The 138,409-nt window shown below is 50.3% G+C and overlaps 7 protein-coding genes and 1 long non-coding RNA gene across 10 annotated transcripts; 4 read left to right on the top strand and 4 right to left on the bottom strand.

Moving 5' to 3' along the window:
- The first annotated feature begins 6,927 nt into the window (after positions 1 to 6,927).
- Positions 6,928 to 15,061, top strand: LOC126027704 (uncharacterized). The gene is made up of 3 exons (XR_007502312.1): positions 6,928 to 6,956; positions 7,579 to 7,668; positions 14,980 to 15,061. It is a non-coding gene; the product is annotated as an uncharacterized LOC126027704 (long non-coding RNA).
- Positions 15,062 to 25,955: 10,894 nt separating this feature from the next.
- Positions 25,956 to 32,329, bottom strand: LRFN3 (leucine rich repeat and fibronectin type III domain containing 3). The gene is made up of 3 exons (XM_049786588.1): positions 31,518 to 32,329; positions 28,869 to 30,316; positions 25,956 to 26,543 (listed from the first exon to the last, which is right to left on the bottom strand). Exons 2-3 carry the CDS (start codon positions 30,299 to 30,301, stop codon positions 26,078 to 26,080), a joined length of 1,899 nt encoding a protein of 632 aa, XP_049642545.1. The 5' UTR covers positions 30,302 to 30,316; positions 31,518 to 32,329; the 3' UTR covers positions 25,956 to 26,077.
- A 30,263-nt stretch (positions 32,330 to 62,592) lies between these two features.
- On the top strand, positions 62,593 to 65,586 carry TYROBP (transmembrane immune signaling adaptor TYROBP). The gene is made up of 5 exons (XM_049786681.1): positions 62,593 to 62,699; positions 63,077 to 63,103; positions 63,223 to 63,357; positions 63,526 to 63,566; positions 65,176 to 65,586. Exons 1-5 carry the CDS (start codon positions 62,639 to 62,641, stop codon positions 65,239 to 65,241), a joined length of 330 nt encoding a protein of 109 aa, XP_049642638.1. The 5' UTR covers positions 62,593 to 62,638; the 3' UTR covers positions 65,242 to 65,586.
- A 404-nt stretch (positions 65,587 to 65,990) lies between these two features.
- On the bottom strand, positions 65,991 to 67,112 carry HCST (hematopoietic cell signal transducer). Its single transcript, XM_049786693.1, has 4 exons — positions 67,036 to 67,112; positions 66,626 to 66,649; positions 66,295 to 66,435; positions 65,991 to 66,113 (listed from the first exon to the last, which is right to left on the bottom strand). Exons 1-4 carry the CDS (start codon positions 67,076 to 67,078, stop codon positions 66,076 to 66,078), a joined length of 246 nt encoding a protein of 81 aa, XP_049642650.1. The 5' UTR covers positions 67,079 to 67,112; the 3' UTR covers positions 65,991 to 66,075.
- A 3,235-nt stretch (positions 67,113 to 70,347) lies between these two features.
- On the top strand, positions 70,348 to 77,994 carry NFKBID (NFKB inhibitor delta). Its single transcript, XM_049787463.1, has 12 exons — positions 70,348 to 70,405; positions 70,788 to 70,888; positions 71,031 to 71,097; positions 71,424 to 71,641; positions 71,934 to 72,079; positions 72,183 to 72,288; positions 72,405 to 72,551; positions 72,665 to 72,716; positions 72,796 to 72,944; positions 75,504 to 75,620; positions 75,825 to 75,989; positions 77,647 to 77,994. Exons 1-12 carry the CDS (start codon positions 70,348 to 70,350, stop codon positions 77,698 to 77,700), a joined length of 1,380 nt encoding a protein of 459 aa, XP_049643420.1. The 3' UTR covers positions 77,701 to 77,994.
- A 5,064-nt stretch (positions 77,995 to 83,058) lies between these two features.
- On the bottom strand, positions 83,059 to 92,757 carry APLP1 (amyloid beta precursor like protein 1). Of its 3 annotated transcripts, none has more exons than XM_049786582.1 (17): positions 92,569 to 92,757; positions 91,444 to 91,587; positions 90,447 to 90,579; positions 90,204 to 90,316; positions 89,872 to 90,005; positions 89,556 to 89,749; positions 88,105 to 88,235; positions 87,850 to 87,924; positions 87,036 to 87,194; positions 86,819 to 86,947; positions 85,738 to 85,837; positions 84,639 to 84,746; positions 84,371 to 84,397; positions 84,141 to 84,211; positions 83,877 to 83,939; positions 83,613 to 83,756; positions 83,059 to 83,516 (listed from the first exon to the last, which is right to left on the bottom strand). In XM_049786582.1, the coding sequence occupies exons 1-17, from the start codon at positions 92,701 to 92,703 to the stop codon at positions 83,418 to 83,420; spliced, it is 1,959 nt and encodes a 652-aa protein (XP_049642539.1). In that variant the 5' UTR covers positions 92,704 to 92,757; the 3' UTR covers positions 83,059 to 83,417. The 3 variants fall into 3 exon arrangements, with proteins under 3 accessions (XP_049642539.1, XP_049642540.1, XP_049642541.1); XM_049786583.1 differs by having other exon boundaries at positions 84,371 to 84,394; XM_049786584.1 differs by lacking the exon at positions 84,371 to 84,397.
- Positions 92,758 to 94,959: 2,202 nt separating this feature from the next.
- Positions 94,960 to 105,642, bottom strand: KIRREL2 (kirre like nephrin family adhesion molecule 2). Its single transcript, XM_049787462.1, has 16 exons — positions 105,597 to 105,642; positions 105,270 to 105,416; positions 103,754 to 103,903; positions 103,419 to 103,579; positions 102,582 to 102,732; positions 102,212 to 102,317; positions 101,979 to 102,127; positions 101,500 to 101,627; positions 101,286 to 101,418; positions 101,074 to 101,174; positions 100,559 to 100,778; positions 99,636 to 99,734; positions 99,269 to 99,372; positions 98,379 to 98,444; positions 95,282 to 95,432; positions 94,960 to 95,167 (listed from the first exon to the last, which is right to left on the bottom strand). The coding sequence occupies exons 1-16, from the start codon at positions 105,640 to 105,642 to the stop codon at positions 94,977 to 94,979; spliced, it is 2,103 nt and encodes a 700-aa protein (XP_049643419.1). The 3' UTR covers positions 94,960 to 94,976.
- Positions 105,643 to 107,724: 2,082 nt separating this feature from the next.
- On the top strand, positions 107,725 to 133,514 carry NPHS1 (NPHS1 adhesion molecule, nephrin). Its single transcript, XM_049787461.1, has 30 exons — positions 107,725 to 107,795; positions 109,789 to 109,970; positions 110,393 to 110,590; positions 110,661 to 110,783; positions 110,974 to 111,102; positions 111,517 to 111,598; positions 112,088 to 112,191; positions 112,502 to 112,629; positions 112,715 to 112,886; positions 113,061 to 113,218; positions 113,394 to 113,538; positions 113,618 to 113,742; positions 116,825 to 117,011; positions 117,226 to 117,355; positions 117,453 to 117,625; positions 118,385 to 118,525; positions 118,612 to 118,752; positions 119,184 to 119,305; positions 120,279 to 120,453; positions 120,536 to 120,692; positions 120,772 to 120,923; positions 122,242 to 122,353; positions 122,437 to 122,618; positions 127,031 to 127,087; positions 129,083 to 129,202; positions 129,331 to 129,355; positions 129,446 to 129,521; positions 129,642 to 129,735; positions 129,819 to 129,934; positions 133,386 to 133,514. Exons 1-30 carry the CDS (start codon positions 107,725 to 107,727, stop codon positions 133,512 to 133,514), a joined length of 3,906 nt encoding a protein of 1,301 aa, XP_049643418.1.
- Positions 133,515 to 138,409: the final 4,895 nt, after the last annotated feature.

The following is a 138,409-nucleotide window of genomic DNA, read 5'->3' as shown; positions in this document are numbered from 1 at the left end:
CAAACTGTGGGGTTTTATTTTACAAATGAGGTCTAGGGGTGTAACATGGGTACATGTTACATGTTACTGACATAATTACATGTCAGTGATTTTCTAGGGGTGTAACCTGGGCACATTTCTTGCCCGTCAATGTGTTTCCTTCATCCATAAGGCATCCCTGTCTGATGGGGCTGTCGGGAGAATTAAGCGAGGCTGACAAGGGCTTAGCACCAATAAATACTCAGCAAGGGCCACCATTCCTTTTCATGTTATTATTGGAACTCTTCTTTGCATTATTGTCAGAGACCTGCTAGAGAACGAGGCATCAGAATGAGGACTCCAGAGTCTGGTGGAAAGGCCACATCATGGGCTTGCAAGCAAAGAGCTAAGGAATGATTTAGCTTCGTGCCTCCTGGGTTGCTTGTTAAAGGACTCTTGCTGGGTCCCACTCACATTTCGGACTCAGAACACCTGGACCATGGCAAAACTTTGTATTATCTATTTATATATTTTATAATTTACTTCTTTATAATTGACTTTTTGTGCACTTCCCCAGTGTGCTTGGGGAAACTGGCAGCCACTCCTGTTGACCCAAGAAGTTCAAGCCTGGTGGTTCAGTGAATGTGCTGCTAAGAGCCACCAGAGCTGTTTCATGCCAGGTCGAATGGGCCTTGTGCTCTCTAGGCTCATGCTCCAGCCCTTTGAATCATTGCCCCACCATTGTCAAGTCTCTGGTGTGTGTGTGTGAGTGTGTGTGTGTGTGTGTGTGTGTGTGTGTGTGTGTGTGAGAGAGAGAGAGAGAGAGAGAGAGAGAGAGAGAGAGAGAGAGAGAGAGAGAGAGAGAGAGAGAGAGAGAGAGAGAGAGACCAGGCAGTGTAGGGGGCCATGGGCTACAGAAAATCAAACTCAGGACCACTACAGGCCATAGTTTCTCAAGTCTAAAAGTTTGCTTTGTGTTTTATGTCAGCCATGTTGGAACACAGAACCTCAGATATAAAAAGCTTGTGCTCTCGCGCTTGGAGCCTCATCCACAGGGCAGAAGGTTGCATTTCTCACTAGCCAGTGGTGCTGCTGCTGCTGCTGCCAGTTTAGAGCCAGCACGTGAGAAGCATGGCCTTAGCCATCACCTGACACAGGATCACGTTCTGCACATGCAGAGCTCAGAGATGACACAAACTGCCTCCCAGCAGGAAGACAGTGGGACACTGCCCTGTGGGCGCTGTGTCTGATGGGGCCCCTTGGTGATAGCTGAAGCCCAGGCCTTGCTCCCCTGACCCCACCTCCACACTGGCTGTTTTCAATTTGTTTTATTTTGCTTTGGGGCCACATCCGATGATCAGGGGTTAATCACTCCTGGCAGGCTCAGGGGATCCTATGGAATGCTGGGAATAAAACGTGGGTTGGCCATGTGCAAGGCAAGTGCCCTCCTTTTCCCTCTGTACTATCACTCCAGCCCCCACACCGACACTTACAACAGAAGCTGGGACCTCTCCAGGGTCGAATGCTGGCACCTGCTGCATGGCAGGCAGACACATAGGCCTGCAGCCAAGCGCAGATCACGGTGCCATTTCCTGGGGCTCTGTGCATGTCAGCTGTGCAGGCCTGGAAGAAGGGCTGAGGGGGTAGTTGGGAGTGGCAGGAGGCCAGTGGACCGCCAGGATCACGCAGGAGGTCACAGCTGCTGGACTGTGCTATGCCTGTGTCGATGACCACATCTGGAACCTGGGCAGCTGCAGGACAACTGGAGCCCCAGCAGGGCTGCAGTGCTGGGCAGTGTCCACTCAGCAGCAGATCGTCCTGGGCAAGGCCGTTGAAGTTGCCGCAGAGACCTTGTGTGAGGCCCCGGTAAGTCACAGGCAGCACCACACTCAGATGACAATTACGGCTGAACAGCAGCCGTGGGCCTCCCCGAACCATGAGCACCACTGAGGCACCCCGTGTGAAGGCACGCACCCCGCCGCTGGGCAGTGTAAAAGGCAGATAGCACCGGACACCATCCACCTGCGGGGAACCGAGAGTCAGGGGTGGGTTGACTTGTGGGGAGACTGTGGGAGAGTGTGCAAGGACTCTGAAAGGGTGGAAGGATGGGGGGAAGGAGGAACATAGAGGTGAAGTGTAGGGGAGAGTGGGGAGGAGCATCTAAGGCAGAGCTGGGAGCAGGTTCCAAGAATGCGAGTCAGGAAGAAGTGGGTGGCTGGGGCTGATGAAGGCAGGTGATGGGCGCATCAGACATGGGTCTGAGTGGTGCAATCAGAGAGGGAAAGAAGTGTTGGGGGGTATAGGAACAGGGGAGGGGCCATTTGGGGGAGTAAGGGCCTGGAAGGGGTGAAAAGAAGGGCAGGAAGCAGTTTGGTATAGGAACACACAGTGGTAGTTGAGGGGAGATGGGGATGGAGACTGAGGGTGCAGACCAGGGTGGGAGGAGAGGTAGAGGGCTAAAGGCAGAACCAGGTAGTTGTGGAAGGAAGGAGAGAGCAGGGGAGGCAAAACAGAGAGGAAATGAGGGTGCTCATTGGAGCCACACATGAGCAGAGATTTGGCAAGAACAGACCAGCAGTCATGGGGGCTCACCATGAGATGCCCCCAGTCCTGGCATTGCAGGCTGAAACGGTGGCCTTGCACTTGGAGCAGCAGGCGGTGGACTGAGCTCTCTCCAGGGCCAGGACTGTGGCCTCTCTCCAGGGTCACATGGAAAGGCCACACTCCCCGATGATGGTGGGAACGGCCGGTGCCCAGCAGCAGGGGTGTGCAGGAGTCGGGGAGGTGGAAGGTGGTACCGTCGAAGGTACGGAAGCCGAGCCGGCCCCAGACTAGGCAGAGTCCTGGGCCATTCTTGGCCACCTGGCAGGGCTGGCAGGTCACTTTGCCCCCCGGCTGGCAGTGGCAGCAGGGGGTGAGCCTGGTGGAGGATGGGGTTAGGGGTGGCAGCGGGGTGCCCGGCTCAAAATAGCGGCCACCCAGCAGACAGCCGCACTGAGCTGCAGGCACGCAGGCGGCTCCACTCTGCAAAAATCCCTCATCACACACGCAGCCCTCACGGCAGTGGCTGTCGCCTCTACAGCCTGGCAGTGGCTCTGGCCCCGCACAAGTGACTGGGCAGCTGGGGGCGCAGAGCGAGTAGTGGGCATGTACAGGGCACTGTGGGCCTGTGGGGAAAGAGGAAGAATGAGGTTATTGAGAAGCAAGTAGCAGCTTCCGTCCCAGGCGTTCCCTCTCTTTGCTCTCCTGCTCCTGGGTCGCAGGGGCCTTCTGGAGCCCTTGCAAGGTAAGTTCTGGAAAACTGCTTGTGCAGAACTGCAGGCAAGAACCCGCAGAGGGGTCAATGGGGCCATCTGGGTGGGAGGCAGAGCTGAGTCTGGGCTTAGAGGCTGGAGTTTCAATAGTCAGAGCCCTTGAATCAGTAAGGGGTGCTGGGCTTGGCCTTCAGCAGAGCTGGGAGAAGTTAGGGGAATAAGGGGGCAGAGGGTAGATGTCCAGTCAGAGTCCACATTTCGGGCTGAGTGGGCAGAGAGTGAAGGCATGAGGGCTGGTTGGAGCCTTGTGAAGAAAAAGTCTCAGGGACCAACTTGTGCGAGGAAGGGCTGGCAGCTCAGTTTGGACAAGGGGCAAGAAGCTGGAGCACAGGCAGGAGCAAGCAGAGTCAGACTCCCCAGAGGAGCAGAAATGAAGGTGGAACCGGGCAGAGATGAGGCACAGGCTACTCACTGCACAGATTCGCTTTCCGCCAGGGGAAGATCTGGCACCCCAACAGCTGGCAGGCTTCACAGTAGAGGCTGAGCATGGAGCAGGGCCCTGTGCCCTGGCAGACCCCCGCCACGCAGTCCTGGAAATAGGGCTTTGGTGCCAGCAGCTCATGACACAGGCGGAAGGGCCCCTGAGGGTCTACGAGGAGGTCACAGCTGTGGGAAAATTGGGCTGAGGAGCTGGTGGTTGACAGGGTGACACAGGATGGTGGCAGTGGTGGCATCTTGGCAGCAGCTTCTGGGCACTCCTCTGAGGTGCCCACCAAGCAGCTGTGGCCAAAGGCCCAGGCCAGCTCATCCTCAGGCAGCTCAGGGCTGGCCACAGCCCCAGGTACCCTCAGGTCATCCAAGGGATCCCCATTATAGTCTGCACAGAGCCCCACCACGTGGCCCTGATATGCTTTTGGGAGATCCAGTGCTACACGAATCTCAGGGGCATAGGTCACATGCAGGCCAAAGGAGCAGCGGACCACAGTGTCCCAGCCTCGACGAAAGACAAGTGTGCTGTTGTCTTCAGTACGGAATGGTAGGATCTGCCAGTCACCGTTGACCTGTGTGAAGTAAAGGAGGCACATCAACCTGGGGTTTGCTGTCAGTTCCAAGGAGTTTTGGGTCTGCAAGTAAAATTGGAGGGACAGGGTAAGCATGGATGGTTTGAGAGCTGTGGCAGGGCTCAGCTCAAGGCCTATATACACAAGGCCTATGTATGCTTTTCACCACCAGCTCTTTTCTAAGTAGTATGGACGTTGGATTAGATCTGGGAAGTTGAAAACAGGGGTCTCCAGAAGTGACATTTATACAAAACATCTAGTGCTTTTAGTTTAGTTTAGGTTTTCTTTTTTCATTTTTTTTTTTTTGAGCGGGGGCAAACCTGGTTGTGCTCAGGACTTACTCTATCTAGGCACTGTACTCAGGGATCTCTTCTGGTGGTGCCATATGTGGTGTTAGGATTAAACTAAGATCAGCTGTATCCACAGAAAAATGCCTTAAGCCCTGTACTATCTCTCTAGCTCATGTACAAACTACACAGAATAGTGGTTAGTGAATAGTCTATGCTCAGCAAATACTTGCTGAACTGGGCCAGCGAGATAGTACAGCGAAGCACATGTGTTGATCGTGCCCAATCTGGGCTCACTCATTGGCACCACATATGGTACTATAAACCCCATCAGGAGTAAGCCCTGAGTACAGCTGAGCGTGCCCCTCCTCCCAAAACAAACCCCAAATACTTGCTGAGCGAATGCATGCATGCATGCATGAATGAGGTTCATAAATCAAGCAAGACTTCTAGGGATTATGGAATTTCTAGGTAATGTCAGGGGCTATAAGGAGTTCTGGTGAGTGGTTTAGGGCTGGGGGGGGGGTCCTGGCCACAGTGGTTTAAAAAAAAACAAACAAACTGTGGCCAGAGAGATAGCACAGTGAGTAGGACATTTGCACACAGCCAACCTGGGTTCAATCCATGGCATCCCATATAGTCGCCTGAGTCTGTCAGGGATGAATTCTTAGTGCAGAGCCAGGAGTTACCTCAAGCGCTCATAGATGTGGCTCCAAAACAATAACAACAACAACAAACAAACAAAAACAACCTAAAAACCAAAGCTATATCTGCTGTCCATGGTTCTGAGCAAACCTCTCACAGGAGTTGAGACTGAGGTGGGGGGCTGTTTTGTGAGTCTGAAGAACTAAGGGTTCTGTACTCAGGAATCATTTCTGGTGGTGCTCATGAGACTATTTGGGATGCCAGGGATCAAGCTGTGAGTTGGCTAAGTGCAAAGCACTCTGGGTACGTCTTACTCATTGTACTCTCCTGCTCCAAAGATATGAGTTTTGTTCCAGGATATGTAAAGGCTTAGGTCAAACTATATGAAACCACTACATCTGTAGACAAAAGCATTAAACACTGGCAACTTCAATGGCTAAACTTCAACAACTACATATGTCATCACAGTAAAACATGGGTAAGTACATTGTAACTTTGGAGCCAAGTGGTCTGGGTCAAGACACGGCTCGTAGTTTGACTTTTGTTTTAGTTGTTTTACTTCTAAAGTTCGATTAAACCTTTACACAACATGAGGGAATAATAGAAACTGCCAGAGAGAATTTTTGGGATTAGATGAGGATTTGTTTGTGTATAGCACATCTTGGGATAGGAAAGGGATCTTGAATTAGGATCTATCAAAATGTGAGTAGGGGGCCCGGAGAGATAGCACAGCAGCATTTGCCTTGCAAGCAGCCGATCCAGGACCAAAGGTGATTGGTTCGAATCCCGGTGTCCCATATGGTCCCCTGTGCCTGCCAGGAGCTATTTCTGAGCAGAGAGCCAGGAGTCACCCCTGAGCACTGCCAGGTGTGGCCCCCCCAAAAAAATGTGAGTAGGGCTAGACCTAATCTGGTACAAATCCTAATTTAAAAAAAACTCACAGGCCTCCAGGAGCCAGGTTAGGGACATAATGGCATGATTGGGTGAAGAGAAGCTGCCAGAGTTTTTGATTGCCTCAGAGACATCAGAGCACAGCATTCTCATTTTAAAATATCAAATCAAATTTAAAATATCAAAATATCAGAACCAGAGAGATAGCATGGAGGTAGGGAGTTTGCCTCACATGCTGAAAGAAAGTGGTTCAAATCCCGGTGTCCCATATGGTCCCCTGAGCCTGCCAGGAGCGATTTCTGAGTATAGAGCCAGGAGCAACCCCTGAGCGCTGCCGGGTGTGACCCAAAAACCAAAACCTAAAACAAAACAAATAAAATATCAAAATATCAAGGCCAGAAAGATAGTGCAGCCAATAGGGCATCTGCTTTGCATGCAGTTGACCTGGGTTTAATTCCCCGCATCATACATAGTTCCCTGAGCTTTGCCAGAAGTGATCTCTGAATGTGGGGCTAGGAGTTACACCCGAGAACCATTGGGTGTGGCTCTCACACTAATAATAATAAATAAAATTATACCAAATTTAGTCATAGAGTTAACAATCTCTACTGGGACATATTGTTGACACTGCTCTCTGATGAATGATTTATGCATCCTCATAGCCCCAAGCTGCAGTGGCACCTTCACAGAACCTATAGCCAAACCCCCCAGGTTCAAACCTCAACCTCGCTAGTTAGCAGCTGTGTGAAACAGACCAATGTCTTCACTTCTCTGGGCTGGTTTTCTAGCTGGGAAACTAGCAATACCAACTGGACCCTGAAAATATTCCTGGGGACACTGAGCTACTATGTTGACCTCTGGTAAGTGCCTACATATGGGCTGCCCTGCACTCACACCTCTCCCTTCTCCCAGGTGTCATGGGAAACTGGGCTAGGGAGTCTGCATTGGGGAACTGAGTTTAAGTGGTAACTCTGGGGTTAGATTTGGGTGCCTTTGAAGTTAGGGCATGGACCAAGGGTGAGAGAGGCAGAACAGTGCATACAGCCAACCCAGTTGAATCCTTGCTGGGTCTCTATTATTCCCCCAGGTATACTCCCAAACTTCTTCCTCACAAACCTCCAAGAAAAGAGCTTATGAAAGGAAGAAGGGTCTTAGATTTAGGATCTAGTACCATAAGGCTATAACACCTGAGGTATGTGAGGGGGAACCCAGGGGAGTCTGGAAGCCTTGTGATGGCTGTTTATCCTGGGATTCACTGGGTCATAGCCCCTGGGATTAAGGAAGGGATGAGGATTCTATATGAGGTTCGCCGAATGTGCAAAGCCTGTCCTCAGTCTTTGTGTTCTTCCCCACCCCCAGAAGGAAAATTTTCAGAGGAGTATCTTGGGTCTGAGATGGGGATCCCTGGGATTTTCTCACCAGCACCCGACCAGGTTCCTTGGGGTCGAGCCTCAGATGAGATCCTGGAACTTGCACTTCCAGGCTTCCTGGGGCTCCCTCTGGCCCTGCGTTCTGCAGAACACGAAAACCGGGGAGCTCAGGCGGTGCGGCTGAGTCGAGACTGCTCAGCAGGTATGTGCAGGGGTCTCTGGGGAAGTGGAAGCGGCGCCCGTCGAAGGTAACATAGTGGCCTCCACCAGCCACGGTGCATGTGGCTAGACTGCGGGGCAGGCAGGTGAGCCGGCCACCAGCCAGGACACAGTGCTCTCCGGGCTTGCAGCCGGCCTCGCTGCACACCAGGGCCCCACCAGCAGCGGGGCAGAGACAGCGGCGTCTTGAACAGCCCAAACCCTCCCACACCGCCTCGCCTGGAGCCAGTGGGCGGCCCTGGTACGTGCAGCCACAGGCCACTGCGGGGCCTCTGTGCTGTGGGATGCACACGGTGCCTCTGCGCTCGTAGCCCACATCGCAGGCACATGTTTCCCCACAGGGCAGCTGACATGTCGCTTCCGATGGACCCATGCAAGTCTCTGGGCAAGAAGATCCACATGGCTCGTAGTGGCTGTTTGCGGGGCAGTCGATGGCTGGGGAGCATAATGGAAGAGGAGATTCCATTGGGAATGGAATAAAATGGTTGGGAGGGGTGTTCCCACCCCCTAGTGACTTGGTCCCTCCCGCAGCTTTCAGGGGGTCTTGCTTAGGGATCTTTTATTTTTATTTTTTGGTTTCTGGATCACACTCGGTGGATCTCAGAGGTTACTCTTGGCTCTGCACTCAGAAATCATTCCTGGCAGGCTTGGGACCATATGGGATGCCAGGGATGAAACCCTGGTTTGTCCCGGGTTGGCTGTGTGCAAGGCAAATGAGCTATTGCTGTGCTATCGCTCTGGTTCCCTTGCTCAAGGTTCTAGGGGACAGATATCCCTCCTAAAATGAGGACTTCCACTATTCAGATGCAGCTACCTCCAATGCAGAAAGTGCTATCTAGCCTTGGGAACCAGGTCCCCTCCCCTTTTCAGAATATAAAATTCGAGCACAGATTTCTGGCCCGGAATACTTGGGGATTCATATCCATCAAATTCTGTGTTCCATAGGTGGGAGCGATAGTACAGTAGGTAGAGAGCTTGAAGTGGCTGACTAGACTTCAATCTCCAGCACCTCAGCACTTCCTGAGCTCCTCAGGGAGTGAGCCCTTTGCACAGAGCCAGGAATAACCCCCCAAAGAAAGCATCATCCAAACTTAGGGGAGTCTGGCTTTCACAAACGAGCACCTCTGTTCCCCAGGACCTACAGAATTCAACCCCAGGACTGCAGCACAGAACCTAGAAGCCCTGTCCCTGGGCAGAGGAGAATTCACCCCCAGAAAAACCCTAGGTGCCTGGTTCTGGGGTCTCAGCAATTCCAAACACAAAAAAGACCCAAAGGCCTTCTGAGTGGAGGAACCATGGAACATGGCCAGGAATTGAAGATGACTCCAGCAGGAAGTAAGACAGTCGAGATCCCACAATCCTTTGTCCAGACTCGGCTCCCACAATCTTTTGCCCCAACCCCAAGCCCCAAAAGCTCACGATGACTCACCACAACCAGCCTGGAATCTCCAGGAATCGATCCTCACACCCAGGCGTTGGCAAGCGCGTGCATAGACCTGCAGGGCCTGGCACAGTGCAGGCCTATGGTTGGGAAAGGGGCAGGTCCAAGCTCTGCAGCTGCTCTCAAAGGGTGCAGGCGGCAGCACAGCGTGGCAGTGGCGAAAGGGCCCGTTCAGAGCAGCCAGGACTCTGCAGGGCTCTGGGGTCTGCAGTGGGATGGCCAGCACTGTGCAGGGAGCAGCCCACAGAGTGCTGCAAGGGTCATTAGGCAGCTGCAGGCCCCAGGTGTTCAGGAAGGCCCTTGAATCAGGGCCCTCCCGGTCATTGGAAGGGTCCCCGTCGAAGTTGCCGCAGAGGCCAGCCACTCTCCCATAGTAGCCAGCAGCCACTTGCAAAGACAGAGCGTGCTGCCAGTCATAGACCAGGCGTAGTGCCAGTGGCTCTGGCTCCAGCCCGGCCTCGGCCCAGAGTTCCCAGTTGCGGAAGGAGAGTCGCAGCTGCCCGTTGCCCAGGGTCACCGGCAGCCCCAGCCGCTGCTGGTTCACCTGCAATGGGAACCGAAGTGTCGTCGTCACTGGAAAACTGGCGCTCCTCAGTAGTGGGGGAGAGTTAGGGGTGGAAAGTGAGGGTGTTGGATGTTGGCATGCAGAGGGAGTGAGGGCTCTGGGGGATGTGGTGACTCTGAGTCACGACCCTGGGGTTATTTCCATCCCACAGATGTCTCCTCGGGAGGACTCAGAAATCCTCAGAGCAATCAGGTAAGAACCAGCACTGCCTCCTCCTAGGCTTGGGCAAAGCATATGGGAGAATTTGGGTACCAAGTCTTGCAAAGCAGTGGACTCTGGTTTCATCTGGACCTCTGCCTGTGGTCCCTTGATCCCCGCCAGGGGTCACTCCAGAGCACAGAGCCAGAATAGCTCCAAAATCCCCGACCTGGTGTGACACCAACTCCTCTCCAAATAGTCTTTCTGATTCACTCATCTTTTATGGTTTTGGTTTTAGGGGATCACACTTATAGGTGCTCAAGAGTTATTCTTGGCTCCCTGCTCAGGAATGACCCCTAGCATTGTTCAGAGACCATATGTGGTTCTGGAGATTTGAACTAAAGTTGGCTGTGTGCAAGGCAAGTGCCTTAATCCATGTACTAGCTCTCTGGCTCACCACTTCTTCCTTCTTTTACTTTATTTTTTTGTTTTTGTGTTTGGGTCACACCCAGCGGTGCTTAGGGGTTACTCCTGGCTCTGCGCTCAGAAATAGCTCATGGTAGACTCAGGGGGCCATATGGGATGCCAGGGATAGAACCCGGGTTTGTCCCGAGTTGGCTGCGTGCAAGGCAAACACTACCTCTGTGCTATTGCTCTGGCCCCGCCACTTCATCCTTCTAGAAAAAAGGAAGAGATTGCCTGTTTCTCCCAATCCTTAGCTTCCTTTAATTGGGCCCACCCACGCCCCTCTGCCTCCTTTTCTCTTCCTTCACCATTTGGACTGTTGCAGCAAAGTTGGCTTTTGTTGTATGTGAGGCAGGAGCCAAGGAAAGATTCTGAGCAGAGAAGGCCTAAGTCATTACTTGTGGGACTGAACCGGGGGTTCAGTTGTCTAGCATCTCCTGCCTGGACTATTGTAAACTGCCTCTTGGGGGGGTCTCTTAGGACTTTCTTCCCAATCCCTCAACCTGCCATTCACATGACAGGCACTAGCATCCTATTCAACCACTGTTTTGGCTCATGCCCCATCTGGCCCTGCACGGGGACCCTCATTCCAGCTTCGTGTTTGCTGCTCAGCCATCCCTTGCTTCAACCCCTCTGTCTTGTGGTTCCTCCACCCGACCTGTCTGGTTCCGTGTTTGGCACTAACTGTTCCTTTGGCCTGAAATGCTCTTTTCTCAGCTCTCCACAGGGCTCACTTCTTTATCTCCCGTAAGATTTGGCTTCTGTTTCATCTTCTCTGCCAGGCCCTCCCATTAAGAAGTGCACTTGCAGATATCTGGACCCTGCTCGCCCTCATCTGTGTTCGTCTCCTTAGCTTTCTTTCCCTCCCCTACTAGATGATTAGTTTCTGCTTATCTCTCTCCACAAGCAAGGATTTGGTGGGGCAAGAATTTCGCTGTGTCCTCAAAGCCTTGAGCAAGGGCGACACTCCCTCAGTTGTGGCTGGAATTTCAGGAGTGCCAGCCAGTTCCTGAGGAGATTAGCCTGAGTTGGTAAAAGTTTAATTCTGTGCCAGAGATAGTACAGGGGATAAGGTGCTTGACTTTGATTCTATCTCTGCCTCCCCATATGAGCCCCCAAGTCCCACTAGGAATGATTCACTGAGCACAGAGAAGATCTGATCATATACAATGCAAAATAAAACATACAGCCAAAATATACAATACAAAATAAACAAAAAAATAAATAATTCTGGAGTCCTAAGCATTTTTATGCTGCTGCAAATACAGAGAAAGATCTGCTAGGACAGTAAAAGCACTTGGGGGACTCCTGACTACATCATCAGGGTAAGCTCTTAAGGAGCATGGAAGTGGGGGTTGGCTAGGAAGATGTTAAAGGGCTTCAGACACTTTGCCTTGAATTTAGCTCACCCTAATTAGATCCCTACCACCATATTTGATTCTCCCAACCACCAATGGGAATGATCCAGAAGTAGTGAGCACTACAGGAGTAGCCCCAACTTTCTCTATTTGTAAGAAAAAGAATTGTGAAAGAGAGACTGGACTTATAGTACAGCAGACAGTTGCTTTGCACATGGGCAACCCAGGTTTGATCCTCAGCATCCCATATGGTCCTCAGAGTCCCACCAGGAGTGATCCCTGAGCACTGCCAACTGTGACTCTACAATCAAAACACAAAGCTAAAACAGGGAGGGAGTATGAGAGGATGATGTCTCATGGGCATAGAAATTAAATTTGAGCATCAAACACTTTCAAAGTTTTCCATGTATTTTTCTCCTAAAATTTGGGGGCCAGAGAGACAGTACAGCAGGTAGGATGCTTGCCTTGCACACAGCTGACCTGAATTTGTTCCCTGGCATCCTATATGATGCCAAACTCCTTCCAGAGTGATTCCTGAGTTAGTCCTGAACACCAGCAGGTGTGGCCAAAAACCCAAACCAAAAATCCAAATTTTTTGTCATCCTAATTTCTTAGATTAGAAAATAAAACAGGTGGGACAGTCACTGGACATTTTTTCTCCTTCGTCTCCTATTGATAGTATTGTATGCATATAGTTTATATATGCATAATATCCATCTTATATTGTGACCTTGATATGGCCCTACAAAGCTCATTTCTAATCTTTTAGTGCCTCAGTCCCAACCATTATTACCCCCATCTACCCATGTAGGTGCAGCTCATGACATGAAGCTCCCCACATAGAGTGATGAGTGCAGTTAGAGAAATAACTACACTGAAAACTATCCTAACAATGTGAATGAATGAGGGAAATAGAAAGCCTGTCTTGAGTACAGGTGTGGGTGAGGTGGGGAGGAGAGAGATCTGGGAAACTGGTGGTGGGAATCTTGCACTGATGAAGGGGGGTGTTCTTGATATGACTGTAATCATACAACTACAATCATAGTTGTAGTCATGGTGTTTAAATAAAGATAATTAAAAAAATAAAACAAAACCAGGAACAGAAACTTAAGTCATTTGTCTCAGATCATAGAGATAACAAATTCTTTGAACCCAAGCCTGCTGGCTCCAGAGTCCATTGTCTTTCCAGAGTGCTATTGAGGGGTGATTGAGTACATCCACCACCACTAGCCATTCTACCCCCTCTAACAACCCCAACTCAATATGGCCTAGTCCCCACAACCTTCCTATCTAAGCAATTTCCCTAAACCTGCCCCGAGGAGAAATTTAGGCTATGCTAGTGACCTCCCTTGGGGGGGTCCATGAGTACTTCTAAGGCTCAGAGACTTTGGAAGCTCCTGGTGTCTGTGTGGCAGAGCAAACAGCGCTCCTGAGACATTGAGGAGGCGGGCACTGTTTTGAGGGCTTCTCACCTGCTAACATTCCCACCTGACTGGAACGATGAGGTGCTAGACACCCACAGCCCTCTATGCGCCCCCAGTGTGAAAGTGGTTTGAAGATGGCAAGATGTGCCTGATGCTAAAACTCAATTGGCAGCAGCAAAGGCTGTGTGGCTGCTGGGAGTCTTAATTTATCCCAACTTGTGTGAATATTCAGATATTTCACCGCAGAGATATTAATGTATGTGATTACGCAACTCCCACTGGGAGCATTGTATAATTGGTGGCACTGGTGGGGTTTGACCATTTTGTAGTTCCTGAATTTACAAGGCACCTAATCCCAAACCTTTTAGATATGGGACTGGGGACTTACCTAGCTGCTTGCTTTCTACGGTGATGCTGGTGAGGAAAGGAGAAAGATAGGTAAGTGGTTGGGGGGGAGGGTCCCAGGAGTCTGTTCATTTGAAGTCTTACCCGGACAAAGCCAAAGTCGTGCTTGACAGCGGTGATGGTGGTGCCAAAGATGCGCATGGTGACCGAGTGCACAGGCTGTCTCGCCCCAGAGCAGGCAGCCCACAGGTGGAAGGCAGGGAGGCCTCTAGCTAGGGGCTCAGGGCAATGGCTCAAGGTGTAGGTACAACCCCCCAGCACGGGGAATGAGTAGCCATCAAAGGTATAGATGTACGGCAGCCCCGAGGCCCAGCAAGTACCACCCATGACAGCTCTCTGCGCCTCGTTAGAGACAGTCACTGTGCCTGGTCTGGCCACAAGCTTCAGTTTGGACCCAGACACAGTTTCCAACTGTAGTCCTGCCCCAGTGCCAGTATCTAAGCTTGGTTCCACTGCTGCCAGCAACTGTAGCCCCTGGTGGATCCCAGGAACAATTTCTGACCCAGACCCTGTCTTGGGTTTAGATGTGGCTCTGGATACTGGTTTGGCTGTGGACACATGCAGGGAGGCTAGTAGAGGTGAGAGTTCAGCTCCAGCCACAGTGGCGAGAGCTAGTTCTTTCCCAGCCACAGATGCAGGTGCTCGTAGAACCATAGATGCTGGCTTAGTTTGGAGTTCACTCACAGCCTCAGGTGTGAGCTCCAGATTGGCTGCAGCCATGGAGAAAGGGCCTGGCTTCGCTGCCAGGGTGCTCTTGCTCACTGAGCCTGCCTTAACTATGGCCATAGTTTTAGGGCTGGAGAAGGATGTTGCTTTCAAGTCCTTTCTATTTTTTGTCCTGGTCCTAAACATGGGCTTGGGCCCAGATGTGGTATTGGGCATGCATTGAAGCTTGTTGTTCACGAGATGGCAAATGGTTTCATTGGGGCAGGTATGGTCCTTACAGGAGACTGAGAACCGAATTGATATCACTTGGGAAGACTCTAGAAGAGAATGGGGAGGAAAGGAAGGCTCAGATCTTATTCAGCCAGAAGATCTGAAGATGAAAGGAGGCTGCAGCCAGACTGAATTCTGGCATTCTGTTTCACCTCTGCCTGGCCTCGACACCCAGCACCTCCAGGGACCCTTGATTGGAGACGCCAGACACAGTAGCTAGAGTCTCTGTCTGCACAAAAAGGAAATGGGGTTGAGAGACATCACAGAGGTGATTGACACAGCCTGGGAGCAGGAAAGAACCATGATGAGCTGGAGAGCCCAACCTCCACCTGAAAGCAGCCGTATCAATTATTCAGAAATCTCTGGGCCATTAGGCTCAACATTTCTGTGGGTTTAACCAGTGAGGACTTTAGTTCGCCATGTTAACTGACCCTAAGAGAACTCTCTCTTTCTCTCTCTTCAATTCCCGAGAAAAGAGGGAGTAATTTTTTCTACTTGTTGGTGTACAAAATTAGCTATCCTATAAATAGAAATTTTAAGAAATAACCTGCTATTTCTGTAGGATTCTGCATACCTTCCTTCAAGATGAACAACAGTGTTGTGGTATAGATCAGAAGATTGTCTAAAGCATCAGCTCCCTGGGGTAGGGATGATGTGTCTATATTTGTTCATTGTTACCTGGCCTGTGTTAAATCTAAAAGATAGATTATTAAAATGTAATCATAGCCAATATAAACTGTATTCAGATACGGTTTTATTAACTCCATTTAAAAAACAGGATGCACTGCCCATGATTCTCAGCCTAGAAGTGCTGGTCTGATGGTTCAGTGGTCATACTTGCTCTGGTACTGAGGAGGTCATATGGTACTGGGGTGCACGCGAGTCTGTGGTCTAGTACTTTGAACTATCTCTCCTTCCCCCTTCACTCATTTTTTTTAAAACAATTCCAAACCAACGGATCAAGGGACTAAAGAGATAATATAGAGGGTAGGACACTTGCCTTGCATTCATTTGACCTAGATTCAGTATGGTTCCCTAAATGCTCTAGGAGTGATCCCTAAGTGCAAAGCCAAGAGTAAGCCCTGAACACTGCTGGGTGTGGCTCCAAAACAAAACCAAACAATTAAATAAAAACTAGGGATAGTGAAATAGAACAGGTGTTACAGTGCTTTTTTTTTTTTTTTTGCATGGATTTGACCTTCATTTGAGCCTCCAAATCAGATATAGTTCCCTGAGTACTATGCACAGAGCCAGGTGGTACCCCCCTGTTACCCTCCTCCCAACTTCCTGGATATCTCACCTGGAGAGGGAGACACTCCCATAGCTGGGAGGGGTCTGGTTGGTAATTTAAGGGGTTGCCTGGGGGAAGGGGAAAGAGAGGAAGAGACTCAGCAATGAAGGCTCAGCAAGGGAGACACAGGAGGAAGAGAGAGATAAGAGACAGCATGGATGCAGAGGCTGTTTAGCTTAGAAGCCATGTGAGATACACACATGGCGGTTAGGGCCTTAATAAAGCTGCATGTCTCCTGACTTCTACTGACTGGCTGTGAATCATTTCTTCGCCATTATTCTTATACCCTCAGACCTGTTAGGCTGCAAGCACCATCCATCCAACTCCATCATGAACACTAAGGACCCTAATAATTAATATTTAATACAGCACCCCCAAATGCAATTCCAAAATGATATGTTGTTGCATTGCGAGACACACCTCAGAGAAGAGAAAATTGTGGGGAAAGAGGCAAAGGGCATAGATTGTTCAAGATTGGACAGACTGTAGGACTTGAATCTATACCCTTGGGCTCTTGAGTCCTGCCAAGCTATTATGATTAAATTTGTTGCATTTTGTGTCTTTGTTTCTAAGAAACCTCTCTATTTCTCTGAGAATACACTAACTTTCTCTCATCTCCCTCACTTTCTACTGTTTTTCAGGAGTGGAAATGATTGGTGGCAGCCCCCTAATTCTAGAAGCACCAGAAAAATCCCAATCCCACAGCTCCTAGAATATTCAGAACCATGGTCAGCACCCAGACACTGAGCCTGCGCCGAGCTCCAGTTTCCCCAGCAACATTCCTTCTCAACTGCCTGAGTGAGTTTGGGCTTCTCAGCTACCACCTGCTCTGGTGAGTGGCTTCAAGCAGATTTGGCACCGTCAACCTTCAATTACTTTCTCTGTGAAATGGGCCCAAAAAGAAAAAAAGACCACCCTTGGACTGGAGAAAGAATGCAGTTGGTAAGGTGCTTGCTTTGCACAAAACTAACCCAATTTGCTTCCCTGCACTGAATGTGAGTGCAGAGCCATGAGCACAACCCTGTGTAGAAACCCAAAAATTAAAAAAACAGGGCCCAGAGAGATAGCACAGCGGTGTTAGCCTTGCAAGCAGCCGATCCAGGACCTAAGGTGGTTGGTTCGAATCCTGGTGTCCCATATGGTCCCCTGTGCCTGCCAGGAGCTATTTCTGAGCAGACAGCCAGGAGTAAACCCTGAGCACCGCCGGGTGTGGCCCAAAAACCAAAACAAAAAAAAAAAATTAAAAAAACCATTAAAATGTTGAGGCCGAAGTGATAGTATAGCAGTAGTGTGTGTTTGCCTTGCATGCGGCTGATCCAGGATGGAATCAGGTTTGATCCTTGGCATCCCATATGGTCCCCTGAGCCTGCCAGGAGCAATTACTGAGTGCAGAGTCAGGAGTAACTCCTGAGCACTGCCGGTGTGCCTCCCAAAAAACAAAACAAAACAAAACAAAAAACTCAAAAAAGATTTTTTACGGCTGGAGCGATAACACAGCAGATAGGACATTTGCCTTACATGCTACTGACCTGGGTTCTATCCCTGGCATTGTATCTGGTTCCCCAAACCTGCCAGAATAATTTCTAAATGTTGCTGGGTGTGGCCCAAAATAAAAATAAAAGTTGTTTAAAAGTAACCTCTTGTGTAATTATGAGGAATAATGTGCATATACTAGAACCAGAGACACAGTACTGAGGTTAAGGAACTTGCCTTGCATATGGGCAAACCCTGGTTCTAATCCTGGCACTGCATCTGGTCTGTACACCCCAGTACCAGCAGGAGTGATCTCTGAGCACAGAAGAGTAATCCCTGAGCACCCTGGAGCTCACCAACATCCTCACAACCTCTTACCCACCAAATGATACATGTTCATCTACAATTCAGGGGTCTCAAACTCGTGGCCCGCGGGCTGCAAACGGACCTCCGTACAACATTTCGTGGCCCTAGATTCCTAGAGGAATCTCTTTTTGTTTTGTTTTGTTTTAGTGGTTTGGGTCACACCCCTCAATGTTCAAGGCTTACTACTGACTTTGCACTCAAGGATCACCCCGACTTTGCCTCCTGCGGCCCCCAGGTAAATTGAGTTTGAGACCCCTGCTCTACATAAAACACCACTTAGTTCATAAATACTTTTTTTGTTGTTGTTGTTTATTTTTTGGGCACCCCCAGCAGTACTCAGGGCTTACTCTAGGCTCGGGGATCTTATCTTATGTGTTGCTGGGGGATTAAACAATACCCTATCACTGGCCTATCACTCTGGCCTCAGGTGTGGAGTATTTTAAAATCTTTTAGAGGTAGAAGAAAAACTAAAACCAAATAGAAAGATGGTCAAAAGCCTGTTCTCAGGCCAGAAAGAGAGAACACAGACTGCATGCAGGAGGTCCATGTCAGATCCCTGGTATCACATGGTTTCCTGAGCACAGCTAGAAGTGACCATTCAAGCACAAAGTCAGATCTAGTCCCTGCACACTTTTTTGTTTTGTTTTTGTTTTGTGGGACACACCCAATGGTGCTCAGGGGCTATTCCTGGTTCTGCACTCAGAAGTTGCCCCTGGCAGGCTCAGGGGACCATATGAGATGTCGTGAATCAAACCAGAGTCCATCCAGAGTTGGCCTCGTGCAAGGCAACCACCCTACCGCTGTACTATCTCTCCACTCCACCCCCAAACACTTCTGAATGTGTCCTTTATGTTCTACCTCTCTTCCCCCTGCCCCTCTCCCCCCCAAATCTTACTTTCTGGAAGGAAAAGCACCTGGCTTAAATGGTGACTTGACATTTTATTCCCCTCCTTACTTGTTTGAATTTCAAAGTAAAGGAAAAAAAAAGTGGCAAATCACCATTTAAGCCAGGTGTTTTTCCTTCCAGAAAGCAAGCTTAAGAAAAAGTTATTGAATCGGCCTCGAAGACTTGTTGGAAGGCAGCACACAAAGTTAAAAGCCCAGCATTAGCTACTATTCTGTCAACCCTGTTCTTCCAGCCCAGTGCTCACATTTTACATTATGATAGGCAAGGGAAGCGTGTCACCTGCAATTATTTCTCTGAGCCCTGCACCTAGTGTACACGATGTGATGAAACTAAGCAAATGATGTCTGTTGCTATCATTATTCATTTCTCAAATACCCATTAAGTCCTGGGCACTGGTACCGATGTCTCAACAGTGAACTCAGAATTTTTATAAAAATTCCACCCTCATGGAACTAATTGAGGAGTGTAGAGATGTTCTACAACTTGATCCAGGTTAACACGAGAGTATAAATATCTGACAATTCGTCAGACTGGATGCTCAAACATTGGAGCACGAACTGCATCTTCTTCCATTTGACTTCTAGAAACATTGCCCCCAAGGAACTGAAGTGGAACCGAGGAAGAGAATAGAATAAAATAAAGTATATAGATAGTAAGAGGTGCTGCAATCCAAAACATCAGGTGCGGGGGAATGAAGGGGCTGCAACTTAGAACTGGACGTCAGGTGGGGTCCAGAAAGGCCAGGAGATTTAAACAAAGGCTTTGAAGGAGGCCGGGGAGCAAGCGTTAAGGATATTATTGTGGGGACAGTCGGTGCAAAGGGCTCGGGTGGAGCTCACAGAACAGATTGGATCAGTCTCCCAAGCGCTGTAAGGACTTTGCAGTCTGCCAGAGAGATGGAATGATTGCACGGGAGGACTGTGAGTAGTGGAAGGACGTGACTTGCATTGAAAACTCATCTTTCTGGCTGCTGTGTGAGCAGCAGAGCGAGGTGTTCTGGCTTTCTCCGACCTTGATCCCGGGAATATCATCTGTCCAACTCCCGACTCTCTGGGGCCCTAGAGCTGCTCGCCTTTCCAATCAGCGGTTCGGAGGCCCCAGCAGTTGGCGGGGCCCACTGCTCTGCAAGCCCCGGGCGCCCCGGTGTCCGGTCTCTTGCCCGCCGGCCAAAGAGGCGGAGGCAGAGCCGAGTCCGGGCTTGGCTCTGGCCAGATGCTTCGCGTCGCGCCTCTGGCCAGGAGCGGGGAGCTGCGGCTCGCCGGGCAGGAGCGCACAGACCGGATCGTTAAGGGGCGCCCCGAAAAACGCCCGTGCAAGAGGGTGGGGGAACGCAGACCGAGGCGGCATTGGGGTTGCGCTCTGCAATGCAGTTGCAACCCCTTTTGGGCCACCTCTCGGGGACCCTAGGCTGCAGAGCCGCTTGCCCACCACCAACTCGGGGTCTCGGGCTAGGAGCCTGGGATGCTACTTTGGGGTGGCAGCTCGGACCCAGGACTCCAGGTCTTGCAGACACCTTGCCAGCAGAGGGCAACCCCGCAGCCAGGACTGTCGTCCCCCGCGGGGTGCAGGCGCTCCTGGCCTTGCAGCGCCTGGAAAGGCTCGAGTGCATCAACTTGGTCGCCGTCTAAAAGCGCCAAGCTAAGGTGGCACACCCTTGGGGCGGGTCGTAGGCCGCGTCTTGGGGCTCTGGGGCTCGTCTTGGGGCGCGTCGTAGGCGGCTCTGGAGCTCCCACCCTGGGTTCACCTCATCTGAGCCGTGCCCCTAGAAGTGGTTCAGGGCTAGGGTGGCTGGAAGCTGCACAGAGTCCGAAGTTGGGCTCCGCAGAGTCCCCCACCTCCCGCGCCGCACCCCGCACCTCCCTTTTCCTAGAAAGCCACGAAGGTGAAAGAAAGCAATGGCCCTGGAAAGCTAGCAGAGGTGGCCCAGGGAAGCCGATTCAACAGCAGGATTTTGAGGCCCAGTACTTGGGATTTTCATCTTGGGGACCTGTCTGTCTCTGGACAGGAGAGCATGGGCTCTCGGCCTCATTTCTCTGGACCTCAATTGCCTTATCTGGGAAAGGGGGGTGTTAGCAGCACCTTGCAGAATGGAGGGGAGAGTACAGGAGCAGGCGGTATAGAGATGTATTGCAGGTTAAAATTAGCTTGTTTCTCCTGGACCATCTGTTCTAGAAAAGCCTGTCTGGCCTCCTTCCCACAGCCAGCTGGCTAATCCCCCCAACACTGAGCCTGCCCCAGTAGCCCCTAATCCCACCTGCTTAGGGGCTGGTTCCAGAAAGTTGCCAGCGACCATAGGGTCAGAGCCAGCACAGCCTCTCTTCGTTCAAATCCCACCCAGCTCTCCAGCCACCTGCCTGGGAGGTGCACTCACCCCATAGGAGACCCAGGGCACCCAGGCACAGCACGGCAGATGTGAGGGCTGCCATGGCCCTCAGAAGGTGCAGCAGGTCCGATGGTCAGTGTGTCTTTCCTGCCCTCTGCAGAAGCAGAGGGGCCCTCAGAGAACCCCGCAAAAGTCGAGGCTGGTGAATTTTACCTGCCCAGATATGGGAGGAGGCAGCCCCTGTGCCAGATTTATAGTCTGCAAGGCCAGGCCCTCAGCCCCCCTCCCTGGTCAGCACATGAATGTCTCATTAGAACTGGCTCCAGCCTGACCTGGTGCCATTGAGTATAACTCTGTGTGTGTGTGTGTGTGTGTGTGTGTGTGTGTGTGTGTGTGTGTGAGAGAGAGAGAGAGAGAGAGAGAGAGAGAGAGAGAGAGAGAGAGAGAGAGAGAGAGAGAGAGAGAGAGAGAGAGAGACACGAAGGTGGGGAGAGGGAGCAGGAGTTGAACAGACACTGAAGGAGGGAGAGGAAAAGCAGGGCAAAGGGATTTGTCTGTGTAGGCAACAGAAGGGACCCCAAAGCTATTTTTTCCTTTGAGAGAGAGGGACATGGCTGTATTTGGGAGGGGCGAGAAACTTCTGAGTGAGGGGATATAAGGCAAAGAACACCAAGGTCCCAGGATCTGAGAGATGGGGGCTGTAGCCTATTCTGGATTCTGAGGAAGGGAAGGCAGGGAGACGGGGCTTCTGGGTTTAGAACTAGGGATCTGGGTCCCTGGGACATGGAAAAAATGGCCAGGGTGGTGAGGACGTGGTGTCCAGGACATGGCAGGGCTCCCCCAGGGAGGACAATGGCTCCCCGTCCCTCCCACACTGGCGGAACGTCCTGAGCCCAAGAACAATGGTGCAGCATCTGGCAGGGCTTGTCCGGGCCTCCTCATAGGGCCAGGCCAGGGGCTTGGCAACCTCCTCCCTAGGCCTAAGACTCTGTACCCTCAGTCTCCCTCCCCCACACTTTGTCTTTGTGCAGGTAGAAAATCCAGAGGGAATTTCTTCCAGTAACTTCTCTTCTCACCTGTTCTTCCTCACACGCAGAAGCCAGGTCGTGCTCCCACAGAGGTCAATGCAGGGAGGCGAAAGTACCATCAGGGAGCAGTTTCTTCCACTCACTCTGACGTGGGGAACCCAAGGGCTAGAGATGGTTTTGGGGGTGGGCAAGGCCTGCCAAGCCAGGCTGAGGAACCCTGGAGGGCCCTGTCAGAGAAGGACCAGGGTGGACCTTAGGGTTTAGGGATATTCTCTGCTCTGGAGCAACCCCTGCAGGCCCTGGGTGGGTGAGGGCAGAGTTGGAACAGGACCCACGATGGTCACTCCATTGCTTGGCTCCCTTTTCTCCCCTGACAGGACCCAGAAAGAGGGGTGGGTGGGGGAGAAGCTGAGGCAGCGAATGATTCAGAGGGCGAGAGAGGCTGAGAGAAGCCAGGCTTGGGTTCAGGCCAGGCCTTGCAAGCGGAGAAGAGGGAGGAAGCCTCCAGAAAGAGGCAGTGAAGAAGCAGGAAAGGGGCCAGCTGGGAGACCTGGGGCCGTACATCCGGGATGCTGAGGAAGTTCCCAGCAACAGACATTGCATCGGAGGACTGATGCAGGCATGCGAGTGAAGTGTACCCCAGGGGTGCCACAGAGTTGAAGCCAGAATACGCCCAGAATAAAATCCTTTGAAGTCTCACACTTTATACACGGAATCCTTGCCAGTTCTCGCATTCACTCCAGCAGTCTAGCAGTGTGAGAGCTCATATGAAAAGAGGCTTCTCAGTTGCTTGCCTTTGTCACCTTTTAACACCCCCTATTCCCCCCTCCCCCCACCAAGAGTGAAAATCTTTCACTGAAAATAAGTCTTGGGGCTGGAGAGCGAACACAGGGGTTAAGGCACTTGCCTTGCATGCAGCTAGTCCTGGTCCAAGCCCTGATATCACACGGTCTCATGAGCACCATTGGGAACAAGCCCTGAGCAGAGAACCGGGGAGTAGGACCCAAGCACCATCAGGTAAGGCCCACCCCTCACCCCCCAAAAACAAAATGAAGTTGTGGTCAGAGAGCTAATAGAGAAGGTAAGGCATTTGTCTTGCACCAGGCAACCTAAGGTGTTTTTTTGTTTGTTTGTTTTGTTTTTTTTTTTTTTTGGTTCTGGTTTTATAGGTCACACCCGGTAGTACAAAGACCTTATTCCTGGCTCTGCACTCAGGAATTAATCCTGGGCTCAGAAGACCTTATGGGATGCTGGGAATCGAACCCCGGTTAGTTGCATACTAGGCAAGTGCCCTACCTGCTGTACTATTGTTCTGGCCCCTCCAACCTGGGTACAGATTCTGCCCATCAGGTACAGTGCACAAAGTTGGCCCTGCCTTCAGGACCTCTGTTCCTCCCACCTCCCAGCCCAGCCCCTTCTGTTCTCCCTAAGTCCCTGGGCTCCTGCAGAACCTGGTGTTCATTACTGCTGCCAGTTCTCACAGGCTGCTGTGGTTGCTTTGTGCGGACAGGAACCCTGGGAAGGCAGGCACTGAGTGCTGCCCCCCACTGTGTTCCCAGCACCCTCCCCAGCAGTCGCAGCAACCCTGAGCTGAGAAGTCCTGGTTTCTGAGGGTGCACCCCAGAATTGAAGCCTCCCGGTGAAACGAGCTTTTTATCTGATGTACCCACAGATATGCCCGTGGACAGTACTACAAAAGCTTGCCCTTCTCTGCGGCCTTTGTAAGCCACCCCAGGTAGGCTCCAGACGTTCAGGGCCCCGTCAGAACTGGCCAGACACAGGGCTTGGATCTGACAGCAGGCACCCAGGGCAGCGTCTTGGCCTCAGAGCTCCAGATCCTTCCAGAAAGTGCTTCAGTGATCTGTCCTGTATCGCTTTTAAGACCAGCTGACTGGGGCCAAAGCTGTCATGCACACAGCTGGACTTGGGGTCAATTCCCAGCACCAATCTGCTTCTTTCAGCCCCAATGGGGATCAGTGCAAAGCAGTCAAGAACAGCCCCTGAACACCAGTTCCATCCCTAAAAGTGCAGGGCATTCTTGAAGGCTGAATGGATGAATTCAGCCCTGCAGGCAGGAATATTGTAACTTTTTTTTTTCTTTTGAGACCCAGAGGTCCTCAACGATCACTATAGATTCTGGGAATCAAACCTGAGTCACCCGCAAAGTGCCCTACCCACTGTACCACCTCTCAACCCTGGCCAGTCTTATCCTTTCCCCATGGGGGGCAGGGTGAGTCCTGGGCAGGGGAGACGGAAGACTCATGCTTGGGGGACCAGCCTGCTGCCCTCATCACACCCTTCCTGTCTCTTGGGTTGCATCTCCTGGGTCACCCCTGGTCCTTCCTCTTCTCATGAACCCCCACACCCTACGCCCTCACCTTGTCTTGGCTTCTTCCCAGAAGCCTATAATAAACTGCCCCTACCTATCCCCTAGTTTCACAGGGTTTTGCTTCCCCACCTTCTCCCCCACTGCCCTAGGCCTGCTCCTGGCCTTGAACTTCTGCTCACAGGCTCCCTGCTCCATTTGCACATTTGTCTTAACCTGATCTCTGTCAGGGCTCAGCTGAGATGTCATTTCCTTCTAGGAAGTCCCCCTGTCAAGCTCTCTTCCTGGGTCAGGTACCCTGGATTCAGTCTTATATGTATCTCGTGCCAGGTCTAGCCCCTTTATTGCCACTCACTCGGCTTCTGTGATTATGTTTCCCCCCAAATAGGAGGTCTGGGAAGGGGGTCTGGCACACAGTGGGCCTGCAAGGCCAATTCTAGTCCCATAGTGAGGATGGTGGCGTAGTGCACGCTGGCTCCCCCTCCTGGCAACAACTGGTATTCCAAGGTCCATGCAAGGCATCCCACACTTGGCTCCCCCTTCAAGGGGCTGTGGAATTCAGCCACTCGAGGTAGCCACCACCAAGATATGACCTGAGAGTCAGGCCAGATCCCTTCAGCCTCAGAATGTTCCCAGGCTGATGGAGGACCATTTCCATGGCCTCACCCACCTTGAAAATACTGTTCTGTGAGAACATCTGTCTAGACACAACTGTCACACCAACGTCAGTCCAAGGAACAGGCACTCCAATTCTCAGTCATGTACATCTATAACAGGGTGGCCTGAGATCAGGGGGAATTTTCCTCTTGCTGCTGAGCCCATCTCCAGACATGAGGCCTGATGTGAGCAGAGGATCCAGGCTGGAGTTGGGGTGGCGGGCTCGAGGCACAGAGAACACGTCAGCATAGGAGCCCAACGCTGACCAGGCCACAGGCCGGCCTCCAGCACAGAGGTCCCTGGGTGGAACTAGCTTTGCTCCTTGCTCCACTGTGGCTTCCATTTCCATGTGGCCTGTCCCTTCCAGGTACAGAGTCCCAGCCTGCCTACCAGCATGTTGTAGTCTCTGCTACATTTCTGTGGACCGGCCCTTGCCTCTCCCCTTGCTGCCTTGAGGTAGCCCTGACCCGCTCCTGGTCCTCTGGGCTGCCTCATCCAGACTCCCATACCTGCTGCAGCCTCTCCCCCACCTACCCTGGACCGTCCCACCCTCATGCCTCTTGCCCACCCACAGCTTCACTTGCAGCAGAGGCTGGTCTACCCAGCCTCACTCTTCCCAGCCAGGCTCCTTTGGCCCATTCTCTTTGATGGTGACACAACCATTCTATAGCCCAAAATTGACCAATCACCCCCATCCACTCCCCTCTGTAGAGTCCTCTTTGGATCCCAGAATCTGAGCAACTTGGCTGAACCCCTGGACCCCATTTCTCCCACAGAAGCCCCCAGTCTTCACTGGGAGCAGATGCCTCTGTGCCTGATGCCTATAATTAGTACCCCTAATGTCATTCTGGGATCATACACCTTCTTCAGGAAGCCCTCCATGACCACACTCTAGACTCAGGTTCCTAACCATCCCGAAGCTCCCCTCATCACATCTTTGATTACTCTGGGATATCCTGGACTTTAGACACCACCCCACCCTCTAGGTTACCTCCATATGAGACGGGTCAGGGAAGGCCTGATGAATGCAGGACCATCCTTGAACTCATCCAGGGGCCACAGAGAGGTGTGGGTCTTGTCCCCAGAGCAGGCACTGCCCAGCCCCTGAATGACACCTGCACCCCCAACTCCCATAGACAGAGACAAGGGCCAGGGCCAGGCCCACACTTAGAAAAATAGGACTTTCTTGTTGTGCCTGGGGCCCCGACACCCTCCCCATCAGAGTTTTTAAAAACCAGGAGCAATTTGGTGAGTCTGAGGCCGCCTCAGGGCCAGAGGTGAGTATGTCGTTAGGGTCCTGTGGGTTCGTGGCTGGGCCCCCAGGGCTCACAATCCAGCTGGACCACGGTGTGGCCCCTGGGGCCGGCAGGCTCCGGGGCTGATGGGGCTGGCGAGGGGCCCAGGGCCCCGTTGGTCTGGGAGCAGACGCTGCTGACTGGCGCGGAGGTCTTGGCCTTCCCAGGGGGCTGGCTGCCATGCACCTTGTAACGCATCAGCAGCACGAAGATGAAGACTAGGACTGAGGCCACGATGACGCCCCCCAGCGCGATGATCATGGTACCTCCCAGGAAGGGCGCGTGGGGGGCCCCGCAAGGCCGCAGCGCCGGCTCAGTGGAGAAGTGGGTGCAGCCCACTGGCCGCGTGGCTGTCAGCCCCGTGGCACTGTCCTCATATACGGCGAGCACACACAGATCGTAGGTCCGGCCCGATGCCAGGTCCGTCAATAGAAACGAGCGGCTGTCTGCAGGGATCATCCTGGAGGGTTGGATGGGCAGGTGTTAGAGCTGGCCCCCAGCACCTGTTCTGTGCTCTCTGCACCCACCCAGGCCCCTTACACCCCTTTCATTCTCTCTAGCCTGGCTCCCCTCTAACACCAGGCAGCTGCCCACCCCACACCCCTCCAGGTTGCTGCTGCCAATTTTCCCTTAGCCCATCGGCTCACTAAAATCTTCCTGCTTGCTGCCCCTCTGGCCTACTGCCCATGTACTCTGCAGCCCAGTTCCACCACAGGCCCACTGGCCTGTTCCCCGGAGCCCACTCAAAGCTGTTAGGCTGCTTCTCAGGGTACGCCTAGCGCCACCCCCCAAATCCAGCACTGCCCATCTCACACTGTTCCCCACCTGCTTTGCCACACCCCAATGCCCTCCCTCTCCTCTAGCCCCAGGTCCATTCCTCCCAATCCCAGCTCCCTCTAGGCCTTCACCCAATTTTCCCCTCTCTACCCCTTCACCCGCTGCACCCCCCCCCCTTTTCTCTTCTATACAGCTAAAATCCTCTCTACCCTCAGGCCTACTTCCCCAGTTTAAAAAAAAATGCCCGATTTCCTTCTACCCTGCCAATAAAAGTCCCCCTAGGCTCATCGCCATATTATTATTGCTAGATCTTGGGCTGCTTTCTAGCAAGTTCTGTCAACTGATTCTGATTTCATTAAGTGGATGGGCCTCCGTCACCACTGTCCATTTCTTTTTCTCTCTGTTGCCTTATTTCTGGTTCCTGATTCCCTTTTTATCTCTGCTGCCTGGTTTCTCTTTATCCTTGCCCTTTCCATTTTCTTATAGCCTGAATACTCTGTCCCATTATTGTTTTGTTTTTCAGGTCACACCCAGGGGTGTGCTGGGCATCAAACCTGAGCTTCCTGCAAGCAAAGTATATACTTGGCCCACTGAGCTAGTGTTCCAGTCCCTCTGCCACTATTTTTCCTGTTGGAGCTGAGCACACTGTTGAAAATTTCACTTGTCTTATTCTTTCTGCTTTATTATTAAACTGGGTTTGTTTTTTTTTTTGGAGGGGGTGGCACACTCGGCTGTGTCCAGGTCTTATTCCTGGCTGCTCTCAGGGATCATTCCTGGTGGTGCTGGGGGGATCATATGTGACTATACGTGTTGCCAGAGAAGGAACCCAGATGGACTGTGTGTAAGGTAAGTTACTCTGTCCACGGTATAACTCAGCCCCTAAAGTACGTTAACAGGGGAGGTAAAGGAAACTTCATGATTGTCTGAAAGGGTGAGATTTGTTACCTTCCCTTCCTGGGAGAGGAAGAGGAAAGGGCTCAGATCATTTCCAGGATGGAAAAGGAAATCAAGGGTGATGCTTGCAGCTGGCAGTCCTTGGGGAGGGAGAGGTGCATGGGTATTGGGTTTGCCACCTCCAGCCTTGGGGAGCTAAAAAAGTTGCCCTCACCTACCCCAACAGCCAAACCTGAGGCCTAAAGATATAGGGAAATCCCCCAGGGGCCAATTGACATTCCTATTCAACAAGCAGGAGAAGCTGGCACTTGGTGTGATCTAATTAGAAAATAAGAATCAAGGGGCTGGAGAGAGAGCATGCAGGTAAGGCATTTGCCTTGCATACAGAAGGTCGGTGGTTCAAATTCCGGCATCCCATATGGTCCCCTGAGCCTGCCAGGAGCGATTTCTGAGCGTAGAACCAGGAGTAACCACTGAGCGCTGCCAGGTGTGACCCAAAACTCAAAAAAAAAAAAAAAGAATCAAAATGTCTCCATGATGAAAATCAAATAAGGGCCGGAGAGACACTGCAGTGGGTAGGGCTTGTGCCCTGCACAGAGCCAAACTGAGTTCAATCCCAGGCACCACATGTGGTCCCTGCATACCAAACCAAAATCAAACAAAGGAAAAAAAGAATTTGAACCTGTGGAGCTTGTGCCAAGTCCACTACTAAACACACCCAAAGCCTGAGCTGGACCGGGCACCTCTGAACCTCTTCTCTGAGTCTTTTCAGGGGGGCTGTCTCCTGCCCCCAAGATTTTATTTTCAGTGCTGGGGACTGATCCCAGCGTCTCACTTATAAGGCAATACTTTACTGCTAGGCCACATCCCCAGCTCCTCTCTTTCCTTCTTGAGGCCCTGCCAACTGCAAATTCCTGCTCTATTCCCTTTACTATCTGAACTTGTCCCTCAACCTTGTCCCTGCCTTGATTCTTGGGCTCTGCTATCTGATTTCCTTTGCAACTTTGCAGCCACATTTCTCAGCAGGGTCATAGCCTGGCTAACAGGAGATGCACCTCGGCTGTGTCCTGTCCTCCCTCCCCAACCCCAGCTGCCCCTCTGCTGGGCCAGGCACCTGTAGACGAGGATGTCGTCGGCAGAGCTGTTGTACTGGATCTGGTACATGCGGATGCCTGGGATGGGCCTCTGATCTGGCCACTGGACGAGAGCCGCCGTGGCCCCATGTTCAGTCACCTGGACACCGCGGTCGCTTGGGGGGCCCGCATCAGCCACTTTGGCCGAGGCGGAGGCAGAGGCTGAGGCGGAGGCAGCAGAGGGTGGGGTGAGAGCATCAGGATCCCCGTCCCGCGGGGGGTCGCAGCTGGTACTGTTGGCTAGCTGGGGTGGCGGCGGGGGGCCCACAGTCAGCTCCACGGCCGCAGTGGCCTCTCCAGCCGCATTGGCTGCGATGCAGGTAAAGACGCCGCCATCACCTGGCTCGGTGGCCAGCAGCTCCAGCGTCCCATTGGGGAAGGCACGGGCTCGGCTGGAATTGCCCAGCAGCCGGCCCTGGGGTGACACCCAGCGCACGCGGGGCTCCGGGTCCCCCACGGCCCGGCAGCGAAGGGCCGCTGGCCGGCCCGCTGGTACGGCCAGGGGTGGGGAGCGGTGCGTGACCACGGGGGGCTCGCACACGAACTCCTCCTCACCCACAGCCCAGAAGTAGCGGCCACCCAGGGCGGGTGGGGAAGCGCAGGCCTCCAGGTCATCCTCCCGTGCCAGCCTCCGCAGCCACACCAGCTCGCAGTTGCAATGCAGAGGGTTCCCCCCAAAGGCCAGTACCAGGGCGGAGGCGGGCGAGCCACGGGGCCGGGCCAGCAGCGGCAGCCGGGAGAAGAGGGGGTCAGGGGGGATAGTGGTCAAGCGGTTGGAGGTCATGTCCAGCCGTGCCAGCTTGTGCAGGCGTGAGAAGGCGCCGGCGGGCACGGATGCCAGCAGGTTGTGGTCGAGGCCCAGAGTGTTCACATTGCCCAAGCGGCCTAGTGCCTCCCAGGGCAGCTGCTCCAGGTTGTTGTAGGAGAGGTCCAGGTCCTCCAGCGTCTCGGCACAGTCGTCCAGGGCCCCGGCTGCCAGGGCTGCCAGCTGGTTGTTACTGAGAATGAGGTGGCGCAGGTTGACCAGACCACGCAGCTGCCCCTCGCCCAGCGAGGTCAGCCGGTTGCCATCTAGGTGCAGGGCGCGCAGGGCCCGCAGGTCGGCGAAGGCGCCTGCAGCCACATGGCGGATGGTGTTTCGGGACAGGCTCAAATGCAGCAGGCCCGTCATGTTGGCCAAGTCCCGGCGTCGCACCGCCGCGATGAAGTTGTCGGCCAGGCGCAGCTCGGCTGCCCGGCGATCCAGCGAAGGGGGCACAAAGAGGAGGCCCGCACCTGGGCACAGAACACTGAGGGGCAGAGACTGTGTCTGGCAGCGGCAGCGACGGGGACACAAGCTGGGAGTGGCCGGCTGAGACGAAGACGAGCCCGGGGCCAGCGGCAGCAGGCAGAGGAGCAGGGGGAGGACGGCCATCGCGGGCAGGGCGACCTATGGGGCAAAGGGCAGGCTGAGGCCAGGAGGTGGTCCCGACCAGGCAAGCAGGAGGGCGACTAAGACACCGAGTTGGTTCAAGAGGAGAGTGACAGGTAAAACCTAAAGCCAGAGCAGAAGTAGGGGGCAGCGGTGGGTGGTAGGGCCAGGGGTGCAGAAAGGAAGAGAGGGGCACAGGCAAGGGGCTGGCAGGAAGGGATAGAGGTAGCCTCAGAGAGGAGCAGGTCCTGTCGTCCTTAAGAATAGTCACAGATGGGAGCAGATGTTCCTAGAGGGCAGAGGTGAGCAGGGTGGCAGAATGAATGACCCGAAGCAGATGTGACAGAGGCAACTGGGGACAGTGAATCTGAGAGGTGGACTCAGAGGGGAGGAGAATGTAGGTTCCAGGAACAGTGAGATCCAGGAGTTGGTCAAAGCTGGAGGGGAGGGACAGGCAGACCGTGGGAACAGCTGGTTAGCGAGGTGGGGCCAGGCAGCACCAAAGGCAGGAACCAGAGAGATGGAGAAGAAACCAGTGATGAAGACAGCAGGCAGTCGGAGATCACAGACGGGCAGTGAGGGGGTGGACAGAGGAAGCCAGCGGGGAGAAGGTGCAGTGGCTGGAGAGGAGAGTGAGGGTGTGGTGGTGTCAAAGAGGGCCAAGACCCAGGCCCTGCTGTGAGGGCGAGGGCGCTGGTGACACACAGCGGGAGAGACACGGTGGATAGTGATGTCCAAGGTGGTCGCTGGGGGAAGCCCAAGACAGGTGTCCAGAGAGAAGAGCTGTGGACAGGGGTGTGACAGGTGATCAAAGACAGAGGAGGAACACAGATGGTGGCTGGGAGGAGTGGCAGCCAGTGGGGGGCCAGAGCCAGGGGTGATGACCAGGGTGTCATGCAGGGTGAGAGCAAGGACAGAGCACAGATATGGTTCATGGGGGGAGGCAAGAGGTGGCCAGAGAGGGTCCAGCCAGAGGAGTAGATGGGGACAGGGACTCAGATGTCACCAAGTGACAGACAAGTGGGTGAGGGTCAGGGCTGACAAATGTCCAGACAGGGGTCTGAGGCATAACAGAGCTGGAAGTCGACCCCAGGGAAGGGTGTCTGCTTCCTGGGGAAACCCCAGTGGTACATGGGGACAAAGCCTCACCTTCCTCCACCCCAGCCACCAAGTTCTCCCCCACATCCCTCCCTGCCATTGGGGTCTTGGGAAGACTTACCTGAGCTAGAAGCACCCCAGGGAGCAGAATCCTGAGGCTCCACGGGGTCAGGGGTCAGGGCTCTGGAAGGGGCACCTGGTCATGCCTTTCTTGACCAGATTCCTCAGGAAAGGAAAGTCTGTGGAGTCTGGGCTAAGATCTGCGGCTGCAGAAGCTCCAGAAATTGGGGTCTCCAATACCCAACAGGGTCCAGACAGACCCAGACCCCAGTTGGGGTTGCTCCGTCAGCTCCAGTCACCAACGGTGAGTCTAGCTAAGGACTAGGTACCCAGCCCAGATCTGGGACTAAGACGGGGAACTGTCCAAATACTGAGACAAAACCTGAAGGCTCCCCCAATTTCACCATTCAGGTGTGCCGAAAGGTACTTCAGGCCCAGACTCAGGTGGAAGCCCCTTTGGAATAAATGCCACAGTTCAGACGCTGGGTCCCAGGCCTGCGTCTCCAGGGTCAGGTGGCAGCATAAGGTCCAGGGTATAGACAGATGACCAAGGAATCCAGTCCCAGTTTTCAAGGTCCCAGACAGAGAACCCCGAGTTGAGTTCCAGAGCCAGCGTTTTAGCTGCCAGATCTTGAGGTTCAGGCTTCACATCTTGGGGTCCATATTCCAAGTCTTGGGCTGTCAAAGCTGGAGGTTCCGGGGATTGAGGGTGAGGGTCCAGCTCTAGACACTGCTGTTCGGGCTCCAGGTCTTGGGGGGACCCCAGGCCCAGATCAGGGTCCCAGGCTCGAGTTTCTAAGTCCCTGAATCCAATTTCGGGGTGTAGCTCAGACCCTCGAGGTTGGGGTGCGGGCCCCAGCTCTGCGGAGTTCAGCCTGGCTTCCCCGGGCTGCAGAGGGGCTGCCCGGGTGGTCCAGGGGTTCGGCTGCGGTGTCGCGGGGTGCAGCCGGGCGGCCCCGGGGGCCGGGTGGGGCGAGGCCTGGGCGGGCGCCGGCAGACCGGCAGCGCCGGACACGCGGGGTGGGGGCGCCGCAGGACGTGGGGGCGCAGGGGGGAGGGGCCGCGCAGAGACCCCTCCCCCGCCGGGGCCGGGGCGGGGGGCCTGGCGCGGGCCGGGCAGGCGGGCCGGGTCCGGGCGCTCCCGCGGCCTCCTCGCCGGGAACCCAGGGCCGCGCGTGCGCCCGCGCTTAAAGGCGCAAGCCCCGCGCGCGCCCGGCTTTAAAGGCGCAGGCGGGGGCCCCTCACCACCACCCCAGCACCCACGGAGTCACCACGCACTTCCTTGGGAGCCCGGATCCTTGGAGACAGGGGTAGGGGGGGGGGGAGACAGAGACAGAGACAGAGGCAGAGACAGAGAGACAGAGAGGAGACAGAGGCAGAGACAGAGAGGAGACAGAGACAGAGAGGAGACAGAGATACAGACAGACAGAGACAGAAAGAGACAGAGATAGCGACAGAGACAGGGAGACAGAGAGAGGAGAGACAGAGACAGAGAGACCAGAAGCCCAACCGATTTAGAGGGACAAAGAGAGAGGACTGGAATGAGAGAGAGAGAGAGAGAGAGAGAGAGGCAGCTAGAACCACCTACATATTCCAGGAATGGTGGGAAGACACAGAAACAATGAGAAATAGAGCGAGAGACAAAGACAGAAGGGTTGTGGGCCTGTGTGTACCCTGTTCACACTCACACCCTGGAGTGTGGCATCCACAGAGGTGTCCCTCCCCTTCCTGGCCTGTCTCCCTCCTGTCCCAGCCCCGCTTCTGGGATTGTCCTTTTGCTCATAGAGACACGCCTGGAATCCCTGGACCCCGTTTTGCAGGCTGCAGAAAGAGGATACCAGGTTTCCCAAAAGCTCCTCTTGGCAGCTTAGAAAGGGGGGAAAACGCGATGCCAAGATCCGGTGTCCCCTTGCAGTTAAAGCTAGAAGGCAAGAAGCACCCACGGGCCTTCCCAAGGAGGAAGGAGAAACTGGGAAATGGGGACAGAGGCCAAGCCGGCTAGGCTGACTCAGGGGAAGTGTGCCCACCGCCACCCATGCCCTTGCCAATGCACCACGGCATGGAGGTGGAGGACTCTGCCAAAGTTGTGCCAACCCCTGGGCCACCTGTCCTGAGACTTGTGAAAAGATGGGGGCGAGGTAAGGGGGCGTCCCACGTGTCTTCTGGCAGATGGTGTCTCAGGAAGAGGGATGTAGGCAGCGGTTTGCAAGCAGGGCTGAGAAATTGGTTAGAGCTCGTTGGGGGACAAGATCTTTGGGGAGTTGTGGTCTGAAGGAGACACAGCCTTGACCTCTCTGGTCATGGGATTGAATGGACCATAAGCCCCTCCCCGTGTCCCCAATGAGGAGGAAAGCAACACTGTTGGGCAGAGGTGAGGCATGACTGCACCCCCATCCCTGACATCCCCAGTTCTGCTGAAGGTTTCAGAACAGCCTTTTGGCTCCTTCCATTTATGGGTATTGAAAATTGCAGCTAAAATTAACTCAGCTCTAGGGCCGCCTTTCCAGATCATTAGCAAAGTTCACTACTGCTCCCGGCCCAGCAGAGCGGATGCCCAGACACTCAGTAAAAGGACTTAGAAGTTTCAGAGATACTATCGAAGTAGTGGGCTGGGAGACAGAAGCAGCTCCCTGGCGATGATCCATCCACCAGTGGACTGAGATGAGAATTCAGCGAAATTTAACCAATTTGGGGGCGGTGATATCAGGATACAGGGGCAAAGGAGGGTAAGGAGTGAAGCCGAGAAACAAACAAAATAATAGAGGGGAGGGTGAAGAGCAGGTTTCCACAGATGAGCTCAGTTCTAGGGAACATTAAGGGACTTTTTGTTTGTTTGTTTGTTTGTTTTTGGGCCACACCCGGTGATGCTCAGGGGTTACTCCTGGCTATGCGCTCAGAAGTCGCTCCTGGCTAACATTAAGGGACTTTGTAAAGATAAAAATGATCATCTTAGGTCTGAAGAGATAGCATAGAGGTATGGTGTTTGCCTTGCATGCAGAATGACGGTGGTTCGAATCCTGGCATCCCTATGGTCCCATATCCTATATCCCTGAGCCTGCCAGGAGCGATTTCTGAGCGCAGAGTCAGGAGCAACCCTTGAGCACTGCCAGGTGTGACCCCAAAACCAAAACCCAAAAATAAATAAAAATTATCACCTTAATGCTAGAGAGAGAGCACAATAGGTTAGGCACTTGCCTTGCAGATGGTTGATTCAGGTTTAATCCCCATAAGGTCTCCTGAACCCCACCAGGAGTAATATCCCTTATTGCAGAGCCCAGATTAAAAACCCTGAGCACCCAAACAAACAAAAATTAGCCATTTCATAGCCAAAGATAGTAAGTAGTAAGGTGCTTGTATTGTCCAGGGTTGTATTGTATTGTTCATGGTTATATCCTCTAAGCCCCACCAGGAGTAAACCCTGAGCTAGATCACTGGTCCCCACAACAACATTGGGGTCACCCTGAGTATTTGTTCACCACAGATCTCCGTGTCCCAATCTCAGACCTTCCGATTCAATATGCCAGAGCAAGGCCCCAAATGTGCAATTCTGACACGTTCTCATGTGATGCGATTCTAAAACTGCTGGTCTGGGCATCATGATCGCTGGGCAAAACCAAAAAGCCAGGTGCCTTGTGAGGAACTGTCCCTTATAGCTCTGCCAAACGCTACAGATCAAGGGAGCCAAAGTGCCCATCTGTGTGTCTCTGCATGGTTAGAGACATAATCTGACTTCTAAAGCAAAAAAGATTGAGAGGCAAAACAGTGACAGATGTTGATTTCTCTTCTCTCTCTTTTTTTTAGGGCTACACTCTGTGATGCTCAGGGTTACTTCTGGCACCATATGGGATGCTGAAGAATAAACCTGGGTTGGCCACATGCAAGGCAAATGCACTACTTGCTGTACTATTGCTCTGGCCTCAACATGTTGATTTCTGGGCTGGACAATGGGCATGGTGGGCAGGTTAATGCAAGTAAACATAGAGACCAGGACTGCACTAGGCAAGATCCCATGTGACCAAAAGAGACTATGACACATGTCTGGAATGGTCAGGGATGATGTAAATGAGACAAGGTTAAAGGATGGGAACTGTTCTGACAGAAGCACAGGTCAGAGTGTCAGGTTGTGACCTGTGAAACAAGGTGAAGGACTTAGAGGACAGAGCACAGGCAGGGTATGGGGTATGGGGGAGGTTGTCTTCCACCTGCCTCCTCCCAGCGAGTCAGGAGAATTTCCTGGAAGAGAGGACCTCCATGCCAAGACCTGCAGGATATGTCGGAATAAGCAAGTGACTGTGCAGCCAACCTGAGCACTCAGCTGTGGCAGATGAAGTCAGGGGTAGGAGGGTGGGGTGAGGCTTAGCTCCTGGAAAGAGATCTTGGTGGGGTGGTTGTTTAGAGGGCTTTGCTTTGGGACTGCATTTACTTAGTGACAATATCTGGAGAAGGGGGGAGAGGCAGCAGTAGCAACCACTGTAGGAAGAACGGGGGGCAGGCTTCCTGAGAGCCGAGGGGATGTGGAGGGAGGAGGAATTTCCCATGTCTACACACGCAAACAACTGACTACACAGATACACACCAAGGACACACCGATGCTCAGAGATACTATCAGATGATACTCAGACCAGAAATCATATGCAGAGGCTCGCCAGGCTATAAAGAGAACCCTTGGTACCTGGATGCAGGCTCCAATACAGGACACACAGACAGGCACTCACACACATCCATGTACATCTACATTGAAATATAATCACACAGGAGAGGCCATATGTGTAGAAACACAAGGCACACAGATTCTTTAGCACATGTGCACCACACATGCGAACAGAGATGTGAGAGGCACATTAAATACCTCCAAAAAATAGGTATATTTTCTCTCTCTACTCTTCTCTCTTCCTCCTCTCTCTTCCTCTTCTCTCTCTTCCTCCCCTCTCTTCCTCCTCCTCTCTCTTCCTCCTCTCTCTCTTCCTCCTCTCTCTTCCTCCTCTCTCTTCCCCCTCTCTTCCTTCTCTCTCTTCCTCCTCCCTCTCTTCCTCCTCCCTCTCTTCCCCTCCCTCTCTCTTCCCCTCTCTCTCCCTCTTCCCTCTCTCTTCCCCTCCCTCTCTCCCCCTCTCTTTCCCTTCTCTCTCCCTCCCTCATTTTTCTCTCTCCCTCCCTCTTCTCTCTCTCCCTCCCTCCTCTCTCTCCCTCCCTCCTCTCTGTCTCTGTCTCTCTGTCTCTCTGTCTGTCTGTCTCTCTCTCTCACTGCCAAACCAGGGAAGTCAGGTTCCTTCCACATCAAGGCTTGTCCAAAGGAGGCAGGACAGATGGAGGAGGTTTCTCTAATTCTCAGTTGTAACCCAATCTAGTTTATTTTAAGGCCTTACTGGAATTAAATCCCCTCTGGAATATTAGCACATGAACTACATGCTGAGGACCAGAGCTAAAGGCATGCCAAAGGTAGAGCACAGAAGAAGTCTGGAGCACAGGCTTTGCATGCAGGAGACCTGGGTTGACTGCCGAGCACTGCATGGCTCCGAGCACTGTAAGGAGTTTCCCTGAACATTAACTGGTAGTAGCTTCTGAGAACTGCTGGGTAAACTCCAGCCTCCAAAGCACAAAAATCCTAAATTCAAGCCTAAAGGTGTCCTCATATAAAGGGACCAGTAGAGAAGTCAGTACATAAACATTCTCTATACTCTCTACTAATGAAAAACACACGGGAAAAGTTGACATTTGTACTCACTTTAGCTAGAGACAGGGATTTTCACACTGACCTATTTTGTGAGAGCCTGAGCACCTCCATGCTTTAGAGCCTCATTTGGGGAGATCATACCCAGCACTGCTGGCTGTGCACTTAGAGATCATTACTGGCTGTGCTCAGTAGAATATATAGGTTGAGAGGAATCAAATTCTGGTTGGCTGTATGCAAGGCAAGAGCCCTATCTACTGTCCTTACTATCTCTCCAGTCCCTAAAGGCTCATTTTATTACTTTTTTTTTTTGCGGGGGGGGGGGGAGTCATACGAGGTAGCACTCAGAAGTTACTCCTGGCAGACTCAGGGAACCATATGGAATGCTGAAGATCAAACCTGGGTCAGCTGTGTCCAAGGCAAACACCCTACCCACTGTGCTATTGCTCTGGCCCTATCCTAAAGGTTCATTTTAAAGAATGGCTCTGGAGCTCATACTTTTCTGAATCAAGAGCCAGAGGGAGATCAGCAGAATCAGGTTCTAAGAAACAGCTCAGAACGTCATCCTGTCATTGAAAGAGCATCATATAGCACATTTCATTCTCCCAACATGAGAAGTGACAGTGTGGAGGAGGTGGGTCACCCATAGCTTCTGACTGCTTTGATGGCAACAAGTCTGTGGTCAGAAGACGGGTTTAGCTCCATCTTTGACCAAACTATTACTCCGAAGAGCAGGACTGTATTAGTGAGCAAATGCCAGTTGTTCTTACAAATAACTCACCTGGATTTCCAGGACTCACACCTGATTTCTTTTCACACAGCTGTTCCCCATCTGGTGATTTTCACCTCAGACTTGTTAATCTTCTTCTTCCTTTATTTTTATTTTTTGGTCACATACCTGATGATGCCCAGGGCTTATTCCTGGTTCTGTGCTCAGGAATCACTCCAGGGAGTGGTCAGGGAACCATATGGATGCTGAAGATGGAACTCATGTTGGCTGTGTGCAAGACAAGCACCTTGCCCCTGTAATCTTGAAAATGAAAATAAAAACAAAAACAAAAACAAAACTTGGCCCAGATGTGACATACAAGCCTCTTCTGCCCATATTGTATGGGGTAGAATTCATGTCATGACCACTGCAGATGCAAAGGGGTCTGAGAATTATTTTGAAGCCAGACAGCAAAGAGGGTAGAGATTGTAATGGACTCAACAATAACTGCAACCTCAACTTCAAGAGAAGCAGCAGCAGAAAGAGGATGGGGGTCTCCTTCCCAACCCTCCAACAAATTCTGCTCCAAGCAGAAGTTTCCAGCCCCGTCCTAACACTAGATTTGGGATGGATGACCACAAAGATGACCACTTTTTTGAGGACAAAGGTGAATCTGTCTTGCTCTGATCATAAGGATGCTGTTGAAGGTTCCAAACTCTTCCCCCGAGCATTTATTGAACTTACCCTGGGTGACGGACCTGATGTCTGAAATTTGCCCATGGAATCAGATACACAACCCAGGTCTGGGAACTGAGTCTCCTTATAAGGCAGGAAGAGAGATTTTCTGAACCTGAGGTTGCTAGTGAGATATTCCATTATCAACAAGAGGTGGGCGAAGGGAGGGGCAAGGAAATCAAATCAGCCAGTGGGCGGTGGTGGGAGGGAAAGTTCAGGACAGATGAGGGGCAACATTGAGGAGGTAACCGGGACCAAAATGGAATAGATCTGGCTTTCCGGTTGGAAAGCCTAATCCCTGTATGCAGATTCATGTGCTAATCAGACACCTAAAGATTCCAATTCCTAACACAAAGCACTGCTGATTCAAGTGCTAATCAGAAATCTGATCCCTGGGAACACAAATCCCTGCTGATTCATGTGCTAATTATAAATCTATGCCATTTGTAAATTCTGTGCTGGAACAGGGCTTCAACTACTAACTTGGGCAGGAATTCGCGCTGATAATGATGGGCTCCAGGAACTCTGAGGGGCAGGCAGCCTTACTGAGGGGCAGGCAGCTCGTATTGATTCATGTGATAAAACCTTGGGGGGAAATGTAAGAGAGTGATCAGAGGGGTTTATTTGTCACTCTCTGATGTTCTACGTCTGGGCTAAGATTCCAGTTCTAGTCATTGATCAGTTGAATGGCCCTGCAAGTGATTTCCAGCTTTGGGCCTCTGCTTCATTCCTGCAAAGGAGAGGAATGAATGAAACAATCCAAGTGTCGGTAGCGTAAGTTATTACTTTGTAAATACTAGCTGTAATAATTATGCTATTCAGCCAGCTCTCGTTGATCTTCCTGACCTCATTTCATTCTCATAGCGGGTCTTAAATCCAATTCTCCCACCATTCCCACCCTCCTTTGGCCCGGGTCCGCGGGCTTTTCCAGGAGTGGGGAAGGGCTTCCCAGCGTATAACCGCTCGGCTGCCGCTTGGGGGCAGCAACACACCAATCAAACGGCGGCGCGCGGGGTGCATTGTGGGCCGTGTAGTCTCGCGGGTGAGCCAGACGGTGACGCCGGCCGATCGCTCAAACTACATTTCCCAGAAGGCCACGCGACACCCTCTGCTTCACCTTGCCCGAGTCTGGAGGCGGAGACCGCGCCCCTTACGAGCGCGCGCGCCTCCCGTGCGGCGCGGGGGATTGTGGGGGGAGGGACTGGGTTCCGCGCTCCTGGAGAGGGCGACTGCGCAGGCGCGAGGAGCCGGTCGCGCCTTCTAGACCTTGACAGGTGTGCCGGGAGCGCATCCTTAGTCCAGGTAGCACAGCAGGCAGGGATGAAGTTTGGTTAGCTGCATTCAGCCCCCTGCTCCAGGAAGATCGAGACCCCACACCCCATTCTGTGTATGCTGAGGACCCCTCTCAGCATCCTGGCTCCTGGCATGGCATAGTTCTTGGCACTTATAAAACCTTTGTTTTAAACCTAAGCTTTGCTCCTTGGTTTAACGAGGTGGGGGGCAAAAATCCTGATCCTCCATTTCTCTCTTCCTTCATAGTTACCCGTCCTCCTTCTCCCCCGCACCCCGCTTTTATGGATCTTATTTTGGTAATGTGCAGCCATGCACAAAAATAGAAAAGAATAATGGTTCTCCGGATACTCATCTCCCTTCTTCAACAATGATCAACATATGGCCAATCTTGTTTTATTTCTTTTTCTGCTTCCCCTTCCCACTGAATTAGTTTGAAACAACCCCCAGACGTCAAAAAGATTTTCACCTATATATGTTTATGTGTATCTATCTACCTATCTGTTTATCTCTCTATTCCTATAGTCAAAAAAGTAAAAATATTACTAATTCCTTAATTTTATTAACAATCAATCTGTCTCCAAATAGTCCCAGTTATCTCAAATGTCTTTTAATTGTGGGAAAATTCAAATCAGGATCCAAACAAGATCTTGCCTTATATTTGGTTGCTAGCTATCTCTTTAAATCTTCTATTTGGTAACATCACCTACTCCTTAGGCATCTCACGGTCTGATTTGGCTGACTGCATTTCTTGGAGTTCTTTAATATGTTTTTCTGTTGGCTGAATGACCCGCAGATGTGTAGATTTACATATGGGCCATTGAATTAGTCAATTTTGGGTAAGAATGTTAAATGAGGGCCGAAGTGGTAGCACATTTGTAGGGCATTTGCCTTGAACGTGGCTCATCCTGAATGGACCTAAGATCAAACCCTGGTATCCTCTATGATCCCCCTAGCCAGGAGTGATTTCTGAGCGCAGAGCCAGGAGTAACCCCTGAGCGCTCTTGGGTGTGGCCCTACCCCCCAAATGTTAAGTGGGTGGTGCTGAATTCTTCTGTTAGGGGCCACATAGTCTGGTCTTTGGAGTGGGTGAGTGGGCCTGAGCCACATTGGAGGCACTCAGCCTTTACTACTGGCTCTGAGCTCAGAAATTATTTCTGGGGGCTGGAGAGATAGCATGGAGGTAAGGCATTTGCCTTTCATGCAGAAGGTCATCGGTTCGAATCCCGGTGTCCCATATGGTCCCCTGTGCCTGCCAGGAGCAATTTCTGAGCAGACAGCCAGGAGTAATCCCTGAGTACTGCTGGGTGTGACCCAAAAACCACAAAAGAAAAAAAAAAAAGAAATTATTTCTGGCAGGCCCCCGGATCATATGGGATGCTGGGGATCAAACCCTGGTCGGCATGTAGTGCAAGGCAAACTCCCTACACACTCTAATATCTCTTCTTTCTTTCTTTCTTTCTTTCTTTCTTTCTTTCTTTCTTTCTTTCTTTCTTTCTTTCTTTCTTTCTTTCTTTCTTTCTTTCTTTCTTTCTTTCTTTCTTTCTTTCTTTCTTTCTTTCTTTCTTTCCTTCCTTCTTTCTTTCTTTCCTTCCTTCTTTCTTTCCTTCCTTTCTTCCTTCCTTTCTTTCTTTCTTCCTTTCTTTCTTTCTTTCTTTCTTTCTTTCTTTCTTTCTTTCTTTCTTTCTTTCTTTCTTTCTTTCTTTCTTTCTTTCTTTCTTTCTTTCTTTCTTTCTTTCTTTCTTTCTTTCTTTCTTTCCTTCCTTCCTTCTTTCTTTCCTTCCTTCTTTCTTTCCTTTCTTTCTTTCTTTCTTTCTTTCTTTCTTTCTTTCTTTCTTTCTTTCTTTCTTTCTTTCTTTCTTTCTTTCTTTCTTTCTTTCTTTCTTTCTTTCTTTCTTTCTTTCTTTCTTTCTTTCTTTCTTTCTTTTTTTTTTTTTTTTTTTGTTTTTGGGCCACACCCGGTGATGCTCAGGGGTTACTCCTGGCTATGCGCTCAGAAGTCGCTCCTGGCTTGGGGGACCATATGGGACGCCGGGGGATCGAACCGCGGTCCGTCCAAGGCTAGAGCAGGCAAGGCAGGCACCTTACCATTAGCGCCACCGCCCGGCCCCTTTTCTTTCTTTCTTTCTTTCTTTCTTTCTTTCTTTCTTTCTTTCTTTCTTTCTTTCTTTCTTTCTTTCTTTCTTTCTTTCTTTCTTTCTTTCTTTCTTTCTTTCTTTCTTTCTTTCTTTCTTTCTCTCTCTTTCTTTCTTTCTCTCTCTTTCTTTCTCTCTCTCTTTCTTTCTTTCTTTCTTTCTTTCTTTCTTTCTTTCTTTCATCTATCTATCTATGATCTCCTATCTATCATCTCCCATCTATCTATCTCTCCTATCTAAAATAATGTTAATATACAGTGTCAGCTATGAGTGTTGTCAGCCTGATCCATTATAAAAGCTGTCAGATTTCAGGAAGGAAGGAAGTGCTTGCATACTCTCAGCTCCGTTTCTCTCCCTCTGTTTCACAAAAATGATTCTTTGTATTGCAAAGCTCTCATTGCCAAACTCTAGGCAATTTTCTCTCCTAACTCACTGGCTTCTCCTAACAGACTGATACAGGATGGTAGATGGGAGGAGTTAACTAGTCCGAACTGAGCTGGGTTTTAAGTATAAAACATACCAAAATTTCAGAGTCAAAATTATAGTTTGGGGGATATGCTCATTATATATTATGAATGAGATAATAACAATTATTTTGTCTTTATTATTATTTTTAATTATTGAGTTACAGATGGTCTCAGGAGCTAGCTATTCCTGGCTCTTCTCAGGGTTCACTTCTGGTGGTGTTTGGGGGACCACATGTAGTACTGGGAATATGAGTACTACAGATTCAGATGGCAGTACTGGCCAGAGTTGGCTGTTGATTGCAAATATAATCTTTACTCTTACATGTTCTGCCTTGGACTTGATATCTCTGCAAGCCTGTATCTCAAAACATCTAGCAGACAAAAATTACGTGGCTTGCATGACCTTATCTGTGTCCCAGAGGTTAGCTTTCACTTGCTACTGTCTATGGGTTAATATAACCAGGAGCCCACCCAGAGTACAGGCGGCCCCAATACAGAGTGAGAGTACAGCAGGTAGGACACTTGTTGATCCGAATCCTGGCACAAATTTGTCCTCAAGCCCTGCCTGGAGGGATTCTGAATGTAGTCAAAAGTGCTTACTAAAAAAAAAAGAAAAAAGATAAGAAAAGGAAAAAAAAAAGAGGGCTGGAGAGATAGCATGGAGGTAGGGTGTTTGCCTTACATGCAGAAGGTGAGTGGTTTGAATCCCGGCATCCCATATGGTCCCCTGAGCCTGCCAGGAGCAATTTCTGAGCGTATAGCCTGGAGTAACCCCTGAGCACTGCCGGCTGTGATCCAAAAAAACCAAAAAGAAAAAAAAAAGAATGCTTACTAAGCACTTCCAAAGTGAATATACATACATTTCACCTCTTATTTTTCAGCCACTTCCAGTGATGCTCAAAGCTGTTACTCCTGGTTCTGTACTCAGGAATTACTCTAGCAGTGCTCAAGGGACCATACGGGATGCCAGGGATTGAACCTGGGTTGACCACATGCACAACAAATGTCCTACGTTATTATTGCTTTGATCCATATTTCACCTCTTAACGTGTGAAATCAAAGGTCAAAAGAAAATACTGGAGCTAGAGCACATAGTACAGAGGTTAGGGCCTTTGCCTTGTACATAACTGACCCAGGTTCAATCTCCAGTCCACCATTAGGACTAATTCCTGACAGTAGAACCAAGAGTAACCCCTGAGCACTGCCAGGTATGGCCCAAACCCCTCCACCCAAAAAAGAATAATTCTGTTTATTGCTATTATTATTGTTTTTTTTTATGTGGGGGGAACACTCAGTGACACTCAGGGGTTACTCCTGGCTATGTGCTCAGAAGTCGCTCCTGGCTTTGGGGACCATATGGGACTCTGGGAGATCGAACTGCAGTCCATCCTAGGCTAGTGCAGGCAAAGCAGATGTCTTACCACTTGTGCCACCAAGCTGGCCCCTGCTATTATTGTTTTTGAGCCACACCCAACAAAGCTCAGGACTTATTCTTGGGGTACTCAGGGATCACACCTGGCAATCTTGGTGATTTGGGTTGTAGGGTACTGGGATCAAGATTAGGGTCTGTACCACCTTCCAAAGAATAATTTTTGTTTTTCTTTTGAGCCACATATGTGGTGCCAGAAAATGAATTTGGGTTGGATGCATTCAAGGCAAATGCCCTACCTGCTACACTATCACTTCAGCCCCCAAAGAATGTTTTTGAGGTGACTATGTGAGTCTTTCTCTTGACTGACTCTAGACATTTCTCCTTCAGTGAACTTCTCTGTTATATTAAAGTGACTTTGAAGACTATCTTCATGGCTATTTTTGGGGTTGCTTGGTTGGGAACACCCTGTGGTACTCAGGGCTTACTCTTGATTCTTAGTTCAGGGATTACCCCTTGTGGGGCTTAGGGGACAATATGGGATACTGGGGATTAAATTAGGGTTCAACACATGCACGGGAAGTGATTTACCTGCTGCACTATTTCTCCAACCCCATGGCTACTATTTCCAATTCTACTTATTGCCTAGTATCTATTGATTTATTTTGGGTCACATCCACCTATGCTCATGGTTACTCCTGGCTCTTCTCTTAGGAATTACTCATGGTGGTGCTTGGAGGAATGTATAGGATTCTGGGGATTGAAGTGAGGTCCATAATCAAGGCAAGTACCCTACCTGCTATATTATCTCTCCAGTTTCTCTATCTTGATGCTTGGTCACTTTAAAATCAGAATATCCAATTGGGGAAAAGAGAGTTCTGAGGTTCATGTGCTTGCCTTGCATTCAGCCTGTCCCAGATCTATATATGGCTTTGCATGAACCCCCAAGTATTTCTGGACTCCTGAACACAGAGCATTAAGTAACTCCCAAACAGTACCAGGTATGGTCCAAATTCCCCAACCCCCAAGAAATCAATATTTAAATGAGAACCCAAGTGCTACTCCCTAGCTAGCTGGGAACCACCATTAGGACGAAAGCCAGATTACTTATGGGGCTTTTCAGGGCCTCCATCAACCCCTTGAGAGTGGCCTTGATTTGGCTCCAACTTTAAGGATTCACCAAGACACTATCTCTTAGGTTTTTTGCCTGTGCCCATGCTTATTCATTCTACTATGCTCCCCTTTTGAAGATACACTCTGGGATTACCACCTCCATGAAGGTTCTAAGGTCCTCCCTTAGTCTCAGGTTGGGAGAGGCAGCATCTTGGAGCTAAGAACCAGCCTAGACCAGTAGGCTTGCTGCATTTCAGCGGGACTATGGATGGCCACTACATCTGCTTCCTACCCTGGTGACTAATCTTTATGGAGCCACACAAACTGGATTCACACCCAGAGTACTATACCTTCCAACTTCTGTAGTTCTCTCTTTAAATATGCTTTGTATAAGGAAACAGAGACTCATGGCCTCTGGACAGCCATAAGTGGGTACTATCTCTTTAAGAGTGAAGACATCAATTACCAGAATCCCGCCCCTTGTAACTGCTGCAGGATGCTAGGTTGACAATTTGGGGGGGGTGTATAAAGTGCTTGCTCCCCTAGCTGAAGTGTTAGGGAGCAAGGAGACTCTGCCACTGCCACCCCTGCTGGATTGTTCCTGCTAGGCAGCTGCTGCCGGTGCCAAATTGCTGGAGAAATTGTTTGCCGTAATTTTGACTCCTGCTGCCTTTTGTCACCTCTCCTACTGCTTTGGGACCAACACTAACACCTTGAACTTGTGATTTGCAAAACACCAGCAAAATATGAGAGAAGTTACAACCAGCCACTTCTATTCTCAGCTTTTTTTTTCTTTTTTTTTTTGGGGGGGGGGCACACCAGGATTATCCCTAACTCTGTATTCAGTTCTTCTAGAGGTGCTGGGGTGAAACCTGTGTTGGCTGTATACAAAGCAAGAGACTTATACAATGTTTTATTTCTCCGTCCCCTCAGCTTTTGCTCTTTTTGTGCATTTAGGAGACCCTATTAGAGAGGCTACTTGGAGACAATATAGAGAGGCTATGTGGAGAATTTTTTAGACAATTTTAGAAAACTGCGGAAACCTGCTAACAATAAAGTCTGATGCTCCCAATAAAAAAATATAAATCCATGGGTCCAGAGTGGTGGCGCAAGCGGTAGGGCATTTGCCTTGCAAGCATCTAACCTAGGATGGACTGTGGTTCGATTCCCTGGTGTCACATATGGTCCCCCAAGCCAGGAGCGATTTTGGAGCATGAAGCTAGAAGTAATTCCTGAGTGTCTCTGGGTGTAGCCCTCCCCCCAAAAAAAATCCAATCTGGCTCTGGCTCAGCCAGTGCAGCAGGTTACTCTCCCAAAGCACACTAGACACTTAAGTGAAGAAGATAGTTTGAATAGCCCAGCCTTAATTGACATTCTGTGGATCAGAGACAAACTATTTTTGCTGGGTCTTGTCCAAAATTCCTGAAAGGCAGGGGAGGGAGGGAGAGAGAGAGAGGAAGGGAGGGAGAGAGAGAGAGAGAGAGAGAGAGAGAGAGAGAGAGAGAGAGAGAGAGAGAGAGAGAGAGAGAGAGAGAGAGGAGAGAGGGAGGGAGAGGGAGGGAGAGAGAGAGGAAGGGAGAGAGAAAGAGAGGGAGGGAAGGAGAGAGAGAGGAAGGGAGGGAGGGAGGGAGGGAGAGAGAGAGGGAGGGAGGGAGGGAGAGAGAGAGGGAGGAAGAGGGAGAGCAAGAGAGAGAGAATAGCTACACAGTTTTAAGTTGTTAGTCAACTAAATTTTGGAGATTTTTGTTATGTAGCATGCTATCTGCTACATGTAAACATACTTTTTCCTATGTATTTGGAGTACCATATGCAGGAAGGGGCAGTATGTTGTTCTCAGTATAAACATGCTCATTTCCAAGATTAGCATAGGCATGTTCTATGCATTTATTTATGTGTTTATGTTTTAAAATTTATTTTTTAAATGTTAATTAAATAAAATGCATCACGTAGTTGACAGAGTTGATAATAATACATGTTTTCAGATAAGTGAAAGAAAAGTTATTAAAAATAGAAATAAAAAATAAAATGGAGGAGAAAAAAAAGAAAGAAAGAAAAAAGTACAGTAGCAAGCTCATTTGAGAAATTATTGTATCACCAATGAAGTCATTAATACAATGACAGAAGGTTTAGTAAGATCTTGTTGTTATAGGTCCAGTCAGTTAAATTGGAGTATTTCTTTAAGAATGACAATATCAAACATATGAAGTTGTCCAGAAATTCAAAGCTACAATAGTATGGATTTTAGGAGCATATACTCAGCTGCAGGGTCTCCTGGAAGAAAGACCAGTGGTTTGAACATGGCGACTGCATTTGTGGGCGTGATTATAGCTGCCTGAAAGAAGGAAGATGCAGGGGAGAGTGCCTGCACTTGCTCCCAAAAAACGCCCTGGTGACATTAGCCCAACACTGGTGTGATCAGATTCCCTTGCAGGGAATCGTAGAGGACCAGTGATGAGTCAGGACCACAGGGAAATAGCGATTATGATTCTGGGTGATGGAGGCAGCAAGTGTGGCTACGGCAGGGTGGACGCTTGGCCCATCTTCTCCTCCTGAAATACCATTTTTGTGCTCTATGCTTTGATTTATTTGTTCTGTTGCTTATTCACTCATCTATTCTTTCATCAGATATGTACTGATCATTTCTAGGTACTGTGGATACTTTGGTGTTAGAAATGGCAAAAATAATGGGAGTTTATAGAACAAAGTGGGATTTTAGTGAAAGAGCATTTATCTGGGTAATGCATCAGAATGGTTGGCTGAAGACAAGAAAACCCAAACAAAATCAAAACCAACCAAGACTGTATTATAGAACAGAAGCATAATGTCATATGAGTTGAATTTATATTTCAGCCATTTGGGGGGGGAAATACCATTTTGAAGATTCATTTTACATGACAAATGAAAAATAAATTCCAGATGGACTGAAGTAAAATGTGGGAAGAAAATTGCACAATAAAAGTCTTGGAGATGAAATAAATATTTTATAATCTTGGTTGGGAAAGAGACTTTCTGAGCTTCAAAGTAGTAGAAAAAAATCACCAAGAAAAAGAGTGATAGATTTGCTTCTGTAAAGAGTTGAATATTCCATATGTCCAGAAAGGACATGATGGAAATGGAAGTTAAATAAATAGTAAAGAAAAATCAGGGCTGGAGAAATAGCATGGAGGTAGGGTGTTTGCCTTGCATGCAGAAGAATGATGGTTCGAATCCTGGCATCCCATACGGTCCCCCAAGCGATTTCTGACCCTAGAGCCAGGAGTAACCTCTGAGCGCTGCCGGGTGTGACCCAATACCAAAAAAAAAAAAAAAAAGAAAGAAAGGAAAGAAGAATCTTTGCAAGCAGTAAGATAGAAAAATGATTAAAGGTCTAGAAAGATAACTCAGTGGTCTGAGAATATACTTTGCATGAGGGAGGCCCAGATTCAATCCTTAATACCACATGGTTCCCTTATGCAAGACAAGTGCCTACCTGCTATCCTATGACTTCAGGCCCCTGTACTATGTTTCTTTATATCCCACATGAGAGAGGTCATTCTGTCTGACTTCACTTAGAACAACACCCTTCAGGTTCATCCAGGTAGTGGCAAATTGCATGATTTTGTCTTTTGGGGACGGTTGGACCACAGTCAGGGGGTGCTTAGGGGTTACTTTTAGCTCTGTGTTTTTGAGTGACCCCTATCAATGCTCAGAGGACCATATGCAGTGCCAGAATTCAAACAGGAGTTCCCTCAGGATATTATGATGGACATTTAGGATATGTATATTTGATATATAGCATGCACTCTAAATATTTTTTTGTTTTTGTTTTTTGGGTCACACCTGGCAGCGCTCAGGGGTTACTCCTGGCTCTATGCTCAGAAATTGCTCCTGGCAGGCTTGGGGGACCATATGGGATGCCGGGATTCGAACTACCGTCCTTCTGGATGCAAGGCAAACACCTTACCTCTATGCTTTCTCTCCGGCCCCTAAATTTTGTTTTTTTGGGCTGGAGCAATAGAACAATGGGTAAGGCACTTGCCTTACATATACATGGCCAACCTGCGTTTGATTTCCAGCAAGTACGGCCAGGATTAATTCCTGAGTGCGAAGCTAAGAGTAACCCCTAGTTATTACAGGATGTGGCCTAAAACCAACCAGCCAAACAAAAATAAATAAATATAAAAGATGCCTATCCTATTTGCATTTAGGACAAACTTCGCTTTTCCGAGCTAAGAAAATGCTGATTTTAGGAAACTCCCTGTAATTCTGCTGTAAGGTACCATAATGTTCATGTCCCTGAATTGTGTGAGCAGGAGACTAAATGTGATGAGCTTGCAGTATTGCCCTACAACAACAAGCTCTTGGGCGCTCAAACTTTATCTAAGGTTTTAGGTGCTTTCCCAGCCTAAACCCATCAATCTGATCAACCAATGTAATAAAGATCTCCTTGTCGTCCCCCCCCCCCCCCATAGATCGTCTCTGTGTGCTTGATTAAGTCAACACCCATTTAACAATGCAAGTTAGACAAGTGCTTTCATCCCTGTTTTCTTTCTGGCCCCTATTCTTCCATTATTCTATCACCCCCTCTTCGTTCTTCTGTTCTTTATCTTTATTTTTTTGTTTGTTTTGGGCCACACCTGGCAGCATGCAGGGGTTACTCCTGGCTCTGTGTTCAGAACTCACTCCTATCAGGCTTGGGGGACCATATGGAATGTCAGGAATCGAACCCAGGTCAACCGCCTGCAAGGCAAATGCGCTACTGCTGTGCTATCTCTCCGGTCCTCTTTATCTTTCTTTTATTATTGATTTGTTTTGGCACCACAAACTGGTAATACTCTGTACTCAGGAATTACTCCTGGTAGGCTCAGGGGGCCATATGTGGTGTTAGATATCAAACGTAGGTCAGCAACATACATGCAAGGCAAGCATTCTACTTGCTGTACTATTTCTCTGGCTCCATTTCTTCCTAATTTTTATTATATCACTATGATTTACCCAGTTGTTCATGATACTCCTGTTCCAGGCAGTAAATGTTCAAACACCAATCCCACTACCAGTGTGACCTTACCACCACCGGTGTTCCCCTTTTTCCTACCCACCACTCCAGTATGCCTTTATGTAGACACAAATTTACTTCATATTGCTTGTAGCAACACAAAGGCAAGTGGGATTATCAAAATTTAAATCAACAAGGGTCAATTGGAAGTGATTGTTATATCTCTCCATGGTATTGTTAAAGTCAGTGTCTGAGGATTTACTGAGCTGTGGTTGGTGCTAGTTGAGTTAAAGCCATAGAATCTTCTGTGTTACTGTGTGAGCTCACCGAGTTTGTAGATTACCATGTAACTTTTCCATCACATTTCCTGTGAGACTGGACTGACACTACTATAAAATATTGAGGTGTTGCGTAGATGTGTGGTTCAAGATTTATAGATCTAAAACAAATAAGGTAGCTTGGCAGTTTGATCTAAAACAAGTAAGTTGTGGAGACCGGAGAGATAGCATGGAGGTAAGGCATTTGCCTTGCATGCAGAAGGTCGGTGGCTCAAATCCTGGCATCCCATATGGTCCCCTGAGCCTGCCAGGAGCAATTTCTGAACATAGATCTAGGAGTAACTCCTGAGCAATGCTGGGTGTGACCCACAAACCAAAACGAACAAACAAACAAACAAACAAATAAGTTGTGGAGCTGGACCCCCTTTCTGTCAGAGGGTGTTGGGATTTATGTTGGGCTGTTAATGGAGAAAGGGGGAATCTGTTTCCTCCCCCACTTTCTCAGAATGCCGCAGAGGCTGGTCCCAGCTATCTGAGAAGTATCTTCAATCATTATTTTATTTTGGAGCTTGGTGGAGAGCCACACTCATATTTTTTTGTTTATATTTTCTGGTGTTGTGTGTGTGTGTGTGTGTGTGTGACATCTGTTGATTTTTAGAGATTACTCCTGGCTCTGCATTCAGGAATAGCTACCGGTGGGCTCAGGAGCCATATGACTTGCCAGGGATCAAACCTGGCTGGGTCAGCTGGGTACAAGACAAGTGTCCTAACCGCTACGCTATCGACCTGGCCCCATGGCCATATTGTTGGCCTTTCTTTTCTGTAGTGCTTGGAATCAGATCGAGAGCCACATACAATCTTGATCACTCCTTGTGATATCTTAACAAATTGGTAGCAATAGCAATTTTTATTTTTATTATTATTATTTTTTGGCCACACCTGGCAATGCTCAGGGGTTACTCCTGGCTCTGTGCTCAGAAATTGCTTCTGGCAGGCTCAGGGGACCATAAAGGATGCCGGTGATCAAACCTGGGTTGGCAAACTCCCTACCACTGTACTATCACTCTGGCCTCTCAATAGCAATATTTTAAAATACAAAAATAGGGCTGGAGAGGGGCCGGAGCGGTGACGCTAGTGGTAAGGTGTCTGCCTTGCAAGTGCTAACCTAGGACGGACCGCTGTTTGATCCCCTGGCATCCTAGATGGTTCCTCAAGCCAGTAGCAAATTCTGAGCACATAGCCAGGAGTAACCCCTGAGCATCATTGGTGTGGCCCCAAAACAAAAACAAAACAAAACAAAAATAGGGTGAAGAAAAATACAGCAGGCAAGGACCTGGGTCTAATTCCTGGCACCACATATGGTTCTCTAAGCACCTTTAGGAGTGACCACAGAGCTAGAAGTAAGCTCTGATCACTGCCCAGAATGACCCCAAAACAACAACAAAAAATATTACACAAGATATGAAAACATGGGCCCTAGCAACAGCACAGTGATAGGGAATTTGCCTTGCATGCAAATGACCCGGGACAGACCTGGGTTCGATCCCCAGCATCCTATATGGCCCCCGAGCCTGCCAGGAGCTATTTCTGAGTGCAGAGCCAGGAGTAACCCCTGAGCGCAGTTGGGTGTGGCCCAACCCCCCCAAAAGTTATAAAAACATAAAATAGCATTAGAAATATAAATGAGGGGCCGGGAAGGTGACGCTAGAGGTAAGGTGTCTGCCTTGCAAGTGCTAGCGTGGGACGGACCGCGGTTCGATCCCCCGGTGTCCCATATGGTCCCCCCAAGCCAGGGGCGATTTCTGAGCGCATAGCCAGGAGTAACCCCTGAGCGTCAAACGGGTGTGGCCCAAAAACAAAACAAAACAAAACAAAAAAGAAATATAAATGAAAGAACAGATACTCAAAAGAATTAGAAAACATTTAAATATAAAAGTATATCTATATTATGCTAAAGTATTCTTTGATGAACACAAAACTTTTTGTTTGCTTTTGTTTTGAGCTCCTAGTGGAGTTCAGAATATTACTCTGGCTCTTCACTCAGGGATCACTTCTAGAGGGTTCAGGGGATCAGATGAGATGCTGGTGACTGAACCCAGGTCAGCTGCATGCAAGGCAAGTGTCTTACCCACTGTACTATCACTCCAGCCCTGAATGCAAATTCTTTGTTATATCATCAAAATAGTAATTAATATTCCTGTCTTTTATAGTTAGTATTTTCTGGGATCTTCATTAAGAAATTGATCCTTCAGGAACTGGGAATTGAAAGGAAGTAAAGTGATATGCATGATAACCCTTCAATAACGGTATTGCAAACCATGATGCCTAGAAGGAAAATAAGAGAGAAAGAGAGAGAAGAAAAGTGTCTTCCATAGAGATGGCTGGAAGTGTGTGTGTGTGTGTGTGTGTGTGTGTGTGTGTGTGTGTGTGTGTGAACAACAGAGTGTAACTGGGGAAATTGGTGGTGGGTGAAGGGATGGGTGTTGGATCATTGTATGACTAAAATTAATTTGTTAATTTTTTTTTTTTTTTGGTTTTTGGGCCACACCTGGTGATGTTCAGGGGTTACTCCTGGCTAGGCGCTCAGAAATTGCTCCTGGCTTGGGGGACTATATTGGACACTGGGGGATCGAACTGTGCTCCGTCCTAGGTTAGTGCACAAAGCAAACCAAAGGCCCTATCGCTTGCATCACCGCTCCGGCTCTGATTTATTAACAAGTTTTTAATTCTGTATCTCATGATGACTTAATTTAGAAATAAAAAAATTGAGCCTTTTCTTGAGGTTATAAGTTTATTCTCCTACATTTTCTCTAAAAAATAAAAAGCGTATCAGGGGGCTGGAGGAATAGTACAGCAGATAGGAAGCTTACCTTGAATAGCTGACCCAGGATTGATCCCTTGCACCCCCTGTAGTCCCTGGAGCACGCCAGGAGTGACCCCTGAATGCAGAGCCAAAAATAAGCCCTGTGGTTCCCTGAGCCTGCCAGGAGCTATTTCTGAGCGTAGAGCCAGGAGTGGCCCAAAAACCAAAAGCCAAACCAAACAAAAAAAAAGCCCTGAGCATTGCCAGGTGTGTCCCAAAAACAAAACAAAACAAAACAAAAAAACTCAAAATGCCCCCCAAAACAAAACAAAACCACCCGTTTCTATCTTGGTGCATACTCTACTGGGAGTTGATTTTGTGTGTGAAATAGTTTCATAGCATTTTGATCTATTTTGATAACAAATAGAGCTATCTGTTTATTAAAAAGACCATCTCTCTCTACTGCTCTGCAGTCAAATCTACTGCAAAGAGGATGTCTAATGCTGGGTATATTTCTGGCTGAATCTATTTGAGTTCACCAATCCCCATGTAATTCCTATGGCTTTGGGTAGTATTAGTTTCTCACCTCTTCTTCTCAAGAGTGTCTTTATGATACTCAGCTTTGTCGATTTCTGTATAAAATATAGAAGACACCTGTGATTTTTCACAGGGAAGTCTCTTAGGTTTTAAGTTTACTTAGGATTGAGTATGGGTAAAATTTCAGAAGATAACTGATCCACTCCAATAACTTGATAGATCACATTATTTTATCTTATTATTATTGTTTTGTTTGTTTGTTTTGGGGCCATACCCAGTGGTGCTCAGTGGTTACTCCTGGTTTCGTGCTCAGAAATTGCTCCTGGCAAGCTAGGGATCATTCCCGATAGGTTCAGGGGACCATATGGGATGTCGGGGATTGAACCTGGGTCCGTCCTGGGTTGGCTGCGTACAAGGCAAATGCTCTACTGCTGTGCTATCTCTCTGGCCACTTATTTATTTAGATTTCTAACAGTGTTTTAGAAAGTTGTTATTTTTTTTAAATTTTTTTGGTTTTTGGCCACACTCAATGACGCACAGGGGTTACTCCTGGCTATGTGCTTAGAAATCACTCCTGGCTTGGGGAGTCATTCATATTGGATGCCGGGAATCGAACCCAGTTCTGTCTTGGGTCAGCTGCATGCAAAGGAAATGCCCTACCATTGTGCTATTGCTCTGGCCCCTAGAAAGTATTTTTTGGGGGTGTGTGCCACATCGCCAGTGTGCAGGGTTTTACTACTAGTTCTATACTCAGGTATCACTCCTGGTGGACCATGAAGTGATCGAACCCAGATTAGCACCCTTTCTGCTGCTATACTATCTTTCTGGCCTCAGCTGGGTTTACTTCTGACTCTCTACTCAGGAATCACTCTCCTGGTGGGCTCAAGGTCCCATACGATGTGCTCAGGATCAAATCTTTCTAGTCCTTGTTGTGTATGTAAATATTTTGGGGGATTACTATGTTACTCACCCTAAACTGATTGGTGATTGTGCCCTACCCTAGGGTGTGACCTGGCATTCTGCCCCCACCCTAGGGTAGGACCTGATTCTGCTTTCACCATTGGTTGGTACCTGATCCCACCATTGGGTGGTACCTGACTCTGGAGTATAAAAACAGAGGTCTGTGGAAGGCCAGAGCTTTTGGCTGGCTGGAACTGAATCTGAGTCTTTGGACTTCAGTTTTGTCCATCCGAATAAAGCAAATATCTCCACGAGCCTGACTGTCTGTGAGCTGTTTACCCACCGTTTCACCTCAGAACCGTGGGCTAGACAGGGTGGCAGACGCATGCTCCGAGCTGGAAGAAAAAGGCCTCATTCTCCATCCCACCATCAGTCAACCTCTTCAGGGGCTGACTTGCTACAGTCCTCACTTCCTTTTTGTTTTTTGTTTTTTGGGCCATACCTGGTGGCACTCAGGGGTTACTCCTGGCTCTGCACTCAGAAATCACTCCTGGCAGGCACAGGAGACTATATGGGATGCTGGGAATCAACTAGGTTTGTCCAGAGTCAGACGCTTAAAGGCAAACTCCCTACTGCTGTGCTATCACTCCAGCCCTCACTTCCTTTTATAGTCAACACTTCCTTTTACTTACAGCAAACAGTGAGTTGATTTCTGTCTTTATGATTCACCAGTTCCAAAACGTCATACAAATAGAATGGTGTATGTTGACTTTGGATTTTCATGTCTTTCACTTAGCATAATGCATCTTAGATTGATCTGTTCAGTGCATATCAGTAGCTCATTTCTTTTTGTGGGGGAGCCACTACTGTCACAGTGTTGGGTTAGTTCCAGTAATGGTCAGGGAAACCTTCTGAAGATGGGGATCAAGTCTGGTACTCCTGCAAGCAAAGCCTGCACTTGAACTCTTTGAGATCTGGCCAGCCCAGTGCTATTCATCTCTGAGTAGTATTCCATTGTACGATGGGCCACAGTCTGTGCCTTCATTTATCTGCTAAAGAACATTTGGGTTGCTCCAAGTTGGGGGGGGCAGTGATGAGTAAAACCACCAATTTTATGGCAGACTGTGTGTGTCTGTATGTAATTTTAATTTTTCACTTCTCTTGAGCAATGATCTAGGCATGAGTTTGCTTGCTGAGTCATATGGTTAAGTATATATTTAACTTTATAAAAAAATTGCCAAATTTTCCCCAGAGCATCTGTACTATTTCTCATATCCAATAGCGGTGTAGGAGGGATCCAATTGTTCGACAGACAATTTTAGCAGCCCTTGATGGTGTCAGATATGTGTTGGGTTTGAGATTTGGGTTTTGGAGTTTCCTTTTTTACCATTCTACTAGAAGTGTAGTAGTAACTAGTGATTGACCCTTTTTTTTTTCTCCCTTGATTGAAGAATCAATTATGAGATCTAAGAAGAAGCAGGCAGCTTCTATAGAAAGACCTTGTGGTGGGCCCGGAGAGATAGCACAGTGGTGTTTGCCTTGCAAGCAGCCGATCCAGGACCAAAGGTGGTTGGTTCGAATCCCGGTGTCCCATATGGTCCCCCGTGCCTGCCAGGAGCTATTTCTGAGCAGACAGCCAGGAGTAACCCCTGAGCACTGCCGGATGTGGCCCAAAAACCAAAAAAAAAAAAAAAAAAAAAAAAAAGAAAGAAAGACCTTGTGGTGCTGTGGACATTTCTCATGCTCCTCCCCCAAATTAGAGCCTTTTGAATATCATATCTATTTTTTTGGGCATTTCCTATCTTATAAATCCAGCCTCCCAGATCAGAAAGCTACATTTTTAGCATTCTTTATAACTATGGGATAGGCATCTTTTTGTACTCTGCCAATGAAATGCACTCAAGTTTTTTTTTTTTTGGGGGGGGTTTGGGTCACACCCGGCAGCGCTCAGGGGTTACTCCTGGCTCTATGCTCAGAAATCACTCCTGGCAGGCTCTGGGGACCATATGGGATGCCAGGATTCGCACCACCATTCTTCTGCATGCAAGGCAAATGCCTTACCACCATGCTATCCCTCCGGCCCCAAGTTTTTTTTTTTTTTTTTTTTTAATGAGCTGTTTTGTTTTGATTTTAGGCCACACTTGACTGTGCTCCGGACTTACTCCTGGCTCTGCCTTCAGGAATCACTCTGGATGGGCTCAAAGGACTATGTGAGATGCCAAGGATCAAACTGGGGTTAGCCACCTGCAAGCCGCATGTACTATCTTTTTAGCCCCATGCTTTTTATAAACTATTTTTTAGAACTATGAAAATACAGAAAAGTAGAGAGAATAGTATGAGGAGCTCACAGTTATTCAACAATGTCCTAATGTCCCAATTTCTCATCCATCTTCCTCCCCTCCATGAGATAAGACCCAGATAGACGATGTATTTCAGCTGTAAATATTCTGGTACTTCTATCAGAATGTGATTTCTTTCTTTCTTTTTTTCTTTTGGTTTTTGGGCCACATCCAGCAGTGCTCAGGGGTTACTCCTGGCTGTATGCTCAAAAATAGCTCCTGGCTGGGGCCGGAGAGATAGCACAGCGGTAAGGCGTTTGCCTTACATGCGGAAGGTCACTGGTTCAAATCCCGGCATCCCATATGGTCCCTCAAGCCTGCCAGGGGTGATTTCTGAGCGTAGAGCCAGGAATAACCCCTGAGCATTACTGGGTGTGACCCAAAAACCAAAAAAAAAAAAAAAAAAAAAGAAAAGAAAAAAAAGAAAAAAAAAAAAGAAAAAATAGCTCCTGGCAGACAAGGGGGACCATATGGGACACCGGGATTCAAACCAACCACCTTTGGTCCTGGATCTGCTGCTTGCAAGGCAAACGCCGCTGTGCTATCTCTTCAGGCCCCAGAATTTGATTTCTAAGCGGGTTCAGAGAAAGAGGTGATCTGAGGAATCAGTTTTTTGTTTGTTTGTTTGTTTTTGGGCTGCACCTGGTGGCACTCAGGGGTTACTCCTGACTCTGCCCTCAGAAATCACTCTCGGCAGACTCGGAGGATCATATGGGATGTTGGGAATTGAACCCTGGTCCATGCCAGGTCAGCTGCTTGCAAGGCAAACACCCTGCTTCTGTGCTATTGCTCTAGCCTCAGGAATCAGTTCTTATGTGAACAACAGAATTCTCTGCCAAAAGTCTTGTGTGGAATGAAGGATCAGCGTGATCTGATGACTGATTCTCTGGTCCTTTGAGGGAGTTAGTGTCAGCATTCTTGAACAGACCCCCCCTTTCTGGTGATGTTGGTTTCGATTGACTTGTACTGTCTGGAACTAAAAGCCCTGATGGTAAACATATCCTCTAAACAGTCACTTCCTGATTCTTCCACTGATGAATCAGATGAATTGATGGTTTACTGGCTGGAGCCAGAAGAGGGGTGTGGTGTATTCAGTTTCCTTGCAAATTCTGGGAGCATCAGGTTCTTTGCGAAAGAGGTAAGAAATGGAGGAGACGGGGCCCGGAGAGATAGCACAGCAGTGTTTGCTTCGCAAGCAGCCGATCCAGGAACAACGGTGGTTGGTTCGAATCCCGGTGTCCCATATGGTCCACCGTGCCTGCCAGGAGCTATTTCTGAGCAGACAGCCAGGAGTAACCCCTGAGCACCACCGGATGTGGCCCAAAAACCAAAAACCAAAAAAAAAAAAAAAAAAAAAAAATGGAGGAGACTTGCCTTGCATGCAGCCAAATCCAACTTTGATCCCTAGCACCTCTGAACCCTGCCAGGAATGATCCTTAAGCACAGAACCTGGGTAAGCCCTGAGCACAAATATGCCTATCCCCAAACACCAAACTAAAGCAAGCAAAAAAGAGGTAAGGATGAAGAACTCATTTTGATGATCCCAGGTTACTCCTTCCTTCCTTGCTCCCTTTATTCCACTGTGAGATCTCTCGGAAGCAGACCCTAAGAAAAAGATTCAAATACAAGTCCTTGCCTTGGGAAGTTCAGAGAACTTTCTACAGATAGTGGCTCTTTGTTTTATTGGGGAGTTCTAGTTCATGGTGCAGAGTTCTAAAGCTGTTTCATCCAGTGGGGGGGGGGGACAGAGCTGGGGTGTTAGCCACTAGTCCATCATAGGCATTAGTAGGGGCTGCTCCCAGGCACCTTCAATCCCTGGATCTCTCTTGCACCTCACAATGTCAGAAAAGCCTCTGAGGTCAGGAAAGGCCTTGAGGAGGACAGTCACAGGGAGGATGGGCAAAAGTTTCTTACATTGTATGTTTTTTGCAGGATTCTGGGCACAGACCTCCTTCAATCTTGCCCTTACCTACTTGTGCCCACATAACCCCTTCCACACTCCAGTTCCTTCCAGGGAGAAAATTGAAAAGGAGCCCAGGATAACCTTTCACATAGGCTCTAACCTATGACCTGTCACTTCCCAACTGCCCAATAGCCATAATGAACTCTGGTGGTCACTCGGATGCAAAGGAGATGGGAAAATACAGTCTTGAATGCCTTTTACTGCCCTGCTGAAAAATCCCATGGACGAAGCAGCAAGAGGACACTTGGAGGACACTCTAGCTTCTTATCTTCCAAGTGAGCAATTTAAAAAGAAACAGCAGGAGCCGGAGCAATAGGACAGCAGGGAAGGCATTTGCCTTGCATGCAGCTTACTGGGGTTCCATTTCTGGCATCCTATAGGGTTCCTCGAACATCATCAGGAGTTATTACTGAGTGCAGTGCCAGAAGTAACTGCTGAGTATTGCTGGGCTGTGGCCCTAACACACACACACACACACACACACACACACACACACACACGCACACCTAAGAAATAGCAGCACATCAGTGAAAGATGACACCATGGGGTTTTATTTTACACATCAGGGTACCCTTTAAGCCCCTGATGTATCTCATTAATCTGCTCTCATTGGTGGCATCTTGTTCAATGTCAAAAAATGATCGATTGAGCTTGGACTATGCGTTCTGGGGGAACAAGAACACATGCCAATGTAGGTAGAGAAGAAAAGCCTCCCAGTGTCATGGAGTTTCAATGCTAGAGGAAGTGGCCTTTAGCAGAAATGGGAACATAGCATCTTAGTGGCTACAAACACAGAAAGAAATTGAAATTGGTGGTGGGAGAAGACCATGGTAATGCTGGGAAAGAGAGGCTCTGAAAGGGTGCGACATTTGAGCCAGGAACTTGTGTGAATGTTTCTTTCCCTTGGGGTGATGCTGTCCTCTGTGGAATTTCTGGATGTCGGGGTAGGTGAATATTTAACTTTATCGAAAGGCACCAACCATGCTACTCTTGTAAGCTGTAGCTCCTTCCGCATCAGAGGTTTCCAGCTGCAACGTATTTCTGTAGATTCTGGATAACCGAGTCAGTCTTTTGTTTTGTTTTGTGTTGGGGCCACACCAATGGTGTTTGGGGGCTCCTACCTGTATGACATTTGCATTCTCCACTCTCAGGATTACAGTTGGGACTAAGGATCAAATTTGGGGCTCTGGATTGAAACACAAGGCTGGGGATCAAACCCAGGGCTCCTGTATTCCAAAACATACTCTTCAATCCTTTGAGTCTTCTCCCCGGCCCCAAAGGGCCACACTTTCATTTGAGTTACTGTAGCAACTAAGCCATGGTATTGTATTGTAGTTTTCAGCTATAATACCCTAATGACTAATGGTGTGGAGCACCTTTTTTTTTTTTTTTTTACATGCTTTATATTTAGTCAGACTTGTTCTTTTGTGAAGTGTCTGCTGAATTCTGTCAGCAATTTTTAAAAAATTGGTTTCTTGGTCTGATTTAAAGAATCGGGCTCCTAGGTTGCCTTTGGAGAGGGAAGGCAGGAAGGGACAGACATGGAAAGAGGGAGGGGACACCCTCCTTTGCATCAGGAGCTGGTTCCAGGCTTATCGCAGTCAGCTTTAATCTTTTCTGCTCTTAGCTGCCGCCTGGAAGAGCTGAGTTACTTTATCTACCACTAAGCAGCCCCGCTTGTTGGGATCTAAACTGTAGAGATTTTTCCTTCTGGTTGGGAATAAGTCTGGACGCCACCCCATCCTCCAAACACTTACAACACTCATAGCCTGCTGGGCTGGGCTACCCTGGGGCTTCTCCACATCTCAGCTCCTAAAGAGGGGGCTTTCCTGAAGCTCTGACCCCATCTGTTCTGATGGGATGGAGTTTGGGGTGCTGGAATTAGACTTTTGGCAATGTCAGGGCCTGGTGAGACTTGGGAGGATATGAATTAGGAGACAGCCTAAGGCCTAGTGGGAGGATTTAAGGATGAGAATAAGAATCATGGGCCCAGAGAGATAGCACAGCGGCTTTTGACTTGCAAGCAGCCGATCCAGGACCAAAGGTGGGTTGGTTCGAATCCCGGTGTCCCATATGGTCCCCCATGCCTGCCAGGAGCTATTTCTGAGCAGACAGCCAGGAGTAATTCCTGAGCACTGCTGGGTGTGGCCCAAAAAAAAAAAAAAAAAAAGAATCATGATGAACAGCCAGGCAGTCATATTCTCACAGAACTCACTAAACTCTCACAAACTTGACCTTTAAGGCTGCCACTGTCATCTCCTCACCCACCCGGTTTCAGCTGTGGCCAAGAAAGGCCCTGAGCATCTTACCCAGCTCAGGATCCCCTAAAGCAGGGCCTCCTCAGTGCCTGGCCCTAGTGCGCCCTCATGATCAAAGGGGACCCTGTGGGTTCTTTAGTGGCAGGACTGTGCCAGGCCTGGTTAATGGCGGCTGTTGATGTGATACTGTCTTCTCAGACTCTGACTTTCCCAGCTCCACTCTCACAGCAGCTCAGTCTCAGCACCATGCAGTTTCCTCACCCCCCCCTTTTTTTTTTCTGAGCCAGATGTGGGAATGAGACCTGCCGTGGGAGGGGGCTTCCTGCTGTTGACCCAGCCCCCAGTGCCCTAACCTCAGGTTCCTCCCTGAAAGGCCTTAGTGCAGGTCCCAGTGGGGACCTTGAAATCTCTGGCTCCTCCCTCCCCACCGCCAATGTCCTCACAATGTCTTTACTCAGTCACTTCCTCATTTGCTGGGTCCCATCGTACCCCTGTCCCCTTTAGCTCTCATCTCTGGACCATGTCTGTTGTTCTCCCTCTTTCCATCTGGGCCTATCTGCATCATAGTCCACTTTTCTGTTTCTCATTTTGGTTGGGTTGGGGTGCCGCCTTCCCCATATGGCTGCATGACTTCAGGCAAACGCCTTTATCATTCTGGAAAATGAGGGAAGAAGGTCAGAGCCCTCATAACAGGGAGGGCATTACTGTGCACATGGTCAACCCGGGTTTGATCCCCAACATCTCACGTGAGCCTGCCAAGAGTGATCCCTGAGTGCAGAACCAAGAGTTTGCCCTGAGCATTGCTGGGTGTGGCCCAAAACAGAAAAAATAGAATTGAGGGAAAACTGAGACCTCTTCCTCAGAGTATGTGGTGAGGGTTAACTGAGTGAATATGTGGGAAAGAGCCTGCATATCATTAGTGCCCAGATACTGATGGCACTTTCGAGACCCTGTGAAGTCCCAAACCTGGCAATCAATCACCAGAAACATTTTATTGGGAAAGTTGACAAGTATCAAATTCGATTCGAGAAATATTTATTTAGTGGCTGAAGCAATAGTACTGTAGGCAGGGCACTTGCCTTTCACATGGCAAGCCATGATTCAATCCCCCCGAACCCTATATAGTACCCCCAAGCCTGCCTGGAGCGATCCCTGAGTGCAGAGCGAGAAGTGAAGTAAACCCTGTATATTGCTAGATATGTGCCCCTCACTCCAAAAAATAAGAAATATTTAGTCATTTAGTTTCTATAGTATCCTAAGAAATAGGTTTGATTTTTTACCTTCCATTGAACAGACACACAAACAAAGAGCCAGAGACGCCAAGTGACTTGTTGAAGGTGGCCCAGACGGGGAGAGACAGAGTGAACCACTGACCTTTGTGAGACAGTGAAGACTGGCCCTTAGTTGGGGATAAACTTTGAGTGACTTCTGTGCCCTTTGCCCTTCCTATGTAACCCTTGAGGGCTATGGTATCAATCTAGGGGTGTCTGGCCCAATTTTTCTAGTCTGTCTCTGCCCTCCCCTACTGTCCCCTCCTCCCCCCCTGCCACCGCCCAGCTCTGACTTCCTCCTTCATTCACTTGGAGGCTACACCACATCCCGCTGACCCTCAGGCTGTGGTGTCCAGCGACATCACCTACAGCATGGGGGGTCTGGGACCCTCCAATATGCTCCTGGTCCTGCCTCTTCTTCTGACATTGGCTGGTGAGTTGGGGGCTTCAGTGGTTGTTGGGTGAACCCCTAGGCTCGGCCTGAGGCTCAGACTGTTAGCAGGGCAGTAAGAGAACCGAAAGGAAGGATTCAAACAAGAACAAACCCTTGTCCCCAAATCTTTGGGTTTCTCCCCATCCTGGGGCCCCAATATTAAGTCTCTGGTCAAAGCAGGGGGTGAGGGTCTAGGGATGTCGCAACATTGCTAGTTGCTGAAGTTACACAGTACAAGGCCTTGTGACCTCGATTCCAGCCCAAAGGCTGTGCAGGACCTCCTTTGGCTCCTTTCAGATCCAAATTCCCCAGTTTCTAGAGCCAACCTTCTCAGTTTGAGCCCTGTGGCTCAGTTTATCTTCTTTTTCTCTCCTTAGACATCAGCCCTGTCCAGGCCCAGAACGGTAGGCTGACACTATGTACCCCCACCTCTCAGAGCCCTTTTATTCACTCCTTCCATGGTCACCCCTTTCCACTCCCCAACTCCCTCTGCCCTCCCTCACTTTGGGGGGCCCTTTCCCAGGATGCAACTGCTCTGCATTGACCCCGGGAGTGCTGGCAGGGATCATTCTGGGGGATCTGGTGCTGACGCTCCTCATTGCTCTGGCTGTCTATGCCCTGGGCCGACTGGTTCCTCGAGGCCGAGGGAACTCAGATGGTAAGTGGGGTGGCCTGGGGCTGGCTTGGGGCACTGAGGCCTCCCATGGCAGAGAGGGCTCCTGGGCCACACACAGCTGTCCAGAGGGGTTGCTTCTCCAACCATGAAATGGTCCCGATTCCCCACCCAATGTGTCTCTGCACCCTACTTCCTCCCCACCCCTTACAGGGTCCCGGAAACAGCGCATTGAGACAGAGTCACCATATCAGGTGAGAAAATCAGCTTCCTCCCTTGGGCCTTTTGGGGGTCACTGTCCTCTCACCAGCCCTCCCAGAACGGAGACCCTCAAGATGCCTCCTGAGTGGCACCGCAAACCCTTATAGTCTAATGGGGTCACCTGTCCACATTGTCTTTGATGGAAGCTTAGCACCTGTGGAGGGACAGGGCCGAACTACAGCCTGTGACCTCTGCCAGGGTATAATTATTGGAGTTTGTCTAGGCAGGTCTGCCAGGTTGCCTTTGGTGGGAGCTGTCATGGATTAGAAGATAGAAATCAGCCCATGTGCTAGAACTTGAGGCGAGAGATCCTGAAACCAATGGCATTCTTTTATTTTTGGTTTTTCTGGGTCACACCCGGCAGCACTCAGGGGTTAATCCTGACTCCATGCTCAAAAATTGCTCCTAGCAGGCTCGGGAGACCATATGGGATGCCAGGATTCAAACCACTGACCTTATGCGTGCAAGGCAAACGCTTTACCTCCATGCTATCTCTCCGCCAACCATTGGCATTCTAACGAAGTTGGAGAGTCCTCGGAAGGTCCACCCCATATTCAAAATTGTGTGGACAATTCAGGGCCTGGTGTCAGGAATGCGTTTTGAAATCATTCACAATGAACAAAAGTACAGGGCACCTCTACTACTGCCACATCCTTAACCCTGTAGGCTTCTCTGAATAGAAGCCAGACAGACTTGTTCCCCAGAAATACACAGCCCCAACCTGGCCAGCTACCTCTGAATTCAAGGATCCTGCCCTGAAAGGCCACAAAACCTCCACACTGAAGCCTCTTTTAATACTTTTTTGTAGTCTGCACTGCTTTGCATATAAAATGTCTCTTTAAAAAGTCTAAGACTGGTGATCATCTCTGGGAAGTTCAAAGGACTGATAGGATTTGCCAGTTCTGGGCTTCATGAGATTTTATTTTAAATTTTTTGTTTGTTTGTTTTTTGGGCCACACCTGGCTATGCTCAGGGGTTACTCCTGACTCTGCACTCAGGAATACTCCTGGCGGTGCTTGGGGAACCATATTGGATGCCGGGGATTAAACCCTGATAGGCCATGTGCAAGACAAGCACCCTACCCACTGTGCTATTGATCTGGCTTCAAAGACCATGAGATTTTAGGGCCATTTAGCTCCAATGGATTTGTGTCTTCTCTTGGGCTTGATGTTGGTGACAAGCAGCAGAGCTGGTGGGATTGTTGAAGTGACAGATTTGAAACACAGGAGCAAATGGGGAGGCTCCTACAGGAAACAAAGGTCTCCAGTTGAGGTGAGGTTGGCTCGGGGAGCTAGAGCTGGAGAAACCAACCAGTTGAAGCACCTCTGAGGAAGTGACTAGAGCAGAGACTCCACTGACCTGCCCATAGAAAGAATATAGGGCCAAGCAAGAACAACACCTGCAAAGGCCCAGAGCTGGAGGTTGGGGGTAGGTGGAAGGACGAGGCAAGGAGAAATGGGAGCACTGAAGCCAGAGCCCTTCCATAGTGGCAGTTAACAGAAACTGCCAGGGGGCCCAGCAGGGAGGATTGCTTGAAAGTTTTTGGGAGAAACCATCCATGACAGTTCCTTATCCTGCCCATATGGCCTCTCATTCCTTTAGGAGCTGCAGGGCCAGCGATCAGATGTCTACAGCGACCTCAACACACAGAGACCATATTACAAATGAGTCCAAACTCTGCGGTCGACAGCCTGATGCAACCATTCCTGACATCTATGCTCTGTTTCTTGTTTTTGTTTTTTGTTTTGCCCCCCACCCTTTGGGCCACACCTGGCAGTGCTCTCAGGGCTTATTCCCAGCTCTGTACTCAGGGATCAAACCCAGATTGTGTGTGTGTGTGTGTGTGTGTGTGTGTGTGTGTGTGTGTGTGTGTGTAAGAAAGTGTCCTCTCCACTGCACTAACTCTAGTACACTCCCTGTTCTTACTCCCAAAGATGCATTTTACAGAGTGCCTTCCTTAGACATAAGGTCTCTTGCCACCACTATCCCCAAATAAACACTGAGTACAAACCATCTGCTGAGTTTCTCCCCTGGCCCTGGGCTAGAGTTAGGTTCTGAGGGTGGATGAGGGTGTGTTTATCTATGTCACAGATCCAGAAATAGCTAAATGAGTGTCAAGTTTTGGGGATTCTTTTTATTCACTCCTTAGCAGGTGGGAGTGAGAGCTCAAATAGTGTCTGGGAACACAAGGTCCATTCCTAGGGTACTAACCTCAGTGTGAGGGCCCCAGGATGTGCCCTGGCTCATACCCTGCAAGGCTCAGGGGGCTCCCAGGCTGTATCCCGGAATGTTGGGAGCAGGGCATGTGGTACCAGGGCTTGAACCAGGGTCTAGTGAACCCCTGTGCCATCTCCTTGGACTCAGGGGAGGAGTTATTTAAGGAAGATTTAGAATTAGAGGTATTTCAATTCCTTTATTCCGACTAGAAAGGAATTGGCTTTCTTGTGCTGCTTCTCAAATCAGGGTGGAGAGGTCACAGGTCAGAAGTTGCAGTCAAAGTGGTCATCCTCTTCCCGGCAGGTTGATGTAGATTTTGCCATCTGCTGGGCAGAAGAGAGAAAACCTGAGGCCTGAGACCCCAGGCTTGACCACCTACGCCCCCACTCCAGGGGAACCCCCACTTCAGGGCTTTCCTCAGGATTTCCCCAACACCCCCTTCAGGGCTTCCCCCAGGGCTCCCTCCCTAGGGACCCCCTCAGTCCCTCTGGGCCCTGCCCTCACCTTGGGGAGGCTGTTGGCGTGGGCGACAGCATGAAAACACCGCAAACACCACCACCACTATTAGCAGGGACACTGCTGCATCTGCAGCCACCAGGCAGATCAGGAGCCACAGGGGCAGGGAACCACACCCAAAACAGGAACCTGGGGGCACAGGGGAGGGTGCTGAGGGACCTGGACCCCAGATGCTAAACTGTAGATGTGTTGGGGACTCCTCAGGACAGGCTGGGGTTATCCAGTTCTTTTTTTCCGTCATAAAGCCGGAGAGAAGGAGATCTGGAAAGTTGCTGGGGGGGGCAGGACTGGCAAAGGGGAAGTAGTGTGGACATCTCACCTTCTGCCATCTGAGCTGTGGCCACTGTGGAGAGAGCAAGAAAGTGCATCAGTTGGGGGCAGGAGTGAATCAGGTGAAGGCAAAGACATGCACCCCACTTTCGGACAGCTCAAGTAATGGGGGATCAGATGAGAAAGGGGAGAGGCCCCTCCTGACACACAGAGACAGAAAAGCAGAAGTCGAGGCAGAGGCAGCCACAAGGCAAGGCGATGAGCATGCAGCCCCTCTAAATTTGAACCCCTCCACTCAAAACCAGGCCCCAAAACTTTGGGGACTCATCAGGGGATTTCTGGGAAGGAAAGGGCTGGAGACAGGTCACTCTCAGCACCCTCCTCCCTTAGAGACCACTCAGGTCATTCTTCTTACAAAAGGCCACCTGCCACCCCCCATCCCAGAGTTGCTGGCTTCACCTGGGAGCAAAAGCAGGAGCAGGAGGTTGCCTGGAGAAACCATGATGGCCTAGAGCTGGAAAGGGTCTTGAGAAGGACTTTGGTCCAGAGAAGCCTGAGGAACAAGTGGAACATAGAGAGGTAGCAAAAGCGGATGTGGCCTTGCCAAGCAACAGGGCTGTCTGCTTCCTGTATGGGGAAAGGAGAGGGGGTGAGGTGGTAAGTCCCTGGGCCTGCCTGTGTGGAGGGAGACAACACACTGCAGGGGGGGGGGGGTCAGAGAGAACTAGGAGGCTACTGTGGGTCTCCAAATAGGGGGTGGCAGGAGAGGGCCCTGAAAAGATTTGTGGAGGGAGAGTCAGAATCAGAAGCAGCAAACAAGCCAATGTGGGTGTGTAAGAAAGCTCTAGGCTGAATCAAAGCTTCTGGCTTGAGCAGCTGAAAAGATGGGGCAGGATAAAGGAGGGGAACCAGAGGGGACCAGATTTGGGAGAAAGGCCTGAGTTTTGGGCCACGGATGATGGAATATTGGGGGGGGGAGGTCAGTGGCGTTATGGAAGCGCCATTCCCATCTCCCTGCGGGGAAGTCCGCGACCACAGCTGCCTGTGTAAGTTCAGATTAGTCCGGTCTGGAGATAGAAATGTGGGGGCTGGAGACTTCTGGAGAGTGTTTAAAAGCCACAAGACTGGATGAGCTCACCAAGGAAGTGAGCACCGACAGAGAAGCAGCCCCTCACCCCCACACCAAATGTGGGTGAAGAGAAGGAAGCAGCTAGGCAAAGGAGAAGAGCAGAAGGTCTGGAGGGATGCCAGGAGGACTGGAGTCTGTCTGGCAGAGGCGGAACTTGATGTAAAGGGTCAGCGCCGTGGAGGGTCCTCAGTTGGGTTCTGAGTACCAGCCGCCCACTGCAGTGTCAGGGTGGCGAGAGGGAAATTCCTGCTAGCTTAGTTCACAGTCAGCAGCTCTGTAGTGTGTTTGTTACTTATTATTATTATTATTATTATTTTTATTAGTATTATTAGACCACACCCAGCAGTACTCAGGGCTTACTACTCTTGGCTCTGTACTCAGGGTTTACTCTTGGCAGTGCTTGGGAGAACACATGTGATACCACTGTACATATTTTTGGTTTTTGGGCCACACCCGGTGACGCTCAGGGGGTACTCCTGGCTATGCACTCAGAAATTGTTCCCAGCTCGGGGACCATATGGGACACCGGGGATTGAACCCAGGTCCCTCCTGGGTCAGCTGCATGCAAGGCAAACAAACGCCTTACTGCTGTGCTATCGCTCTGGCCCCTACTGTACATATTTTTTATTATTAATCAATTTTTTGTGCCTAACTGCCAGGGATTGAACTCAGGGTCTCACACATAAGTATACAATTATTTTTGTGGGATGGAGTGGGGTTGGGACCACACCTAGCTGTGCTCTGGGATCACTCTTGGTGGGGGTTGGGAGAGCAAATTTTGTGCCAGGTAAAAATCCAGATAAGAGTTGGGATGATGCAGAGAGAAGGCACTTGACTTGTTTGTAAACAATCCCCAGCAATATAAATATAGATTCCTGAGCCCAGTGCCAGGAGCACTGCCAGGTGTTGGCATTCCCTACAACCTCCTCAAAAAAGAACCCAGGTCAGGACGATTTTTAAAAATCTGAAAAAAAGAATAGGAAAGAGAAATTTGTGTCATTTGAACCTACGGACTTTTCCTGATTGGAAACAAAAAAGTTTGGAACCTTGTCAGCCTGACTCTAATAATAGTGACCTTCTTAGAATTGGGCCCCCAAATCAGCACCTCTTTAAGCCCACTTTGGGTCCCTTGTAGTTCTCCTTCAATGGTCCACTACCTAGGACACCATCTCCAGCAGACCAAAGCGGGGTGCCCCAGTATCTCAAAGTGGGCCCCTCCCGTTCACCGCCGGCTTCTCCTGGAGCGTGACGCGGGGACTCCCGGGGGCTGGGGGTTGGGGCTGAGCCCAGGACTAGGGGCGGTGCCAAAACATCAGTTTAAAAACTCGCGGGGGGTCAGACCCAAGACTGGGGGACCCGGCGGTGGCTCCGCGGGGGGAAGCAGCGAGGCTGGCGCAGCGCCGAGGCCGGGGCCCTGGGGGCCCGCAATCCGCGCCACGGAACCCCAGAGGTAACGGGGAGGGAGGTGCCTGCCCTAAGATTCCTTAAGGGGGTGCCGGTGCGAGTGGTCCCGGGTCCTGAGATTGACAGCAAGGATTTGGAAAAGGGAGTAAAGAGGATCCCAGAGTATTGGGATGTGATGAAGGACCTGTAAGAATTTGGGGGTACTGGGGGGCAGGATATTGGGGATCTGGGATCCAGACTTTGGGGTGCTGGGGTGGCAGGAGATTGGGGATCTGGGATCCAGACTTTGGGGTGCTGGGGTGGCAGGAGATTGGGGATCTGGGATCCAGACTTTGGGGTGCTGGGGTGGCAGGAAATTGGGGATCTGGGATCCAGACTCTAGGGTGCTGGGGGGCAGGAGATTAGGGATGTGGGATCCAGACTTTGGGGTTCTGGGGGGCAGGAGATTGGGGATCCCGCATCTTAGATCTTTGGAGAAAGTGGGGTGGTGGGGAGGGGATGCACCGGGCTGGGGTGCTTAGCGGCTCCAAACTGTGCCCCAGAAAGAGGGGCTTGGTGGTGTGATGGCCAGGTCCACCAGTCTCACTCCGGCCTGGCCCTGGCCCCCAGGGTTTCCCGAGTCTCCCCGATCGAGGGTCCCCCACTCCCAGGCTGAGCAGAAATCCCCCACGTGCGGGGATTCCACGAGCCCGCCGCCCCAGCCGCCACCTGCGCGCGGGCGAGGATGGAAGATCCCCCCCCCCGCACCCAAACCCGTGACGTCACACCGCCAGGCCAAGCCCCCTTAACCCTAACTTGGCCGGAACCGGGGCTCCCGGGGAACAGGGGAGGGTGGACCCTCGTCGATCTGGTGAACCTGGCCTGAAAAATCCAGACTCCCAGAGCCTAGGGAGCAACAGAGGAGGAGGGCCCGGGAGCCTTGGGTCTTGGGGTGCGAAGTTCCCTGAATTCAATGAGATGGGGCTTTGGCTCTTTTTTTTTTTGTTTTGTTTTTTGTTTTTTGGGCCACACCCGGCTGCTGTCAGGGGTTACTCCTGGCTCTGTGCTCAGAAATAGTTCCTAGCAGGCTCAGGGGACCATGTGGGATGCAGGGATTCGAACCAACATTGGTCCTGGCTTGCAAGGACCCATGGGGGGGTTTTGGCTCTTGGGTCTGAAGCCTTTGCAGGGTCTGGACCTCTGGGTCCTGGAGGTGCTTTTGGGGAACTATTGGGGACCATTGTCTCCTGTTCTTCCCGATGATCAAGTCCACTCCCAAAGTCAGAGGTGGTGGGAACTTGAACAGGTGGACCCCCTGTGAGATCCCTCTCTGACCTGGGGACCCGAGAAACCATCTAGGTGGGGTGTGGGATGTGGGTGTTTCTGGGGAAGTGGGGTGGATGGAAATGCAGTGGGCTGCCTCCCACCTCCCCCTTCCTCAGTTTCCACTACGCTGCTGGAAAATTGCGTCTCAGGGGAAAGTGCAGAGCTGGGCCTCCAATAGGAAACGACGGAGGCGGCCCTGTACCCGATAATCTTCATCTGGCTTGGGGTTCTCAGTGGCGTCTGATTGCCAGTTTTTTTCCGCGCGGGGGAGGGCGCTGGAGGCGGATGTGGGGTGCCCGGATCTGCACCCCCAGCGGACTCTGGTAGGACTTGGGGGGCCCCTCCTGACTTCCTTTGCACCTCCCCTCTTCAGTGAACCGGAGTGAGAGAGGACACTGCCCTTCACAGACGGTGAAGAAGCTGCTGGAGGAACAGAGGCGTCGCCAGCAGCAGCCTGCTTCCTTGGGGGTGCAGGTGAGGTTCTAATCACTGCTCTAAGGCCTGGTGGGCAGGGGTTCCTGCTGGGGGATTGATGAAACCTGAGGGACTGTAGTGGGGGAACAGCTGCAGAGGAATCAGAGAAACTCAGCCCCTTTTCTTCTGCCCCTCTCTTCAGGGACAGTTCCCACCGTCTCAGACTCTGGCCCAGCCCCTGACAGTGCCTCTGACTGCTGGGGAGCCTGGTAAGTCTGGACATATGCCTGTGCCTCTCCTCCCTGCCCAGCTTCCCTCAGCGGTTCCACACCCCAATTCTAGACCTCTGGGGATCTGCAGAGACAGCTGCTGTTTTTGTGGTTCCCAGAAGTGTAATTCTTTCCAGTTTCTCCGGAGCACATAGTTTGTACTTGAGTCTCAGCCTTTCCAGGCTCCAGGACCCTTCGCCTTCACTCGTCTTGGTCCCAAAAATTCAAGCCTTCATCCCCTTCCAGGAATGGGCTCCAGCCCTCACCAGGAGCTCAGGCTGTAGCTTCCCTGCTAACCCTGACTGCCCATCTCTTGTCTCACACAGGTCATACTCACTTCCCAGCGCACCACGAGACAGTAGGTCCTGGACCTGGCAATCTGGCACCCCCCACAGCTTTTCCAGACTGGGACCCCAATACACACACTGTCTACACAGACGGCTCTTTCTCCTACCCGGCTTCTGGGGCTGAAGGTTTTCTCACACCTGCGTTCTACCCTACCTCGGGCCCAGGGCGGCCTTGTCCATTTATTTCTGGAATGGAGGTAAGATGTATGGGTAGGGGAAATACTTGCAGAAGGGTCCCTCAAATTCCCAGTCATCCCTATGACTCATTCTGAGATATCTGGGTTAACATTTATCCCATTCTTCAGAGTGGGGGAACTGAGGTCTAGGGGTTCAGGGTTGTTGGGCCAGATGGGGATACTTGGTTATGGATATGCATGGTGGGCAGCGAAAAGAGACTTCTCAACTTACTAGCTGACCCTTTCCCCCATCCCCTGCACCCTTCAGGACCCCCTGGATACTCGGCTTTATGCAGAGCCTCCCCTGCCACAGGCAGGATCCTGGAGAGGTTCTGGACCCCCCACAGAACCCCCACAGCTGCCCCCCATGGTGACGGGTCCGTCCCTGGACACAGCCCGTGCTCACATGCTGGCTTTGGGGCCCCAGCAGCTCCTTTCCCAGGATGAAGAGGGAGACACGTGAGTACTGGGGAGTTAGTACCTGGGAGCGTACCAGGGAGCAGAATCTGTGGGCTCCTAGCCCCTCTGGACTGTGCTCAATGTCACCCCTACCTGTCCGCAGGCTCTTGCATCTGTTGGCAGCCAAGGGCCTGCGCTGGGCCGCCTATGCTGCTGCAGAGATTCTGCAAGTATACAGGCATCTGGACATCCGTGAGCATAAGGGCAAGGTAAGAGCTGGCTCCTGGGTTCCTGGGCTTGAGGACAAGGCATCTGGGGGCTCAGGGATTCGGGTGTTCAAAAGGGAGAGGTGAGGACCCAGACTGACCTTTCCTGCTTCCTGCAGACCCCTCTTCTAGTGGCCGCCGCTGCCAACCAGCCTCTAATCGTGGAGGATTTGCTGAACCTGGGGGCCGAGCCCAATGCCACTGATCACCAGGGACGTTCTATCTTGCATGTGGCTGCCACATATGGGCTTCCAGGAGTCCTCACGGTATGGCCCTTGGCAACTGGGCTGAGAGGGGGTGGATGGAGTCTGGATCTGCTTTCCCAGCCTAGGAGGCCTGAGGAGACCCGAATTTAGCTTTTCACTTTTCTTCCTCCTAGGCCGTGTTCAATTCAGGGGCCCGGGTGGACCTAGAAGCCAGAGACTTTGAGGGTAAGTGGGGTAATGGTGGCTGGTGGAGCTGGTGCATAGTCAGGCTCCAGGTACAGTGTTCTCACCATCATTTTTGCAGGCCTCACTCCCCTTCACTCTGCCATCCTAGCTCTCAATGTTGCCATGAACCCCCCAGCCCTGTGTCCAAGGATGCAGAATAGCCAGGCCCAGGACCGGCTGGCTTGTGTCCAGATGTTGCTGCATATGGGAGCTGATCACACCAGCCAGGTAAGCCAGGCAGCATCATGCTCAACTCTGCCTCTTCCCAGCAGTGTGGCCTCAGGCATGACCCTTCATTTTCTTTATGTCCTGTTACCTGGAACTAATATCCCCCATCTTAGTGTATATGTTTAGATCTTTCTCATTGACCCAGTACTGAGCTTCAGGGATGAGCATGAATGCTTCTCAGCTTGTTGATGTGTGTGCTATTCAAAAGTAAAGAAAAGGGACCAGATAGAGAGAACTGCAGGTTAGAGGCTTGCCTAGATTGTGGCCAACATGGTTTTGGTCCTGTGGTTCCCAGATCACTACCAGGAATGATCCCTATGCTTAGAGCTAGGAGTAAGCCCTAAGCATAGCTGGGTATAGCAACCCCCACCAAAGGGGGCATAAACAGAAATCCTTAAAGAGTAGTGTTTTACTGATAAACTGAGGTGTAAGGAAACACTTTTTTTTGGTGTGGTTTTTGGGTCACACCCGGCAGTGCTCAGGGGTTATTCCTGGCTCCATGCTCAGAAATCACTCCTGGCAGGCACGGGGGACCATATGGGACACCGGGATTTGAACTTATGACCTCCTGCATGAAAGGCAAACGCCTTACCTCCATGCTATCTCTCCGGCCCCAAGGAAACATTTTTTGAAAACACCTTATAGGGCCGAAGTGATAGAGCACAGCAGGTAGGGTATTTGTTTTGGATGCAGCTGACTGGATTTGATCACCAGCATCCCATGGTCCCTGAGCCTGCTAAGAATAATTTTTTGTTTGTTTTTTTGGGCCACACCTGGTGACACTTAGGGGTTACTCCTGAGTAACCCTGGCTTGGGGGACCATATGGGACTCCAGGGGATCGAACCGCAGTCCATCCTAGGTTAGATGTGTGCAAGGCAAACACCTGACCGCTTGTGCCATCATTTTGGCCCCAGCTAAGAGTAATTTCTGAGCACAGAGCCAGAAGTAACCCCTGAGCACTGCCAGGAGTGGTCCAAAAATCATAATAAATCAATAAATAAACATATACTAAGTAAAAAAAATAAAAAACAATGTGTGATTGTGTCAGAGGGAAGTAGACTATAAAATCCAGCCTCTAAAAAAAAAAAAAAAATCCAGCCTCTAAACTTTTATTTTGATGGTGCTGGGGATCAAATCCAGGGCTCCATTCATGCAAGGTCAAGTGCTATACCTCTTGGCCACATCCTCAGCACCCCCCTCCCCCCAGAATTTGGCTCTCAGCAGTGATATTACTTTGTTATTTTAGTTTTGTTTTGGGACCATAACATGGTTGTGCTCAGGGCTTACTCCTAGCTCTGTACTCAGGGATCACTCCTGGTGGGACTCAGGGGACCATAAGGAGAAATGGAGAAATGGAGTGCCAGGGATGTCTCGTGCAAGGAAAGGGCCCTACCTCCTGTACTCTCTCCCCAGCTTTTTGATTTTTGTTTGAGATTTTTTTTTTTTTTTTTGTTTTTGGGCCACACCCGTTGCTCAGAGGTTACTCCTGGCTGTCTGCTCTGAAATAGCTCCTGGCAGGCACGGGAGACCATATGGGACACCGGGATTCGAACCAACCACCTTTGGTCCTGGATCAGCTGCTTGCAAGGCAAACACTGCTGTGCTATCTCTCCGGGCCCTGTTTGAGAATTTTTAATACAGCAAGTGCAGAATTAGGATAATGAGCTCCAAGATCTCACATCAATAACCAGCAGTGCCGCCCACCCTACTCCATCCTTTCTGCAGTTGCCTTTAATATTATTATTATCATTATTATTACCACTTCATTATTTATTTTTATTATTATTATTATTATTTATTTATTATTTTATTTTATTTTGGGACACACTCAGTGCTGCTCAGGGATTATTCCTAGTTCTGCATTCAAGAATCACTTTTGGTGGTACTCGGAACCATATGGGATGCCAGGGCTCGAACCCAAGTCAGCCACTCCCAAGACAAGTGCCCTACCAGCTGTATAATCTCTCCAGCCCCTCCTTTATTATTATTATTATTATTATTATTATTATTATTATTATTATTTTGTTTGTTTTGGGGCCACACCTGGTGATGCTCAGGGGTTACTCCTGGCTATGCGCTCAGAAATCGCTCCTGGCTTGGGGAACCATATGGGACACTGGAGGATTGAACTGTGGTCTGTCCTAGGTCAGCTGTGTGCAAGGCAAATGCCCTACTGCTGTGTCACCACTCCGGTCCCTCCTTTATTATTTTTAAGCAAACCCAAGCCTATAAATTTATCTACAACTACTTGTGTTTTTAAAAGATAAGAACTCTTTTTAATCAGGGCCAGAGATAGTAAGTTCTGGGCTTATGCCTTATTCCAGGAATAAGCTCTGAGCATTCCTCCTCCCAAAACAGAAATGCCCAGTTCACAGAGGCTGTGAATATCCCCTCCCCACCCCCCGGCCTATGCCATCCTCCTGTGTAGACCTGGCTCATGGGCCCGCTGCAGGGAACTGACAGAGGAAGAGCTGATCCCGAGAGTTCTGAGGCTCTTGGGAGGGGCTGGGGTATGACAGGGTGTGAGATGGCCTGACCTCTGCTGTTCCCTTCTGCAGGAAATCAAGAGCAATAAGACAGTTCTTCACTTGGCTGTGCAGGCCGCCAACCCTACCCTGGTTCAGCTACTCCTGGAGCTGCCTCGGGGTGACCTGCGGGCCTTTGTCAACATGAAGGTAGGTAGTGTCCAATCCTTAGGGATTTGGACAATGTCTGTGACATGGACCGGGTCTGGGACGGTAGAGGGTTGTGGTTGTTGGGGGAGGCTCTAGGATGGAAAGGGAGCATGAAGAGATGTGGACTGGCCCAGTGTGAAATATTCTGCTTAGGCCCCAGACATGTGGGGCTGTTTTTACCTCCCTGCCTCTACTTGTCCCCAGGCCCATGGGAACACAGCCCTTCACATGGCGGCGGCCCTGCCACCTGGGCCAGCTCAGGAGGCCATAGTGCGGCGCCTGCTGGCAGCGGGGGCAGACCCCACCTTGAGAAACCTGGAGAATGAGCAGCCCATTCACCTGCTTCGGCCCGGCCCGGGCCCCGAGGGGGTAAGACTGTCCCTTCCCCAACCCTCAACTCCCAATGACAAGAGATCCCACCCTGTCCTCACTTTATTTATTTATTTATTTTGGTTTTGGGGCCACAAAACCTGAGCAGTGCTTAGGGTTTATTCCTGGCTCTCTGCTCAGGAATCATGCTGGCAGTGTTCTGGGCATCATATATTGGTGCTAAGGATTGAACTTGGGTGATCCACATGCAAGGCAAGTGCCTTCCTCACTGTACTCTCTCTCCAGCTCTATTTCTGACATAAAGGGATGATTTGTCATCCTAAAAGGTGACCTTGATGCTGCTGCTACACCTGACTTCATAATGTCCCCTTGGGGAATGGCAGGAGAGTAGGGAGCATGCTTACCAGGTTTGATTCCAGCATCATGGGCCTTTTGAGCTGACCCCAAGCACCATACTGGGAGCAGTGCTGAGTGGTGATAACACCAAAGCCAGGGGGTAGGGCACTTGCCTTGCATGCTACTGGCTTCTGGATTTGATCCCCAACATCCCATATGGTCTCCTGAGCAGGTGTGGCTTCAAAATCAAACAAAAAGCCCAAAGTCAAAATGTCACCACTGGCCCCATTGTCTGGTGACTTTTGATGTCTGCTTCAACCTGACCTAAAACACCACCTCTGGGACAGTTACAGGGGTTAAGGCACAGGCTTTCTATGCTGCTGAGCCTGGTGCCACCCCCACCCGGTTACTGGGTGTAGTCCTGAAGTCCCAGAGCATTATGGGTGGACCCTAATAGTCCCTAGTACCTCAGGGCCTGAGCACTGTCACATTCTGCAGCCCTTGTATTGAAACGCCAACCAACTGCCAGTGATTCTTGGCTGAGAATTGCTGCAAGGGTCCCCTGTAGACTTACAGCCCTTATGATGGCCTTAGATGGAGAAGGAGGCCTTTGTCCTTAAGCCCCAGCCATGTGGCTCCATCCCTCATTAACCAGTGGGTCTGGGTCCAGGAAAGCGAAGGGTATTGAACTCACTCACAGGCAGGCTTTCAGAGAGATAACATCTTTATTGTCCTGGCCAACAGATGTGGCTGCTAACCATTTACGCATGCCATTCTTAGCTAGCCCTGCATCTTACTTCTTTCATCCATGTCACCTCCAACATCCATCCTGGCAAAAGACCAAAAGGCCCTTAATCCTCTCTGGTCAAAGCCTTATCTAACCTTTCCAAGACTCCTCCCAGGAATGGGTGGGGTCTTGCAGGTAAGATCAAGTTACCTGGGAAGAATGGGGGATGAGGCCACAGTCCCCCAAAAGTATGACTTCTAAATTTGACCCTGAATCCTGACCCTTTGATTCCCAAGTTTTGGCTTTCCACTTTCTGTCCCTAACCTGGACCTCGAAGTAGGACTTCTGACTTCCAAATGTGACCTCTGGCCCCAAGCCTCTACCCTGACCCATTGTTAACTCAATCTGGGAACCCCCCAGTAGGCAGCCTTCTGCCCTTTCTCCCCAATTTTAGACCCCAGAGCTTTTTCCATATGTGTAAACCCAGACTTCCAGCTCCAGGCATTGAGCTGGACTCAGCACCTCTAACTAACCCACACCCTTCGCTTCTCAGTTCTCTGAGCCCCAACTCCAGAAAGCGTACACCTCCACCTTGCTAAACCCTCTCTCCTGCCCTGTCTTTTCTGTCCATAGCTCCGGCAGTTACTGAAGAGGAGCCGCGTGGCACCCCCAGGCCTGTCCTCTTAGGACGCAAACCCAGACCCTGGACTGATTTTCCAGTCCCCACCGTCCCGTGGGACAGCCAGCGTATGCTAATGTTGCAGATCTGTGATAACGTATGTGGAATGTCCAGCCATGGGGGTCTTACATTAAAACCCCAAAATGGCTGTGGGGGAGACAGTCCCCAATATTTGGGGGCAGTGATGCCCCTCCCCCACCCACCAGGAGCCCCTTAATGATTTCTGTGAAATCAAGGCCCCTTGGTTGTTTCTGTGAAACACCCTTTCCCTCCCGGGATCTTTGGAGTTCCTCTTCGAACTCAGCTCTTTACCCTAAGGATCTCAGGTGTTATTCCTTGACACCCAGTACTCGGGGTACCCCAAAGCAGCTTCCCACCAGTGCTCAGACCCTGCAGGCCTCTGACCCTGAGCCATCTAGTTCCAACCTCAGCCTTCCAGACAACCCTCTTTTCTGCCTCCATATTAAACTCTGTCTGGACTCACATTGGTGCTGTCATCTTGTCCCTGAGGTCTGGGTGCAGAGGAGGCTCCAAGGCGACCTGAAGAAGCCCGGGTGGGGAATGAACATACTGGGTAGACATAAGGTTGACAATTGCTGTCAAGTCCATATTTCATCCACATCCCCAAACACCATCTGATATTCAGCCTGCTAGGACAGTTCCTGACATTCTGCCCTGGACAGGAGTATGGCACCTCCCATGCCAGTCTCTTCCAACTCCAGTGGTGGTGGAGATAGTTTGTCGGTGCTCTCTACTCTCCAGCTTTGGTGTCACTCCAAAGTGTGTTTTCTGCAGTTTGTCACAGTCAGGGCCAAAGCAATAGTACCAGTAGGAGGGCACCCACCTTGCACATGCCAACCCAGGTTCAATCCCCAGCTGAGCCTGCCAGGAGGAATCCCCAAGCACAAAGCCAGGAGAAAGTCCTGAGCAACACTGGATGTGGCTCAAAAACCAAAAGCAAAATAAATAACTAAATAAAAACAACCCAAAAGATAGAGTTTACCACAGTAACTCCAGCTTGATTCTATAGTCATTCTTGGCTATTTTGCCAAATCTGTGCTACATCTCAACTTCTAGATAATCCTGGGCTCAGCACCGGCTTCTAGAGAACCAGCCAAGGCAGAGAACTGCCTAGTGCCCCTTCTCATACCTGCCTCCAGGGCCTCTGCTCTGGTCTTTGTCTAATTTCATCATCTCAACCCTTCTTCTCCCCACAAATTCCCCTAAAAAGCTTGCTGACTAGCCACCCCCCCACACACACACACACTCGGGGCTCAGCTCAGGGACAAAAACAAATATACAAAAAGGTGCCATGCCTCCACCTTAATACTTAATGACTTCATAGTCATCACTTATTGTGTTCAAGATTCTATAATCTAGTAAAAATGCAACAACAAGAAAAGACAAAGCCAAAAGATTCTGCGATCTGGATTGTGGGGTGTGTGTGTGTGTGTGTGTGTGTGTGTGTGTGTGTGTGTGTGTGTTAGGGTATTCTGATTTTCTGCTTCAGTCAAATGTGACCCTCAGCTGGAGGTCCAGTGGGTTGGACAGTGATAGGCCCAGCAGTGCTCCAGGTAGAGGTGGTGGATCGATGCACTGCCTCTATTTCCTTCTAGAGGCCATGTTCCTAGCAAGCCAAATCTGGCCAGTAATCAGTCTGCTTGCTGGTATCTCAGTGGTCATAGTCAGTAAACATGGGCAAGAGCAGCCTAGTAGAGGGGAGGCTAGCCAAGGACAGTAATGTCTATACTAGGCATTATTGGGAGCTGCCAGGCCCAGTCACTAGCAGCAATGCCCTGTGCTAGCATGCTTTGTTCTTTTTTTTTTTTTTTTTGGTTTTTGGGCCACACCCGGTGATGCTCAAGAGTTACTTCTGGCTATGTGCTCAGAAATCGCCCCTGGCTTGGGGGACCATATAGGATACTGGAGATCGAACCGAGGCCTGTCCTGGATCAGCCACTTGTAAGGCAAACACCATACCACTGCCTATTTCTCTGGCCCAGTGTGCTTTGTTCTGATGTAGTTCACCAGGGAAGAATTTATGAACAGCTTGCATTTTAATCATTCGAAATGTATTTAGAAACCATTTTACAATCCATTGTATGGCATTTAATTTTTGCATATTTTTCTTTGTGGTATTTCTTTTTTGGGGGAGTTGGGGCCCACACCTGGTGATGCTCAGGGGTTACTCCTGGCTCTGAGCTCAGAAATCACTCCATGGAATGCCGGGGATCGAACCTGAGTTGTCTGTGTGCAAGGCAAATGCCCCACCCACTGTGATATTGCTCTGGCCCCTTCTTTGTAGTACTTCTTACTTTTTTGGGGGTTCACACCCAGCTGCACTCAGGCATTACTCCTGCTCTGCAGTCAGAAATCACTTCTGGCAGGCACGGATGACCATATGGGTGCTGGGATTCCAACCACCATGCGTCCTGAATCGGCTGCATGCAAGGCAAACGCCCTACCGCTGTGCTATTGTTGCTCTGGCCCCATTTGTGGTACTTCAAAAAAAAAAGGGTATTTCTGATTCTTAGCAGAATCTTAGACTTTGCTAGCCAAGGTATATATATCTGGATACTTGTCAATGTACACAAAACACAAACATGAGAAAACCTCTTTAGAAATATTTCTGAAAATTTATTTACTTGGTCTGGGGGGGAGGGATCCCAGTGGACTTAGCCACTGGGCCAGTTGATTAATGTAAGGACCTAAAGATGTGGAAGTGCCAGGAATCAAACTTGGGTACTCATCATACTCTCTCCTGGTCCAAATGAGTGGTTTATATCCTTAAGGAAAATGATAGCTTCGAAGCACAAGTGCAGCAGATGAGCAATAGTAAAGTTATTTTCTGGCTGGATTAAAAAATCATTCAAATCAAATACTCTATTGCCACTAAAATATAAACATGATTAAGGAATCACTCAATATCTTGAGCAAAATGGCCCTTCATCTCCATTCTTCTTAGTCTGTGGATAACCCTTTGCTGTTAAAAAAAACATAGAAAGCCTTTTCCCAGTTGATTTCTAATTATCATTTCTTCTTATTCCTTGTAGACTTCTGCTAGATACTTCGAGTACAACTAACAATCTTACTAACGGCAGGGAATTCGCAAACTGGGTTCTCTGTGAAGTGGTGACATTCATTATATCCAGCTTGCATCCTAGGGACATCCTCCTAGTCGCTACCAGATCTCTATTTAATACTCTTGACCTATATATACATGTGTATAGATTACAAAGAGCCAGCAAGAACTCATTGGTCCTTTGGGCAAATTAGAAATCAGTGCTCCCCTGCCATCTGTCAGAAAACTGCTCTGTTCACAATAGACTATGGTACATTACTGCCGACTGCTGGGAAGATGTAAAAATGCAAATAGACTATATTTTGGAGATGAGTGGTATGATTTGGATTATGCATGTGTTGGGGTCACACTAGACAATGGTTAAGGTTTACTCTTGAGTCTGTCCCCAGGGATCATTCCTGGTTGAATTCTGGAGGTCTTGTGCAGTCAGACATCAGATTTAGCCTCATGTAAGGCAAGCACCTTAACCCCTATATTATTCCTTTGGTCCCCAGCTTTTTTGCTAGTTTGGAGAGGTCACCACCAGCAATGCTTGAGTGGTTCCAGAATCACTCCCAGTGGTGTTCTGTCTGGTGGTGCCTGGTGATTCTGGGTGGCCTCCAGGGCTACACTTAGTAATGCTACGGTGAGTGATGCAGTGACAAGGATCCAGCAGTGACAGCTAGGCATATGCTCTGCCACTTGAATTATCTCCTTGGCCTATTCCTAACTGTCACTTGGAATTTGGCAGGGCATAACCTGAATGTAAGTGATGGCAGGAAGATGGGTGCTGAGTCAAGCTGCTTGAGATGAATCTCTACCTTCAACACTTCTTAGATGGTGACCTGAGGCCCATGAAAATATGCAAAAACATGCATTGCTTTCTGGGGTGCACACCTGGCCACCCAGAGTTCAGGGCTTACTCCTTGCTCTGTGCTCAGGATCACTCCTTGCAGAGTTCAAGGGACATTATATAGTTCTAGGGATTGAATCTGGGTGGGATGCCAGGGAGATAAGAGCCCTACCAACTATACATCTTTCCAACCAAATGATGTTATTTGTCATTCCCATTTTCTTTCTTTTCTCTTTTTTTTTGGGGGGGGGGTACCACACCTACTCCTAACTCTGCACTCAGGGATCACCCCTGACTAGACTGACAGGACCAATGTGGTGAAGGAGATAGAACTTCTGCCATGTGCAAGGTAAGCATCTACCTGCTATACTATTGCCCCTTATCCCCATTTTCTAATCTATGAATGAGGACAGTCCTAGTACTTACATCATGATGATACAAGCAATAATTCCGTGTCCCATTATGTGAAACTCTCTGGCGATTGGCACAGGGAGAGAGGCACAGCACACATGTCTCTGTTAGCCAGCATGCCGATTTAAAATTTATCCAACCACTATATGACATAGCAAACCCATCTCTAACCTCACCATAAGTATTAGCCCTTGACATTAATATTTTTCTTTTTTTCAATTCTGGGTAATTGAACTCAGGGCCTGATACAATGCCAGACAAGCACTTTACCACTGAGAAACATCCCAGGTCAGAACCCTTGAATTCTTGTAACAAGGCTCTTGGGACAGGCAACATACAGCATAACACAGTGGGGAGGTATAAATCTCTGTGTTTGCACACAAGCTTCTCTGCCACTGCAGGGGGGAGTCCTGTCGCCTCCTTAAGACAAGACTAAAGATCGGGGGATGGGAAGAATGATTCAGAATGCCCAGATGTGCTGGGTTCTCAGGTTGGCAATGGATGCTGTGAGTGAGCGTTAGGAGCAAAAGGTGGGCGAGCCTGTAGGAATGCAGTCTCCTTAGGTCATCTTGGAACTCAGGACAGAAGACCGGAAGTTGCAGTGACGTGTTCAGCACCATGGAAAGCTCCAAGTTCTAAACAGTTGAACCCAGTCCCTGACCCTGGCCAATGGCGCCCTTCCCACAGGACTGGGCACATGTTAAAATCCCACAGGCGGGGCCGGGCGGTGGCGCTAAAGGTAAGGTGCCTGCCTTGCCTGCGCTAGCCTTGGACGGACCGCGGTTCGATCCCCCGGTGTCCCATATGGTCCCCCAAGCCAGGAGCAACTTCTGAGCACATAGCCAGGAGTAACCCCTGAGCGTTACTGGGTGTGGCCCAAAAAAACAAAAAACAAAAAACAAAAATAAATAAATAAATAAATAAATAAATAAATAAATAAATAAAATCCCACAGGCAGGAGGAGGAGGTGAGAGAGAGAGGGCAGGGCTGGACACCAGCGTCCTGAACTTTGCTTCCAAAACACAGAGACTCAGGCTGGCCTGGTGGGGAAAAAGGCTTTATTGGATGTTAGTGGGGGACAAAGTGGGACAGTGAATTCCAGGGAACAACAGACACTGGGACCCAGCTGGCGGTCACCTTAAAGAACAATAAATTAAGTTACGAGATAAATTAAAGACAGGAGGTGCCAAGCGGGGGAGCAGCTGGGAATACCTGGAGATTTTTTTTTTTCAGGATGCCATTTGGAATTGGAAAAGGGGAAAGTCAGTCCCCCCTTGAAAGGGTGTGAAATGAAACTTTTTGGTGTCCCTTCCCCCAGGTTAGAATGTGGGATGCTGGAGGGCTCCAGGAAGAGGGAAGGTCTGGGCTTGGCCGCAGGGATGGGGGTGGTGGGGAGAGGTTCAGGGTCGTTCCTCCAAGAAGCGGTAGGTGGGGTTCTCATAGCCGTGACGCTGTAGCTCCCGTAGCTGCTGTTCCTCCAGGGTGAGCATGGGGTCCACCTGTGATGGGTGGGGGGCCAGCTCAGAGCACTGTGGCTGGGCCATGCCTCGCCTTGCCTGCAGAACTGCTCCCGACACACATTGTGGGCCTCTCACCTCCACCACCCCATGGCTGATGGTCCCGTAGGGCTTCTTCCTTCGCAGGAGCAGCAGGGAGAGAATGATCAGGGAGCCCCCGCCTGCACCCATGATCAGCAGACCCGACACAGCCTCTCGGGACACGCCTGTCCCCGCGGGTGCCTGCAGGGAGAAGAGATGAGGCAAGGGCCATGTGGAGGTCTAAAGTGGCTTTGGGGGTCATGACCTAGCTGCTGACCTCTGACCTCTCCCCCTGGCCACCCAGAACATTCCTCCTCTTACCAGTTCATCTCTCTGAATCTCCGATGAATGGAAAGGAAATCCCCTTGGAACAGACACATTCACCTGGGGGAAGCAGGAGATCTCAGGAGACAGAAGTCTGGGCCCCAGTCTCCCCTTCCCCTGGGGTACAAGAGTGCCTCCCCCAGCAACTTCCTTTCTTTGAGTCCTGAGTTTCCAGGCTTGGTCCTCTCTTCCCTCAGTCCAGGAGACCCGCCCCCCCCCCCCACTCCAGCTCTCAGCAGCCTGCAGCTCTGAGGGGCTCACCTTTCGCTCATTCTGCTCGGATGGGGATGGCTTCTCTTTCTCGGGGGAGGCAGGATCTTGTTCTGTGGACCCTAACCCACAAGTCCCAACTCATTCTTCAAAGTTGAGACTAGTGCAACCCCACCTGAGGAGGGGGGCCCACAGGAATACCAGGCCCCATCCCAGAAGTCCGGGGTATCCAGTATAAGGGCCCGGGAGTAAGTGGCTGGGGCCTGCTCTGTGAGACTTACCTTTTGGAAAGACCGTGGAGGACTCTGCTGGCAAGGCCGATGCAACAGTGAAGAGAGGAGGACACCATGGAAAAAGGGGACAGAGACCCTCCCAGGGACCGAGGGAGGAGGATCCAGGTGTGACAGAGGCCTCCCCACCTTCATTCTGTACCATCCTCTCCCCCTCATTCTACTGGCCAAGGCATGCCCAGATTTTGAAGGATTAGAGTTGAAGTTGGGGGTTCTCCCTCCACCAGTGTCTGAGGTGGAGAGACTCAGGCTAACTCACCGTCCTTGGACTCCACAGATGGCAGCCCACCCTTGTCCTCACTGCTACCCCCTGAGACAGGTGCATCCAAGTCACTGGGACCCAGGTGTTCAGAGCGGAGAAGCTCCTCTGAAGGGAATGGACAGAGGGTTATTGAGGTTCTGAGGAGCTCGGAGATGCCACAAAACACAGTGGCACCCTAACAGAAGGGTGGATGGGGGCAGCCAAATGTGATCTGGGGGTGGGGTGAGAAGCTGGATGAGGCCCTGCTGACAGGAATGACAGAGGAGAGAGTTTTAAGGGAAGGGCCTTCTGGGAAAGGAGAAAGGAATTTGCCCACAGGCCTGAGGGCTGCTGTGGGTCACAATTTCTCTAGTACTTTCCTTAAATGCACTTGCATTACCAATCACTGGGGGCCCAGGCTGGAAGAAGGCCCAGCAACTTCTGCTTTCACACTTCTGTCATGTAGAAAGTGCATGATGGGTATGCACAGGGTCCTGGACAGGTGTGGCTGTGAGCCCATGTGGAGAAAGACAGACTCCTGCCAAGCCAGGGTCCCAGCTCCTTGTTCATTTGCCATCAATGCAGATGCCTGCTGGACTATTGGGTGCAGGAGCAGCACCCAGAGACAGACTAATACAAGAACCCATCTGGATTCTTCCAGAAAAGACGGTAAAGTGAGGAGCCAAGAAAGTGATCAGGGTCAGAGGAATAGTATAGCAGGTAGAGCTCTTGCTTCGCATGTGCCAACCCAGGTTATTTTTGGGGGGACAAACTCAGTGATGCACAGGGGTTCTACACTCAGGATTACTTGGGGGACCATCTGGAATACTAAGGTTCAAACCAACTCAGTCTAGTACATGCAAGGCAAGTGGTCGATCTCGCTTTACTCCCCTCAACCCAGGTTCAATCCTCATTATCCCACAGGATTCCCTTGACACCACCAGGAATGATCCCTGAGGAGAACCAGGAGAAATACCTGAGTACCACTAAAAGTATCTTTCAACACATTTTTAAAAAATGATCAAATTAAGTCACTGAGTTTTGGAGTTACACGTGAATAGCTAACTGACCATAAAGGGGGAGTCATAGGCTGGGGTCAGAAGTCAGAGGTACTCACCAATCTGGGGTCGCAGTTCCTGAGCCAGGTGAGGGTTCTGGTCAAGAAGCCCCAGGCTCTGATTCATCCTCTCCTCGATTATTCTCAGGTGAGTCTGGACCTGTAGGGATAAACTGGTCAGGGGGAGCTAGAGATGGGGAAACTGAGGCAGCCCAAAGCTCACCAGGATCCAAGAGAAAGTAGCACAGATCATTTACAGGAAGTAGATCACAAGGAATTGAGCTATAGGAGGAAGGAAACTGGAGAAGAAGCAGAGTTGAGAGTGAAGAGAATGATGTAAGGAAGGCAGGAAGTGAGAAGCTGGGACGGAGGGGTAGTAGAAGGAAAGGAAATAGGTGCTAGAAAAGTGCATGGAGGCAGGATGAGCCCAGCAAATGGGCAGGGAGCAGAGGTGAGCAGGATAGAGGGCAGAAAATAGGGTCTGAAGAAAATAAATGAGATCTAAGGGATTTCAGAGAAGGATGATTGGAAGGTCATATGGAAAAGATGTGTTCAGGGGCAAGGCTTGAAGTTCAAGAACATGGAATACAATATTTGAGGACAAAAAGAATTAGAATCTAAGGGCACAAAAGGTGGGGAAGGGAGCTAATTAGGAGAAAAAAAGAAGAAAGAAGAGTTGAGGGGCAGAAACAGGATTCAAGACACAGGAGGGGATTCTGGCAAAGGACATAAAAATCCCAGGAACAGAAAGTGGATGGCCAAAGGTACAGTGTGTGGGAAGGGCAGTGAAGTGGAGCCAGACAGTTTCTGGGGTAGAAGGTAAGGATGGAAGGGATTAGAGAGAGTTCTGAGGCATTAAGAGGGCTTTCAGGGGGCTGGAGAGATAGCACAGTGGGCAAGGCACTTGCCTTGAACATGGTTGACCAGGGTTCAATCCCCAGCATCCCATATGGTCCCCAAGTACCACCTGGAGTGATCCCTGAGTGCAGGGCCAGGAGTAAGCTCTGAGCAACGCTGGATGTGATCCCAAACCAAGAGTTTTAAAAGATGAAAGGGGCTTTGAGGACAAAAGGAGGTTCTGATGGACATGAGGAGAGTCTGAGGGAGGGCAGGGAACTGGGAACCAGAAGAAGATGGGTACCTGGAAGCGCATCTGCTGGGCCTTCTCAGGATCCACGGCAGCCACATGCTGGTAGTGGCGCAGCGTGTGTCTCTGCTCCTTCTGCTCCACTCGCAGGTAGCGCCGCAGGGCCAGCAGGACACGCTCTGCCTGTGGATGCAACAGAGGTTGACCAGACCTGTCCCCACCCTTTCCCCTCCCTCACCCAGGGCCTGTGGGTTCCATCAGCCCCAAACACCTGAGGTGGGTCCCCCTGCAGAGCTGCCAGGAAGCTTTCCAGGGCAGCTCGACGCTGGTCATTGATGAGTGCGATGACTCTCTTGGCATGAGTCTCCACCAGGCGCTGTCGCTCTCCAGACACCTGCTCCTCCAAGGTCTGCAGAATCGACTGGAAGTGCTGGCAAGGAGGTGGACATAGGAGTGGGAAGGGTAAAGAGGGGGGAAAGTCTGGGTGGGCTGGGGTGTCTGGTGGGGCAGGGCTAATTAATGGGCTAAGGGGAGGGGTGGAGCATTGGGTCTGAACCTGGGTGAAGGCAACTTCCGGTAGGACTAGAGTCGGGATGTTGACCAGAGTGGTGAAGGGACAAGTATGACAGACTTGTACTTGGGCCTGATTAGGGCCTCACAGACCTAGACCCTGCTTATGTGAGATAAAGGGCGAGAACAACAGTTGGAGATGGGACTAAGCTGAGGCCTTACGTAATGAGAGTTCCAAAGGGACCAAGGAAGGACTGAGTAAAAGTGAGGTTAGAGGGTTAGGGTCAGGTGGTGGGACTTAGGATTTAAGAGGCTGAGAGGCCAGTAGCTGCAGGGGAATAGCTTGGGAGAAGATTCCAGAACCAACCCTCAGAGCTGGGGATCAAATGAAGACAGAGGGAAAGAGGACCAAGCTGAGAAGCAAGAAGCTATTATAGGGCACCAAGCAGGGTGGAGGCAAATATAGGGATGGGGCCAGAGGAGTTCTAGAAAGTAGGAAGGTGTGAGCCAGGCTGGAACCAGGGGTGCCCTGCTAATGAGCCCCTACCAGAAGCGCCTGCTAGAGCTTGTCCTACCTCATTCAGGGCCTGTCTGTCAGTTTTAGGCAGGTTCTTGGACTGGTTGTCTGCCATGGCCCATTCACGCATCACCTGTAGGCAGGGGAGTGTTAGGATCCTAGAATCTACCCAGAGTCCCTCTTCAAAAATCTCAGACCTGGGAGTAGAGAAGGGCTTGGGAGATTTGGGGAAGAATTGAATCAATGTGTCCCTAAGGGGTTTCCCTGAGGTGTTGGGTATTGAGGGGAATCTGGAGCCCCTTGGTATCATCACCTCATTAATCTGGCGCATCCGACGTTCCTCCAGATCCATCTTGGCCCGCAGGAACCCCTCATGCTCACTGATTTCTCCTGGCATGCCAAAGTACACGTCCACTCCATCTGTGGGCCTTGGGGTAGGAGTCACTGAGAGCCAGAAATAATTGGGTGAGTCTGAAGCCATCTCCAGTCATCATTCTTTGTCCTTCCTTCCTTCTTTCCTTCTGTCCTTCCTTCCTTCCTTCCTTTTTCCTTCCTTCTTTCCTTCCTTCCTTCCTTTCTATCTTTCTCTTTCTTTCCTTCGTTCCTTCTTTCTTTCTTTGTTTCATTTCTTCCTTCCTTCCTTCTTTCCTTCTTTCTTTTTCTCTCTCTCCCTCCCTCCTTCCCTCCCTTTCTCTTCCTTCCTTCCTTCCTTCCTTCCTTCCTTCCTTCCTTCCTTCCTTCCTTCCTTCCTTCCTTCCTTCCTTCCTTTCTTCCTTCCTTCCTTCCTTCCTTCCTTCCTTCCTTCCTTCCTTTCTTTCTTTTTTTTTTTTCTTTCGGTTTTTGGCCCACATCCGGCGGTGCTCAGGGGTTACTCCTGGCTGTCTGCTCAGAAATAGCTCCTGGCAGGCACGGGGGACCATATGGGACACGGGATTCGAACCAACCACCTTTGGTCCTGGATCGGCTGCTTGCAAGGCAAACGTCGCTGTGCTATCTCTCCGGGATTCCTTCCTTCCTTCCTTCCTTCCTTCCTTCCTTCCTTCCTTCCTTCCTTCCTTCCTTCCTTCCTTCCTTCCTTCCGTTTGTTTTTGAGCCCTACCTATTACTCCTAGCTCTGTGCTCAGAAATCACTCCTGCTGGGATCTAGGGACCATATGGGATGTCCGGGACAGTCACATACAAGACAAATGCCCTACCTGCTATCACATGGGCTCTAACTTTATTTTTTTTTTGGGGGGGGGGGGAGGCACACATGGCAGTGGTCAGGGTTTAATCCTTGCTCTGTGCTCAGGGATCATTCATGGCTTTGTACTCAGGAACTATATATTTGCTTGTGCCAGGGATCAATCCCGAGTTAGATGTAGTTAAGGCAAGCACTTTAACTAATCTCTGTACTAGCTCTTTGGCCCCTTTAACTCATCAATCTCTCCTAGAGCTCTACAGTCCTGTAGCCACTCTAGCAAGAGCTGCTACCTGGCATTTTAGGAGATGGAGTTACAGAGGAGGCTTGTTTTGCAGAATTTGGAACTCCATGACACCCTTCTCTGAGCTTCCCCCAAACAATCCTTAGGGCCTATCAAATGTCCCTCCATTTCCAGATAGTCTCAGACCACTCTTACCCTTTGTTTTCTTCACAGGCCAGCCCTTCCTTCCTTCCTTCACCTAGAGGGACAGTCCTCCCCTCCATCCACCTCCACTCTGCCTCTCCCTGATAGTTCCCTACCATAGAGCCCCCTCTGCCAAGCCAGGTTTGAGACTCCTCACCTTTGCTGACCCCCGCGGGAGTATGGGAGCTTGCGGTAGAGGGGGAAACCCTGTCCTCCTCTTCTTCTTCATCTTCAGCCTCTGGGGGCTCCACGAAGTAGTCATCGACTGGCTGTAGGAAGGATTCCTCCTCTTCCTCATCCTGACCCCCCTCTACTCTGCTCCCTGGGGGCCAGGACCGGGTCGAGGGGTCCCTGAAGGAGCAGGAGAAGACCAGAGGGGGTAAGAAGCCAAGCTCAGGATCCCCAGCCCTGGATTCCACCTCTTGCCTCAGGAGCTTTAGGGCAGATAGAGGGGGTGGTTGGTCCCCACTTACCCGCCTACTGCCCCAGATGGATCGGAAGTCACAGGAGGAGGACAGCACACATACTCCACACCTCGAAAGCGATCGGCGCCACAGGGCAGGAGCATGCCTGAGCCATGCAGGATAAGGCCCTGGGAGCTGCAGGCCTGTGGGAGGAGGAGCATGGGCAGGATTGTGGCTGAAGAGGCCTGAAAGTGCAGAGCATGGGGCCCGAGAGCCTGTATTCCTGCTCCTCCTCCAGGGGCCCTGACTCATGGGTTCAAGAGTGAGGAAGGTGCAAGGGAATTCACAGCCTCAGTTCTGGGGGGAGGCATGAGGGTGGAGGGGGGGTCCCCAGTCCTGACCTCCTGTGCCTCCTGGTGCCTCCTGGTTGAACTCTCACACTGGTCCATACGCTCCTGGTGTAGGAAGCGGCATCCTTCAGGAACCAGGAGGGCTTCGCTTACGAATTCACCGGCTGCAGAATGGGAGGCACTGGCGTGAGAAACCCGCCTCTCTCCATACTAAGTAATCAGAGCCCCAATGCTGTCCAGAGCAGGAGACCCTTGCTCTCCCCAATCTCCCACCCTCCCCAACCTGTCACTCACGTAGGCAGCGGAAAGGCACAACCTCATGGTGGTGATGGGCACAGTGGCCACTCTGCGCACCCCCACACCACTGTTCCATAGGGATGGCCTGTGTCGCCTGTTCCACGCGGGCCACCTGCAGCTCCGGGTACATCTAGGGCACAGAGTGGAGAGCATCAGTCCTCTGTCCCGCCAGTGTCACTTCCACTGGCCACATCCTTCTTCAAGGCTCTGGTGTCCATGAAGACAGCATTTCCAAAGCTCTGCTTCATTGGACCAGCCATACCCTCCAGTAGCTCTCCCAGAAGCCCCATCTTTAGGCCCTGCCCCCTTGCCAGTGGGGTTTCCCAACCCTCACCCCAAGACTCAGCCCCTCTAATATTTTCTGATCCTCCTCCAGCGTCTTCTACTTTTTCCATTCACCTCCACCTCAAGGAAGAAGCCTTTAGCCTTCCTAGTAGCTCTGCCCTCTTCCACGCCCTCTCCCTGGGCTCCCCCTTTTTTCCCTGGCGCAAAGCTCTTGTCTGTATCCCTCCTTATAGCTCTCCTTAGGCCACACCCAACTCAGACCTAACTGTAGAGTCTTCCCTTTCACACCTACACTCTTCACTGGGCATTTTTGGGTTGATGCTTTAGTTTTGTTTTGGGGTCACTCATGGTGAGGCTCAGGGGTTACTCCTGGTACTGCATTCCAGAATGACTCTTGGTGGTGCTGGGGGTGGGTACCAGACGTGACGCCCAGGATGCAAGCAAGGCAAACACCTATCCACTGAGCTATTATCACTCCCACCCCAACACTTTTCTTTAGTGGCTCTTCGCCATCCTCCCCCACTCCTGCCCTAGTTTCTTAGGAAAAGGCCCTGCCCTCTCTGAACTGCGCCTTGCCTCGTTGCAGGCCGAACCCCCTTTGGCTCCCCTGCATGTATCCAGGACGAGTCTCCCAGCATTGGGGCACGGTCTAATGTCTTTGAGGGTGACCCGTGCCTCCAGAAACCCCTTTTCCCTGGACCCCGCCCACCTGTCTGCAGTATTCCAGCACACGCTGCGGGTCTCGGAGGCAGCGTCGGGAGAGCTGCGGGTCCGGCTCCCAGCGGCCGGTGCGCAGGTCTCGGTGCAGGGTTAGGTGGCCACATATTCCTGCCACTTGGGCCGACCCGGGAGCCTAAGGATGAAGGTGGAAGAAGTCGTCTGGGGGTGGGGTGGGGTGGAGGGCATTGCATCTGGGTTCCCCACTTCTTTATCCCCCTCCCCTAGAATCCAGAGCCTCGGCCTCAGCCCCCTTCTAGCAAGCACCGAGCACCCACTCGCTCGCTTCCACGGTGGTACCGTTCCCCGGGAAACAGCTCCCACCGGGGTTGGGAGCGTCCCAGCTCTCCCGTTGCTATGGCGACCCGGGTCCCTCGGGATGCTCGCGGCCTTGTTGCCGTGGAGACAGGCTCCGCCTCCACCGGGCCCCGCCGCCCGAAGGGGTTAAATGGAAATCGCGGGGGAAGCGGCCAGAACCCAACCAAGCGCTCTGGCCCCTCCTCTCCCCATCCTCGGGTGCAAAGACAGACGGCCAGGCCTGGTTTTGGGGCCCTGCAAAGCCTGGGCTCGAGCATCCTCAAGTCCTTGAGGGCTGGCCAGCTAGCTAGCTAACATATTGGGGGGGACAGTTGTGGGAGGGTGGATGGAGGCCTGGACTCCAGGATCCTGAAAAACTGCGGGGACCTTCGTAGGATGGGTGATAAAGGATGCTGTCTGTGGGCGGGGGCTGCATTCTGGCTGGCATCTGGGTGCCTGGCTGGCCTTGGATGGAGAGATGGAGAGGGTCTGCTATTCAGGTGGAAGTGGGGGGGGGCTGGGGCTGAATCCCCCATGTTGAGGGCTCGAGGGGCTGCGCTTCTGGTATCAGAAGCTCTGCAAAAGCCAGATCCCAGGGTAGGTAAGCAGGATGACAGATAACGGGGAGCCGGGGCCTGAACTCCTTCCTGGCTTCATCCAGAGCGCGTGCATTTGGGGGGCGCTTGGGGGGGCGATCATCTGGCTGGAAAGAAGGAGCTTTCTGGCCCTGGACATGTCCAGTCGGCATCCGGGGTCACAGGCCCGATCGCACCCCTTCCCCATCCCCACCCTCACCCCCCAGGACCAGGCCGGGCCTCACCTCGGCCGCGCCGGGGCTCCCACCGGCCAGACTCCCGCGCAGCAGCAGCAGCAGCAACAGTGGCAGCAACAGCGGCAGCGGCGGCGGGCCCCGGCGGCCACCCGGACCTCGGGCAGCGGGGCTGGAGGGCCCCATGTCCCGACCCTCGCTCTCAGGTCCCCTGCACTCCCGCCCGGCCCCGGCGGTGACAGGAGCTCCCAGCGCCACCGCCGCCGCCGCCTCCTCCCCGCCGCCCCCGGGCTGCGCCGGCGCCGCCGGCCCCGCCCCGCTCCGGCTCCGCCTTCCTCGCCAGGACAATAGCGTTGGCAGCTCTGCGCAGACCCGTGCAGCTCCGGAACCCGAGGGGGAGCCTACACCGGGCTCCCCCAAAGAGTCTCCAGGCGTCCCACCCCACGCAAGCGTCTAGTCTGGGGGTTTGGGGCATTCTGCGTCCTCCCTTGAGTCCCTCACCCACCACCCCCAGCTTGCTTTCTCCCCTTCAAAGATGCAACCCCAGTGCCCTTCTTCATCAACTCCAGAATGCCAAGCCCTCAGCCCTTTCACCCTAAACCCCCCTGGGCCCCAGGAATCTGTTCTTTAAAATTCTGAGCTCAAGGATCCATGAGCCCCACTCCAGTCCTGGTGGTCCTTTCTTGAAGGAGCAGTTGGGAAACCTGCTCCTTGTCCAACTTTGCCTGGTTGGTCTGCTTGGTGCTCTGCCCAAGTACCAGGACACCCAGGGGTGCCCTAGCATTAAAGCATCTTTATTTTCTCACTCTTTGATTTTCTGCCTCCCCCGAGGAACTGTTTTCTCAACTGGCAGGAAGGAATTGGGTGGGTGCTATCTATGCATACCTGTCCCTGTATATTTATGAGTCTGAAGAAAGGGGGTGGAGTGATAGTACAGTGGATAGGGCACTTGCCAACATGGGTTCAATCCCTGGCATCCCATTTGGCACCCCAAGCCCACCAGGAATAATTCCTGAGTGCAGAGCCAGGAGTAACCCGAGAACCACTGGGTGTGGCCCAAAAACAAAGCCTGAAAAAGCCAGAAAGATAGCACAGGGGTTAGAGTATGCCATGTGCACACCTGGCCTGTTGGCCCCTTGCACCATGTGGTCTCCTGAACACCTGCAGGTCCCCCAAGCACAACAAAGCCACCTGGGTAATCCCTGTACCCTAGAATCCAATTATCATTACATCATTTGGCTTTTGTATTGAGCCACCATCTGTTTGGAAAAGAAGTACAGGGAAGGATCCCGGAGCACCACTTGGGAGCCTGGAGGCCTAAAGAGAAAAAGCAGGAGCCTAGTGGCTTCACTCCAACAGCCACTTCACAGCTCAGGATAGAGGAAGGGCCTTGGAGAAGGTTCCATGAATTCCTCCCTTGATAGAGAGCAATCCTAGAATCCCTAAAACACTCTGCATTTTCAAACTTTTTTTTTAATGAAACATAAATTTCTCACCCTGAGATTCTCCCCATTCCTTCTCCCTCCCCACTTCTCCCTCCTTGGGTACGGTTCTTTTAGGCATCCAGGAAGTCTTCTGTGTTCTCAGGGAGAAAATAGCCATTTGACTGCAATTCCAATGCTAAAGCAGAAACCCTTCTGGAATAGCCAGAACAGCACCTTGTTTGGGTTCATTTTACTCTTCCCATGTTTCTCTCTCAGTGTGGTGGTCATCTGAGATTATGATCTTCGGTTTGGGGAGATGGAGCTTTGCAAGTGGAGGTGCAGCTTCAATCTCTGGCACCATAAATGACATCTCCTGAGCATCATTAGGAGCAATTCCTGAGCACAGGGCCCTGAGCACTGCCTGATGTGCCCTCCCCCAAATAAGAAAGGAAAATAAAGCAGGAAGAAAAAAATGAGAAAGGCAGGAAGTATAAATGGAAGGATGGAGGGAAGGAAGAAAAAGAAAGAAAAGGTGAGAGAGGGAAGGAAATTTCTTCTATCAGCATCTTTTTTTTGTGGGGGGGGCACACCCGGCAGTGCTCAGGGGTTACTCCTGGCTCTATGCTGAGAAATTGCCCCTGGTAGGCACGGGAGACCATATGGGATGCTGGGATTCAAACCACCATCTGTCGGTTGCATGCAAGGCAAACGCCATGCCGCTATGCTATCTCTTTGGCCCCATTCTTTCAGCATCTTTTAGTGTCTAGAAGCCCTGTCCCTAGTCATCACCTTCACCCCTTGTCTTTGCCATCTTAAGTACCTTATACATGGAATAGGGGAGCATGGGGGTACCTTACTCCCCTTTATTCCCACTGGGGGCATCCCCTTTGGCTAAGATGCCCCAGATCATTGAAACCATCTTTCCTTCTCCCCAGTGTTCAATTCTTGAGGAGTAATGCAATCAACTGTTCAACTTGTGGTCCCTTAGAAATCAGGAGGATCCATTGTGGCCCAAATTCTTCAGCTGGAAGAATGTCACACATGAGTCTGGAGACGAGAGTGACTGGGTGTGGGAAAAGCAGTATATGGGCAACAGGGAGGTCCAGGGGTCAGATCTGGGAGCCCAAAAGATGTTGTGGGTTTGATGTAGTTGGTAAAATCTCGAGGCCGGGGTAGAGTGAGAGAGCCTGCTGGGTCTCTGTAGGGCCTGCACTGGGGTACCAGGCGTGACGTAGTAAGATAGCTTGTCCGATCTCGGTAGGGTCTGCATGGGGGCACTGGATTGCATGGGGGGAGGAAGTTGGGTCCCAGTTGGTGTTGTCTTTGAAAGTTGGTCATTGCCAGTTGTGTGTTGGAGTCAGGGTAGGTTGGAGTTCCTGGAGGTCCCGAGGGCGTGGGTGGAGGCAGGAAATTTCCTTCTCCTCCAGCATCTTCACCAATGCTCGGACTCACACTGGCTCCTCGCACCTTGTAGTAACCGTTGGTTGGGTCCTGAAGGAAAAAATGGAATTTGTAAGGGGTGAGGGTCACAGAAGAAAAGACACTGTGACCTAAGGATCCAGTCATAGTTCTTCATGAGGTGAACCTAGGCAAAGAAGCAGTTATCATTAATATATATGGAAACAAAGGTTGGTTTCCTCAAAACCTTCCTAATTATATCAAGTAACACATAAAATTTAAAATAGCACCAAGGAAGTCAAAACAGAAATGCCACAATACCCAGTTGGACAGGCATTAGTTCCTGGGGAAGGGATATAGTGGGGCCACTATCATGACTCATTGCCTTTAGAAAGTAATACTAGGCTGCTAATAAATAGGGTTGGAGGATAATATTGCAGGGAAGATGTTGCCTTGCATGAGGCTAACCCAGGTTCAAACCCTGGCATCTGGCACTCCACATAGTTGCTTGAATCTGCCAAAAGTGATGAGTGCAGAAACAAGAGTAAGCCTGAGCACCACTGGGTGTGGTCCCCAAACCAAAACAACAATAAAAATGCTGAACACATTTAAAATGTTCTCTCTTTTTTGGGGGGGGAGGGTCGGCCACACCTGGTGGTGCTCAAGGGTTACTCCTGGCTATGTGCTCAGAAATCGCTCCAGGCTTGGGGGACCATATGGGATGCCAGGGGATCAAATTGCAATCTGCCCTAGGTTAGTGCGTGCAAGGTAAATGCCCTACTGCTTGCTATACTGTTCCGGCCCCCTAAAATGTTCTTTTTGACTTCTGTGGTCAAAACAAAAATCCTCTTCTAATTCTTTTGGTTTACAAGCGCAAATCATAATGTAGATCTTTCATAAAAGCATAGCATCATAATTCAAACTGTCAATGAACAGGAGGTAAGTGCAACAGGCCAGCTAGGAGGTGGAGAGGAGAAGATGTACAAGGAACAAGAGAAACTGAGACCAAGACATTCATTCAACATTCCAGGAGCCCATAGGCTGTGATTCTGAGTCAGATCCTGGGCTGCTGCTGCAATTAATGGTTAGTTAGGACCATGAATGGGGCTTTCTTCTCATGAATACCCAGGCCAAAGGGTCAAAGGCAAATTCCCAGAGTCAAAGTCCAGAAGAGAGTTTGTGATGGGAAAAGCCTGGCAGTGGGTCTAACTAGGATGTTAGAACCTGAGGAGATTTGGTAGGACTTGAAGGGAAAGTACAGGTAGAATGATTTTGGGTATGGTAGGACAGTCAGGCACAGAGGACATGGCTGTAGTCGGTGGCACACAGACAGGATGGTCAGGGCAATAAAAAGGAAAGCCGGGGCCGGGCGGTGGCGCTAGAGGTAAGGTGCCTGCCTTGCCTGCGCTAGCCTTGGACGGACCTCGGTTCGATCCCCCGGTGTCCCATATGGTCCCCCAAGCCAGGAGCAACTTCTGAGTGCATAGCCAGGAGTAACCCCTGAGCGTTACCGGGTGTGGCCCAAAAACCAAAAAAAAAATATATATATATATATATATATATATATATATATATATATATATATATATATATATATATATATATATATATAAAGGAAAGCCATAGGCTTTCTGGAATGAGGAAGGTCTGCACTGAGTTCAGAGAAGTGATAGAGGGTGTAACTCTTCCTCCAACTTCCTGTTTCCCTAACTTCTTCTTTTGGTATGTAAAAGCCCACCTGGATTACAGGGTCTTCCCCCACCCTGGGTGGTATTCTGGATAATAAAGAGTCTGGCTGTGTGTAAGAGAGCAAGCACTTGGCGGATAGGCAGTACTGGAGAGAATGAGCACAAGGCAGATAGGCAGCACAGGGCAGGAGAGAGAAAGCACATAGCAGAGAGAGAGAGAGCCACAAATATCTCCAATGAATATGTTTTCTAACTGCTGTGTATTATTTCTACACCACTAGCCTGCTTCATCAGATTTGTTGGCCTAAGGCAGTACTTCTCAAATAGTGGGGCGTGGGGCTCCATAAAGGGGGGCGCATTTGACCTCGGCAAACACTGTCATAACAAGCTAAGCCCCATGTTTATGTCTCTGGAGCTGAGAGTTGCTGTGTTCTGCTTCAAATTCCGCTTCGAAAAAGCTATGCATTGCAAAACGTGCTCATTGTAGCCATTCATCCAGACATCACCTCTGATGAAAAAATCAGCTCAAATTATTTTATATATTTTTGTTTTGCAGGTTAAGGGTTTTTTTTGTTTTTTGTTTTGTTTTTTTTTTCAGGCCACACCTGTTTGATGCTCAGGGGTTACTCCTGGCTACGCGCTCAGAAATTGTCCCTGGCTTGGGGGGGGACCATGTGGGACGCCGGGGGATCAAACCATGGTTCTTTCCTTGGCTAGCGCTTGCAAGGCAGACACCTTACCTCTAGCGCCACCAAGCCGGCCCCTAGGTTTTTTTTTTTTTAATAAAGATACTATTTACAGTCACGAGGGGAGGGGCGCAAAAAATGTTTTCTTCTTCCTAGGGGTGCATGACAGAAAATAATTGAGAAGCACTGGCCTAAGGGGTTAGAAACATGGTGCCTAGGGAGGTCTCACCCAACTCGTGGATATTATATTTTATATTTTTATTCTACAGGAGGAAAGGAGGTCAATAAGGAGGAAGGAGCACTTCAGGCCAAGCATGTACTAGGTGTGGAAAAAACAGAGAAGAGCTCTGCTCTTCCCAAGATGGGACCCCAGAGGTTTGGAGAGATCTGAGGTCAGTGTGGATACCATTGTGTTGGAAAGGACTTGGGAAAGTCAGCCAAGAAGACATACCCAGGAGGCTAAAGTGGAAGAGGGCAATATAAACAGAGTGAACCTGCTCTGGGGCAAAGCTGAAGGCCAAGAATAGGACAGATAAGTGGACATGGTCAAGAGGCACACAAATGGGAACTGAGGCAGGAAAACAGTGGTGGTAGGGGTAGGTCCCATTTTTGAAGGAAAAAAGTGGAGATGCAGAGAAGGGAGCCCCTCCCTTCCCAATACTCACCTTGGTCTCCAGAGTTCCCTTCTTGTCCATGACCAGGTCAGTGTGGTCTGTGTGCACGGGGGTTCCCTGTGGGAGAAGATACTCAGTGAGTGAAAATAGTCAGAGTCTCCTGTCCCAGAGCCAAACCTTGAGTTGGGAGTCAGGGAAGAGGGTCCAAGTGCATCTAGGAATTGGAAACTGGACTCATGACAACAAGGCCCTGGAGACATATTTGGCTCAGAAAATCACTGTAGTGGGGATATTTGGGTCCAACGTAACTATTGGAAAGTCTGCTGGTGCTGGGAGTTACATATGGTATTACATTTGGTTGGTTTGTGTAGGTATGTGCCACACCTGGCTGTGCTCAGGGCTGACTCCTGGCTTTGTGCTCAGGAATCACTCCTGATGGGGTGACCACGTGCAGTGCTAGGGATGAAATCTGGGTTGACTTAATGCAAGGTAAGTGACTTACCTGCTATACTACTGCTCCAGTAGTATATATGTTTTAGAGGGGTATAATTTAGGGTCACACCTGGCAGTGCATGAGGACTATTTGCATTTCTATTCTAGGGGAACTACGTAGTGCCAGGCATCAAAATGGGGTCAGTCACATGCTAGGTAAGCACCTTAACCCATGAACTCTCTCTCCAGCCCTGGGTTAACTTTATATTTCGTTGGTTGTTGGTTGGTTGGTTTGGGGGCCATATCCAGCAATGCTCAGGGATTATTCCTGGCTTTATGCTAAGGGATCACTCCTGGTGGTACTTGGGGACCGCATGGGGTGCTGGGGACCAAACCTGAGTCAGCTGTATATACACATCAACCACCTTCCCACTGTCCTATCTCTCCAGCCCCTCTGGGTTACACTTTGGTTCTGGAAGCACATGGATCTGAAAACCACATCATCCTACCTTTTCTTCACTGTTTCCTATTTCTTCCTCCTCGTGGCCCCTTGAACTGGAGATGTCGCTGCTGCCTGGGATTCGCACCAGGTTCTTTTGCTTAGAGAAAGAGGCTATGGCCAAGGACAAGTGGACAGAGGTAAGTGATGGGTGTATCTCAGTTGAGGAAGACCCAGGAGCAAGAAAAGAGAGGAAAGGGCGATCATATAGGAAAGTTGGAGATCCCAGCCTCAGAGGGCAAGGAGTATGTCTCTGAGGAGATAGAGTTGGGGTTCCAGGACTTAAAGGGGAGCCCAGCCCTGTGCAGGGTAGAAAGGGTCCCCAGGGTCCAGTTCCGAGGAAGAGCCAGAGGTAAGTCTCAGGCACTGACCTTTGCCATTGCGACAGAAGCAGAGGGACAAGCCTGTGATGATTATAAGAAGGGTGATGGCTGCAGCCACCCCTACAGCCACGATCTGCACAGAGGGCACCACAGCTGTGGGGAGAAGATAGATGTCTTGGGGTGATGGAACAGGATACGGAGGGACTGAGGGCAGGGGCTCGGACCAGTGCTAGAGAGCTCTAGAGTTGAACATAGGTACCTTTGGGGATTCCCAAGGCTTATCATCCTTTAGCTTGAGATCACCTGGATTTAAGGGCTCATAAAATTTGGGGTGACATAAATTGAATTTCCCTGGCTCTAGGGAATCTTATTTTGGCTTTGTTTGTTTGTTTGTTTGGTTTTTGGGTCACACCCGGCAGTGCTCAGGAGTTACTCCTGGCTGTCTGCTCAGAAATAGCTCCTGGCAGGCACGGGGGACCATATGGGACACCGGGATTCGAACCAACCACCTTTGGTCCTGGATCGGCTGCTTGCAAGGCAAACACCGCTGTGCTATCTCTCTGGGCCCTATTTTTGGCTTTGTTTTGGAATCATATCCGGCAAAGCTCATGGCTTATGCCTAACTCCGCTCAGGGATGTCTCATGGTGGGCTCAGGGGACCATATGGGTGCCAGGGATCAAACTTGGGTCAGCCTTTGCCAGGCACGTGCCCTGCCTGCTGTACTTATACCTCCAGCCTACTTTAGGGATTCTGAAAGTTTTATTCTGCCATTTCCCATATTTGGGCATTCCATTTTTGGGGGCCTCTAATGTTGGAGTCTCTCAAAGTGGGTTGAACTCTCTCCTTGTGGGGAACTTATTCTTTGAGGGGGGTCACAGGATTCAAGAAATTCAGTCTTGAGGGCTCCCAAGGTTTGGAGTGTTTGGCTCAGGGAGGGGATCTTGAGATTTAGGGGTTCACAACCCAAGGGACTCACCTCTCTGATCCAGGCTCACCCAGGCTCCTCCCTCTCCTAGTCTGTTCCGGGCACTGCAGTTGAAGCCCAGTTTAAAGTCAGATTCCCGAGTTCCAGAAATGTGGAGCACGGAGATCAGGCCTGGGCCCTGTCTCCCCAGGGCTGCTGGGGCCGGGAATGTCTCCACCAGGAACCGGCCCTGTGACCCTGTTTCGAGGAAGCCATCATCCCAAGACCAGACCTGGAGGGGTGGGATAGGGAGGCACAAATTAGGGAGGCCACAGGGTAGGAAGAGGATTTGCAGAGTATGGAGAAAATCAGGAGGGTCACACCCTTGGTGGCACTCAGGGTTTATTCCAAACTCAGATCAGAAATGACTCATGGCAGGCTCGGAGGACCATATGGGATGGCAGGGATCAAACCCAGGTTGGCTGCCTGCAAGGCAAACGCACTACCCACTGCATTATCACTCCGGCCGGGTGACAGCAGTTTTGAGGGTTTGGATGGGTTGTGCTAACAGGGGAACAATTCCTTACCACGGCTTCAGGGAGGGGGGAGGCGAAGACTAGACACTGGAGGCGTGCAGGACCCATCAAGAAGGCGGGTGCGGAGCTCAGAGCAGTCACAATGGGAGGAGCTGGTTTGGAGATTACGGACCCATCAGAGAGGCTCCACTCTCCTCATTTCCCAAGACCAGGTCCCCTCGACAAACCACGCACCCCAGAGCCTGGGAAGCGAGATTCCTCACCGTTCACCGTCAGCCTGATCTCCGCGGTGCCTCCCCCATGGCCCGAGAGCCCAGGTTCAGCCCTGCATACGTAAACGCCTGCATCCTCGGTCTTCACCGACGGGATAAGCAGCGTGGGTCCAGAGGCCAGCACCTGGGATGGGGAAGGGGTATCAGGGCGCGCATGAAACCTTGTCCACCGCCGGCTAGTCACGAACTCCAGCTCTGATCTCACCTGCACAGCCCCACGGCGGGTCCAGGTTACCCTGGGGAGCGGATTCCCCCTCCAGGCACAGCTGAAGGAGGCGTCTTCCCCCACATCTACGGACACAGGTTCGGGCTTGGCCTGCAGAACTGGCCCAACTGGAGGAGAGAAAGGGCAGGTCATGTGGGCGAGGTGCTCTGAAATTTCTGATACAGGATCAGTCCCCAAATCCAAAGTGAGCTTTCCCTGATCTCTTGGAACTGCTTACTGATTTTCCACTCACCTATGTCCTATTTCTGCTGCAAATAGGCGCTGACCCACCTGCACCCAATCCTGCATACATACCACATCCCTGACCTGGTCCTCCTGCTTGGTCATAGCCACGCCCCCGCCACGCCCCGGTTCAACAAAGCCCCGCCCCTGCCCTGCCAGGCCCCGTCCAGGTCCGATAAGGCCCCGCCCCTCTCCAACCAGGCCCCGCCCCGGCCCCGCCCTCGACCCCTGCTCACACTGCACGTTCAGCGCGGTGCTGCGGTTCGCGCTACCCACGGCGTTGCTGACCTCGCAGGACACCGGCTGGGTCAGGAATGAGGCATCCGCCACCACCTCTAAAATTGACCCTCGAGCCCCGAGCACCGGGGAGCTTCCTTTTGCCCACCTGCAGAAGAGGGGGCATCTGTTAATGTTAGCCCTCCTCCCCCTGCAGTCCTCCCTAAATGCCTGCTCCCCAGTGGGTGCTCACCTGTAGCCAGTGACCGGAGGCTGGGCCGTGGCCTGGCACCGGAAGATGACCTTCTGTCCCTCCTGCACCGTCTGTGGTTCTGCAGACAAAGTCACCACTGGGGGGTCTGTGGAGGAGAGCCATTCATTGGTCAGCATGGACAGAGGTTTGGGACCCCTCCATGACTGATCTAGAAGTCCAATTCCCAGTCTTTCTGCCCCCAGGAATCTGGATCCCCAGTCCCATCTTCCCGTTGAGCCAGGAATATAAGCCTCTAGCTTCCAGCCCTTCAGGGACTCCAGGTCTACACCCCTTCTTTCCTCAGTCTGGAGTCCAGGCCCCTCTTTGTTTAGGGACCTCCAACTAGGATCAAGCACCCAACTACACTCACACTGCAGGCTCAGGGTGACGGCAGTGTCTTTCCCTGAGGGCAGGGCCTGATTCCTCGCACGGCAGACCAAGGTGGTGCCATCATCCTGGCTGGAAGGGGTCAAGTATAAGATGCTCTCAACTAACCCAGTGGTTTCTTCCTTCAGCTGCGTCTGGAGATTAAGAAAAACAACATTGATATGAAAGATCATACAGAGAGCAGCTTGCAAGGTAAGTGACCAATCTGGGTTAAATCCCTGTCACCCCATTCAGTCCCCTAGGAGTGATTTGGGGATGCAGAGCCAGGCGCTGAGCACCACTGGATATGGCCCACAAAACAAACAGAAAAAGAATTATAACTTTTGTGTGTGTGTGTGTTTTGGGTCACACGTGGCAGTGCTCAGGGGTTATTCCTGGCTCCATGCTCAGAAGTTGCTCCTGGCAGGCACGGGGGACCATATGGGACGCTGGGATTTAAACCGATGACCTCCTGCATGAAAGGCAAATGCCTTACCTCCATGCTATCTCTCCGGCCCCAGAATTATAACTTTGATTACACCACCTGTATAGTGTTTTCATTATAATGGGCTCTTTTCTAAGCAATTATAAACATCACATTATTTAATCCCTCAAATTACCCTATGGGTGCATATTACCATTATCCCCATTATATAGATAAGAAAACCGAGGAACAGAGAATTAAGCTCAATCAACTACTGCTGAGCCAGAATTTGAAATTGGGTAATCCAGGCCAATGGGCTGTACCATGCCTCTTCCTCATCTCCATAAGCCTGTGCCCTGAGTTGGCCCCCAACTTTCCGCTAATGGGTAAGAGTTGACAAAGGGACTTGGACCTGACCTGACGGAAGGTGGCCCCATCCAGCCGAACCCCATCTCGGAACCAGAGCAGCTCAGGAAAGGGATGGGCATTCCCACGGCTCCGACAGGTGAGGTTTGCAGGAATTCCAACAACCAGAGACACAGAGGGACCACCCAGTACCTGGGGTGGTTCTGGAGGCACTGTGGAGGACGGATCAGGAATCAGAGTTGAATCCTAGGCCCTCCAGAGCCTAATTTGATCAATCCTAGCCAACCACTTCCAGATTCCCTAAAATTTGATCCTCTCCCCCCCACACACCCCCAACACTAGTTATCCCCTAGGGCTCCCCAGGGACAAGAAGACCAGCTCCTCACCCAGAACGTGCAGCTGGGCTGGTCTGGAGCGGAGGCCCGCTTGCGAAGCCTGGCATTCGTACGATGCTTGGTCCTCTAGCTCCACTGGCCTAATGTGGAGGTCATGCTGACCACTGGCTCCACTCCCTGATATCCAGTACCGAGGCCACCCTGGAGTCAGGGGACAGACGATCACATCACCTTTCTGGCTTCCTGCCCCCAGGGCCTCCACACCCATATGTCCCACATAATTAAGACACTTTCTGAAGCAGATGCTGGACCAGGAACGCTAATCTCCAAAGTTCAAGTCACTGCACTCTTTGAAATGAGAGTGGGGAAAAAAAATCAAGAAAATAATTGCCCTGAGAGTCAGCTTAGGGGCTGGAGAGATAGTACAATGGATAGGACGCTTGCCTTGGATACTTGGATGTGGCAGATTTAGGTTCAATCTCTGGAACCACATAGGGATTCACTGAGCACAGAGCCAGAAATAAGCCCTGAATACAGCCAGGCATGGTCCACAAATTTTAAAAGAAAAGGGAAAAGAGTCAGATTAGATGCCCCCCGGGGCCTGAGAGATAGCACAGTTGTAAGGCATTTGCCTTGCTTGCAGAAGGATGGTGGTTCGAATACCAGCATCCCATATGGTCCCCGAAGCCTGCCAGGAGCGATTTCTGAGCTTAGAGCCAGGCAGAACCCCTGAGCACTGCAGGGTGCGATCCCCCAAAAACAAACAAGAAAAGATTAGATTCTACCTCTGTAGTGAGTGAGTGAGTGAGTGAGTGAGTGAGTGAGTGAGTGTGTGTGTGTGTGTGTGTGCATGTGTGTGCTGAAACGGGAAGGTACAAGGGGGGACTCTGGGAACCTGGGCAGTGGTTACAGAGCATCTTTTTTATTTATTTATTTATTTATTTATTTTGTGGTTTTTGGTCACACCCGGCAGTGCTCAAGGAAAATTCCTGGCTCCATGCTCAGAAATTGCTCCTGGTAGGCACGGGGGACCTTATGGGAAGCCAGATTCGAACTGATGACCTTCTGCATGAAAGACAAACGCCTTACCTCCATGCTATCTCTCCGGCCCCAGAGAGCATTATTTTAAACTTGGCAAATCTGGCCCGGAGAGATAGTACAATGGTAGGCTCTTTGCTTTGCAGACAGCTGACTGGGGTTCGATAGCCAGCATCTCTTACTTTCCCAAGCCAGACAAGAGTAATCTTTAATTGCAGAGCCAAGAGTAATCCCTGAGCAGCACCAGGGGCTACCCCCAAACCATAAGATAACATAAAATAAAATTGACAAATCTACTCGTGTTTTAAGGGCTTTTCTGTATTTGAGAATATTTTGTAATAATCATTAAAATAATCCGTAACGGCCACCCCCCCAAAAAAAAAAACTGCTAGAACTCCCAAATATTTAACAGAGCTGTGTCCCGATTTTGAAAGCATCAAGTAGAAACTTTAGTCGCAGCTCCAGCCCCGCCCCAGGATAACCCCCCCCCCACTAGGTCTACCCCCTCCTAAAAAGAAAACAGTCTCACCTGGCAGGTCCCTTTCGCCCCCTAGAGCCAGCCCATCCTTAGTCCACTGAACCAGCCCCCGATACTCTCCCAGGGCACAGGGGAGACGAGCCTCGGCCCCCAGCAGTACCACCAGGTCCTCGGGCTGTTGCACAAAGTGTGGAGAACCTAGGAAAAAATGGGGAGGAGGGCTGGGCTGCAGGCAAGCCAGAGCTGAGCTTCATCTTCTTCCAGCAACCAAGTATCCAGGCCCCCTACCTTCTTTCTCCTCCTCCTTCAGACATCCACCCTAGCAAAGCAGCAACTGGTAAACACCAGCCCCCGCCCCATATTCCATCACCGTGGTACCTGCATTCTCTCCGAGGCAGAAGAGGAGAAGGATGAAGATGCGCATCCCTAAGGAGTCGCCCCCCCAGATCCAGACGACTTGCCCCAAGTTTCCCCTGCCAACGTCTTCCTGGGCAGGTGCCTGCCACCACTTTGCACCCTCCCAGCCTACGCGTAGCCCCCGATCTCGGGTCCGGCTCTTGCTCGAGACAGCTCCGCAGCTCCGAAGCACTGGCGGGCTGGGCTCCGGCTCCGTCGGTGTCTGGAGACCCCCGGGAGGGCGGGAGCCCGCTCGCCCCGCCTCTGCCCGCCCCCTTCCATTGAGAAACTCCCGCGGACGCCGAGCCAGATGAATGGGGCCGGGCCCGCGCGGGGTGCCCCGGCCCGATGGGGGTCTGGGAACCTGGACACCTGGCCCGCAGGAGAGGAGAGGAGAGGAGAGAAGAAGAGGGAGTCCGGGCTAGGCTGGACACCTGCAGGCTAACGGGGTGCAGAGACGGAGAAGGTTGGGGGGGTGCTTGGAGATGAAGAGGGAGGAGGAAGAAGGGGGGAGTGGAAGAAACTCGCTCAGCCCCAGGTCCTGGAGGGAACAGAACGCGGAGTGGAAACAGAGCTATATCGGGGTGCCCTGGGGACCGCGCCTGTTTCCGCGCCCTAGGGAGGCGAGGCCCGCTGGTCCCCTGGAGGCTGGCGGGTCAGAAAGAGGCCATCGGAGTGTCCAGAGATAACCGAGACCCCGCTTCCTAAGAGGGGGTCAGTTCTTTCCACCCGTACCCCATAAAAAAACCTAGCCTCAAAAAAAATGTCTCTAGGGGCTGGAGCGAGAGCACATTGGAGAGGGCTTGGCTTGACTTTGCGTTCTGGGTTCGATCCTGGGCACCCCAGATGGTGGTGGCATGAGCCCCATCAGGAGTGAGTGGGTCCTGAGTGCAAGGAGTAAAAAACCCCTGAGCAACACCCCCCCTCCGGGTGTGGCCCCCCAAATCCAAAAACAGATATAAAAATATATATCATTTCTTGTGCCTGCTTTGTTACCACCGCTGTAAACAAGGCTCATCTTCAGATACAGCAGCCCAAACCCCTAGGCCCCCAAGTCCATTCTAGGCACTGCCCGGCCCGGCCCCCCCTTTCCCCCATGCCCCCCTCCCAAGTGGTTGCCAGGAAACGACGGGACAGCGGCGGCCCCCCGCGCAGCGCGGAGCGGGCGGCGAGGCTGGGAACCGCGCAGCTTGTGCTGGCGGCTGCGTGTCGCCCAGCTGCGGCGTTCCCACGCTGCGGGCCCCGAGTGTGCTGCGCAGCTGGCAGGGCAGGTGGGCGGACCCCAAGCCGCTGAGGTCCCCTGACCTCAGGGGGTTGCCTGGGCCAGACATCCCTGAGCCTGGATGGACTCGAGGGTCCACATCAGGTGCTCCTTTATTCCTCAGCTTAGATTCTTGTGTGTGAAGGGCAAGGGCTTGAAAATTCCCAGAATTCTAAGATTTGGGGGTTCAGATCTTTGTAGATGAGGAAGCTAGTGGCCTGAACCCCGAGTTTGGGAGAAGTTAGGATTTTATTTTATTTTATTTGTTTTTTTGGGCCACACACCTGGCTCTACACTCAGAAATCACTACTGGCTGGCTCGGGGGATTTGAATCCAGCCCCCACCCCCCACCCCTTGGGTTGGTTGCTGCAAGGTAAATATCCTACCGCTATGCTATTTTTCCAGGAGTTGGGAGATCTTGACTCCCGCTGCATGATGGAGTTGGAAGGGAATGACTGGGGTTTGGAAAATCTGCTCTTCTCTTAGCGGGAGTGAATTTAAATCAATTGCTTCCTGCCTCCCCACAGGCTCTGGAGGTTTTGGAAAACTAGGTGTGAACAACTAACTGCATAGTGTCCTGGGGAGCAGCGGGGTGGGGGGAGGAGGAGGTTTGGGGAGGCCCTATCTTCTGCTCAGAATGTGGGTCCGAACTCCTGAATCTGAGTGGGTGGGCTTTTGGGGGCCCACACTTTTAGGTTCTGACCTCTATTTGGGGATCCAGTGCTGGAGTTTGGAATAGGATGAACCTTAAGGCTGGACTCCTGAAATTGGGAGAGGAAGTCAGGTGGTGAAACTGTTTTTCCAGACACCTGACCTGGTTCCTCTTCTCAGCCCTCTGGGGCTGCGGGCATGGAAAGATGGGGAGCCAGAGATCCCTGGAGTTTCAGGAGGAAGAAAACAGCTACAGTGGAGGGTGGAAGGTTTGCACTAATTAAAGCTCCCAGAGACTGACAGCTCTGTGCCCTGATCCTGAGGGATACCATCTGGCAAGGGCCCCTCCAGCAGAACCCCCGCCCCTTCCCCAGGAGGAGGAGTGGGGGGCAGTCAGGAGTGGGAATGTGGGAGGAGGGAGAGGAGTCAGTAATGGGAGGGAGGCAAAAACCTCTAGGGAGGGGCTGTAGGGCCAGATGCCTCATTGGGTTCCTAGATGACCAGCTAGGGGAATGGGGGGGCGGTAGGGGGAGGGGAAAGTAGTTTCAATTTCTGCAGAAGAGAAACAGGCAGAAACTTATCATCATGTGTGTATGTGTGAAAGAGAGAGTGAGTGAGAGAGAGAGAGTGTGTGTGTGTGTGTGTGTGAGAGAGAGAGAGAGAGAGAGAGAGAGAGAGAGAGAGAGAGAGAGAGAGAGAGAGAGAGAGAGAGAGAGAGAGAGTATGCACACGTTTGGGCAGCCATGCAGCCTAGACTGATACAGTGCAAAGATTTGAACATCAGGAAGATTGAGCTGGATAAACAAGAATAAGGGGTGCAGGCAAAAGTTGAATGAGAACTAATATTTACTGTCTTCCTGGTATATGTGAGTGAGAGCACAGGGGGAGAGAGACCCAGAGGTAGAAAAACAGAGCCATGGAGGCAGAGAGGAATAGAGCTAATGCCAGTTGGAGAGATAGTGCAGTAGATTGAACACATGCTGTGAATGCAGGAGGCCTAGGTTTGATTCCTGGCATAAAATGGCCCCCTGAGCACTGCTTAGAGAGAACCCTGAGCACAGGGTCAGGAGTATCCCTTAGCACTCTGGATATGGCTCCTCCCTCTCTCAAATATTTTGACCTAGGGGAGATGACTCAAAGGGCTGAAGTATATTGAAGTACATGCTCTTTTTTTTTCTTTTCTTTTTGGGCCACACCCAGTGATGCTCAGGGGTTAATCCTGGCTATGCACTCAGAAATCACTCCTGGCTTGGGGGACCATATGGGACGCAGGGGGATCAAACCTCATCCTAGGTTAGTGCATGCAAGGCAAACGCCCTACTACTTGTACCACTGCTCTGGCCCCTGAAGTACATGCTCTTTTAAAAATTGGTTTTGGGGGCTGGAGAGATAGCATAGAGGGAAGGTATGCAGAAGGACGTTGGTTCGAATCCAGGCATCCCATATGGTCCCCTGGGCCTGCCAGGAGCGATTTCTGAGCACAGAGCCAGGAGTAACCCCTGAGTGCTTCCGGTGTGATCCAAAAACAAAAATAAATAAATAAATAAATAAATAAATAAATAAATAAATAAAGGTTTGGGGGGCCATACCTGGCAGTGCTCAAAGGTTCCTGGCTCTGCACTCAGGAATGATCCTTACATGCTCAGGGGGCCATATGGGATGCTGTAGTGTGAATCAAAGTAGGTCATGTACAAGGCAAATGCTCTACCTGCTGTGCTATCGCTCCAGCTTCTGAAGTACGTGCTTTGCATGTGGATATCCAGGTTCCATCCCTGGTCCCACATGGCTACTAAGCACCTCCAGGAGGATTCCCAAGCATAGAGCTAAGAGTAGCTCTTGAGCACCATTAGGTATGGCCCGCAAACAAGCCAAACTAGAAATAAAGACATTAGCTGAGATGAAACTACTTATGGAAAGAGAGGGTTTCAAAGAGATGGAAATAATTGGGAAGCTATTGAATAGGAATTACCTCACACAGGGCTCACCCCAAGACCCACTTTCTGATTTCACTCTGTGATCAGTCTTGTCCTGCATCTTCGTGGGTACATCTCCGCATGCACACGCACCTCTCCACATGGGCAAACATATCACCACATGCTCCCACACTCCTGTGGTCCACATTCTTCCCCTTGCCTAGTTCACTTAAGTGGGGACCATCTGCTCAGAAAGGAAGAGAGTTGCCAAGGTCATGTACCAAGGCATGAAGGGCCTGGGAGGGTGCAGAGGGGGATTGCCTGGGCCTGGCCTGCTCCCCATTGCCAGTGGACTCAGGCAGGAACTTGGGGAACACAGGACTGGAGGAGGCACTGAGGAATATGTTTGGCATGTGCTGACGGGACTTCACGCTCCAGCTGGGCTGGGAGGAGCTTGGAGGGGAGGGCAGAGGCCTGGAGTGTCCGGTAGTAGGGCCAGGGCAGCCATCCTGGGCTTCGGGGATGTGGGAGGTGAGAGGAGGAACAGTTGGACAGAGAGGAGTATAGGAAAGAAGGAAGAGGCAGGGAAGAGAGAGGCAGAAAAGACAGATAGGAGCCAAAGAGGGAGACAGAAGGGGTAAAAAATAGACAGGAGCAGGTAAGCAGGGGCCCCCAGACTAGGGGCAGAAATACTCCTGAGAAAAGAAGGAGAACAAGATAGACAGATGAGAGAAGAGCCCAAGAGTGGAGCAAGAACCCGAGACTTAGTGAGAAACCCTGAGAAAGCCAAAGGCAGGAGGCAATAGGATATAGGATGGTTCTGAGGAACCCCAGCACTGCTGTCCTTCTTCTGGGCTTCCTGAGCACAGGTAAGTGATCGAGGGTGGGGTGGGTGAGGACTCCCTTACAAGTGCTCTAGACAGACTTTCAGTAGGATTCCCTTTTGTCCCCAGGTCTGGCCTCAGGCCCCCGAGGCTTCTGGGCCCTGCCTGACAACATCACAGTGGTAGAAGGGGGCACTGCAGAGCTGCGATGTGGGGTCAGCGCCCCTGGCAGTGCAGTACAATGGGCCAAAGATGGACTCCTCCTGGGGCCTGATCGGCAGATCCCGGGCTTCCCTCGGTACCAGATGAAGGGGGATCCTGCTAGAGGTGAGGACTCAGAACCCCGATCCTGAACTGCTTTTGAGGCTGGCCTGGCCCTGACCTTGAGTCCCTGCAGGTGAATTCCACCTGCAGATCAACGCCTGCGACCTCAGTGATGATGCCGAGTATGAGTGCCAGGTTGGCCGTTCAGAAACAGGCCCTGAGCTTGTGTCCCCCAGGGTGATCCTCTCCATCTTGGGTATGGGTGAGAGACCCCCAGACTCCTCAAATGCCAGCCTTTTCCTCCCTACAGCCCCCTGTCCCTCAGTCCTTAGACTTGGTTAGGGGGGGGGGGTGATGGTGAACTCACCTCGTGAGCAATGAGGCTCCAGTCCAAATTCTCAAATCTAAATGCTTGGGACATTTTACTCCAGAGCTTTTCTCCCCAGTGCCCCCCAAGGAGCTTCAGCTAACCCCTGAGGCAGGGAGCATCGTCACATGGGTAGCTGGGCAGGAATACGAGGTCAGCTGTGTGTCTGGGGACGCAAAGCCAGCGGTGGACATCAATTTCCTTCAGAGTGAGTGGGGTGAAGGGGGCAATGGGGAATTTCCATTGTGAGGAGACTGTGCTAGCATTCTCCTAGGGCAGAAGGAAACAAGAACAACACCTCCAAGATGGGGCACAGGAGCAAATTTGGGGAGATGCAGATTTATAGGACACAAATGATGAAGGGGTGACATCACAGGGCAGATTGTCTGGGACTCAGGGAACAGGCCAGGGAGCCAAGCTGAGCTCTGAGGCACTGAGCAGAGACTGGAAGTTGAGGTAAGTGGGTGAGACTCAGCAAGAATGGAAGGTGAAGCGGAGGCCCCAAAATGCTCGAGGACTCCATGTGAATCCAGGGTGGACCAGAGCTGGTGCCCCAGAGGTGAGAGAGGAAGCAGCCCACTGACCAACACCCAATTCGTCCTGCCCACCTTCTGCTCCCCAGGTGGACAAACAGTTAATGACATCTCTACAGACGTGGATTCAGGGTCCCAAGAGAAACTCTTCATCACAGAGGCCACAGCCAGGTATGGAAGGACGGTCCACAGGTGTCTTCATGAGAACCTCATACTGCAGGAATTGAATCAAGTCTGACCATCTGAACCCCAACTGCCAAAGCTATGGAAGCCCCAGTTCCACAAAATCTTTGGTCATGCATGGGTCTCTGGGAGTTCATCTCTCATGACTGGCTCCCCAAGCCCCCTCAGAACCCCAAATTGATATAAAGATGTAGATCTGGGGGGCCAGAATGATAGCACAGTGGTAGAGTGTCTGCCTTGCATGTGTCCAACCCTGGATGGACCCCGGTTCGATTCCTGGCATCCCATATGGTCTCCTGAGCCTGCCAGAATTGATTTCTGAGTGCAGAGCCAGGAGTAACCCCTGAGCACCACCAGATGTGACCCAATCCCCACACACACCACCACCAAAGATGTAAATCTGGGCTTCTTCCTCCTCATCTTGACAAAACAAATTTCAGAGGACTCTGAGTTCAGAACCTCAATTTCCCACCCTAGGGTGATACCCCAGAGCTCAGATAATGGACAGCTACTGGTCTGTGAGGCTTCCAGCCCAGCCCTGGACACACCTCTCAAGGTCTCCATCACTATGAATGTTCTGTGTAAGTGGGGGGCTGGGTAACTGGGAAGGGAGCAGGAATTAGGAGATAAGAAAAGCATGGGAAACACAGAAGTCAAAGAGAAGGATGGCGGGGCGGGGGGGGGGGGGGAACTGTCCTGAGATTGATGTGGGGCCTGGGAAAAATGGTTGGATTGGGGTATGGTTCAAGTGTAAAGCAATACCTAGCACAAGTGAGGCCCTGGGTTTGCCCCCCCCCACTTTATGGTCCCCTGAGCAATGGGGGAGTTAGTCAGAGCCCTGCCCAGTTCACCTGAACAGCACAGGCCCACTAAGAGGTCATGATTCTCCAGTCCCTCCAGGGCCCCCCATCATTGAGTGGCCAGGCCTGGATGAGGGGCATGCACGGGCCGGACAGAACTTGGAGCTGCCATGCATAGCTCGAGGGGGAAATCCGCCAGCCACACTGCAGTGGCTAAAGGTGAGACTACAGCTAACTGGGGCTTGGAGGAAGGACAGTGGCCTGGAGCTGATCTAGAGCTGGCCCGGTCTCTTCCTGTCCCCAGGATGGGCAACCCATGTCTACAGCATGGGGCACAGAACATGTGCAGGCTGTGGCCCGCAGTGTCCTGGTGATGATCGTGCGGCCAGAAGACCATGGGGTGCGACTCAGCTGTGAATCCCACAATAGTGTGTCTACAGGCAGCCAGGAACGCGGGGTCACGCTTCAGGTCACCTGTGAGTCCTGGGACCAGTCCTCTGATCCATTGATCTGGGCCCCAGAGAACCATCTGTCTCCTTCTTATTATGTTTGTTCTGATGCCAAGGACCTGCCCTCTCTTGTAAGTATGGGTTGTTGGTCAGAGGCACCCAGGCAGCTTAAGGTCACTGCTCTGTCCTCGGTTCCTTCAGTTCCCCCCAGCGCCATTACCATCCTGGGCTCTGCCTCCCAGTCGGAGAACAAGAACGTGTCGCTCTCCTGCATCACCAAGTCCAGTCGCCCACGGGTCCTGCTGCGCTGGTGGCTGGGCTGGCGGCAGCTGCAGCCCACAGAGGAGACGGTGATGGACGTGAGGAGGAATCTAGGAAGGGAGGGATCTGGTGCCTGGAGGGTTCCAGGGTCATAGATTGGGGTCTGATAGGGCGGGGGGGGGTAGTGGATGCTTCCTGGTTGCCTTTGGGGTCCATGCATACAAAGGATTGCCCTAGTCTTGCATCTTGCATCTACAACTCACTTCCTGCTAGGGCCTGCACGGAGGCCACATCTCCATGTCCAACCTGACATTCTTGGTCCGACGAGAAGACAATGGTCTCACCCTCACATGTGAGGCCTTCAGTGAGGCCTTCACCAAGGAGACCTTCAAAAAGTCTCTCACCCTGAATGTGAAATGTGAGCCTCCTCCCCCAGTCATGTCCCCTGGCTCCTGGACCCTCTGAGGGAAAAACCACCTTCCGGGTCCTCTCCACAGATCCTGCCCAAAAGCTGTGGATTGAAGGACCCCCCGAAGGACAGCACCTCCGGGCAGGGACCCGAGTGAGGCTGGTGTGTTTGGCTATTGGTGGCAACCCGGACCCCTCACTCACCTGGTACAAGGTTGGTTCGAGCAGGATTGTGTGTGCATGGAGAGGGGATGGGTGTGTGTATGCGCATAATTCAGTTGCTGGCACTGCATGGGGTCCTGAGCACTATTGGGTGAGGCCCCCAAACAAACAAACAAACAAACAAAAAGAACAGTGGGGGTGAGCAGGAATCTGTGGGAAAGGAGAAATAAAGCCTTTTTTCCACTCCAGAGTCTGGAAGAAATCTTGAGGGAATTTTTTTTTTTTTGGGGGGGGGGCACTCCTGGCTTTGCACTAGGAAATTACTCCTGACAGGCTCAGGAGATCATATGGGATGCTGAGGATTGAACCCAGGTTGGCCGTGTACAAGGCAAACACACCCTGCCCTCTGTGCTATTGCTCTGGCCTGCCCAGAAAAATTTTCTTTTACTCTTTTTTAGGGGGGAGGGTCCATCCATGCAGTAGTAGCTTCCAGCTCTGCTAAGGCATGTGCCCCCACCCTTTTGCTCCAGATGTTTCTTGAAATAGACTGGAGATTTTGAGATCAAGCAGAGAATTGAAAAATACATAAGTGCCAGAAATTCTAGGAAAATTTTGGGTCTCTGGGTAGTGACACTTCTAACATTAAAAAAGGAAGTTTTGAGGCTGGAGAGATAATACAATGGATAGAGAGCGTGCCTGGCATGCAACTGTTCAGGGTTCAATCTTCAGCATATGGTCCCCAAGAAGCTTTAGGAGTAATTCCTGAGGGCAGAGCCAGGAGTAATCTCTGTGAATCACTGAGTATGGCCCCAAAACAAAAATGAATAAATAAAAGAGAAAGTCTAGTTTGGGATAGGGAATTTAAAAAAAAATGATAACTTTTATAGAATTAAAGGGAATCAGTTGAAAGGATAGCTTTAGAGAAAAGCTAAGAATTTTAGGATCAAAGACAAATGATAACTAAAAAGGACTAGAAATTTGGGGGGGGAGATGAGCAGGTCCACAGGATATTAGAAAAACATTAATATTGAATCAAAATTTGGAGGTTTGGGAATAAGAAAATAAAATAACATTAAAAAATAAATTCTGGGCCTGGAGAGATAGCACAGCAGCATTTGCCTTGCAAGCAGCCAATCCAGGACCAAAGGTGGTTGGTTCTAATCCCGGTGACCCATATGGTCCCCCGTGCCTGTCAGGAGCTATTTCTGAGCAGACAGCCAGGAGTAACTCCTGAGCACCGCTGGGTGTGGCCCAAAAACCAAAAAAAATTAAAATAAAAAAATAATTTCTAGTTGGAGAGATGGTATAGGGTTAGTTAAAGTGCTTACCTTGCAAACAAGGGGCCGTTGTTTGATTCCTGGCACCACTTATGGTCCTCTGGGCACTGCCAGGAGTGATCTTTGAGCACAGAGCCAGGAGTGAGCCCTGAGCACCAACGAACATGCAATATTTAATATCAAATATTGCACCAATAAGCAATATCTAATAATGCACCAATAAGCACCAATATTCGATACCAATGGATAATCAACATAAAGAAAGAAGTCAATGCATTTTTTAAAATTCTGACAGAATTCTGGGAAGAACTTTGGAAATCAGAAAACTGGTAGAAATTCTGGGAGGAAAGGTTAGAAAGTAGAGATGGATTGGAATTGTGTTTAACTGAGTGGGATTCTGTGAGCTAGAAAATGCAAAGAGCTGAGGGCACTGCAACTTGAAATGTTGGCATTCCAGGTCAATCCCTTTTTACCACATAGTCCCTGAGCAGTGCTGGGAGCTACCAGAGCTCAGAACTGGCTCCAAACTGAGCTAAGGCTTAGAACCTCAGGTTTGACCCCCAAACAGGTCAAAACATTTTAATGGAATTCTGGGAGCAAGTCACGTGGGACATATAAAAGATTTCTAATGAAGGGGCAGCAGAAATAGCACAGCAAGTAGGACATTATTAGCCTTGCATGTATCCAGCCCAAGTTGAACTCCTGGCATCCCTCAGAGGTAAACCTGAGTGCAGAGCCAGGAGTAACCACTGAGTTTTACTGGCCTTCCCCGAGTCCCTCCACCAAGATTCTAGTAAAAAAAAAAAAAAAAAAAAAAAAAAAACTAGGATAAGAGAAAATTGAGGAAAAAATCAGAAATCTGTGGCAATGGAGTAAAAGGTACACTTCGAGGAGAAAAGCTTTGGGAAACTGGGTGTTTTAACTAAGGTTAGGGCTGGAATGATAGTAGAGCAGGTAGGACACTTGCCTTGCACACGGCTGACCCAGATTCAATCCCTGGCATCCCCAATTGTCCCCCAAGTGTGTCAGGAATGATTTCTGAGTGTACAACTAGAAGAACCCCTGAGCACTGCTTGGTGTGGTCCCAAAAACCAAACCTAAACCATTCTGGGAAAACCGGGAATTCCAAGGGAATTTCCTAACACATGGACTGGGGGATAGGGTCTGGATGGGTTTTGAGGAGTGGGTAGAGTGTGGTCCAGGAGAACCAACCAATAGAAGTGCTCATTTTCAGAATAGGTAGGGGAGGGGTGCTAGGTTCATGGGGGCAGAGGCCACACTCTGATCCCCAATTTTGTGTGTTGTCAAGTCCAGGGTCTTTGCCACATCACTTTTCTTCCTCTCAACCTAAGGCCTTCCTTCCTTCCTTCCTTCCTTCCTTCCTTCCTTCCTTCCTTCCTTCCTTCCTTCCTTCCTTCCTTCCTTCCTTCCTTCCTTCCTTCCTTCCTTCCTTCCTCCCTCCCTCCCTCCCTCCCTTCCTCCCTTCCTCCCTTCCTCCCTTCCTCCCTTCCTCCCTTCCTCCCTTCCTCCCTGCCTCCCTCCCTCCCTGCCTCCCTCCCTCCCTGTCTCCCTCCCTCCCTCCCTCCCTCCTCCCCTCCATCCCACCATACCTGGGGCCTTGATTTCTCAGAAATCACTCCTGGCAGGCTCGGAGGACCATATGGGATGCCGGGGATTGAACTGGGGTTTGTCCTGGTTGTCAACCAGGGACAAGGTTGTGCAAGGCAAACACCCTACCTCTGTTCTATCGCTCCAGCTCTCTTTATCTGGACTGACCATACCGAGTCACAATATGTCACCAGGCTGGGCGGGGATGGCAGGACTCTCCAGGCACCTTCATCCACTCTCGGCCCTTAGGACTCCCGCACGGTGTCCGAACCACGGCAGCAGCAGGAGCCACGCCGAGTGCAGCTGGGAAGCGTGGAGAAGTCCGGGAGCACCTTTTCCCGTGAGCTGGTGCTCATCACGGGCCCGTCGGACAACGAGGCCAAGTTTATGTGCAAAGCGGGCCAGCTCAGTGTTTCCACGAAGCTGGTGGTGCAATGTGAGGGCATGCTTGATCTGGGCCAGGGGAACACTTGGGGGGCAGGGAACTTGGCTGGAGCCCTAAGGAGGGGACCAAGGGGATGTCTCAGAACCAGTAGGGGCCCAAGGGGACATCTCAGAACCAGGGATCCTCCCTGAAGACAACGCAGGCCCGGCCAGGGGTCTATGGCCCAGGCCGAGTCAGCCTTATGTATGACACTGACTCCCCCAAGTTCCCCCCACTAACTTGACCATCCTGGCAAACGTGTCTGAGCTTCGCCCCGGGGATGCTTTGAACCTAACGTGCATCAGCATTAGCAGCAATCCTCCGGTCAACCTGACTTGGGACAAGGAGGGAGAGAGGTAGGTGTGCCAGCACCCCACAATCCGTCTTCTACCCCGAGGAATGCAGCCGCCCCGGCTCTCGGGTCAGTGCCAGCCTGATATGCATCGACCACAGGCTGGAGGACTTGGCAGCTGCCCCCCGGACTGCGCCCTTCAAAGGCTCTGCTGCTGCCAGGACTGTCCTGCTGCGAATGTCCTCCCGGGATCACGGCCAACGTATCACCTGCAGCGCGCACAGTCCCAAGCTCCGGGAGACCGTGAGCGCCTTCTACCACATCAATGTGCTGTGTATGTAGGGGGCGGGGACCCCCTGGATCCCTCCCGACCTCTGCCACACCTCCACTCTGTCTTCCACCACCTTCTGCACCCTTGACATCTTCCTGACCTTCCTCTGGGTCCCTGCCTGAACACCAGCTCCTGTCTTGCCACTTCTTGTCTTTCCTTGGTCCTCTGTCCCCCACCCCTGACCATGACCCCCATCCTGATCCCTGTCTGCTCTAAAACTGGCTCCAAGATCTGCCTTTTCTCCAAACCCGGTTCTAATTTTTCTCCTGAACTGCCAACCCAGACCCTCATCCCCAGCTATGAACTTAACAACTATTTGTCCAGGGGTTCCTCCTGGCTCTACGCTCAGAAATCGCTCCTGGAAGGCTCCGGGGACCATATGGGATGCCAGTATTCCAACCACCGTCCTTCTGCATGCAAGGCAAATGCTTTACCTCCATGCTATCTCTCCGGCCCCATGTCCAGTCTTAAATCTAGCTGTGACTCCTCTTTCTTCAAACCTTTATTTATTTATTTATTTATTTATTTATTTATTTATTTATTTTTGGTGGGGCCACACCCAACAGTGTTCAGGGTTTACCCAAGCTCTGTTCTCAGGGATCATTCCTGATCTGTCTGTGATACGGACCCTTGGAATGCCAGGTCATCCTCACTGTACTATGTGGCTCTGGCCCTAAAACCCTAAAAACCTGTGCCCAGTCTTAAATCTATCCCAGATCCCAACCTTAACATTTCTCACTCTGAGCCTGCGCCCCCTGCCAGACCCTCCAGAGTTTCTTGGGGAGCAAGTGCTCGCGGTGACCGCGGTGGAGCAGGGCCAGGCACTACTGCCCGTGTCGGTGTCTGCCAACCCCTCCCCAGAGGCCTTCAACTGGACCTTCCGTGGCTACCGCCTGAGCCCAGGTGGGCGGGGTAGGGGTGTGCCGGGTGGGCACAGAGTTCCAGGAAAGGGGGGCGGTCTGGCAGCCCCCTTACCTGACCGTCTCCAGCTGGAGGACCCCGACATCGCATCCTGGCCGGCGGGGCTCTGCAACTGTGGAACGTGACCCGGGCAGATGATGGTCTCTATCAGCTGCACTGTCAAAACTCGGAGGGCACAGCCGAGACCCTCGTGAGGCTGCACGTTCACTGTGAGCCCCCATGTTTCCTGGAGCCCCGCCCACCTAAGATGGAGTCTCTGCAGTAGCCCCGACATCCCAACATTCTCTGGAAGTCACGCCCTGATTAAACCATGCCCATCACAGAAGCCCAACTATTTTAGCAAGATCCAAATCTGGAATCAACCAGATCTGGAATCTACCCAAACCATCTCCGGGGGAGATCACCTTTTCTGAAAGCTATTCTCCTCCCCTCCCCCCAGTTTGGAAATTCCCCAGAATGACCCTTGTCATTCCACAAAGACACATCAGAGGCTGGGACAACCTTATTTACCCTGAGAACTCTTAAGTACTTGGCATAAAGGGCAGACTAGTCACGTGGCACTTTTAAGATATCCCTCCTTCCTGGGATCCTAACCGCTCTCTGGGCCCAAATGCCTTCCCCAAGCTCCTGCCTCCCCCAGATGCTCCCATCATCCGAACTCTTCAAGACCCCACTGAGGTGAACGTTGGGGGTTCTGTGGACATTGTCTGCATTGTTGAAGCGAATCCCATTCTTCCAGAGATGTTCAGCTGGGAGAGGCTGGTGAGGATCTAAGCTTTGGTGGATGCAAGTGGGTTGGGAATATGGTTTCTTTTACTATTAGTTTTGGGAAGAAGAATCACATCAGCGGGCCGGGCGGTGGCGCTGGAGGTAAGGTAAGCCTTACCTGCGCTAGCCTAGGAGACGGACCGCGGTTCGATCCCCCGGCGTCCCATATGGTCCCCCAAGCCAGGAGCGACTTCTGAGCACATAGCCAGGAGTAACCCCTGAGCATCACCGGGTGTGGCCCAAAAACCAAAAAAAAAAAAAAAAAAAAAAAAAAGAATCACATCAGCATGACTCTATAACTATGTGCTTGTCAATATATACTCCAATAACTAATAGCTGAATGGTAGGTGGTTGAATGGACAACCAAAAGTGAGTGGGTGGGTGAGTAGATGGATAGATGGGGAAATACAGGGGCAGATAAATGAAGAACAAGAGGACAAATGAGTACATGAATGAATGGCTGTCTTGTTGAGGGAGAAAAATGAAATAAGTAGATTAGATAAGAGAACAAATAGATAGTTTCATCATTGCTGGAACTGGCATTTATGAGGAAGATGATAGATGATTAGATGGATAGGTCTATGAAGAGATGTAGAGATGAAGGGCAGATAGATGGGCGATAAGAAGAAGACAAATTGTTAAATGGATGAATAATAGATGAGTGGAAAGAAGAAAAGGTAGATAAAATATGAGGCAAATGGAAGAATGGGTGGTTGGATGGATGGACAGATGACTCCATGTATGAGAGGTTGTATAAATGGATGAGTGGGCAGCTGGCTAAACTGGTGGATGAATGGATGGATCCATGCTATGCATGAACTGTGTACATGGGTGAATGGACATGGATGGATGACTGGTGTAGGGGAGGTCCATTTGCTAGCTCTATTGGAGGAATGAGCATGCTTGTGGGTGGGAGAATGAGACTACAATTAGACTGGGGGCCAATTTCTAAGACTTGGACCTCTAGGGAGAAGAGGAGGAGGAGGAGCAGACCCTAGAAGACATGGAGCAGGTGTCAAAGGGACCCACGGGGCGCCTTCGGATCCGAAATGCTAAGCTGACCCAGGCTGGTGCTTACCAGTGCATTGTGGATAATGGGGTGGCACCTCCAGCCCGAGGACTGGTCCGTCTTGTTGTCAGATGTGAGTAGCACCTCGAACACCCCAGGCCTGCCTCTAAACCCTTCTCTCTCATATCACCTCAGAGTGACTCCCCAACTCCTAGTTGCCCCCCAGGTGGAGCACCCCACTCCCCTATCGAAGGTGGCTGCAGCTGGGGACAGTACCAGTTCTGCCACCCTCCACTGTCGTGCTCGAGGTGTTCCCAACATCGTCTTCACTTGGACCAAAAATGGGGTCCCTCTGGATCTCGAGGAGCCCAGGTGAGGCCCCAGGACCATCCAGGTCCCACTGCAATCCCAGTAACCCTTCCCAAGACCCAGGCCCCCCATTTCACCCCAGGTACACGGAGCACACCTACCATCAGGGCAGTATCCACAGCAGCCTCCTGACTATCGCCAACGTGTCTGCGGCCCAGGATTACGCCCTCTTCACGTGCACAGCCACCAACCCTTTGGGCTCGGACCACACCAACATTCAACTCGTCAGCATCGGTAGTATGGCAGGGTGAAGGTGCTAAATGTTCCCAGGGGTCTAGTTGGCCCCAGCTGGGCAGCATTCCTAAAACCTGAGAAGTCTTTATGAGTCAAGATGGAGGTTTTTGCCTGCCCTGGAGACTGGATCTTCAAGAAAACCCATAATAAAGAACAAAAAGAGGGAGGAGGGACTTAATTTACACCAGTAACTGAACAGTAGCTTTTCAGGAGTGGCTGGATGTGGGCTCAGCAGTCATCAAGAACTCTCCACCTCCCAGCTCTGCTTTTCTCTGTGCTGGCATCCCAGGGGAAAAAGACTTTTCTCTCTCTTCCCAACAGTGGAATTAAAGTGCTAGAATTAAGATTAATCGGTCTACTAGCTCCCACCCCTGAACCAATCATGTAGTCAAAGGAAGGCGGCATTCTGATTGGCTAGGCCTGGTCACATGCCCAGCCTGCCAGGAGTTCATTATTTGCCCTGTCTGTATTTGCAAATCTGTCATTACTCCCTAAAATTTATGATGCAAATCAACACTCACGGTGCTTTTTTTTTTTTTTTTCCTTCTTCTTCTTTTCAGTGTAGGCACAGAGCAGGCAAAAAAAATGTGAGTTCCCCCAATAAGCTTGACTCTCAGTGCAGGCAAAATGAGGCCACCATCTGTCTTTTTTGTTTCAGCTCAGACTGGCACGAGTTATCTGTTTTATCATCTGTTTAGTGCCACACCTTTGGCACTTTGGGGCTTTTGGATCAGGGATTTGGTTATTTAACACGTTCTCCCACCCCCTCATAGCCCAGTGTTTCTAAGCACAAGAAAGCTGAGAAGTGCAGAATGGAGAAAATCGTCATATTGGATAAAACATCATGTGCAATGCGGCTGGCCCTGAGTGCGGTGTTACCGATTCAGTGATAAATTGGGCACCCTTTAGCAGAAGCACCTATAAAAGATCATGTGTGACAGATCCCTTGGCCAAAAGGCTGTGATTAACAGGAGACTATCCCCTGCCTTTCCCCTAGAAGCAAATGCAACAATTTGCGAATTTCTTATTCTTAATGACTTGATGGAAAAAGCCACCATGAGCAATAGGAATTGACTTTATTGAAAACAATTATTGGGGCTGGAGTGATAGTGTAGTGGGTAGGGTACTTGCCTTGTAAACGATTAACCCAGATTTGATTCCCAGCATTTCAAAAGATCCCTGAGCACAGAGCAGGAGTAAGCCCTGAACACCAATATTTTTTGTTCTCTCCCCTCACCCAATTTACAGTACTTCGTACAAATCTGACAAAACAAACTGGGAAGAATCTTATAGAATCCATTTGTATTCCTTCCTCCAGGCCGCCCAGATCCTCCATCGGGGTTAAAAGCTGTGAGTGTGACCCCATCCTCTGTGGACCTGCAGTGGAAACCTGGCTTTGATGGCGGCTTACCTCAGAGGTTCCACATCAGGTAGGTGCCTGAAAGGGCAATAAGAGGTGGCAGGAACAGGTTCAAGGGCCCCTTGATGAGTGACTCTTCCCCATCTTGGGCAGGTATGAGATTCTGGGGACTCCAGGCTTCTTCTACATGGATGTCCTACCACCTCAAGCTACAACCTTCACTCTGACTGGGCTGCAGCCATCAACACGGTATAGGATCTGGCTGCTGGCTAGCAACGCACTGGGGGAGAGCGTCCTGGACAGCAAGGGGGCCAGGATCTCTCTCACCACCCCAGGTGAGAAGGAACAGCCTGGACAGTTTGTAGAGTTTCCTAAAAAATGTGATACGGGGACATGCATTACTCTTCCTTCACAGAGGAAGACACCGAGTACCAGAAAAGTTAAGCAAATTGTTGAAGGTCACACAGCTGAAAGGATTTTGAGATGAGGTTGAAACTCAGGCAGATAAACTTGAGAGCCAGGTTCCCGGTGCTGGACCTGACGATCTGAGTATAGTAAAAGAATGCAGAGAAATTAGCAGAGTTAGAATTGAAAATGAAAATGACAACGGGAAAAGTCAGGGGTGTAGCCAAGAAGGCTGCTTAGCAGGAACTGTATTACTTAATTTAGAACTGCTGTAGGTGAGGCCAGGCATGATTTTGCATGGGGAGAGCCTGTCAGGCAACCCTGGATTCCTCCAGGATCACAGGAAATGGGCTACTGTACATGGATGTACAGTTCAAAGTTAAAAAGAAGGGCTAGGGCCGGGCGGTGGCGCTAAAGGTAAGGTGCCTGCCTTGCCTGCGCTAGCCTTGGATGGACCGCGGTTCGATCCCCCGGTGTCCCATATGGTCCCCCAAGCCAGGAGCAACTTCTGAGCACATAGCCAGGAGTAACCCCTGAGCGTTACCGGGTGTGGCCCAAAAAACCAAAAACAAAACCAAAAAAAAAAAAAGAAGAAGGGCTAGAGAGATAGTATCTGACCTGGTTTGATCCCTGACACCCTACATGGTCCCCTGAGCCCTGCCAGGAAGGAAACCTGGGCACAGAGCTAGAAATATGCCCTGAGCACTATCAGGTGTGGTCCTAAAACCAAAGCTAACAAGAGTTGCAAAGAAGTAAAGATTTATTGAGAGTATAAACAGGAAGGACCCCCGAGTGGGAGGGATATCAGAGGAAGTAACTCATTGTTGAGCTTCTGTCTAGGGGTTTTACACATTATTTCTGTTATGGGCCCACACTTGGCAGTGCTTAGGGCTTACTCCTGGCTCTGTGCTCAGGAATTACTCCTGGCAGTGCTTGGAGGACTGCAGTGGTCCAAGGCTGCCAGGGCTGCGGGGTGCAGATCCCCAAGACTGTCAGGGCCTGGTGATACAAGGCTTACAGGGGCCTGTGGGGCCCAGCTATTGGGTGGGGCCTCGTGCCCACCCAGGGATGCCAACATGTAGCGGCCTAGGACTGAGAGAGAGAGAGAGAGAGAGAGAGAGAGAGAGAGAGAGAGAGAGAGAGAGAGAGAGAGAGAGAGAGAATCTAAATATACTTCTTATTCCTGCTGGTGTCTGAGGCCTGCTGCCCTCTACTTAGAGGTTTCAGAGAGAGGGAGAGATGGAAATGGCATCTCATATGGTCCCCTGTATGACAGTTGGACTTGGACATGCCCTCTTGGATACCCTGACTGCAATGATATGCTAAGAATCAAACCCAGGGCCACCATGTGCAAGACAAGCACCCTACCCAGTACTCTCTTGGGCCTTCTTGGTTTTATACTTTCTCCTCACAATAATGCTACCTTAGACCATTACTCCAGGACTAATGATGCTATTTTCTTTTTCTTTTTGGTTTTTTGGGTCACACCTGGCTATGCTTAGGGCTTACTCCAGGCTCTGCACTCAGGAATCACTCCTGGCACTGCTCAGGGAACCCTATGGGGTTCTGGGGATCAAATCCAGATCAGATGCCTACAAAACAAGCCCCCTTGTACTATTGGCCAAGTACCCACTGTACTATTACTTCAGCCACTATCATTTTTTCCCCTGGGTCCCCAGACTGAGTTAGGGCACCCACACATGTTCAGCTAGTATTTTGAAAGAAGTGGCTGACATTTCCTTAATCTGCTTGCAACTCTGATCATATTTTACTCTGACTTTTAACCGAGCCTTTTTGGAAGCCGTGGGCTCTGCTAGTAGCTCAGAGGACTTGGGTTTTATTGACACTGTCTTTTGCCAGCAAGGACTGTTTACATTTTCTGGCTGAGGAGGACTGTTGACTCTTTCTCTGCCCTGGTCTGGGGAAGAACTGTAAACAAAGTCAATGGCTCAGAGCAATCTTTTGCAGAGTTCACCCAATTTTAAGGTAGCAGAGTGATGGGGTTATTTAAGGTGGTTTAAGATGAGTTTTCTCCTGACAAGATAAAATAGAGTAGTCCTCTGTCACAACTCTAATAAATATGCTGTTTTCTATGCTGTTGTTATCATATAAAAAGAAGGCCTCACTTTTCATAGATGTTCCATAGTTCCATCTCAGTCAGGGTTCCCTAGGCTCCCCACCCCCAAAAAAGAAGGCTCCAAATGGATTTTAAATCCCCACTCGACTTTTTTCTTTTTGTTCGTTTGGGGCCACACCTGGTGGTGCTCTGGGCTTACTCTTGGCTCTGCTCTTAGGGATCAATTCTGGCAGGGCTAAGGGAGCCAAGAGTGGTGCCTAGGATTGAATCTAGGTCAGCAAAGGCCTCATTTGCTATACTCTCTCTCTAGTCCCTCAGCCACAAATTCTAAGAATTAGGTTGATCTCATGTCTCTTGAGTCTTCGTTTCTGTAAGAAAACTCAGATGGGGCTCTGGAGAGATAGAACAAGGGGTAAGGCATTGCCTTGCATACACCAGACCTGGGGTCAATGCCTAGCAACCCATATGGTCCTCCAAGCCACTCCAGGAGTGATTTTTATTTTATTTTTATTTTTTGGTTTTTGAGTCATACCCGGCTGCACTCAGGGGTTACTCCTGGCTCTATGCTCAGAAATTGCTCCGGCAGGCTCAGGGGACCATATGGGATGCTGGGATTTGAACCACCGTCCTTCTGCATGCAAGGCAAGGCAAATGCTCCACCTCCATGCTATCTGTCCGGCTAACCTGGAGTGATTTTTTTTTTTTTTTTGGTTTTTGGGCCACACCCTGTGACGCTCAGGGGTTACTCCTGGCTATGCACTCAGAAGTTGCTCCTGGCTTCTTGGGGGACCATATGGGACGCCGGGGGATCGAACCACGGTCCGTCCTAGGCTAGCGCAGGCAAGGCAGGCACCTTACCTCCAGTGCCACCGCCCGGCCCCTGGAGTGATTTTTAAGTGCAGAGCCAGGACTAACCCCTGAGCATTGCCGGGTGTGGCCACCCCCTCCTCCCCTCCAGAAGAGAACTCAGATGGTTGTTAGGATTTAGTGAGTTAAAGAACGTCAAGCAAAGGGCTGGAGCAATTCCACAGCGGGTAGGACCTTTGCCTTATGCATGGCTGACCTAGGTTTGATCCTCTGCATGCTATATGGTCCCCTGAGCCTGCCAGGAGTAATTTCTGAGCATAGATCCAGTAGTAACCTCTGAGTGCTAAGTGTGAGCCCCTAAAACAAACAAGTAAACAAACAAAAAAGAATGTAAAGCTCTTGGAACAGGGCCTGGTGCTAGGTGAGCACTCTTCTGCTAACCAAGATGCAAATGTTCTCTCTCCCTTCCCCAAGGTAGACTACTTCCCTGTCCCTACACACTTCTCTCATGGTTTTTCCCATTCTGGTCTTCTCTATAAACCTGACAGTATGGAGAACTACCCATACTTCTCTTGCTCTGGAAATGATACCTGTATCAAGAGCTCTTGAGAGTCTACTATCACTGTTAAAAATATTTAAATATTAAAAAAATTGTTTTAAAATCATTAATACCTAAAATTGGCCATTTTGGGGGGATTTGGGGTCACTCAGATGTGATGCTCGGAGGTTACTTTATAGGCTTTGCACTCAAGAAAATTATTCCTGGAATGCAAGACAAATGTCCTACTTGCTGTACAATCAGTCCAGCCCCCAAATGGACAATTTTGGCTAAAAGGATTTTATACACCATACAATTCTAATTGACAAATAATAATAGAAATGATTATTACTTTTTGACACTTAAATGATTACTAAGGGCCAGAGAGATAGTTCTGGGGTTAAGATACTTGCCTTGCCTGTGGCTGACCTTCATTAACTCCCCAGGATTCTTTAGGAGTGATCCCTGAGCACAGAATCAGGTGTATTCCCCAAATACCATCAGGTATGGACCCCGAACAAACAAACTATAGAATATTTATAGTATCACTATTATCAGCAGCAATTTTTAGTTCTTTTATTAATCTGATATATGATAAACCAGTTCCCCTGAGTCTCAAAATAGGTTAAAAATCTTAATAGGAAACAGAAATACTGAGGGTTTGTTCCTCAAATTTTTGTTTCCTCAGATTTTAGTTTTTGTTTTGTTTTGGGGCCAAAGCCAATGGTGTTCAGAGCTTACTCCTGGCTCTGTGTTCATGCCTGCTGGGACTTAGAGGACCGTATGGGATGCTGGGGATGGATCCTGGACTGGTCACATGTAAGGCACATAACTTAATCTGCTGTACTGTCTCTCTCCAGCCCAAAGTCCCAGATTTATTGCTATTAATTCTCAATTTCTTTTTTCTTTCTTTGGCCTAGGTTTGGAGCAGCCTTCTGGAGAACCAGACTCCCAGCTACCTACAGAGCAGCCAACAGGCAAGTCCTCCATCCACTGTGAGATGAAAATAGAACTCCTTCCTCTGAGAATAGAACTTCCAACTTGCCTGGGTTGATAAAGCAGGTCTAAGGTCATCTAGCCCCTTAGACATGTTTTATCCCATATGTCCTCACTCTTAGAGATTTTCTCAGGCCTCTACACAATCCATTTTCTCAACCTAGTTTAACTCTGAGAGAATCAGCAGATTCTATGTCTTGTGTGCAGCTTGTATTGGTTAGCTTTTGCTGCATAACAAATACCCCCAACCAAAATGGGCATTTAGAGCAACAAGCATTATTTTCCATGGTTCACTGACTGTCTGGGCATCTGGTCTACAATTATTGGGCAGCTTGACCAGGACTGATTCATGCAGTAAGGCCACTTCTTCCTCACATAGCCAGCAATTGGCTTTCAGAGAGGCCATGGAGATAAATAAACCCATGTGTGCCTCTCCTAGATTTGCTCATGTTGAGGCAGACAGAATCTCAAGAGCAGCAAGATGGTAGTCCCTAATTTTCAAGCACTTGACAATCTTCTGGTTCTGTCATGTTTGTGATGGCCTCAATGGCAAGAGCAAGTCACAAGCCCAGACTCTGGAGTTAGTGTGGGAGGGGACACTTGAGAGCGAGGCTTCAGGTAGAGAGTTAGGACATGTCTACAAACACTCTTTCTCTACAGATGAGAAATGACAGGGCTGAAACTCAGCTTCTGGTGCTGGAGAGATAAAATACAATAGTTAGGCAAGCAGCAGAGCTGGGTTCAGCCTCTGGCATTCTATGTAATCCCTGGAGCCCACAGGAAGCCCTGAGCATTGATGTGTGTGACCCCAAAACAAAAGAAATAAAGAAATAAGGAAGGAAGGAAGGAAGGAAGGAAGGAAGGAAGGAAGGAAGGAAGGAAGGAAGGAAGGAAGGAAGGAAGGAAGGAAACTCTTGTTATCAATAAAAATAAAGTGATTGGCTCACTGCATGGCAAACCTCAAGGAATTCAGGTGCTCAGAATGTTCACCCAGGCCCTGTTTCTTACCGGCTTGCTTTCAACGTGGCCTTGATTTCTCTGGTGATTTTCTCCTCAGATCTAGCAAGCAGGCAAAAAATCGTCCACAAACTTCATCTCTCTTTCACTTCTTAGCAGCTGGTAGAGCTGTGTTCTAAATGGTCAGGAAAAATTTTGCCTGGGGCAAAATTCAGAATCAGTCCCTGTGGACACCGGGAGGGGACATGAGCCGGGCCTTGACTGAGAGGGGAGCGGCTCTTCCTTCAGAGTCAACACCAGCTGAGAAAATGGATGCTGAGCTGTTCTTGGAGAGACTTGTCCCCAGGGAACTGCGGGAAGAGTTTGTTCTGCTGTCTGAGCTGAAAGTCTGAGCAAAGAGTTAGTGATTTGAGGCAGACTTTGCAGGAGTTAGTGCAAGTTGGCCTGACGCTGTCTTTCTTGAGACAGAAGGACAGGCCTGGGCTATTCCAAGACTTAGTAGTGTGGTGGGTTGGCATGGTGATGCTGGGAACGAACGACTGTGTTATTTTTGTGTGACCAAAGGTCTCTGATTGGTGGCTAAGATCCCTGAATTTTGAAAGCCCAGCTGCCCCCATCTGAATGAACCCCCCCTCCTTTTTTTTTGGTTTTGTTTTTTTGGGTCACACCTGGCTGCACTCAGGGGTTACTCCTGGCTCTAAGCTCAGAAATCGCTCTTGGCAGGCTCGGGGGACCATATGGGATGCCGGGATTCAAACCACCGTCCTTCTGCATGCAAGGCAAATGGTCTACCTCCATGCAATCTCTCTGGCCCATGAGTGAGCCCTTTGTACCTGCATTCACATAGGTAGCAGCTATTGGTAGCCCAGAAAGGCGCCCCCTGCCGGGGAGGACCAGGAACACTGGTGCCTTTGTTCCCCAAGATTTGGAGGAAGACTTGGCTTGGCCTGAGATGCACTTTCTTGTGCAGGACCTCAAGCTGCTTTTGTGGGCTCACTAAGGGGGTCCCCTTTCTTTAGGACCCTCGACGCTGCCTCTGCTGCCTCTGCTGTTTGCAGTTGGGAGTCTTCTGCTGATCTCGAATATTTCTTGTGTTGGGGGATACTTCTGGCAGCAGAGACTGAAGCGACTTGCAGAGGGTGAGGAAAAATTCTTCCCTGCCAGGCTGTGGGTGTTGAGGGGGCCCTAGGGCTGCTGCCTAGGAAAGGAGGGTGTCCAGGTCCAGGCAGTGATGGAACCCTGACTTCCTTTCCACTGTTTTCCTCAGGCATCTCAGAGAAGACAGAGGCAGGGTGAGTAGGAAGCTCTTTCTGTAACAAAGGCCCTGAGGGGAATCAGGGCTTAGAGGTCAACACCCACTATGCTCCTTTGTCACCCCAAAGGTCTGAGGAGGAGCGGGTCAGGAATGAATATGAGGAGAGCCAGGGCACTGGGGACCGGGACACTCGGAGTTCAACGGTGAGTGGTAGTGCCTGACAGCGAGGAACATTCCTCAGTCAGCTGTAGGCTGGTCATCACTTGTCCCAGAACTGTGGGGTCACCTGATGGCCAGGACCCTGTTTCCTGTATGTGTGACAGGTCAGCACGACTGATGTAGAGCCATATTACCACTCCATGAGGGACTTCAGCCCCCAGCTGCCCCCTACGCTGGAGGAGGTATCATACCACCAAGGTGAGCTATGACCCCTGTAGACCCCCTACTCAAAGACCCCCTAACCCTTCCCCACTCACACTTGGTCTCTCCTTCAAATTCAGGTCCCTCAGGTCGGGAGGAGGAGTTCATGGCCTTTCCCGGGCACCTGTATGATGAGGTGGACAGACTCTACTCCCCATCTGGAGCCTGGGGGCCCCTCTATGATGAAGTTCATATGGTGAGACTTATACCCACAGGAATATTCCTTGCCATTGCTGATCAGTGAGAGTAAATTAGTGCTGTGGCAAAGAGGCCTGGCTATAATCCTGTGGCCTAAAGAAAACCAGTAGAGGGCCCGGAGAGATAGCACAGCGGCGTTTGCCTTGCAAGCAGCCGATCCAGGACCAAAGGTGGTTGGTTCAAATCCTGGTGTCCCATATGGTCCCCCGTGCCTGCCAGGAGCTATTTCTGAGCAGACAGCCAGGAGTAACCCCTGAGCAACGCCGGGTGTGGCCCAAAAACCAAAAAAAAAAAAAAAAAAAAAAAAAAAAAGAAAACCAGTAGAGGGCCCGGAGAGAGAGCACAGCGGTGTTTGCCTTGCAAGCAGCCGATCCAGGACCTAAGGTGGTTGGTTCGAATCCCGGTGTCCCATATGGTCCCCCGTGCCTGCCAGGAGCTATTTCTGAGCAGCCAGCCAGGAGTAACCCCTGAGCACTGCCGGGTGTGGCCCAAAAACCAAAAAATAAAAAATAAAAACAGAAAACCAGTAGAGTCTTTCTTACATAAGAAGCAATTATTAGGGACCAGAATGATAGCAGTAGGACATTTGCCTTGCATGCAGTCGACCTGGGACAGACCCAAGTTCTATTCCCAGCATCTCATATGGTCCCCCAAGCCTGTCAGGAGCTACTTCTGAGTGTAGAGCCAGGAGTAACCTCTGAGCCGGGTGTGGCCAAAAAATAAAAAAGGAAATAATTATTAGAGGTTATAAAATGAATCCAATCTGTAGGGCACCTGCCTTGCCCACAGCTGACCTAGGTTTAATCTGGCATCTCATATGGTCCCCCAAGCCCACCAAGAATAATCCCTGAGCATAGAGCCAGGAATAAGCTCTTCATAATTCCAGGTATGGGCGACTCCCCCCAAAGTGATTATTGTACATGGTTATTATTCTTTTTTTTTGGGGGGGGTCACACCTGGAAGTGCTCAGGGGTTACTCCTGGCTTTACACTCAGAAATTGCTATGGCAGGCTCGGGGGACCATATGGAATGCTGGAATTTGAACCACTGTCCCTCTGCCTCTAAGGCAAATGCCCTACTGCTGTGCTATCTCTCCGGCCCTATTATCCTTTTTTTTTTTTTTTTAACCATACCCATTGCTGTTCAGAGATTACTCCTGACTCTATATTCAGGAATCAATCCTGGCAGGGTTCAGGGTACCCTCTGGGTATCTGCGGATCAAACCTGGATAGACTGTGTGCAAGGGAAGCATCTTACTTGATGTACTATCTCTTTGGTTCATGTTTATTATTCTAGAACCTGAGTTCTTTCCATTAGGTTTTTCTGCCATCCCAAGCTTGTTGTCCAAGTTTGTATTGACAGGGCAGCGAACTGGTGGGGTGGGGAGTGCCCAATGGTGGGAAGGGGAAAGAATGTGGGATACTAAGCTTGCTCTCATTCCCCTGTATCTAGCTAACTAACTGCAAAGGATGCTGAGAAATGCAGTTTTGTTTGGTAGCTCTATGCTTTAAACTATGATTCTTTTTCTTTTTCTTTTTTTTTCCCCTTTTGGTTTTTGGGCCACAGCCAGCAGCACTCAGAGGTTACTCCTGGCTCTGTGCTCAGAAATCGCTCCTGGCCTGCTCGGGAGACCATATGGGATGCCGGGACCATATGCAAGTGCTCTACCCGCTGTGCTGTCGCTCCAGCCCACGCTTTACTATGATTCTAATACTGTGGAGGAAGGAAGCCACACATGTCATTAGGCTATTGGATTGTGAGCCATTCCCGCTATGCTGGTTAAAGAGTGCTCCCCCTATTGGAACATCAAGGGATAGAACTGAGGCTGGACACAGAATTCTTGAAAAATGTAGCACATCCAGGATTGTCTTATTAGAACAAAAGCCTTGAAAGAAAGAGCTGGAGCTTGTGAGACAGCTCAAAGGGCCGGAGAGCAGGCTTTGATCCTGGGTTTGATCCCCAACATCACAAAGTCCCCTTTGAGTACTGTCTGGAATAAACACAAACACCACCAGGTGTGGCTTCCAAACCAAATATAAATAAATAAATAGATAAAATATAAAGGAAGGAGAAAGAGAATACTTTTTCTCCCAATAGCTCCAATGCTCTGGCCTGGGTGATTATGGGTGTAGCTGGGATTACTACAGTGAAAGCAGTGAAGGAAATTTTCTTTTTTGGTTTTTAGGCTTAGGGGTTACTCCTGGCTCTGAGCTCAGAAATCACTCCTGGCAGGCTCAGGAAACCACATGGGATGCTAGGAATCGAACCCAGGTCTATCCCAGGCCGGCTGCATTCAAGGCAAATGCCCTACCACTGTGCTATCTCTCTAGCCACAGTGAAGGAACTTTTCTAACTAGACAGACCTGGATGAGTGACCAACCATAGCAAAAGAATTAGAATCCAGCTGCACCCAAACCACTGGACAGAGAGAAACCAAAGGGGAGCGAAGAGGGTGTCTGGGCAGGCAAAAACTAGCCTCCACCTACAGGGACCATGGTTAGTGAGGTGGGACAGGGCCTATAACTTCCTGTGTGGTCTTGGTTAGTGCTCTCGTGCCTCTGGGTGGAAGAATGACCCTTGTGGCCCTGTCCCCCAGTGGACCTTCCCAGGAGCCCAGAGTACGTGGTTGATGCTGTCCATGGTGCTGAACCACAGCTCTTATTTTGGTGCGTTGTGCACACTTTCTTGTTCATAGCCAGGTAACTAAGGCTTTGCAGGTCATGCTTCCTCTTGGGGGCGGGGGGGTTTGAGCCATACCCTGCAGCACTCAGGGGTTACTCCTGGCTCTGCACTCAGAAATTGCTCCTGCAGCTCAGGGGACTATATTGAATGCTGGGAATCGAACCTGGGTCAGTCCCTGGTTGGCCCCATGCAAGGCAAATTCCCTTCAGCTGTGTTATCTCTCTGGTCCCCCCTCTTTTCTTTTTTTTTAATTGTGGGAGGGGTTGGGGGTGGAAGGCTGTTTGCAACACCTAGTGGTACTCCAGGGCTACTCCAGATTCTGTGCTTGAAAATTGCTTCCAGCCATGCTCAGGGGATCATGTGGTGCTGAAAATGGAACCTGGACTCCTGCATGTCCTCAGCCCATTGAGCTAACTAACTACTTCCTAATTAACTAACTCACTCCCCCACTCCCTGACCCTCATGTTATCTCTTTAAAAACGACTCCACTCTGTTCTTACGGAGTAAAAGCAGATAAAAAAAATCCATAAATGGAATAGTGTCGCAAATAATAAACTTCACGGGGGGTCAGGAATATGGCTCAGCTGGTATAGCACATGCCTCGCACACTAGGGTTCCCGATGTAAGCGGGTTACAATCACCCTCCCCTTTGTGTGTGGTGAGGTTTTTCTATAATTAGAAGAGAAAAACTTCTGGGAAGCCCAGCAGAGCTGCCGCAATGATCACAGGGCTTCTCTGTGGTTCTAACCCCTTCCTCTGCTTGTCAGCAGAGAGACCCCCGCTGGCATGGGAATACGTATGAGGATCAAAGAAGAATCTACGATCAGGTGGCTGGAGACTTGGAGCATGTGGAAGCTGATTTTCTCCCCTTTGAGCTGCGGGGACATTTGGTGTGAGAGCCTTCCAACACCCTCTTCTACACCTGCATGACAGAATATTCCCATTGAGCTGGAGAATGAGAATTGATATTGCAAATAGCATGAGGGAATTTGGGGTTGGAAATGTTCACGCTCGTGATTGTGGTGGTTATGTGATTGTCTAGTTCTGTGAAAACCCACTGAACTACATATTTAACGTGAGTGCATTTTCGATAAATTATAGTTCAGTAAAAAGGTAATTTTAAAGACTTACCCAAAATAAGACATTTTAGTGAAATATTGAATTGTAGGAAAAAATAGCTATCAAGGGCTGGAGTGATAGTACAGCGGGTAAGGCTTTTGCCTTGCATGTGACCAAACTGGGTTCTATTTGCAGCATTCCATATGGTCCCCTGAGCCCACCAGGAGTGATCCTTGAGTGCAGAGCTGAGAATTAGCCCTAAATACAGCTATACGTGTCCCCAAAACCAAGATAAATGACAATTATAATATGCCTATTTCCATGAGAACAGAGTAAAGTAAAAATCTTTCTTTAGGCCTCTGTTTAGTTTATCATATTATTAAAGTTACTTAGTTCTCATTAAGTAGACTTATTTTGGCAGTCATTTAATTAAATATATATATATGTTGAATTCTTATGCTGGACATCTGAAACTAATGTTATATACCAACTGCATATGAATAAAAATTATCTAGTAAAATATTTGTCCATATATTATTTGATTAGGGCAGATTAAAATTGTATACACAAATATGTTAGGGTCCAAACTATTTTCTTTCTTTTTTTGGGGGGTGGGTTACACCCGGCAGTGCTCAGGGGTTACTTTTTTTTTTTTGGATTTTGGGCCACACCCGGTGGTGCTCAGGGGTTACTCCTGGGCTGTCTGCTCAGAAATAGCTCCTGGCAGGCACGGGGGGACCATATGGGACACCGGGATTCGAACCAACCACCTTTGGTCCTGATTCGGCTGCTTGCAAGGCAGCAAGCTTGCAAGGCTGCTGTGCTATCTCTCCGGGCCCGAGGGGTTACTTCTGACTCTATGCTCAGAAATCACCCTTGGCAGGCACAGGGGACCATATGAGATGCCGGGATTTGAATCACCGTTCTTCTGCATGAAAGGCAAATGCCTTACCTCCATGCTATCTCTCTGGTCCCCAAACTATTTTCTTTAATCAAAAAATAATTCTGGGGGCTGGAGAGATAACACAGCAGTAGGGCATTTGCCTTGCATGATGCCTACCTGGGAGGACCTGGTTTTATTTCTGGCATCTATAAGATCTCCCAGCCTGCCAGGGGTGATTTCTGAGTGCAGGGTCAGGAGTGACCCCTGAACATCACTGGGTATGGTCCAAAACCAATCAATTAATAAAGTTTTTAAAAATTCTGGGAACAAAGTGATTGCATAACAGGTAGGCCATTTGCTTTGTATGAGGTTGACTTGTGTTTGATCCCTGGCATCCTACATGGTCCTCAAGCCCACCAGGAGTGATTTCTGAATGCAAAACTAAGAGTAATGCCTGAACATCATCAGGTGTGGCCCAACCTTCCCGCAAAAAAAGATTTATTCCTAAAAGTATAATTTTTCTAATTGCATCTTTATCCTTTCCAAGAAAGAATGTTACAGCATTCTGTTTCCACATTGGCTGAACAAGAAAAGTGGATTTATTGTTCTTACAGCTGATAATCCGGGCGGGGGGGTTTGCATTGATTTTTACTGGAGATAATTCTAAAATAAAATCATATGGGATCTATCTCTGTGTCTCTTGGCTCTTATTCTCTTTACGTTGACTTAATTCTTAAGCAGATTCTGCATTTGGGAGGCAAAGACGATGACTTATAGTTCTAGACTGGCATTCCACAAACTCAGCAGCTAGAGGACCTCATTAAAATTTAATTAAAATTTTTATTTTAGACACCATGATTTACTACAATACTGTTTGTGACTGAGTTTCATGCAATACGGTGTTCCAATTCTAAACCCTCCACCATTGGCTCAGTTACCCCTTACCCCAATTCCCTTATACTCGCTGTGCTCAACCCTACTTGAGCCACTAGGCAAGGATCCCAAAGGACACTGTTCCACACCGGGACTGGGTTCCTGCAGTGACTTCCTCCTTCTTCCTTGCTGTTGTCTGAGTAACTATAGCAAAGCTCTATGCTGCTGTCTAACCAGCATCTAGTTCCTCTTATCCTATAGCTATGGATGAAAAATGAGACAAGTTCCCCATTACCCCAAATCCGCCACGTCAGCTGCATCAAAGTGTCTCCTAGACTGTAAATTTCCCTTCCTCCTGAGATCAGTCAGAATATTGCCCACACTTGTTTTAGACCGTAAATAATCCTCTCCATTAATCAAATTTCAAGGGGCCTTTAGTTAATTGACACAGAAACGTGTAACTCCCCGGGGAATAGAAACTCAAACTAGTAGAGCTAAAAATAAAAGCATTTCACGATAGAATTTGAATGCATGTGTCTATATAGGTAATTAGGATAATTATGCATTTTTAAAAGTCGCTGTGAATGCTTTTGAGGATACTTTCAATTGTTCAGGACGTGAGCAGGGTCCAGCATTCCTGGTCCCTGACCATTGTCGTTTGTTCCAAAGTGGTAATAAAAATTTTGATGTGCCCACCAGAGGGTGCTACCACCCTATTGGAGAAGAACAAATCCTGCCAGTGATTAAATGTGGCTGGCGGGGGCGTTGGTGGAGAGAAGGTGGACACCGGTGAAGGGATTGGTGTCGAAACATTGTCTGCCTGAAACCCAACCATTAATTATACATTGATTATGTTTTTTTTTTTAAAAATCTAAAAGCAAATGAATGCTGCTGCATACTGTGATCTGCATCTCAGGGGAGAGAGGTGTGAGAGCTGGTGGGGCAGTGCCAGACGTTTAGGAAATACTGCACACATTAAGGCCCTTGCCTGGCATGCTGCCAACTGCTAGTTTGATCCCCAACACCAAATATGGCCCCTTGAGCACCACCAGGACTAGCCCCAGAGCACTGCTGAGAGCTGTGTCTGTAAGAGCACTGTCATCCCTCCCACAACACCCAGAAACCAAACAAAAATACCAATTTGATGATGGTGATAGTGAGGCCCAAGAGGAAAGGTAAATAGGTACAGGTTCAGGACTCAAAGGCATAAGCTGTGGGGAGAGATCTACTCAGCATTTTCAGATGAGTCAACGGTCAAGGCCCAGGATGATAGAAATTTTCATTAATGAGATGACTAAGAAGCATTGTGACATTTCTTTTTTTTTGGGGGGGAGGGAGTATGGGCCACACTTGGCAGTACTCAGGGATTACTCCTTGCTCTATGCTCAGAAGTCGCTCCTGGCAGGCTCAGGAAACCATATGGGATGCCAGGAATCAAACCTGGGTCTGTCCTGGGTTGGTTGTGTGCAAGGCAAACACCCTATTGTTGTGCTATTGCTCTGGCCAGTGACATTTCTTTTCATATGTAATAATTTTCATATGTAATAAGGAGTCATTGAGGGCTGGGGATATACTGAAATGGCAGAAAAACACACCTTGCATGTGTAAATCTTAGGTTCCATCTTTACTCCCCATCTCCATGCCTTCAATTCCTTCACCTGTGGATGTGGTCTGGTGCTGAGTGTGATTACCACAACAAATTTTTACTTTTTTTTTTCTTTTGGTTTTTGGGCTACATCTGTTGACACTCAGAAATCACTCCTGGCTTGGGGTATCATATGGAACACTGGGGATCCAACCGAGGTCTATCCTGGGTAAGGTGATTGCAAGACAAACTATCGCTTGGCCCTTCAATTTTATTTTTATTTTCTTGGTTTTGAGGCCATGCCCGATAGTGCCCAGGGCTAACTCCGAGCTCTGCCCTCAGGGAATCACACCTGGTATGGGTTTGTGAAGGGGCTTATGCAAGTACTTTAATGCTGTACTATCTCTCCAGCTCCAGACAACCATTTGAAAAATGTCATTGGGGGCCCGGAGAGATAGCACAGTGGTGTTTGCCTTGTAAGCAGCCGATCCAGGACCTAAGGTGGTTGGTTCGAATCCCGGTGTCCCACCGCTGGGTGTGGCCCAAAAACCAAAAAAAAAAAAAAAAACGTTATTGGACAGATGAGAAAACAGCACACTAACAGCACTTACGAGTTGTTTTACAGGCTAATCCCAATTCTAAGGCTTTGATGGTGTGTGTGTATGTGTGTGTGTGTTTCCTTTTCTGGATTAGGAGATGATGTTGATCTGCACCAGCCTAATGTGGTGGGAATAACTTGCAATTTATTTTTAGTTTAGTTTAGTTTTTAATTTGGGGGCCACACTCATCAGCGCTCAGGGGTTACTCCTGGCTCTGCTCTCAGAAATTGCTCCTGGCAGGCTCAAGGGACCATATAGGGTCCGGGAATCAAACCCAGGTCCATCCTGGGTTGGTCGCATGCAAGGCAAATACCCTACTGCTGTGCTACAACACCGCTGATTATAGGATTCCATGCATACAACATTCCATGAAAACTCTCCACCAGAGAGACCACTTTTCTCCACCTTTGTCTTGGGGTCCCCCAGATTCCTCTCTCCACCTCCTTCCATGCCTACGTTCTCCCTCCATAGTAAGTTTAGTTCTGTAGAGCCGTTCTGGGTTTCTATCACCTTTGGCTATTGGATTTTGTTTGGGGTATTTTGCTTTGCCTTTTGGGTCATAGCCAGGGATTGTTCTGTGCTCAGGGATCACTCCTGGCAGGGTTCTAGGGGTCATTTATGTGATATCAGGGATTGAACTGCATTGGCCTCATGCAAGACAAGTTTGTACCTGCTGTACTATGGCTTTAGTCCCCTGCACTATGTTTCTTAATATCTCACATGTGAGAGATCATTCTGTCTGACTTCACTTAGAACAATACCTTCCAGGTTCATCCATGTAGTGGCAAATTA

Source organism: Suncus etruscus, chromosome 14 (assembly GCF_024139225.1).
Source record: "Suncus etruscus isolate mSunEtr1 chromosome 14, mSunEtr1.pri.cur, whole genome shotgun sequence".
Taxonomy (NCBI): domain Eukaryota; kingdom Metazoa; phylum Chordata; class Mammalia; order Eulipotyphla; family Soricidae; genus Suncus; species Suncus etruscus.
Note: the sequence above shows the minus strand (reverse complement) of the source record. Positions and strands in the feature narration are given on the sequence as shown.

Bases quoted from the DNA above. Each gene is read 5' to 3' on its own strand.
- LRFN3 (XM_049786588.1), bottom strand. From the start codon at position 30,301: ATGGCCGTCCTCCCCCTGCTCCTCTGCCTGCTGCCGCTGGCCCCGGGC. The intron at 26,544-28,868 runs GTGCCTGGCCCA...CCAACCCTCCAG, and splicing joins GACGACATCCTCGTCTACAG to GATGATCCCTGCAGACAGCC.
- TYROBP (XM_049786681.1), top strand. From the start codon at position 62,639: ATGGGGGGTCTGGGACCCTCCAATATGCTCCTGGTCCTGCCTCTTCTT. The intron at 63,104-63,222 runs GTAGGCTGACAC...GCCCTTTCCCAG, and splicing joins CCCTGTCCAGGCCCAGAACG to GATGCAACTGCTCTGCATTG. The intron at 63,567-65,175 runs GTGAGAAAATCA...TCATTCCTTTAG, and splicing joins AGACAGAGTCACCATATCAG to GAGCTGCAGGGCCAGCGATC.
- HCST (XM_049786693.1), bottom strand. From the start codon at position 67,078: ATGGTTTCTCCAGGCAACCTCCTGCTCCTGCTTTTGCTCCCAG. The intron at 66,650-67,035 runs GTGAAGCCAGCA...CTCTCTCCACAG, and splicing joins GCTCCTGCTTTTGCTCCCAG to TGGCCACAGCTCAGATGGCA. The intron at 66,114-66,294 runs GTGAGGGCAGGG...TCTGCCCAGCAG, and splicing joins ACGCCAACAGCCTCCCCAAG to ATGGCAAAATCTACATCAAC.
- NFKBID (XM_049787463.1), top strand. From the start codon at position 70,348: ATGATCAAGTCCACTCCCAAAGTCAGAGGTGGTGGGAACTTGAACAGG. The intron at 70,889-71,030 runs GTGAGGTTCTAA...CCCTCTCTTCAG, and splicing joins CTGCTTCCTTGGGGGTGCAG to GGACAGTTCCCACCGTCTCA. The intron at 71,642-71,933 runs GTAAGATGTATG...CCCCTGCCACAG, and splicing joins CATTTATTTCTGGAATGGAG to GCAGGATCCTGGAGAGGTTC.
- APLP1 (XM_049786582.1), bottom strand. From the start codon at position 92,703: ATGGGGCCCTCCAGCCCCGCTGCCCGAGGTCCGGGTGGCCGCCGGGGC. The intron at 90,006-90,203 runs GTCAGGACTGGG...CTCCTCCCACAG, and splicing joins GGCACCAGGAGGCACAGGAG to GCCTGCAGCTCCCAGGGCCT. The intron at 86,948-87,035 runs GTGTTTGGGGCT...TTGCATCCACAG, and splicing joins TGCAGGGGGACCCACCTCAG to GCAGAGCGTGTCCTGCTGGC.
- KIRREL2 (XM_049787462.1), bottom strand. From the start codon at position 105,642: ATGCGCATCTTCATCCTTCTCCTCTTCTGCCTCGGAGAGAATGCAG. The intron at 103,904-105,269 runs GTGAGACTGTTT...CCCTGACTCCAG, and splicing joins GGGCGAAAGGGACCTGCCAG to GGTGGCCTCGGTACTGGATA. The intron at 99,735-100,558 runs GTGAGTCCCTTG...TTCTCCCCACAG, and splicing joins GGTGAGCCTGGATCAGAGAG to CTGTGGTGCCCTCTGTGCAG.
- NPHS1 (XM_049787461.1), top strand. From the start codon at position 107,725: ATGGAAAGATGGGGAGCCAGAGATCCCTGGAGTTTCAGGAGGAAGAAA. The intron at 120,454-120,535 runs GTGAGTAGCACC...CCCAACTCCTAG, and splicing joins GGTCCGTCTTGTTGTCAGAT to TTGCCCCCCAGGTGGAGCAC. The intron at 129,736-129,818 runs GTGAGCTATGAC...CTTCAAATTCAG, and splicing joins GGAGGTATCATACCACCAAG to GTCCCTCAGGTCGGGAGGAG.